The 144,179-nt window shown below is 37.9% G+C and overlaps 4 protein-coding genes across 4 annotated transcripts; 1 reads left to right on the forward strand and 3 right to left on the reverse strand.

The window, feature by feature from the left end:
* Window positions 1-66,554: 66,554 nt before the first annotated feature.
* On the reverse strand, window positions 66,555-67,718 carry LOC141587767 (F-box/kelch-repeat protein At3g23880-like). Its single transcript, XM_074409236.1, has one exon. It carries the CDS (start codon window positions 67,716-67,718, stop codon window positions 66,555-66,557), a length of 1,164 nt encoding a protein of 387 aa, XP_074265337.1.
* Window positions 67,719-69,621: 1,903 nt separating this feature from the next.
* Window positions 69,622-71,448, reverse strand: LOC141586528 (small ribosomal subunit protein mL103 (rPPR7)-like). Its single transcript, XM_074407789.1, has one exon. It carries the CDS (start codon window positions 71,327-71,329, stop codon window positions 70,106-70,108), a length of 1,224 nt encoding a protein of 407 aa, XP_074263890.1. The 5' UTR covers window positions 71,330-71,448; the 3' UTR covers window positions 69,622-70,105.
* Window positions 71,449-75,648: 4,200 nt separating this feature from the next.
* LOC141587768 (protein FAR-RED IMPAIRED RESPONSE 1-like) lies at window positions 75,649-76,698 on the forward strand. The gene is made up of 3 exons (XM_074409237.1): window positions 75,649-75,829; window positions 75,955-76,086; window positions 76,472-76,698. Exons 1-3 carry the CDS (start codon window positions 75,649-75,651, stop codon window positions 76,696-76,698), a joined length of 540 nt encoding a protein of 179 aa, XP_074265338.1.
* Window positions 76,699-93,628: 16,930 nt separating this feature from the next.
* LOC141587769 (F-box/kelch-repeat protein At3g23880-like) lies at window positions 93,629-94,834 on the reverse strand. The gene has a single exon (XM_074409238.1). The coding sequence runs from the start codon at window positions 94,832-94,834 to the stop codon at window positions 93,629-93,631; it is 1,206 nt and encodes a 401-aa protein (XP_074265339.1).
* Between the last annotated feature and the right edge of the window lie 49,345 nt (window positions 94,835-144,179).

Raw genomic sequence — 144,179 nt, forward strand, 5'->3', positions numbered from 1 at the left:
GACACTAGCTATCAATTCTATACTAATAATGAAAGTAAAGCAGTAAAATTGGAATTAGGGTCGAAGAAATACCGAGATTCAGCGGAACGATTAAGAATAAGAACAGGAAAAATCCAATGTCAAACCGATGTTTCAAACCCTAACTACCCGAATGAATAAAATTCAAAGTACTGTTTTTGTGATAGAAACTTAGGTAAAAACTTAGATAAAAATACTTGATGGTTTTATGTTACGTTATATAGCAATCAACGCAACATCTTATTTTCTAAACCTAGACTTCACGGGCTTCAAGATTCACGGTCTTTCAATTCACGTCTGGAATAGAAATCTGGTCGATCGACTGATAATGCTGGTCGATCGATCGCTTCCTCAAAGAAACAAAGAGCTTCGATCACGATAGTTGGTCGATCGATCAAGGTGGTAGTCGATCGATCGGCCGAGCCGCTATTTGACTTCTCAAAACACGTGGACTTGTCTTTTGGGCCTTGAATTGCGCACCAAGCTCGCTCCTTGCCATTCCTTTACGTCATTTGCAATGCATTACTCAGGGACGGATTTGGCTTGATTTTCCGTTGAATTCTTCACATTTCTGCAATAAAGTACAAAATACTGAAGTAGACGGAAATAGGGAGAAATATAGCATAAACTACAAGAATGAGCTCTGAAATGCGTGTAGAATAGAGTGTGAAACATCATATTTTAGACACGCATCAAATCTCCCCAAACCAAACCTTGCTTGTCCCCAAGCAAGAACTAGACTCGATCTAATGACCTAATGGAACGAGTCCAATCTCAGAGCGAAATGCAACAAGTAAAGCCTAGGCCAATTTAATGCACAACCAACAATCAATTAGTAATGTGAATCATGCAAACGAGTTATGAAGTCGTTAAAAACTGCTGAACCGTTGACTGTAAAGACTTATCAAACTGGACTCTCACGGGTCGCTCAAAACACTCAATAAGCACAGGTGGTATTAATGTAAGATAGAAAGAAGTAAATTTTGTAGTGACTCTCACCTAACTTCGACCTATGAAAACATGCCAGCAATAAAATATGAAAATGATCTCTATAACCATACATACGCATTCCAACCGAACAGATGACCAATGACACATGCCGAGGTATATATGGGATATGTGAGGTATGGGTAAGAAGAGGCAAAACATTTTATGGTAGAGTGGAGGTACAGGTGATCAAGCTAGTACCAAAACGGGACCAAGTGGCAACATCCAGCTTCTTGCTCATAAACAAACGAAACGGTGCTATAGCAAGCACAGATCTCACAATTTCCAGAGATAAAAGTAATCAACTAACTCCCTATAAAATATGAATAAAACATGGGAGCAAAAATCGCCAAAAGATAAGGATTGAATTATGCGAATTGATTTCTTTCTTCGAATCTTGATCGTCGATCGACCAAAGGGGCGATCGATCGATCGCTTGAAAAAATCTGGATTTTTTTTTTTCATTTCTTTTTCGAATCATTTTTTTTCATTTTTTTTCTTTCTTTTTTCATTTCATTTCCCAACCATCATCTCAACAGAGCATATGCCACCAAAACTAAGTAACAAATCCGAAAACACAGACTACTAGCTTGACAAGGGACAGGCTAAATGTAGGATGCAGTAATGGGACAAAAAAGGCTGTTTTTGGCAGTGTGAAGCTTATGGGTAAAATGAGAAAAGGCAACCTCTACCACATGTGTCAACAAACCACAGACCGAATGCATACAGGTATTAAGTAGATCAAATTCATATTCATGCAAATTAAGGAAACATGTCTCATAAGGAGTACTACTCACATTCCTAAATGAACCGGTCATGAATGTCACCAGTTATAGGCTCTAAATCTCAGAAATATAAGTAGCTTGCCAATTTTCAAAGTCAAGTCTCAAGTCCAGCAAGTAATTCAACGAAAACTCGTAGGTATGCACTTATACGATTCTACTAATAACATGTTAATCTAGCAAGGCTCAGGCAAAACAGTTGCAAATGCAAAATCATCATGGAATTACTACCGTTCCGATTCAACCTATATGCTAAAATAAACGTGCATTTTATTTGAATTTTTTTTTTTGAAATTTTATCAATTTTTTTTTTTTTTGGAATTTTCCGTGTATATAAAATAAATGAAATACAATGCAAAACAAAATTAAACGTGAATGCAAGCAAATGATATGCGACGCAAAACCCTTCCCCAAACCAAATCGCACAATGTCCCCATTGTGCAAAATCATGTAATGAAGAAAAGAGAATTGGGAATTTGCGAGAAAATAAATAAGCAAGACACAAAGGAAAGATATGGAACTCACAAGACTTTTAGCGCAGCAAAGGAAACCTCCCCAAACAAGCGTGAGCTAGGAGGTTTCAGTAGCCAGCAGTGCTACCAATAAGGAGCTAAAAAGACAATTAAAAACCACGCATAAGACTGAGAAAATAATTTTGAAGCGTAAAAATTGTGCACAAATGAGATAATAGAAGAAATAGATAATCGATGGAAAATAAAGTGCAGTAGAAGACTCCCTTAGGTCCGCATATCGACCAAACACAGCAGGGGAGAGGTCGTGAACGAATATAGCAGCGGCAGTGGTCGATCGACTAAGGAGATCGATCGATCGACAGGTGGGTGTGAACAGAGCTCTGTAAACTGCAATTCAGTCGATCGACTAATGGTGCCGATCGATCGACTTAAAACATCTTTGCAGCGTCCTATTTCTTCGTAATTGCTCAATGATTTGAGCTAACAAGCTTTAAATACCTGCAAATGCACAATAGTACGCGCCCAAAATTGCGCAAAACCCAGAACGAAGTCTAAAGTGCATAAAAATCCTAAACAAAACGAAATAAAGGCGAAGTTTTCGCGCACACAAAAGCAGTAAAAATGTCTTAACAAAAATAAAATGAAGTTTATAACGCACTTGATCAACTAATAGTTGATCAAGAAGGACCACGGTATGGCCCACTTCGTCGGCTTTTGGCTACTAGAGGTAGCCTCATAGGTGCTCATGTTATCAATTGCACCCTTCTTAGCTTCGACAGTCGGAGAGCTCAGCTGATCAGCTTCGTCACCTCTCCAATCAAGGACTTCCTTGGGATCGTCAGACTCCAAATCAGCCCATCTCACCTTGGCTGGCTCACCTTCCACTTCCTCATCGGTCCCATAGCTTAGGCATCCCAGTCCTCCTCTTTGAATGATAGGCTTTGTCGGGGCTGGAATAACTTACGGCACTTCCTTCCCCAAACCAGCTCCTGCATTATCTAAAACAAAAGATTCTTCCTCCTTCTTGCTCCCAATCTGGGGCGGAGGGGTTACAACAGGAATAGAAATAGGCATATCGGGAAGTACAAAGTACGATTTCTTTTCAGAAACCGTATTACAAGTTACGGGCCACATGGCGTCCTTCTTTTTAGCAGGTTGGGCAAAAACGATAGAATGTTTCCCAACCTTGAAGGTCAAGGTTCCTAAACCGACGTCAATAACTGCACCAGCAGTGTGCAGAAACGGCCTACCTAAGATGATCGGTATGTGGTCATCCTCAGGCATGTCAAGGACAACAAAGTCAACAGGAAGAAAACTTCCCTATCGGACGGGTATGTCCTCTAGGACTCCTATAGGCTCGACCGCAGATCGGTCGACCATCCGAACTGTCATCTCGGTTATTGTAAACCTGGTCAACTTAAGCTTCCTAGCTAGACTCAAGGGCATGACACTTATGCTAGCTCCTAAGTCACATAATGCCTTTTCGATAGAAAAGGTACCTATCTTTGCAAGGAACCGAAAAAGCGCAGGGTCTTCTAACTTATGGGGCGCAGTGTGAGACAAGTAGGAGCAAGACTCTTTAGTTAACGCAACAGTGTGAACATGTTCAAGCGATTTTTTCTTTGACAACAACTGTTTCATAAATTTAGTATATGCTGGCACTTGGTTAACTAACTCAAGGAAGGGTACCTGAACATTTAAGCTACGAATAACTTTCTCAAATTTACTAAAAGATACCTGTTCCTTCGTCGGCACGAGTCTCTCCGGATATGGGGCTGTAAGGAGTACCTTAGCCCTCTCCTCTAAATCGCGTGTGCCGGTATCCTTGGACTTAGGCTGAAAGTCCGTTACCTTCTCCTTGTTGAAGCTAGACCCCTCCTCAGACCGTCTCAAATGAGAACCATTGACCGTCATTGGATCGAACTTCGGAGCTGGGACTGACCCATCAGCACTCGGGTCTGCCCCCAAAATTTTCGGGACGGTGGTTCCCGGAAACAAGTGGTCTCGTAGATTATTTGGCATCAAAGGACAAAATTCTTTAGCATCAGCAGCGATCTCAGTCGATCGACCAATCTCCTCAGTCGATCGACTGAGATGTACAATTCCAGAAGCTCCTGTAACCCGTGAATCAGTCGATCGACTAGGTATGTCAGTCGATCGACTGAAATTCCTGGCAGACGTCTTTTTCTTTGATTTGTTCGTTGAAGCTTTCTCTTGACTTGTTTCCGGCTCATCTTTTTCAACAACATCCTCAACCATGGTAGGACCATCAAGGGTGGACCCGCTCCTCAAAGTGATGGCATTTAGGGTCTCCTTTTGTTCGGGTTGAGTGGGTAAGTGTCTGGGGGCTCGAGTGTTATTTTTGCTAGCCAGTTGAGCAATTTGGCTCTCTAGTAGCTTCATCCCGGCCTCTCTTGCTTGGGACTCCTTTAGCAACATATTCTTGAGCTCGGAAAATTCAGAATTCTGTGATTGTTGCTGCTGCGGCACATAAGGAGGCTTTTGATACTGCTGTTGCTTTTGATGAGGAGGCACATATGGCTGTTGCTGCTGCGGATGTTGGGTTGGATTTTGGACATTTTGGCTTCTCCAACTCAAGTTTGGGTGGCTTGGCTCGTAGTAGGTGTTTGTCTGCCTATAGTGTTGAAAGGCAGCACAAGATTCAAAGGGACTAGGGCAATTTTTCGAGACATGGCCCTCAACTCCACACCTTTCACAGACGAAAGGACCGTCTGACACAGCATTGACTTGGTATATCCCACCTTTAGAAGCTCCTCCTAGCTCATACTTGTCAAATCTCGCGGTGAGAGCCTCAAGTGCAGCAACAGAGGAAGATTCAGCAGTTCTCCTCTGGTTCCCTCTTGAATTCCCATACTCGGCCTTGTGGGTAGCTAGATCGTCAATGATCTTCCACCCCTTGGTTGCTCCCAAATTTTCAGCGAATCTTCCATTGGTCGCAAAGATCCAAAATGGCCCTCTCGATCGTCGTACAACCCATTGTAGAAATGATTGCACAAACTCCACTTTTCAAACCCATGGTGCGGTATGGTTCGCACCAACTTCTTGAATCGGACCCATGCCTCGTGGAAATTCTCATCTGGCCCTTGTTTAAAGCCCGTGATTTGAGCTCTAATAGCGATCGTCCTTGAAGCAGAAAAGTACTTCTTGTAGAACGCCAATGCCAATGTATTCCAATCAGTGATCTCCTGAGCGGTCCGGTCCAAATCTCTATACCACTCCCTTGCAGCATCACGAAGGGAGAAGATGAACATGGTCTCCTTGATTTGATCCGGGTCACGCCGGTGGTGGGGGAATGGAGCAAGTGAGAGTCAATAAAGGTCTCCATATGCCTTGCTTTGCATCTTCATTTGCAGCTCCCCCAAACCGATTTCTCTCGACCATAGTAATATAGGCAGGCTTTGGTTCGAACTTCCGGCATCTCCGGTAATTCGAACCCCTTATATAAATTATCTACTGTCGGCTCAGTAATAACTAGCTATACTTGCTTCCTCGGCCATGACCTGTAATTTCCGGAGAAGTAACTGTCTCGGTGAAGAAGTGGAAACGGGTGAAGATCGTGGGTCTTCTTGAACAGATCGTTTTCGTGATAGCTTTGAGTACTCACTCTTCCTCTGTCGGTAATACTCTTTGTGTTCGTCTCAACTCGCGCAAGGATCTCTCAAGCTCAGGGTTCAATGGTACTAATTCTCCACCCTGTGACCTGCGCATAAGATGAAACTACAAAAAGAGTATAAGAAAAGTTTAAGGAACGGATGTCCCTTAAACTAAAAAAGGACTAAAAAAAACAACTAAAATCAGGACTATTGCCTCCCCGGCAACGGCGCCAAAATTTGATACCGTCGTTTAGTACCAAAAATAATATTTATAACCTAAGTACTACTAACAGAAGCTAGTGGCAGTCAGGGTCGAACCACAGGGAGGAAGGGAATTTCAATTGTTCTATATTTCAGTCCAGAAGTAACAAGTAAGGGTGGTGTTTTGAGTTGTTCTATACTAATGGCAATAAATGAACAATAAAAGAAACTGGATTAAATCAAATATAAAAAAGGTGCTAAGATGGTCGGTTCACTATAGCTGCGATGGCACAAAATCCTAGGTAAGTCTGAAATAAAGTCGTGTAGATGGGTAAATAACAAGTCCTCGCGGTCCAAGTTAACCAGTAGCTCCTTTCGGCCTATGCTACTAGCCCCTAAGTCTCACTAATGCTAGCTCTCGTGATTGAAAAGTGATTCTTAAAGCCTAAATTACCTGTCTTTCGATCTTAGCAATTTAGTTGTTCTAATTCATTAATTATTTCCCTCCCCTGTCTCTCGATCTTAATGGGTTGGTCAATACTAAGCATCTAACAGGTTCCCTCTCGGTCTCGTTGTCAAATATTGCAATTAATAAATTAAAAACGGTGCTAATCATACACGCGTCAGTCGATCGACCACTATAGGCAGTCGATCGACCAACTGGCACAGTCGATCGACCAGAGAAGCCAGTCGATCGACCAATGCCCTAATTCAGGTCGCCTAATTCTACGCCATCTACGCTATAGATCCCCTACATCCTAGCACAAGGGATTTAGCTACTCATGTCTATGACGAAAATAACAATAAGATTAAAGCATAAAACTACTGAATTCATGATTGGAATAATTGAACAAACAAATAACATAAAATGATAAATTCGGCTTCGGGAAACTAATCTACCAATTCTAAACTAAGAACAAAAAGAGTAATGAAACTGAAATAAGAACAAGAGAATACCGAATGGAATTTGCAGAACAAAGATCCAAAACCGAATGCGAAACTAACTTGTATTGAAGGAAATAATTATAAACTAAAGAACCCTAGAATTTTTATGATTAAAACTGGATGCTACAAACTGAAACCTAAGCTACGTTATATAGGAAAAGTACGCAGCTATTATTCCTAAACCTAATAACTTGTGGGCTTGATAAATCTCGATCTTTAAATTCTCGTCTGAAGTAGCATCTTGGTCGATCGACTAAGCATGGCAGTCGATCGACTGAGTAGCAGCGAACAGTAGCTACTGGAACCCGTGGGGTGGTCGATCGACCACTTGGACCAGTCGATCGACCAACAACAGCCATGCATGCATTGCATTCTGACGATTCCTGCAGCGCGCATCAGTCTTAAAACAGCTGCCATTTCTTCGTTACTTGGTCAAATCATGCGTTCTACGCGGCGTTGGAAAGCTAAGAGGATAAGCTTTCACTTCCAATTGGAATAACTCGATTATCTGCTCTAGAACTCGAGATATAGCCATCTGAAGCAGCCTGCAATGTCGTGAGGTGCTTCTTTGCTTGTTAAACTCGTACGCACCCATGCTTTTGCTATCTTCAGGCCTTGAAATGCATTCTAAACTTCAAGTCCGAGTCAAATATTCATGTCCTTCCTAAGCTTAGCTTCCGGGGTCAAGATTCGGTTCATTTTCTGCTCAATCCCGCAATAATCTGCAATATTACCAGAAAAGGCGGAAGTCGACGAAAAGGGGCAAATAGTAGAATAAACTACTAATAATGGACATAAAATGCGTGGAAATAAAGATGTAGAACATCATATTATAGACACGCATCACTTCCGATGTGGGACAATTCAATATTTATACATAGTATATTCACCACACTTACATTACTTTTCAATGTAGGACAAATAACATACTAAGTACACCATTTTTGTTTGCACCTACTTTGACATCAACCCGATTTAATAATGAGAAAATACAATACAATATAATCTACACTCTAATGATAGCATTTTTTTTTGTCACAATCTAATTATATAATTTTCATACGATACTTTTTTGTCAAATGAAATATAAAGTTTTTATATCAAAATTATAAACATCACTTTAATATAATATAGAAAATGTATATATATGAACAGTTCTATTATTTATACATAATATATTCACCACACCTACATAATTTTTCAATGTGAGATATATAACATACTAAAAAGTACATATCTTTTATATCAAAAAAATTTAGGTTAATACCTAAGTTTCAAGGATGCCTCCTATTTATATTTAGAGAATCACCCTATCGTATACTATTATTTCAATGTGAGATACATAATTTACTTATTTAGACGTAGTATGTTCATCATGCCTACATTATTTTTCAATGTGAAAGATATAACATACCAATAAATACATGTCTCTTCTTAAAAAAGTCACTATTGTATACATATTTTTTTTTTGAAGGTAAAACCACTTAGTCTCGATCATTGGATAAAGATCTCTACATTGTACATATAGCGACTCATTAACGCTCTATTACTGCATTCAAAAGACAACCATTAGATTTTCTTGTTCATGTTCTTAACTCTTTCCCGGGTAGTTCCCAACGATTTCCACTTTATTTTTTATGTCATATCGTAGATAATGTTAGAAATTCTTAAGAGCTCTTTAAAACAATATTTATGAGACTCAAAAGTTTTTGGGTGGATACATAAGTTTCAAATATGCCTCCTATTTATAATCATAGGATCACATCACCTTATACTAATATTTCGATGTGGGACAAATCTATTATTTATATGTAGTATATTCACCACACCTACTTATTTTCCAATGTGGGACAAAACATACTAAAAAGTACACAATTTTACGTATTAAGAAGTACACCATCTTTAATATGTGCAAATAATATGAAATCTATACTCTAATGATAGCATTTTTTTACCACAAAGCTAATTATATTATTTTCATAATTTTTTTAACGATATTTTTTTGCCAAATGAAATGTAAAAGTTTGATATAAAAATTGGAAATATCACTTGAATATAATTTAGGAAAGATACATATTATAATAATTAAAAGATTTTCCACTTTATTTTTTACATCAAAAATTAGACTTTCCTAAATTGATTTTTGATGATGTGGACACTCTCAGATCGCTCGAAAAAACTCTCTTTTATATAGATATATATATAGATATAGATTTGTTAAAACAAAGATGATATTCTGATATTCTTAGAAGATCAAGGTTCAAGCCTCCCCAAAGCGATCTTGTGGATATCTAGATCAACGAGGATCTATGTCCCATTTTTGTGTCCCATCTCTTGTCCCATGCTCTCTCCTTTTGATACATACACAAAAAAAATCACCGTAGTTTATTTTCACAGTACAATTTTTACTATTTGTGCAACTCTTTAAATTTTCATACCCTAACAAAAAAAACTTCTAAACCTAATTCTCTCAGTTCAAAATCATGTAAGTATATCGCATCTTAAATCAATCAAAATTTTCTAATTATAGCTAATAATCAAAATGTAAAACCTGCATTTGATTCATTATTCGTAAATTATTGAACAAATTAATGTTTTCTATCAGAGTTTTCTATTTTTTTAACACAAAATCTCATTGAAGACGACGATATCCATCATAAGTTTGTGAAGGATACCGTTTCCTTTCACAAAATACTCATTGGAGGTGAGTGGGAAAGCACACGGGGGGTGCCCCACCTTGTCCCCTCTCCCTCACTACAAAAAGAATTAAAACATGCGACTGATTTTGGCGACTGAAATCAGTCGCCAAAATCAATTTGGCGACTGAATTCAGTCGCCAAAAGTCAGTCGCGGACCTTAGTCGCCTTTTCTAGCTTTGGCGACTAAAGTCGGTCGCCAAATTTGGCGACTGCCAAATCAGTCGCCAAATGCCAAAAATGGCGACTGATAGGGTAGTCGCCAAATTGGCGACTGATTAAAGGTAGTCGCCAAATTGGCGACTGAATAGCAGTCGCCAAATGCCATTTTAGTCGCCTTTTTTGGGTGACGAGCGATTTGTTGAGCCAATTTGGCGATCGATTTGTGATATGGCGATCGCTATTCGCCGCCAAATTGGCGACTACCTTGAATCGATCGCCAATTTGGCGATCAATTTCGATCGCCAAATCACAAATCGTCGCCAAAACCACCTTGTATGTTTTGGTGGTTTTTTTCGTTTTCATTGCTAGCCAAAAATTTACAACCTGCATACAAACCGATGTTCCACAACACCATACATCCCATTTCAACACACACAACACCATACATTTCAACCGAACACCTCCCAATTTCTCAAACTTCATTTCATATATTGAAAATGAAAGTTTTACAAGCTAAGCTATTCTAAATGTTCAAGTCTAAATGTTCAAGTCTTACAAGCTAAGCTAACCTCCCAATCATCTTACTTGGAAGCCAACACCGGCTCCACTCCCCCCATGTGGACCATGCGGATCATTTGGATCGTAATTGGATCTAGGTCCGGGGTTACAACCTTGCCACCAAGTCTCAAACATTTCCATTCTTTCCTTCATTTTCCGGAATTCTTCATCACGTTTGGCAAGTTCTTCATCACGTTTGGCATCACGTTCATCACGCTCTCTTATTTGACTTTGAAGTTGACTAATAATTCCCGGTTGATACGTGTTGCCGGGAATTGTTGAAGTCGATCTTCTACGCGTTTTCTCATAGAAAGCCGGTGTTGAACTTCCGGTACCATACACGTGCCCTTTCTTGAAGCCATCCACCAACTCATACCATATGTCATTGTCCGGTTTTTCTGGATTGGCGGCTTTTTCTCGTTCAAATGCTTCCTACAATATTAAACAAATGGTAGTAAGTTAATATGGTAACCACCTTATATACGACATTTTAAAAGAGAATAAATTAACAAAAATTAAAGGTTACGGAAAACTTACATATAATTGCTTGTCTTTTGGCTTAGTCCAAGTTCTAACCCCTTTTCCGTCAACTCTGGAATGCGTGTCCAGAAACAGTTCCGGTACCGTCGCAATCTATTTGTGACTTCTTCTTTCCTCTCTCGAATGAAAAAAAAACATACATGTTATAAAATCAACAAAAAATCTAACATAAAATAAACATGTTGCATTGAAAAAAAAAAAAGTGTAAAATAATAGACAAAGTACTTACACCCAACATACGATTCCAGAACGATCGTGAACCCGCGTAATGAGTAGGCTCGTTCACGGCGTCTTCCTTTCCTCCTCTTTTGTTGAGAGATGCTTGCTTAGACTTCTTCTGAAAAGCGGGAGTTTTGGTATGCTTTATTAAGCCTTCATACTTGTCACCTGCAATTACACATATGAAATCATAACTAATAAGTTACTGATATTATTTATAATATAAGAGAGTATATACTAATTAATTAATACAAATAACAAAACAAGTTAATTAAATACCTTTCATGTGGTCTGGTTCCTTTGGGCGCCTAACTACCTTCCAAATCACGTCCCGATATCGTCGAGTACCGACTTCATCGTACCTGATACGGACATTCTGTTCTTGAGACGGTGACCAAGCAAATGCTTGCTACAAAAAAAAGCGACAAAATTTCATATTAGTATTTATAAAAGTATAACCTTGGTTATTAAAACAAAGAATTACGGAAAATATATACCCGAAAGTTATTGAACCACGCCTCTCTTTGTGCATGAGAAGCTTGTGTCCACGATGTAGGAATTGGACCCACGAAATTAGTCTTCGTGCTTTTCGTGACACCTCGTACCACGCAATCGTCCATAAACCTGCATTTATTTTGAACATGTAAAATTACAAACAATTATTATTTTAAAAAAAAAAATAAAAAAAAAACAAAATAGTAGACTAATAAAGAATAAAACTTACCATAATCCCGCCGGCTCAAGAATCATCTTATGATCCGAAGTGTACCGTATCGGCACCCGTGGTGGCTCGTCGGTAGCGTCAGTCTCCTCACCGTCACCGTCTCGTCCGATCGGATCCTCCCGCACAAACTCCTCCTCCCGCTCCGAACGCGTACTCTGTCCTCCTCCCGAGCCGCCTCCACGCTTCCTACCTCGACTGCTCCACCCATCGCAGAATACAAATAAAAATTAACACAAATAATGATAAATGAAAATTATACAGACTTCTAAATTTTAATAATTTACTCTTGAGGAATATAAAATTATACCAATTTAATCATCTTCATCTTCAAACCCCTCGTCCTCATCCTCTTCCTCATCGTCATCATCGTCATCATCATCATCATAATCATCTTCATCTCCAAACCCCTCGTCCATCCTCCTTTTCTCCTCCTCCCTTCTCCTCCTCACCTCATCTTCCCCCCTCCTCTCCTCCTCTTCTTCCCTTCTCTCCTCCTCCTCCTCCGCCTCATCCTCCCCCGGCAGTCTCTCTTCCACATCATAAAATTCTTCCTCTTCCATGTCTTCACCATCTTTATTCTCATGCTCATAGTTGATTTCATCGGGTGGAGACAAAAGCGTTTCATTTGAAACGTTTTCTTCTTGGAAAAAAGTTGTATCAACTTGTGACCGTGCCTTTGTCTTAAAGATTGCACACCACGCATTTTGATTTCTATCATTTGTTGTGCTTGGATAAGTAGCAAAATACACTTGATGAGCCTGATGTGCAAGTATAAATGGATCATACTTAGAGTATGTTCTAGTACGATTCACTTCTACAAGCTTGTATTGTTCATGTACTCTCATTCCAGCCACAGAATTATCCTTCCAGTCAACCTTGAATAAGACAGTTTTATAAGCTCGGTCACGTCCACTATAACTAATTTCAAAGATATCTTCAACTATACCATAGTATTCGTTGTCATCAAGAGAAGAAATAGTAACCCCCAATTGCACCTAGCCTTACCTTTACCGTGGTTGAATGTTTGAAAATTAAACCCATTAACCGAGTATCGATTCCACGTTCTTACCATTTTTGAAGGACCAAAAGCCAAACTTCTTATCAAATCATCTTGAATATTCAACTCAATTACATGTTTCTGAAACCATGATGGAAATTGGTCCTCATGTTTGTCCCAAACATCATCCTTACTTATATTAGGATTCCTCTGAATGAAATCATTAACAAACTGTGTTTCGTATGGCTCCAAGAGGTCACAATTAGATAGCACGTAAAGGTGGGCACGATTATACTCTTTATCATCCAAATATCGTGTTTGCCCCTTTGATGAACACCCTTCATCATCTTGAGTTTGAAAAAATTCGGGTAAACTTCCGTCTACTTCATCCGGTTTCTCAACATTCAAGTTTTTTGCTTTGGTTTCTATATGTTTTTCAAAGTAAAGAGAACAAAAGTTTGCAATCTCTTCCGTTAAATAAGCATTGCATATAGAACCTTCCACCCTAGCTTTATTACCAATTTTTTTCTTCAAATGATTAAGAAACCTATAAAAGTTAATGATGAGTTTTATTAATAATAAAGTTAACATATAATAAATAGATTAGTTATTATTATTAATTTTAATTTAAAAGTAGATACATTATCTTAATTACCTTTCAAATGGATACATCCACCTATATTGGACGGGTCCCCCAACTTTGGCTTCATATGGCAAATGAACCGGTAGATGCTCCATGGAGTAAAAAAATGCAGGAGGAAAGATCATTTCAAGCTTACACAATATCTGTGGTATTTGCTCTTCTAGATGAATCATGTCATCAACACATATTGAAGAGGCACATAAATCTCGGAAGAATTGACTAATCTCAACAACTGCATTCCAAACGTTTGTCGGCACGAGGTGTTTCAAAGCAACGGGTAATAATCGCTCCATGAATACATGACAATCATGACTTTTCAAGCCTTGCAACTTGACTTCTTAAGATCAACACATCGACTAAAATCGATGCATACCCATCAGAAACTTCAAATTTTGTAACCACTCACACAATACTTTTCTCTTAGCTTTGTCGAGAGTGAAAATGGATGTTGGCTTAGACCCGTCGCCGCGAATGTGTAATTTGGGACGATGACAAAATTTCTGCAAATCTTTTCTAGAAGCAATGCTATCACATTTTTCACCTTCTACATCCATGATCATGTCAATTAGTTGCTCAAAGAAATTCTTTTCTATGTGCATTACATCCAAATTATGTCTTATCAACATTGTCTTCCAATAAGGAAGGTCCCAAATAATGCTTCTTTTAAACCAACCGTTTTTCTGCTTTTTCAATTCTTTAAATTCTTCCTCGGTACCATCAATAGGGGATGGTAAATCACATACCATCTTCCATATCTCATCCCCAGGCACTCGTTTCGGAGGGGCATCAAGCACCTCTTTACCTTTTGTAAAAGCTTTCTTGTTCTTCCTATGTGGATTTCCCTCTCGTAAGAAGCATCTATGACAATCAAACCAACTTATTTTCTTGCTATTGGGAAGCCAAAATGCTTTACTTTCCTCCATGCAACAAGGACATGCTTTTTGTCCTTGTGTAGACCACCCAGATAGCATACCATAGGCGGGAAAATCATTTATTGTCCACAAAAGGGAAGCTTTAAGTTGAAAATTTTGTTTTTTAGACACATCATAAGTTTCCACCCCAACTTCCCACAAATATTTCAACTCCTCCACCAATGGTTGTAAATAAACATCCAAATTACGTTTCGGGCTTTTTGGTCCGGGAACAATAAGTGACAAGAAGATAAATGGTCTTTTCATACATAACCAAGGTGGTAAATTGTATGGTGTGACCATAACGGGCCAACAAGAATACTTCATCCCAAAATTACCGAAAGGATCAAATCCATCCGTACACAAGCCAAGTCGTACATTGCGGGGTTCCTTGGCAAAATCAGGATACATCTGATCAAATCGTTTCCATTCTTCCCCATCACTAGGATGACTCATCTTCCCCGGAGCACGTGTGTTTTCTTTGTGCCATCTCATTTGTTCGGCAATGTTTTTGAAGTCTTGGTGCGAGAGGAAAGTAAAACAATTGGTTACATGCTATTGGTTTCTTACTCTTTTTGGCCCTCTTACTACCGTTGCCTTTTTTCAACACCAAAACTGTATCTCCTTCACTTGTCTCATATCTATCCGCCCCACAATCTTTACATTTGTCAAGCAAAGCATCATCTTTCCAAAATAGCATACATCCTTCAGGACATGCATCAATCTTTTGATGTGGTAATTGAAGACCTTTAACTACTTTTTTGGTAGTATAGAAACTTCGGGTCATGATATTATCATCGGGGAAAGATTCCTCAAGTAACGAGGCAATGCCATCAACAGCAACAAATGGCATATTGAACTCACACTTCAAGGTAATTAGCCTAGAAGCGGCTTGTAACAATGTCATTCTGCTTCCTTCATACAAGGGTTTTTCTGAGGCTTTTAACATGTCAAGAAAGGCTTTTGCTTGTGGGTGTGGCGGTTGTTCTTCAGAAATAGTTGTATGGTCATCACTATTAATAATAGTGGAATCCATAGCATCAACAACCATTTCTCTATATGGGTTCTCATCATTTTGTATTTGTTGGGTGTGAGTTTGTTCATGAATTGGAGAATATGCTTCTCCATGTGAAATCCAATTGTAATAATTTGGTTTAAACCCGTTTATAATGAGATGTTCTTCTACTACAATGTCAAGCTGGTATTTTAGGTTTTTGCATTTGGCACAAGGGCACCTAAGTTTTTTGTCTACCAAGTCATATTCATCTTGTTGTTTAGCAAATTCAATAAACTCGCTAACACCCTTTATAAATCTAGCGGTAGGACGTCTTTTCTTATTGGAATGGTCTAATCTTCCTTCATACATCCATGAACGTTCCAATCTCTTCATTTTAATCTAAAGAAGACCCCAAAGTAATTTAAACATTTTTAAAAAATAACAATAATATTACATACAAAATTTAAACATTATACTCCACATTATACAATAAACATATGAAAACAATATATAAATATTGTCAATAAGTAATCCATCTTCGAATGGGGTCCTTATCACTCCAACCTAAACCCGTCAATGTACGTTTCAAGTCACTAGCAAACACACTTGTAATTTATTAATGAGGAAAAATTCGGCAAAGCAATTCCCTTGATTCTCCAAATACACATATACATGTATTCGGAGAACATTAAAGGGATCGCCACCAAACTCATTCCTCATTAATAAATCACAAGTACGTGTTTACTACCTAAATGACTTGAAACGTACAAAGACAGTCCCAAAATGAGGACTATTCAAGAATTACTCCTAATGAGTAATTCTTCAACGGGTACTAAGTCAACATCAAATCAAACAACAACACAATCAAGTACTAAATTAATTAAGTCAATCAATAGCCCAATTCAACCACATAGTAAAGGCTTCTATCCTAAAGTCCGTAACATAATTTGAACTAAAATTAGTAAATTTAAAAAGTAACTGGTAAGAGGAGGTTACCTAATCAAGTAAAAGCAAAAATGAAAAGAAAACAAGAAGCAACAACTACGCGTGCGGTGGTGCCTAGCGGTAGGTGACAACCCCGAAAAGAGAAAAGAAAAACAAAAATAACAAGGTTATTCTACCTCAATTCATCAATAACATGAATTATCAAACTAAATTTATCAAAATCAAGTCCTAAAGAAGGTTCTACTTAGCTAATAGATAATTTCTCTTAATCCAAAAGACGGTTCCACTTAGCTATTTCCATTAATGCAAAAGACGGTTTCACTTAGCTTAATATTAATAATAATAAGGCGGTTTAATTAGTAATAATAATAATAATAATAATAATAACAATAATAATAATAATACTAATAATAATAATACTAATAATACTAATAATAATAACAATAATAATAATAATACTAATACTAATAATAATACTAATACTAATACTAATAATAATACTAATACTAATACTAATAATAATAATAATGAGACGGACCACCGCCACCCTTCCCCCACCGCCACCCACGGACCACCGCCACCCTTCCCCCACCGCCACCCACGGCCGACCAAACCCCCACCCATAACCCTAAACCTAAACACAAACCCCCTTAATCATTCCCTTTTAATTCAAACACAAATTAAACTAAATCTAACTACAAATTAATCTAACATACTAACTACAAATAAATCTAACAAACTAACCACAAATTAATCAAACTAACTACAAATTAATCTAACAAATTAAACTAATTAAACTGAAATTAAACAAAAAAAAACTAACCTAATTAAAGAGAGTGATGGAGGCAATGAGAACGGTGGTCACGGTGGTGGAAGTGGTGGTGTGGTTGTGTGGTTGTTGTCGTCGCCTGTTTCGCCCGCTGCTTTCCTCTCTTCTTTTTTTTTTTTTTTTGTTTCGAAAGAGTAAAGCAGGAGAGAGGAGTTCCGTTTTTCTATAAAAAAATTTGGCGACTGAAAAGCCATTTGGCGACTGAAATTCAGTCGCCAATTTGGCGACTACTTTTAAATCAGTCGCCAAATTTGATTATCGGTCGCCAAATTAGATTCCCCTTTTTAAAAGCAGTCGCCAAATTGGCGACTGAATTCAGTCGCTAATTTGTTAATCAGTCGCCAATTTGGCGACTACCAATTTCAGTCGCCAAATTTCGGTCGCCTGTTTTAGTTTTTCTTGTAGTGCCTTCTGTGAGAGGTCTTCAGCTTGTAACGGGATTAGTCCGTCACAAGCAAAACGCTTTGTTTTTTTAATTAGGGTATTGGCCTATTGGGTTCTGTTTAGGGATTTTTAATGCAGTAAGTTTAGTTTGGCTATTACTGCACATTAATGAGTTCATTTTTCTTCCCCTATGCGTAACACCGCAAATCTTACGGAGTACTAAATTGATTAAATTTCGCAATATGGGTAGGTGGTCGGTGGTGACGATGGTGGTGGAGGTTGGTGGCAATCAGTAGTGGATGGAAAGGAGATCAGAGAGATGAGAAGTTCAGTGAAGATGAGGGTGGGAAATGACCGCAATACGTAGTTGCGCATTCTTGTACAACTTTTATTCTTTCATAGACTTTTTACCATTATTTTTCCTAGCATTACCCTTGACCAAGTTCTTGTATCTCTCTTCCTCCCAACACTCACTAAATTTGTTTTCAAGAAAAAAACTTATCAAATTGATTCAAATGATTCAATTATGGTACTAACTATCATGTTGATTACTGAAGAAACTCAATTTGATTAAGCTAGTGTTGATGATGCCTTAAGACAAATTAATCTCATTGTTATTTAATTGTGTGCCTCTTAAGTTTAACCATGTAGCATGAAGCTCCAATTGTCAATTCAAGGTTATCAAGAATGTCATCATGAAGATCAAAATGAAGATTGTCATTAGTGCTAAAGTCATGTGTTGTAAGGTGATCGTTTAACACAAATTTACGTTTAGGTGCAAAAACAACAGTTGAGTCAACAGTTAATTAAGGCTCGTCTTTGAAAGAAATATTTCGAAAATATTTGAATCTTTGTTTAAATGGGTTCAATGTTCACAAATGTTTTCTGGAAATATTCTAAAATCTTTTAAAGAATATAGAGCTTTCAATGACTTGCTAAGGAGTTTGCTTGCACAATAAGACACTTACTATAAATGGGTTGTTTGCTTTTACATTTATGGAAATATTTATGGTTCCCATATGTAACACCCCGAAAATTTAAGTCAGCGTAGAAATACGTGAAAAATATTTTCGCTAAAATAAAATTTTAGAAAAAAAAAAGAGAGAATATTTGTAAATGCAAAATTTAAATTTGAATAGTAAAGAAAATCGTACATTGAAATGGAAATCGAATAGAAAACCAATAATAGCTTGAAACGGATAAAGGGAAAGAAAACAAAAGATGTGTGATAGCTATGGTTAAGAACGCATGCTAACCCGTATTTAAAATGTGATTTCAAAGTGAAGTACTCGGGAGACAAGTTATATAACTTAACGTTAGTATCATATCGTAACTAAAACTGGCCCGAATACAATTAGAACTAAGGGGTGTTTGGTTCAAACATAAAAGGTATGAGGTATGGGTTTGAATGAGTCAAACTCATACCAAGTGTTTGTTTAGCAAACATAAGGGTTTTATACCCATACCTCAAACCCATGAGGTATTGGTTTCTCATACCCAAGGAAGGGGTTGGTATGAGATTGATACCTATGGGTATCAAATTAAAACAAACAAAAAATGTGAAAATATAAATTATGACAATATTGTAAATGAACTTTTATATAGTTATTGATTTAATATTTATTTTCATGATTTTATAATATTATTTAAAATATTATATTTTACATATTTTAGCCTTAGTTGAGTTTCAAACCTATACCACTATGAATGGAAACAAACACCTGAAATGAGGAATAGAGTTCCAACCCCATACCACCAAGGTATGATTCCTGATTCTAAACCCATACCCACGCGCAAAACAAATGCCCCCTAACTTATTATATTTAACTTAGACCCCCTTTCCAATCTCCTTTTTGACCCCTGCCATTACCTCATAAAAAAAAAATGAAGTGTGTAGAAATGGGAGAAAACCGTATAATAGAAAGAAGATAGAACAAGAAGGAAAATCAAGCCTATTCATCTGAATTCATAACCATCCTCTATCATATTTTTGTAAGTTAACCTTCACTTTTAATCTAGTTTTAATATCTTAGTTTAATCCTTATTAATTAGAGCTTATTATGTTAACATAAGGTGAATAAGGGAGGATTAGACAAAGGTGTAAGACGGTCTTAACAAGTAATTACAAATTTGTTTCAAAGGTTAATTTTAATTATCTTTGAGTAGATGAAGGTTGTTGGGTATGATGAGTTTTTGATTTTGTGAGTTTTGTTATTTGTAAATTAGATTAGTTATCAGCTATTGCTTCATCTGATCCGAATCATTTGTTTACGTTTGTGATTGTTTGTATTTGAATCTAGAGATTAGTTGAGGTATGCAGTCAGGTCGATATTATAGTAGTAGCTTTAAGGATTGACGGGATTTAACGGCGTTATTGAATATATAAGTATGATTTCAATCTAAATCATCATTAATTATCGTTGATGCGTGTTATTATTGCTCCCTTAATCCCTTGTTGAATCCTTTTTGTGGATTTATTTATCGGACTTTGAGTTAGTTTATTTCATACTCCGTTTCGGTGAAAGGAAGGTCTGTGCCCCATATGTATGAGACACACTGTTTTTGCCAACATATTTGTACTTATGATCTAAGATATTATATGGCAACATTCGTTTTGGATTTTAAAGATTGCTAGCATGGGAAGTAGTTTGATAAAGAGGCAAAACAAAGGGAACGAATAATAGATTTAGATGAATAATATCGACTCTGTTTCGTAGTGTAAATCATTTGCAGAACCTTATAACAAAGGTGCAACAAGTCGCACCTGAGGCACTCTGACCGCATTTTGGCTAAAGTCTCGTTGATCTCTAAGCTTAGGTATGAGATTTAAACTAACTATGAGAAGTGAAAACATGGCAAGTCTTTGAGGAAATCATACAAGAAAAGTAAGTGAAATGACAATTTGTGAAAGTGGAAATGTAGAGGGTGACAGATAGTATTCATCTTGCCAGTAAGGCAAATCTCATTATTTGATGATTAAGTGAATTAATGAATTATTCTACACATTGTTTTTCTTACTTAATTGCAATCATAGAGGCTTACAGTCTACACTTGAACGAACATATATAGGCCTTTGTTTTCCTTGTCTGGCAATCATCTTTTCATTGCTAGTTATGATTTATAATAATTATGAAAAATAAACCCAATAGTTAAAGTCAGAGAGCTTTAGAAAAGTATTGAAATATATAAATTTGAATTATGAGATGGAGTCGTGGATTGGAGGGAATATATTATATTTTGTATAGAAGCAGTAGCATATTTGGTTTAGTAAGAATTATAGTTTGGCTCATAACCCGCAGTGGCGAGCCGGGGAGAATTATAGTTTGGCTCTTGACCCGCAGTGGCGAGCTGGGCATATTAAAATGCCGAGAATTATAGTTGGCTCATAACCCTCAGTGGCGAGCCGGTCATACAAAAATGCCGAGAATTATAGTTGGCTCATAACCCGTAGTGACGAGCCGCCATACAAAAATGCCTTTACTAGATGTATGAGGTAAAGTGAATCTTACCTAAGCGAGTCATTAGATATTTTTGTTAGGCGCCGACCTGATATAGATATGATGTAGAGGTGTGGACATTAAAGCTATGACCAATCTTGTTAACCTCTTAGTCTCGATGAAGTAAAAGCTTTTATGTGTTAGAACTCGAATTGTCTTCTAACCAACCATTTTGTAGAGACAAAGTTAGTTCATTTGTTTTTATCAATGGAAATATGAAACTAATGAATTCTTGTTTTTTTGTTGTAATATTTAAATTTGTAAAGTAAGGAGGTAATGTCTATTACCTATCTCGTGTTTGTCCCCTTTGGGCTACCTGTCATGGTGACGGTTTATTTTCAGGTTGCTTCTGCTGGCTATTTAAAAGGATTTTATTTCAAGACAAGATTTTATGTAAAGATTTCTAAAAGTTTTATTTCATTTTGTAGAAAGAATTTGTAATTTGTAAGACGGACTTTGTTTATTGATTATAATACCTCTCTATTTTGGCTCAGTATTGTATATAATTATAAATTTTTAATTATCCAAAAAGGAGGGGTGTTACACCATAAACACAGCCATTTATGCTTGTTTCTTGTTGAAAAACCCAGCCCATATTTGTGTGTGTGCACAACCTGATTTCTTGCAATCTTAGGCACCGATTTCTTGAGGAAGAATACTCGGTTTCTTGGAGAAGATTTCGGTTGGCTTGTGCATGTTGCTCAAGCAAACTACTTACATTATTTTAATCACTTGTGCTTATGAGTGTAAGATATTTTAATGTAAAGTATACTACTTGAACATTATAAATAGCTTGCTTAATTTATTTTTACAAGTGTGCAACAAACGAGTTTTAAACTGAAAAAGACTTAAGCTTTCAATCGAGTAAATTAACTTTGCAAAACCGTTTTATCATTTCAAAATCTTTGAATCATTTTGCAAGTTTGTTTTCTTTTCTTTTGAGTCTTTTACTTGAGTTTGTTGTTGCACCTAGTCGTTTTAGTCGTGTTCAAGGATCCTGTGTTTTGTACTTAAACTTTATCTCCTCCGTTCAATTGAGTGAACAACATTGAGATAAGTGGAGTCTTGTAACAAACGGATAGAACCGAACAAAGTCTTAGGATAGAGTTATCCTTAAGCATAAAGTCTTAGAAGCGGAGTAGCTTTAAGCACGGAGTCTTTCAGCGGAGTAGCCCAAAGCAAAAGTCTTGGAAGCGAAGTAGCTTTTAAGCATTAGCAACCGGAGTAGGTTGGGGAGTTGTTTTATTATTCGGGGTGGTCTTAGTTTGTATGAGTTTACTTCTGAGACGTTTAATAAAATAGCGCTGGTGTAGGTCGCGGAGTAGTGACCGAACCAGTTTTAAAAACATCGTTAGTCGTGTCTATTTTGTTTTATTTCCTGTAACACCCCCAAATACCGAGGAGCCTTAACCAGACCTTCCTTAGCATTTAAGGGCATTACCATCTCGGTTGCCCGAGGTAAGTAATCATCAAAAGTCGATAAAAGAACAATTATAGTTAAATTTACAAGAGTTACAACCAACTAACAAAATAAAGATACAACTCGTCAGCTACACGCTATCACTATCAGAACTCGTGAGGACTCATCCCCACCAGGACTCCAACTATCAACCACATCAACACCGCCAAGACCGATTTGCTCACCATAAGGGATCACGGCAGACACATAAACAAACAAGACAACCACACAAGGTCAGTAACTGAGACAAGACATAACGAAACCAACAACAATTACCAACACAACAAAAACACAACCAGTCACACACAATCACACCCACTCCAATCAATCTCCGTCACCGACTGTCCACTGGACCAGCCCGCCAAAGTGGGGACCGATCGTTCCCACCTAAGCCCCGCTCATCATACCGAGCGATAACCCTGTCCCATTAATGTGCACATCTCCTCCCATGGCGGGTTACACAGAGGGCGAAACTAGGGCGTGAAGCCACTCCCGCAAGTGACTCCACTCAGCCGAGGACGCACCTCGAGAACCAGAGACAATCAATCACAGACAACTGCAATACAACAACAACCAACAAACTGTATACACCCACCGATTACCGCATATACGCTACCACACACCATAACAATAACATAACAACCACGACACAACAACCGACACACTAGACCATCCACAGGAACTGAGTAGGCGAACCTACTTTTAAGCGACTGCAACGATTCCATGCCCACACACGCAAGACCCAGCAATCAAGCAACACTTATACACATAATACAATCATCTATTACTACCATTCTAATCCCAACTGAAACCACAAGACACAGATGATGATGACGACATACCTACATGAGGAAAACTTGGCAAAGGATCGCTTCCCGACTCACGCTACGCACTCCTAAGGCATAAGGACCTTCAAGGGCTTCCATGGAGGACATATGGTGAAAGGAAGAGGAAAGGGCGACATCTAGGTTTTGGAGAAAGAGGCGGAAATGATTTGCGGATTTAACAAAACACGATTATAAACTTTCGCTGAAAAGACGCTACTCGATCGAGTGGCCCACCTACTCGATCGAGTGGCCCCTACTCGATCGAGTATCCAAGCTACTCGATCGAGTAGCCTCTACTCTATCGAGTACCACCCCTAACTCAAAACACATGATAACTTTGGTACGCACTTCTAAGGACTATTACTGCTTCCAAGGTCGGTCAACGTTGGTCAACTGGTCTCTAAAAAGGGCGGGTATTACAGTCTTCCCCCCTTAAAAAGAACTTCGTCCCCGAAGTTCAACTCACCTATCTCAAAGCACAAGATACGGGAACAAAACGACATCACTACTCTTTCGACACAGGTCACTACTCCCGGAAATACTATCCTCCCCCCCCTCATGTCATCATCATGAACTATCTAACACACCATATAGATCGACTCCTACAAGCTATTACTTGAAATACTAACCTCACCACATGGACCAACACAACTAACGACTACTCTGCTTCTCACAACTCTTAGCCACGCACTACGAGATTACACGTTCACTAATAACAATCATCAACACGAAACATGTTACCTTAGCACCACTATGTTACTCGACGATACAATTCTATTCAAACGCATGACATCACAACTATCTCAACCTTTACTTCCACATCCGATTTACTCAACAACCAAAGAAAAAAATTATAGTTTCGTGCAAGAAATATAACCGAAATAATAGAAAACATTATTAACAAACAACCAAAAGATTGCAATGTCGGCCTTTTTATTTCGCGACATTACTTTTCCCCTCTAAAAGGAACTTCGTCCCCGAAATTCACCACCAAATTACTACACATACTATTTAAAACTTACTTCTTGTCATAAAACCAACACATATGATTCATTATAGACATTACTCATACTCATACAACCATTAATTCATGAAGGCATATGCACTATATTCGAGTGATTATTTCTAGACACGAATGCATGTATACATCAATTGTTCATTTATATAGGAAATACACCACTCCGATGAATTATAATTAGCAGACATCACGAATGTAAAATGAATGCAATAAGAAACAACTACTACTCCACTATTCGTTATGAATACGCATCCTAAACCCAAACACGACTTTCATTCATATGAAATAAACGGTCCAAACATATTACTAATCACCAACAACCATATTAAACACCAAAACATGTAATAATATAACCATTAAAACAATTTTATTTAACGAAAAGTTCCTATAACAGTGCTACTCGATCGAGTATATAGGGTACTCGATCGAGTGCCCGCTACTCGATCGAGTGTCTTGGCTACTCGATCGAGTAGGCCTGAGATCAGAATACCCCAACCTTGTCAGACCTGCAGCTACTCGACCGAGTATGGGTACTCTGTCGAGTAGCCACATGTCAAAATCTTAGAAATTCCTGTCATAACACCATATATATATATATATATATATATATATATATATATATATATATATATATATATATATATAAAACGTCACATAAGCGCGAGTCGGGATGACAACCCGACCCCCAAAATCCGGCAAATAAGTTCAGACTAAGCAAATCCGGCCTTATGGCCATCCAGATAAACCAAAGTAAAAGTTCCAACTAATAACGACTACCATCATCCAACATCATCAACCATAAACAAAGAGAAAGAAAATGAGTATCACTCCTGCTGCTGCTCATCCATCATCTCATCTCCACCACCATCTCCTCCCGAGGTGCCTGCTCCCAATGACCCAAGACCCGCATCAACCCCCGCCCCATCTCCAGGACTCACATACCATGGGGTCAAACCACCAAAAGCAAAGGACTGTGGTGTCCCCAGTGCCGACCGATCCACCCCGTAAGAGTGGAAAACCCCACTGTAGTCCCCAACTCCGCTCCACCACACTGGATGTGGTCCCTCGGTCCCAATCCCCTGAGTATACGCCATCTCATGCATATTCCGTAGTGTCAAAGTAGATGACACCCTCTCTGCCAAGTAGCTCGAACGCGTCTCTGGGGCATCGACGTAGGGGTAACAAGGAAAAGGGTGCTGTTGTGGTGCTGCTGGCCGTGGTCTGGTCTCAGCTGTCCTCTCCCTCACCCGATGAGGTCCTCTCCCCAACCTGGGTCTCTCCTCCACTGCTGCCACGTTCTCCCCCTTCTTCGGCTCGGGCATCACCTAAAGGATCGTGTCATCAATGAGGTGTGTCCGCAATCGCCGAGGTACATCATCATCCTCCTCCTCCTCATCGAGTCTTGCCTACCACCACTGGGTCTAACTGCTCTGTCGATGGGAGGTGCTCAGGAGCCGGGATCCTCATCCAGCTCATACCCCACACCCTCCAAGCTAGGCTACCATCAGCTAAAGTTCTCAACCATTTTAGGTCGAGGTAGTAGTCTCTGTCCATGGTAGGCATCGGTGTAGATAGGGGAACATACTCAGAAGAAGCCTCAAAGGAGGCTAGCTTTTCAGCTAGCCGAGTGGCAATAGCACCACAACTCAAGTACCGAGTGGTAGAAGTAGCCATCAAGGCGAGGTTAGCACAGACCATGGCAGGAGCATTGAAGACCACCCTCTCGGTCCGCTTCGAGTTAAGATAAGACATCAAAAGCAACAGTTCATGATTGTTCAGCTTACTCATATCCGGCCTCTCATAAAGAAGGTTCGAAATAGAACGAAGGAAGATCCTCAAAGTAACATGTTGAACATCATTAATCAACATGTTGCTGGAGGTGGGAGCTGACTTTCCGGAAAGACAAGGCATAAGGCGGCAAACACCGCACTCAGATGGGATCTCACTGATGGAATCCTTGGGAGGCTTGGCCAACCCAAGGTGAGAAGCAAAAAGGTCCATAGACAACACAAAACTCGTGTTCATAAGACGGAACTCAACAGATTGTGCAGCTGACTCATATGTAAACGAGCTCATAAACTCCAAAGTCAGAAAAGGATAGTAATGCTTCCTCAAACGATAAAACCCCGTGAACCCCAAGGTCTCAAAGATATGACGGACATCCGTCTCAATTCCCAAGTCATCAAGAAGTGTGGTATCCACACAACGGGTGGGTCTCATCTTGCGTTTCTGTAACGCCACGAATCTCTCCCTTTGTTTAAAGTCCACAAATACTACTGAAGGATACTCGGGTACGGACGGTACAACCGGTCCGCTACCCTCCCCAATTTCGAGCTGTGAAGCCCTCCCCCTCTTACTCTGACGGGTCCCTATGTTTAGTCTCGGCATCTGTTTCAGCATACAATTTAAACATACTTGCATAGGCCTTTAGAACATGTAATTTACACAAATTGAACATTGAATAATCATCTATGTACACACTTTCACCAACAAATTCCCAATTTGATATATAAACTCAGTTTATAGTATTTTAGACGATCTCCATAGCTGTGAAAATTTTAGCATGAATGAATATGATTTACTCGACCACTTCAACTGTCATGACATGGCTCAAACGCTATTCCGTATATATACTTGATAACATGTGAAACATTCATATATTTTCATAGAAAGGCAACTTAATACATGCCATCACTAACCTTCAACATTATGAGCAAACCTCTCAATTAAACTAGTCAGACGGTCTCTACAACTGTAACGATTTTGACATATTCATCAACAATTAACATCACCATTACTATATTAAAAGTTTAACTCTTGCATATACATTCATATCCATCACAAAATCTCAATTATAGGAAACGAATTTCAATTTGGGGCACTTTTAAGACGGAGTTTTAATGCAAGTTTTAAGGTGAAAATCACAAAATCCAACTTCCAACATGATATACGCAACATATGGTACTCAATTTCATTATCCAACATGTAGAAAACAACCAAAAATCAATTTTGATTTTGCAAACCCTAGAAAATTCGTCCCCAATTTTGCAATTTCTATTTATTTTCAGTACAATTAACATCAACAATCATGAAAGGGAAGCATGTGAATCATATTACAACAATTACAAGCAATTTTTCGTCCATATTAATCGAAATTTCAGATTATTCTATCATTCTAATAGATTCAAAGTGATAAAATATGTAAATAGGGAAGAAATTCATACCTTGATCAGATAGGAAGTGAAAGAACGAAATTAAACAAAGAAAATCACCCAAATTAATCACCACAAACACAAGAGTATAAGAGTTTTGAGAGGTTTAGGGGCTTAGGGTTTCGAATAAGGAAGAAAGAATAAGAAGAATGAGGAAAAACAAGGGTTTTATGAAACCCGTAAAGGCCACTGTACTGTAGCCTACTCGATCGAGTGCCTAGGGTACTCGATCGAGTGCCCTCTACTCGATCGAGTAGGTGCTATTTCGTCGAGTATCCGCAGAAAATTCTCACATTTCGACGTCATAGCTTCCTAACTAGATCGATTGAGGTCTATTCGGTTTAGTAAGCACTCGCACTCGGTCAAGTAAGGTTGAGTACTCGGTCAGAATTATAAGACTAACTGAAGATTCCTGCAAAACAATATCACGTGTCGATTCCAAACCAAGTCCGGGAATCGTCACTGGTTATCGTACTCACTCATATATCACCATTACTACTCAATTATATCATACCATCTCATCAGATAAGATTCATATCACATTACGCTGCAACAAACTTCACGCAACATGGTTTACCTGCTACCGAGCCATCCGTATACGCAATTACGTCATTGTTTCATGTCTAAACTCGTCTTACCACATTGCTAACAACTTATACTTACGTTAATTAAAACATACAATTAACGAAGAATTTTCCACATATCATCCAAGTGTATTACTATCATGCTCAAGCTTCAACATAACCAAATTATTATACACAAATTAATCACCACACAGCGGAAACTTTCAATCATTAAGCATTGCATATACGCATCACTATCTGCTATTTCTAGTACTATAATTCAACACTTCTCTAACTATCATCATTATAGCTACGGTAAGGCTTATAAACTCATATAGGATCACCATCACTAACAACCTAAAGCAAACATCAACATGACCACTTTTCATACTACAGCATACACTCCTACACTTTTCACGCATTTCTATTAAATAAAACCTTTTACGTTTCTCATTATCATCACATATACTCACCAATTCTACCAAAACTTCACCATACACGATCCAGATGCAACTATCATGCCTATATCAACTTCAATAAAGACTCAACCACAGATAATTCCAACGTAATCAACATACACATTAAGTACATACACACGGACTCCACATTCCCATACCCAGTGACTGGCTTAAGTACAATGGGGCCAGGATTTTGAAATGAAGGCACCTACTCACCCAAAATCTAGCATCAGCTGGGGCTCCCATTACACATACACCAGGTTCATTTTATTAGAGACACTACGTTCATTAGGTTTATTTGTTACAGGTTCCAAAATCGTCGCTCTGATACCATTTTGTAACACCCCCAAATACCGAGGAACCTTAACCAGACCTTCCTTAGCATTTAAGGGCATTACCATCTCGGTTGCCCGAGGTAAGTAATCATCAAAAGTCGATAAAAGAACAATTATAGTTAAATTTACAAGAGTTACAACCGACTAACAAAATAAAGATACAACTCGTCAGCTACACGCTATCACTATCAGAACTCGTGAGGACTCATCCCCGCCAGGACTCCAGCTATCAACCACATCAACACCTGCCAAGACCGACTGCTCACCATAAGGGATCACGGCAGACACATAAACAAACAAGACAACCACACAAGGTCAGTAACTGAGACAAGACATAACGAAACCAACAACAATTACCAACACAACACAAACACAACCAGTCACACACAATCACACCCACTCCAATCAATCTCCACATCGATCGTCCACTTTGGACCAGCCCACCGATGGGGGACCGCGATCGTTCCAACCTAAGCCTCGCTCATCATACCGAGCGATAACCCTGTCCCATTAATGTGCACATCCCCTCCCATGGCGGGTTCCACGGAGGGCGAAACTAGGGCGTGAAGCCACTCCCGCAAGTGACTCCACTCAGCCGAGGATGCACCTCGAGAACCAGAGACAATCAATCACAGATAGCTGCAATATAACAACAACCAACAAACTGTATACACCAACCGATTACCGCATATAAGCTACCACAAACCATAACAACAACACAACAACCACGACACAACAACCGACACACTAGACCATCCACAGGAACTGAGTAGGCGAACCTACCTTTAAGCAACTGCAACGATTCCATGCCCACACACGCAAGACCCAGCAATCAAGCAACACCTATACACACAATACAATCATCTACTACTACCATTCTAATCCCAACTGAAACCACAAGACACGGATGATGATGACGACATACCTACATGAGGAAAACTTGGCAACTGATCGCTTCCCGACTCAAGCTACACACTCCTAAAGCATAAGGACCTTCAAGGGCTTCCATGGAGGACATATGGTGAAGGCAAGAGGAAAGGGCGACATCTACGTTTAGGAGAAAGAGGCGGAAATGATTTGCGGATTTAACAAAACACGATTATAAACCTTCGCTGAAAAGACGATACTCGATCGAGTGGCCCACCTACTCGATCGAGTGGCCCCTACTCGATCGAGTATCCAAGATACTCGATCGAGTAGCCTCTACTCTATCGAGTACCACCCCTAACTCAAAACACAGGATAACTTTGGTACGCACTTCTAAGGACTATTACTGCTTCCAAGGTCGGTCAACGTTGGTCAACTGGTCTCTAAAAAGAGCGGGTATTACATTTCCGCTGCACACTCTACTCACGTTTTTATCTACAGAATCAACTGTTGAGTACACTGTAACTTCTGCTTGCTGAATCGTTGTTGAATACTTCTAACTCTATAGTTCTAAGTATCGACTTCTCCTTTTATCTAAGCAATGTTTAAAGTGTTTAAGAGTTTTAAAAGAAGCTTTTATTAAGCTTAAATTTTAAATAGACACCTAATTCACCCCCTCCCCCTCTTAGGTGCCCTCGTCCGTGACTCTTCAATTGGTATCAGAGCCTTGTGATCTTGATAACTGGTTAACTACCAGTGAGTTGATCCTATAGTCATGGACGGGAAACATACTAAGTACCCTATATTCAAAGGGGATAACTACTCCTGGTGAAAGCACCTTATGGAACACTACGTCAAAAGTACGGATTATGAGTGTTGGGCCATTATTCAAAAGGGTCCCCTTGCTATAACGGTTACTGAATCTGATGGGAACAGTGCCGTGAAAAGTGAGGAAAGTTATGTCGAGGCTGACTATCGTAAAGTCGAGAAAACTTCTAAAGCCATGTCCATTCTTCAATATGGCATCGGTGAACAAGATATCAATCGCATCTCCGGATGTACCACGGCTAAAGAGATTTAGGAGACCTTAAACCTTGCATATGAAGGAACGTCTCAAGTCAAGAAGCATCGTATTGACCTTCTCATGCAACAATATGAGATGTTCAATATGATGAAAGATGAGTCAATCAATGGTCTTTCTTCTCGCTTTTCTAGTATTGTCAATGAACTTAAAGGTCTAGGTAGAGAGTTTGATTCCGAGGATATAGTCCGAAAGATCCTTCGTAGCCTAAGTGATAAATGGCAACCGAAGGTGACGGCTATTGAAGAGGCTAAAGATCTATCCAAACTGTCCATCAATGAGCTAATGGGTTCAATCATGGCACACGAGTTAAGTCTCGCAAAGCGCTCGGGTGAAAGTTCCAAAGCTAGAGGTTTCGCTCTCAAATCAACCTCAAGTGATGAGGAAGATGATGGAGATGACGAAAAAGCCTTGTACTCACGTAACATGGCGAATATGATCAATAGTCACAATCCTAAAAAGTTCAACAATGTTAACAAAAAACGTTTTTAAAAGAAGAGATCTTATTCCACGGTGACTTGTTTCAAATGTGGTGAGAAAGGTCACCTTATCAAAGATTTTCCCAAGTGGAATGAGTTCAAATCTATAGAAAAACGAGATTTTGCAAAGAATGATTTTAAGCATAAAGCCATGTCTGCAATATAGGGCGTATCTGATTCCGATGTGGATGAAATCCTTGAGGAAGAATTAGATGCCAAAGTTTGTATGACAACTCGTCTTGATCTTGACGGACCCAAGTCTTCAAAGAAAGAATCCGCACTCTGTCTAATGGCTCACTCCGACGACTCCAACGATGACTCCGACACCGAGGTAATGAATCTCAAGAACAAGGTGAGAACTCTTTCTAAGGATAAGCTTTGTTTGATGTTTGATGATGTTCTTGACAAGAGTCTTGCTAAAAATGATAAACTCTACGACTTGCAAACTCAAATTGAGGAAATTGCTGAGGAAAATGTTGGTCTTAGAGAGTGTCTAGACGAGATAAAAGAAAGTAATACCATTCCATCACTCAGAAAAGAGATTAAGAAATTAAGGAAATAAAACCTTGTTCTCACGAATATTGTTAGCTCGTCAAAAGCAACAGTTGCCTCAACTGTTGCTTCTGATGTGGAAAAACGAAACGAGTCTTTAATTATTCAAATTGATATTTTGATTAAAGAACGAGACTCACTGCTAGCTGACCTTACCTCGTGTCGACATGATAATAAGAAACTTGAAGAAATTGCAATGTTGCTTAGTGATGAATGTAGTCATGCTAAATCTGCTTTCGACAAAGTAGGAAAACTAAATCTTGACCATCTTGCTAAAATTGAAACATTGACCAAAGAGTTGCATGATGCTAAGGAATTTTACAGAAAATGGGAAGGTAGCCAAAACATTTTAGACTCCCTCATAAATCAGTCCCAAAAATCTGAAGAGAAAGCTGGACTTGGTTTCCAAAGTAACAGTTCAGTGAACTGTAACTTCAGAAACCAGGAACCAAGCAAGACTGATTTTCGACGGAGAAAATATGCAGGCCTTCCTGAGTATATTGTTTGCAACTTTTGTGGTAAGACTGGTCATGATTTTAATGGTTGTCCTAACCGACTAAACAACTTAAATAAGAACATCAAGGTTGCTAAAAAGGAGTGGGTTCGCAAAGATTTGATTAACAATGCAACTCACAAAAAGGGATCCAAATTTGTTTCGATTACTAAACTAACCTTATGATTTCTTATAGGCATTAGTGAGAGGCAGCAGCAATTGGTACTTGGACAATGGATGTTCACGTTATATGACGGGAAGTAGAAACCAATTTCTTTCACTAGAAGCCTACAATGGTGGCACCGTGACGTTTGGTGACAATAAGAAAGGTGAAATTATTGCAATCGGGAAGGTTGGTAAGTCATCGTCACAATGTGTCGACAAAGTGTTGTTTGTCAAAGGTTTGAAGCATAATCTCCTTAGCATATCTCAGTTGTGTGATAATGGTAATATCGTTGAATTTTGTGCTAGTGAATGTCGTGTCTTAGATGGTAATACAAGGGAAGTTGTTCTAGAAGGAAAACGTGTTAAAGATGTTTAATTGACTAATTTTTTTTTCATTGTCTAGTCGTACCATGTCTTGTATGAGTGCTTTGAAAAAGAACGACCCATGGCTTTGGCATAAGAGATTAGGTCACGTAAATGCTATGACATTGAACACCCTTAAGCGACTTGACTTAGTCGACGACATTCCTAACATAAAATTTGACTTTAATAGTTTGTGTGATGATTGTGCTAAGGGGAAGCAAGTAAGAAGCTCCTTTAAATCCAAAAAGTTCGTTAGTACATCTAAACCTCTTGAGTTACTTCATATTGATATATGTGGACCAATGCGTATTAGAAGTAAAGGAGGTAGTCGTTTCTTATGTGTGATTGTTGACGATTTTTCACGATTTGTTTGGCTTCTCTACTTGAGTTCTAAAGATGAAGTATTTGATGAATTTTTAATTTGGTTGAAAAGGGTCCAAAACAAGTTTGATAAAAAGCTCATATCTTTGAGATCTGACCATGGAACCGAATTTGAAAATTCCTCATTTATTACTTATTGTGATGAGCACGGTATTAGCCATAACTTTTCCGCGCGTGCTACACCTCAACAAAACGGGGTTGTAGAGCGTATGAACCGGACACTTGAAAACATGGCTAGAACTATGCTCATTAGTAGTAAGTTGCCAAAGAATTTTTGGGCCGAAGCCGTCAACACATCATGTCACATTTATAACCGTGTTATGATCCGAAAAATGCTTAACAAAACACCCTACGAGTTGCTTAAAGGAAGAAAGCCTAATTTATCCTATTTGAAATATTTTTGAAGCAAATGTTTTGTTCACAACAATGGAAAGGATAATTTGGGTAAATTCGATGCTCGTAGTGATGAGGCCGTATTTGTCGGTTATTCGGATCGTTATCAATGCTTATAAAATGTATAATAAACGAACCATGAAAATGGAAGAAAGTGTGCATGTCATATTTGATGAGTCTAGTCTTTTTCATTCTAATACACAGGAAGAGGATGATGAAGATGATGAGGACTATGAGCTTGGAATGATCCGACATGACATGGATGTTGTACACGAAGAGAATGGACAAGAGGAGCAGAATCAACAGTCGGATCAACTGTTGATTGAAGAAACTGGCCAAGAGACAGGGGGAACAGAACCACTTGAATCACAAAATGAGGCTACGACATCCAGGAGGAATGAGGGTACATTTGAACAAAATGAACAAACAGAAATAAACCCTCAAACACAAAATAAACCAGAACCAACAGTTGAGTTAACTGTTGAGTCAGAACCCCAAGAAGCCTCACCATCCTTAATCGTACCAAAGAAGTGGAAACGCCAAAAATCTCACCCCCTTTCTAACTTGACCAGTGACTTGAATTCGGGAAGGAAAACAAGATCATCCCTCAATGATTTCTTTGCATCTCATGCGTTCCTCTCATAAATTGAACCGACGAACATCACCATGGCACTTGAAGATTCGAGTTGGGTGATGAAAATGCAAGAGGAACTTAATCAATTCAAAAGGAATGAGGTATGGCATCTTATCCCTAGACCTACTTGTTGTACCGTGATTGGTACCAAATGGGTCTTTCGCAATAAGCTAGATGATTCGGGCAATATCGTAAGGAACAAAGCTAGACTAGTGGTGCAAGGATTTAAACAACAAGAAGGCATTGATTTTAATGAAACCTTCACACCGGTAGCTAGGATTGAAGCCATACATATGCTCATAGCTTTTGCAGCTCACAAAGGCATCAAACTGTTTCAAATGGATTCAAAACGGCTTTTCTAAATGGTTATTTAGAAGAAGAGGTCTTTGTGGAGCAACCACCGGGTTTTATGAACAATAAATTTCCAAACCATGTTTTTAAATTGGACAAGACGCTTATGGTTAAAAACAGGCTCCAAGAGCTTGGTATGATCGCTTGTCAAAATTTCTTTTGGAAAATGGTTTTGTGCGTGGATCGGTTGATAAGACATTGTTCATAAAATCACAGTGTGGTGAACTGTTGATTGTACAGATTTATGTCGATGACATAATATTTGGTGCAACGAATGAACTCCTTTATTTGTACTTTTCGGAACTAATGAAATCTGAGTTTGAGATGAGTATGATGGGAGAACTAGGGTTCTTCCTTGGGCTTCAAATCAAGAAAACTCAAGATGGTGTGATGATTCATCAACAAAAGTACATAAAGGAGATGCTATGTAAGTTCGGTATGACTAATTCTAAAACTTTCTCTACACCTATGGTTTCGTCCACAAAGCTTGACAAAGATGAGAATGGTAAGAAAGTTGATGAGACGATGTATCGAGGTATGATCGGCTCATTACTTTACTTGACCGCTAGTCGACCGGATATTTTATATAGTGTATGTCTATGTGCTCGTTTCCAAGCTAGGCCTAGAGAATCGCATTTCATTGCCGTTAAACGTATTCTTAGGTACTTGGTTGGAACGTCTAATTTGTATCTTTGGTATCCCTCACATTGTCCTTTTGAACTTTTAGGATACTCGGATGCAGATTATGCCGGAAGCGTTGTTGATCGAAAGAGTAAATCCGGATGGCTACTTTCTTAGGTCCGTGTTTGATCTCATGGGCATCTAAGAAACAAAACACCGTTGCTCTTTCTACCGCTGAAAGCGAGTACGTAAGTGCCGCATTGTGTTGCGCGCAAGTTCTATGGGTTCGACAACAACTAAGGGACTATGGTATTATCTTTGACTCAACTCCAATTTTATGTGATAATACTAGTGCCATTAACATTTCAAAGAACCCAATACAACACTCAAGGACTAAGCATATTTACATAAGACATCATTTTTTACGTGATCATGTGGAAAAAGGTCAAATTCGTCTTAAATTTTGTAGAACGGAAGATCAAATAGCCGACATATTTACAAAACCGCTTGAAAGAGAACAATTCGTAAAACTTCGGTTGGAAATTGGTTTGTTGGATTCCGCGTAAAATTTTATGACGACTTGCCTCGATGATTGACTAGAGTAGATGTTACATTTGTTTTTATAAGTGATTATGTGTTAGTATTATTCAATGAATTAAATGATTAATTTGCATGTAAATCTAATGGGTAAAGATATTGTTCACATGGAGCCACTCAATTACCATCTAACCATCAAATCTCACTTTCCCCATTACCCATGTCTTTAGCCGCCTAAACCCACACCTAACCGGCTACACCCACCTTCCTCTCAACCAATCAAATAAAAAAGGTTAAACACTATTCATCCACCTCATTTGCTACCTATATGATTTTTTCAACTCTTAAATGATGACCTCCCTTCTTATTTTCAAATATTTCAAAAAGCTACATCTTCCCCAAATATTCTCCAAGACCGTCTTACACATCCCTCTACCAACTGTCACTTTTACTTTCACTATAAAAGTCATGCCTCCAAAATCAACTAAACCGAAAACTTTGAAGGAAATCCGAGACTCCTACAAGCTGAAAACACCATCGGTTGAACCACAAATCGAAAGTCTTGGATCAAAAACTGTCCAAAATCAAAAACCACCAAAGAAGCCGAGAGTTTTTGTGTCTAATACCCCAATGACAAGAAGGAAATCAGTTGCTAATCGTCCTAAAACAGAGTCTGAGGCTAGGAGATTCTCAAGCCGGGCGTTCAATCAAAAATTCGATTTGAATATGCCGCATGCAACCGAAATCGAGGGTGAAGAAGGAAGCTCAAAGGTTGTTGGTGAGGTTGATGATGATGGAAATCCAATCATTCAAGAAGTTGAGGAAGTTGATGTTGGTGTTGGTAAGGAAAATGAAAAAGAAGAGGAAATTGTTGATGAGGATGCCGAGAAGGAAGGAGAGAAAAACAGTGAGGAAAAGAAAGATGTTGAAGGAGAAGAGGAGAATGAGAAAAACAATGAAAAAGAAAAGAGTGTGGAAAAATCAATTGAGAAAAGTGAGGAAAAAGAAAAGAGTGTTGCGAATGTTGTTGAGGAATCGGTTGAAAAGGGTGATGGGAAATCGAAATCAAAATCAAAATCAAAATCAAAATCGAAATCGAAATCGAAGGGAAGTGTTGGTAGTGATGAAATGTTGAAAGATATGGTTGGTAATAAAAGGATAAAAAGGAGAGGTAAAACCGTGAGTGAGGCAACGGTTGTGGAAACGGAAATTGATACGGAGAAATTGAATGCCGTCTTCAATGATGACGAGTTGTTCAAGGAGGAAGCCGTTCCCAAACCGAAAGGCAAAGCAAAGAAGGTGTCCACTCGGTTGACCTCGAGGAAACGAAAGGTGGAGGAAATGGCAAAGGAAGTCGATGAATCGAATAGTGCTATGATTGGTATTGAGCAACCTCTTGATGAGAACAAGTCCAAAGCACTCGAGATTCTTCAAGGTTATCGTTTTCCTAAGGCGATTTTCGATTGTTGCAAGCATGTCATCCAAGGGAACTTTAAATCGGGCCATCGCTATGAACTCGAATGGTATGATTCGTGCCCCGCTTTTACATTCTTTAAAGATGCAATTCATGCTCAAAAGTGGGATAGTCTTCTTAATCTCTATAACCGAGTTTATTTAGCGGATATTGTTCAATTTTATACTACGGTCAAAGTCGATGTCTAATCGGGTAGTCTTACCGCCGTGATTAACAACAAACCCTTGTGTCTAGATGTTGAAATTGTTGGAAACTTACTCGGTATTCCTACAACCGGGTTGTCCTCATTTCCTAAGGGTGGTTGGCCGATTATTGATGGTATAAGTTCCTTGACCGTCACCAAGTTTCTAAGTCCCAAAGCTACATCCCCTATCACACTCAAACCACGAGAAATCAAAATTAATCATCGGTTCGTTATCAATTTCATTTATAGAACCTTGATCCCATGTAATGAGAGCCGTGGTGTGTGTGGTGTGCTAGACATGTGGTTGATCTTTTATCTTGCTAAACACTTATAAATTAACCTACCCGCTTTGATGTTCTTTCACATTGATCATCTTGCTAAGATTGTTGAAAAGTGTAAGGTTGATAGTTCCACCGTGTTAGCATATGGGATGTGGTTATCGGTCATTTTCGAGAAAGTGGAGATTGTGGACTAGACTAATTTCGGTGTTGATCACATGTGTGACACTATGACCTCGGGAGTTTTATCACAAATGTACTTGAAAATTGAAGGTGATAAACTTGCTCGTATTTGGTCGGGTATGAAGGCTACGGATGTTGCCTCCTCCTCTATGCAATCATCTTCCATGACACGTCTCACCAAGGATGTCAAAGCCTTGTTGGATCTCCAACATGCTCAAATGAGTGAGATTGCGGGTCTTCGTTTGGAAATGATGGATTTGCGTAAGGAACTCAAGGAGGTTAAGGGTCAAAATGAAGAACTCTTGGAGATGGTTCACGGGTTGGTTGGAGAAGAGAATACCGATGAAGTTGATGATTGATCTCTTGCTCTATGCCATACCTAGCCTATGTCGTATGTCGTACCAAACCTTTTGTCATAACCATGCCTAATGCCTAATCAAAACAATTGCCTTTCTAATCCTTTTTACCTTGACTTTATGTTTGTGATATATCTTGCTAATGTTGGTTATGTTGTTAGTTGTTGAACAATTTATTTTGTATAACTCTAATCCTTATTTAGACTTGTGTTCTTCCTACTTGATGATGTCAAGAGGGGGAAGTTGTTTAAAACTGCAGGTGGTGATTCAATGACTCTTAGACTTGCGTTCACGGTATCTATGTTTACTTGGCGATTAAATGTTCTACTTAGGCTAACGAAAAATTTGATTAGTTTTTAATGATCATGTATTTATGCATCTTATTTTGATCATGTTTTGACTTGTTAACCTTGACCATGGATTAAGGGGGAATTGCACACTGAATTTTATTTGTCTTGCCATCATCAAAGGGGGAAATTGAAGAAACCCAATTTGATTAAGCTAGTGTTGATGATGCCTTAAGACAAATTAATCTCATTGTTATTTAATTGTGTGCCTCTTAAGTTTAACCATGTAGCATGAATCTCCAATTATCAATTCAAGGTTATCAAGAATGTCATCATGAAGATCAAAGATGAAGATTGTCATTAGTGCTAAAGTCATGTGTTGTAAGGTGATCGTTTAACACGAATTTACGTTTAGGTGAAAAAACAACAGTTGAGTCAACAGTTAATTAAGGCTCGTCTTTGAAAGAAATATTTCGAAAATATTTGAATCTTTGTTAAAATGCTTTCAATGTTCACAAATGTTTTCTGGAAATATTCTGAAGTCTTTTAAAGAATATAGAGCTTTCAATGACTTGCTAAGGAGTTTGCTTGCACAATAAGACACTTACTATAAATGGGTTGTTTGCTTTTACATTTATGGAAATGTTTATGGTTCCCATAAACACAACCATTTATGCTTGTTTCTTGTTGAAAAACCCAGCCCATATTTGTGTGTGTGCACAACCTGATTTCTTGCAATCTTAGGCACCGATTTTTTGAGGAAGAATACTCGGTTTCTTGGAGAAGATTTCGGTTGGCTTGTACATGTTGCCCAAGCAAACTACTTACATTATTTTAATCACTTGTGCTTATGAGTGGAAGATATTTTAATGTAAAGTATACTACTTGAACATTATAAATAGCTTGTACAAGTGTGCAACAAACGAGTTTTAAACTGAAAAAGACTTAAGCTTTCAATCGAGTAAATTAACTTTGCAAAACTGTTTATCATTTCAAAATCTTTGAATCATTTTGCAAGTTTGTTTTTTTTTTTTTTAGTCTTTTACTTGAGTTTGTTGTTGCACCTAGTCGTTTTAGTCATGTTCAAGGATCCCGTGTTTTGTACTTAAACTTTATCTCCTCCGTTCAATTGAGTGAACATCATTGAGATAAGTGGAGTCTTGTAACAAACGGGTAGAACCGAACAAAGTCTTAGGATAGAGTTATCCTTAAGCATGAAGTCTTAGAAGCGGAGTAGCTTTAAGAACGGAGTCTTTCGGCGGAGTAGCCCAAAGCAAAAGTCTTGGAAGCGGAGTAGCTTTTAAGCATTAGCAACCGGAGTAGGTTGGGGAGTTGTTTTATTATTCGGGGTGGTCTTAGTTTGTATGAGTTTACTTCTGAGACGTTTAATAAAAGACGTCTAATAAAATAGCACTGGACGTAGGTCGCGGAGTAGTGACCGAACCAGTTTTAAAAACATCGTTAGTCGTGTCTATTTCGTTTTATTTCCGCTGCACACTCTACTCACGTTTTTATCTACAGAATCAACTGTTGAGTACACTGTAACTTCTACTTGCTGAATCGTTGTTGAATACTTCTAACTCTATAGTTCTAAGTATCGACTTCTCCTTTTATCTAAGCATTGTTTAAAGTGTTTAAGAGTTTTAAAAGAAGCTTTAATTAAGCTTAAATTTTAAATAGACACCTAATTCACCCCCTCCCCCTCTTAGGTGCCCTCGTCCGTGACTCTTCAATTACTTATCTGGATTTAATTAATTATGGATACTAACTATCAAATGATTCAATTAGGAGATTTAATTAATTAGATTTTACCAAATTTGTGTTAATGGAAATTAGGAACACAGGAAGGGCGGATGGGGTGGAAGGGGAAGGGCCGGAGTTCGGACTTTAGTTGCCGACGTTTAGAAGGCCATAATACTGGTGTGAGGCGGGGGCCTTGAGTCCGGCCGGCCAGTGTCAAAGAGGTGACGGGAAAAGACGCAAAGAGGTGATGGTTGTGGCGTGCAGGTCTGAAGTATGGGCTCGTGATGGGGTCGAGGGTGGTGCGACGGTTCTGAGTGTGACATGTGGGCTATGGCTATGGTGGACGTTGCTGGGTGCGGTGGGTTGTACGGGGTGGTTGTTTAGTGGTTTTTGGACTTGGTAATTTGTTCAAGTTTATCAGAATTAGAACAAAATAGTAAATGAGGACAAATAACAAGGGTATAATGATCATTTATGTCCATGATTGAGTAAATCATGTCCATGAATGAGTACCATTCTAAGTAAACTGCGTACTGCGAAAATCACCACCCAAAATCACTTATATGATATATTTATTGTTTGGGCTAAAAATAGCGTAATAAAGAAAGCCCACTTGGTGAAATAAAGATTATAGAGAAGAGGTGAGGAGGATGGGAGCCCGCAGTCAGGAGAAGGGGGAACGGGCTTAAGAAGGACCGAGAGCCCATCACAGTAGGCGCCCGTGTTAAGGACAGGAGTGTCAGGGAGAAGTTAGGGAGATCGGGGATAATTGGCTAGGGAATCCGGATTAGGAAAGAAGTCTTTATGGAAATAATATTCTCTTTCCATATTCGAGATAGAGTATATCTAGGGTTCTTACCCTATAAATAGCAAATGAAGGAAATCAAGAAGGACATTCAAAAAACACCCGCATTCGTACATCAACATTCAAGATCACATCTCAGCAAATAATACACGTTCATTCTTGATCTTGCAGGCCTGACACCTAGGGCCAGCGGGATTAGCTTCGTACCATAATTGTAATCATCCTCCAATTCATATAGTGCAATACTTGGCAGGGTACCGTCCCTCCCGCGGTTGTTCCCACATTGGGTTTTCCGCGTCACCAAAATCTTACGTGTCAATTTACATTACGCACTTTATTTCCCGTTTACTTATTAACATACAAATCATCATACAATCGACCAACGAATATAGACTACATTGACCCTAAATCGACTTAGGTAAAAAAGACCTAAACATTTATTATTTCCTATGTTGATATGTCAATCAAAGAGTATCATGGGACAGGAGATGGGACACCATATGGGGACAAGGGATCTTCACTGTATCTAGATAGTATAAAAGATGAGTTATTTGCTGCACTTCTATTGGTTGTTGAGTTTTTAAGAATGAAAAAAAGCCGTATTTTTTTTCCCTAATGTAGGTGTAATACTACGGTTTTATGAGTCTCTGGGTACTCTATCGAGTAAGGGTGTCTTGCGTTTTTAAAATAGTTTCTGACCTGTTGGGTACTCGATCGAGTAACGTAGATACTCGATCGAGTAAGGGGGCACTCGATCGAGTACCTCAGCTACTCGATCGAGTAGCCCGGTTTACGGGTAATATTTTGACGGGTTTTATTAATAATGCGGGAATGATATATAAGGCTTTCGTCACTTTTTCTCAAAACACTTTTACAATTTAAAAACCTTCAAGAGAAGATTAGAAGTTACGTTGAATCATTCTCGCCGTATTATTAACAAATCCCGGAGCTAGAAGTGTCGGATCCTATCATTTTTTATATCTTTGTGATCCTTGCGTCGAGGGTAAGATCTACGTACCGAATTTGTTATATTTAATTAAGTTTCGTTAAACCCTAATTTTGGGATTGGGGGTTTTCTATGTTTATGTTGATGTGGTAGTGATTGTATGATTATGTGTATAGGAGAAGGGTTCATAGAGGAAAGGTTTTGAGGCAATTTGCTAGATCGTCGATGATTGTGTTGCTTTCCAGGTAGGGTTTTCCCTACTCAGTATTAGTCCCATGATGCATTGTTGGTATTATGTGATTGTTGAATATTATCGTATTCGTATTGTGACGGTTGTTGGTTTTGATTGCTGTTTAATGGTTGTGATTGGCTGTCTTTGGTTCTCGAGATGCGTTCTCGGCTGAGTGGAGTCACTTGCGGGAGTGGCTTCACGCCCTAGTTTCGCCCTCCGTGGAACCCGCCATGGGGGGGGGGGGATGTGCACATTAATGGGACAGGGTTTTCGCTCGGTATAATGAGCGGGGCTTAGGTGGGAACGGTTGCGGTCCCCCTGCGGTGGTAGTCCGGTGGGATCGGTGTGTGACGGAGATTGATTGGAGTGGGTGTGATTGTGTGTGTGATTTGTTTGAGCTGCTTGTTTCTTGTGTTATCGGTTATATAAATTGTGTGATTAGTATGACCCCATTTAATGTTTTAAAAGCGTGGTGATCCATTCGGGGGTGGTGAGCAGTTATTGAGCAGGTATGATATGACGCGTATGGGATAGCTGGGATGAGTCATCACGTGGCAGTTAGAAGTCTTCCGCTGTGTCAGACGATGTTTTATAGCCTTGATAGTTTTAGCAGTAGACCGTCTGAGAGTCTTGTATTTCTTTTTATGAGTTTTGGAGTTGGTATGTAATCACTTTAAACATTATTTACTTTTAAGTATGTTTCGTTATTGTCTTATGATTATCATTGCCTCGGGAAACCGAGATGGTAGCATCCTTATATCTGAGTGGTCCTGGTAAGGCACTTGAAGTATGGGGGTGTTACAAAATGGTATCAGAGCGACGATCCTAAAACCTGTAACCAATGAATCCAATGAATATAGGGAGTCAAATAAAATGAACCCGGGATAGAAGTTGTAGGAGCTAATGCAAAGACTTGGGAGACGTCTTAAAGTCGCGAACTCGCCCTACAATTTTGAACCGGTCACCATGGGATATGAGTCGTAGTCGCTATGTGTTTATCTTGTGAATTGTGTACCTATATGGTGATGTGTGGCATGAATCAGTGGATGTATGTTTGTGGTGGAATGAGGAATGTTGTAAATGATAAAGTGTTGTGAATAGGCATGTTGCATGATATTTGGTTTACAGTGATGTTTGGAATTGTTGGAAAAGTACATAAGAAAATAAATGATGTGGTGGAAAAGGAAAGTAGATAATATGATAATATGTCATGGGTAATGATGTTGCAGGATGAATGGTTTATAATGTGTCTATACTAGTAACATGCTATTAGAAGGTGTGATAAGATTATACATAGTTTTGTTTGCGTAAAGTTATATATATTAATTTCATATATATGCCTACTGTTATATCATATGCACTTGTTAGATGAAGAATGTGGTTGCAATAGATGAGTTGATTGGAAAAGATGGAGTGTCAATTGCATGAAAATATGAATTTTGTGAATATGAAGATGTTTAGATGACGAAGTGGAGTTGTAGTATTGTTGTGTTAGTAACATGGAAATAGTATTTGTAATTGTATGAGTATGTTTTGTTTTACGAAAAGTTATAAAGTTAAAGTATGCGGTAGTACATGAGTGATAAGTTAAAGGTTATATGAGCGTGATAAATGTTATTGTTTGGCTTTTGGTAGGTCGTAACATGTGGTTAGGGATAGTGGTTTTACAAGTATTGAGTCGCTTTTATTCGCTTTGTTAATGTTTAAGTTGTTTGAAAGAGAAAATCAGATAATTATGTCGTCTGATTAAAGCAAAGTTGTCTTTAAACTGTTATAACTTGAAATGCATAAATGATTTTAATGTGATTCTAATTGGAGGTGATAGCTTGTTCTTTTACGATTCTAACGATAGGTCACACGGCCAAAACGACCAAGAAATGAGTGAGTTATGACTGTTTTCTGGCCCGGACAATCTTTGAGAATTGCGTAAGGTACTCGATCGAGTAGGCGGCACTCGATCGAGTACGTTAGTTAATCGATCGAGTAGTCCTGGTGATTTGTTTTACGTGCCTCTGACCTTCACCTACTCGATCGAGTAAGTCCCTTACTCGATCGAGTGGCCAGTACTCGATCTAGTGACCCATGATTCGGGTCATATGCTTATCTTTTGAATTCGTTGCATATTATGTTTAATTCAAAGTTGTTATTTTGCTTCTTTATGCATTGTTTTACATATATGTTGGTCTTGATACGTAAGTTACCCAATCTTATGGGGTGGTGAGTGGCACCTTTTGGTGAGTATGAGTTTGGTGGGAAGAGATGAGCTATATGTGGTTGTGATATATAGTGGAAAAAGAAAAGAAAGATCGTTATGGCTTAATTGAGACATAGAGTGTAACACCCCGACCCAAACCGGGTCGGGAGCGGTTACTTATGATAGCTCACCAGGCTGTGTACATGGCCCACAGATCAACACGGGTCCTTTACAGCGCATTTTGTCCTCACTCATGCGCATCCCGGAAACCTTCCCAGGAGGTCACCCATCCTAAGACTACTCCTAGTCAAGCACGCTTAACTTTGGAGTTCTTTCGCATGGATGACCATAAAAGAAAGTGCACTTTGTTGATATGGGTAGTACTTCCAATCCCTTTAAGCACTAGTCATTTAAGCCTATCAATGGACCACTTCAATTATCGTGGGGTGTTACAGTCACCCCCACTTGAAGAACGCAACGTCCTCGTTGCGCCTGGAAGCATAACCGCTAACCCAGAATCCTCCCCCGCTATGTGGGTGATCACAATGGAGCGTATAACAACTGCCTCCAGGAGCTTATAACAACTGCCTCCCATCACCACACGGTCGCAGGGTTGCTCTGATACCAACTGTGACACCCTCATTCATTGCGGAAAAATAAACACGTAATTATAGAATAAAACTGCATGGATATGTTTGTAATAGGTTCATTTGGGTAAAAACCTGTAATTTTTAAAACCTGAACCTATTATAAAAGTATCCAAATGGGAAGGTGTCAAACATGCAAGGTCTAAAATAAATCTCATAATAAAACATCACTAAAGTCGCGAAACAAAGTTATACAACCCAAATATGATAAAGGGAGACATATGTCCCTAAAAAGTATATAACATAAAAAGTGTTTAAGGGTCATAATAAAATAAAGCCAATCTAGGTCCCAAGGTTACTTTGCTCGCTAGCTCGTCCATGTACCCCATATATGCATCACCTACCTGTCAATCGCATTTTATACAAATACGAAAGCCACAGTTAGTGGGGAGTAACTCCGAGTTCTCCCAGCCACGAAATGTCATAATTAATATAACATGTAAACATAAGAATATGAATATGAATAACACATAGCCTTAGTATATAGATGCTAGACAATTGTGCTTATCATGTGAACAACAATAAAACAACACATAGTCCTAACATGTGAATACTAGACCGACTCATACTACACTATCATGTGAATCACATAACATCCAGGAATCCAAACTCTATCAACCATAGCCGGCTTGCATCTCACCTTCTATGATTCATAGAATCATCAAACAAGAAAGGACAATATATCTAGAGACAAGCATAAGTTCTTAGGACGGTCAATAGTCACTCTATAACTCGAGTCTATACCACGAGGTAAGGTAAACACCCTAGTCCTAAACCTGCGCAGACCTAGCGACATGCGGAAAATACCGCATCCAAGACCCATGATCACACACATGAGTACCCCTAAGGAGTCCACCAAAGGGTTGGCTAGTACTTAAGCTGACCACATACTTCTACGAGTACGTCAGGAGGTCATGCCCTAACTTGGATATAAACCCACCAAGATAAGACACAAAGGCTATTAAGCTGTGAACATACACTCGTCAAAGACTATAATGGCCTATCTATGACGATGGTCTAAGATACCAACACCACACAAGACAAGTAGGACACCCACTTAACCATAAGAGGGGCAAAAAGTCCAAACTTGCACACAAAAATGATCATACACACCCTAGCATATGAAAAGCTACGCAAGAGCATATTCAGCTGACAATCCAACAATATCTCCAATATCAATAATAATCCAAATTCAAGCTAACCAACAGTACCATAATCCATGAGAACAAGCTAAAATGGCAAAGAGGCAACAAGACGCAAGCATAAGGCATCCAAAGCATCCAACAACCAACATGTGAAATGATAATTACAAATATCAAGGCATAACATAAAACATCCAATGACAACCAATCTCACGTCAAAGACAAACCCTCAACCCTAGTCCCGCGACGGGTCATCGGTCAAATCGAGGCTGACCGGTTTAAACCTAGTTTGACCAAACTCGTTCGGTCAATCTGACCCAGCTCAGAGTCTTGGCCTACTTTGGCCCAAATCACAAAATTCATTACAATATCATTTTCATGCACTATTCCAATTTCTATCATGTGAAAGACTATCAACATAAGAAAATATATTTCAACTTACAAAATAACTAATTCCACAAAATTCTCGCATAATAAAATAGCATAAATAACCGTCTCACACAAGGGTAAACTTTTCTATAAATTTTATCGATAAAACGACGCCATTTACTCATACGGACTCCGAATTGAGTGATTCAAGTGGCTAAACGCCTAAACCACCTAATTTTTCGTTGGCGTTCAATCTGTCATATTTTTGGAAACATTGGAAAATGTCTCGGTCCGATACTGACGCGTTCCAGCCAAAACACGGACTTGTCACAACACATAATTCCTCATCCAAATTTGTTCCAAACAATAATATACAAATGGGTAACATAAACTAAATATAAGCATACTCATCTTACTCCATTCATTCATTTATCAACAAGATCGTCTCAAACAACAACAAACAACAACAAACAACAAATACAACTACTAATGTGACATTAATTCGTCGAGTAACTCGGAATAGTTACCTTAAGCTAGCAAAGAGACAAGTAATAACTTGAGAAAGCTTCTAAAACCCAAAATTACTCTTCATCTTCAACAACATATGAGTCACCTAACTCATCTTCAAATTCTTCACCTATAAGAACAACAAAAACACAATTATTAAGCTTAAATTCGAAATCCTAAAAAAAGTGTCTTAAACAAAAATTGAGGGAAATGAAAATAAAGCTTACTAATAGATGAAGGATGAAAAGAGGATTCCAAATATATAATTTTTATGCAAATTGGTGGAGAAATGAAGGATTTATGGTGGATTTAGGGATTGTAAGGAGTATTTTTAGTGGGTTTTTGGTGTTTGAGAGAAGGAGGAGATAGATTGAGTTATGGAGGAAATGAAAATTGGAAGAGGGGACAAATGGAGGGTAGGTGGCCAGCCAAAGACATGGGGAGATGGGTCATTTGTTTACGTTTTGGTTCGTTTCGACGGAAATTAGAAATATTCGTCGAACGCGATTTCCGAGAAAAGTAAAGTTCTTAAACACGATTTTACTAAAAGATTAAGTACTCATATGCCCAATATCCAAACTCGTTTACCCAACGACCGTAAGAAATGGGAAAATCCCAATTTTACGACTTTTATCCGAAATCTATTTTAACAAAGGAAAAGGTTTAAATATAGTTTAAATCACTTTTAAACATTTCTAAACTATCAAAAATGATTACATTTCTTCAAAATAAAATAAGGTTATATTTTATCAAATAAATTTTATTTCAAATAAATTAATATTAAATTAAAATAGATTAAAATATTACTCTTAAAATATAATAAAGGTCTTCAAATTTACGGGGTGTTACAATCATCCCTCCTTTTAAGAAGTTTCGTCCCTGAAACTTAGAAGAAGGAACATTGTATATATGTAGGTCTATCTCTTTAAAATCAAGTAAACAAAATCTTCAGAATATGAATGTATGAAATATAAGTGTCTTTTCAATGGAACGGAATATCCTCGTCGGCCGTTCAAGAACATCAACATTCCAAATCAAAGACATAAAAATATATATTTTTACACCAACAAATGAGAAAACCAATTATCGGACGTCTCCAATAACGAGCTTTACCACTCATTGACGTTAAAACCAATGGAAAACATTAAAACATTTCCAAAAATCTTTAGTTCGAAACTCTATAATAAGGATAATAACTCCACTAGCTATGACCAAACTCTAACTACGACTTTTAAACAACTAAGCAAGGACTACTAACGCGGAGAGTATTTAAGAGAAGGAGAGGGAACACTCGAAAGGATAGCTAAACTCACAAGAATTAGATAAAGGAACGGAAAGTACCTCACGAGAAGAGTTCGGGATATTTAGCTAACATAGAAGATTCAGGCTCCCAAGTTTCTTCTTCGACATTTCCACAACGCCAAAGGATACGAACTAGGGGCACAACTTTGTTTCTAAGTTGCTTGTTTGCTCTTTCGAGGATTCGGATTGGCCTTTCTTCCAAAGTCAAGTTAGGCTCCAAATCTGGGATTTCTTCTTGAATGACATGGCTCGGGTCACTAATGTACTTCCTCAATCGAGATACATGGAAGACATCATGAACCTTGCTCAAATTCGGGGCAACTCCAAACGGTAAGCAACGGGGCCAATCTTCTCAAGCACACGGAAAGGTCCAATGTATTTGGGACTCAGCTTTCCTTTCATACCAAACCGTTTCACCCCTTTCATAGGTGATACCTTAAGGAACACTTGATCATCAACCTCAAAGGCAAGTGGTCGACGACGGACATCGGCATAAGATTTCTGTCGGTCTTGATCGGTTTTCATACGCTCTCGAATGATCTGAACCTGATTGATGGTCTCAATCACCAAATCGGGTCCCAACACATGAGCATCTTGGACTTGATCCCAACAAAAAGGACTACGACACTTCCTACCGTACAAAGCCTCATAAGGTGACATCTTGATAGAGGAATGATAGCTATTGTTGTAGGAGAATTCGACAAGAGGTAAACATTTCTCCCAAGAAGTGTGGAAGTCTAAAGCACAAGCACGGAGGAGGTCATCTAAAGGCTGGATAGTCCTCTCAGTCTGTCCATCTGTAGCGGCATGAAAAGCGGTACTCATCAGTAGCTTACTACCCATGGCTTCTTGCAAAGCAGTCCAGAAACGGGAACAGAATCTAGGGTCACGATATGAAACTATATCCTTAGGCACTCCATGGTAGCGTACTATCTCCCTTACATAAACCTCAGCTAGGACATGTAATTTCCATGTCTCCTTGATAGGTATAAACCTAGCACATTTGGTCAATCGATCTACAACCACCCAAACCGCATCTTTTCCGCTAGCAGTCTTAGGTAAAGCCATCACAAAGTCCATGGAGATGGACTCCCATTTCCAAAGGGGAACATCCAAAGGTTGTAGCAAACCCCCGGGTTTCTGATGCTAAATCTTCACTTTCTGACAGGTAAGACACTTGCTAACATACTCTAGGACATCAATCTTCATCCTAGGCCACCAAAACTGTAATCTCAAGTCTTTATACATCTTGTCACCACCAGGATGAATAGAGTAAGGAGAAAGGTGAGCTTCATCAAGGATCTTCTTCCTCAACTCGGCTACTCTCGAAACATACATCCTACCTTGGTAACGAAGGTATCCATCACTATCCACCACACAATCCTTAGCTTGCCCAAGTTGGATTTTTGCTTGAATGGACCTGAAAGTAGCATCCTCAGGTAGGCAAGTACGGATCTCACGGTAAAAGTCGGGTTTTGCACTCAAGGCACCAAGATATTCAAAGCCCTTCCCAACAAGGCTTATCCCTAACTTTTGAAATTCCGTGATAAGTTAATCAGGTAACACACGGATAGTACTCAAAGAGTGACTAGTCTTCCTACTCAAAGCATCGGCCACCACATTTGCTTTCCCTTCATGATAAATCAACTCGGCGTCATAATCATTCACCAACTCTAGCCATCTTCTTTGCCTCATATTCAATTCTTTCTGGATAAAGATACACCTCAAACTCTTATGATCGGTATAAATGCGGCAATGAACTCCAATAAGGTAATGCCTCCATGTCTTCAAGGCATGTACCACGGCGGCTAATTCAAGATCATGAGCAAGATGAAGCGAGGAAAGGAGGTATGAACGGTAACACTTATGGTCAAAGAAGAAAGGAAATTAGACAACAAGGAAACGCCAGGTACTCAAATCTCAAACAACAACATCAACCTAAGCGGTTCCGAAAACTTCTTAGCAACAAAACTTATAACCACATCACTCCCAAGGATTTCCTCAAAACGCTCATGTTACTTCATCCTAATCTATTCCCTGAAACAGGGTACTCCACTATAAGTGTGATTTCACCACTCCAAATCCTCAAACATCCACAAACAACTTCCACAAGATCAAGGTCAAAGTTCCAACAAAGCTATACTCATATCCAACTAGTGTCAACCATGGGTTTCCTAAAATAGTAAAGTCCTCAATCAAAGATCCCAATACCAAGCTATAAATTCCCATAAATGGTTCCTCAAATATTCCACCATTCAATTCCATCCATTTAAAGTCAAGTACTAAGCACTAGTATCCCAAGACATGTCTCACTACACTCCCCAAGGCTCTCAAATCCCAAACCTAAACAACAAAGCCAAGTTCTATAGCCTTAGTAACAAACGCAACTCACACTTGACAACACAAAATCCACCAATCAAGAATACTCACTTTATCAAGAATCTAAGTCTAAGAATCATGAAGTATGTCTCATCACACTACCTAGGTCTTTCTAACATCACAACCTCTCAAAACCAGGGTTATGGGTTAACCACAAACAATCTCCTCAAAAGTCAAATTTTCCAACCAAGGTCAACATTCCTCAAAAGAAAGAGTACCATCAAAAGGCGTTAAGGGAGGGAGCAAGGAACAAAGGACAAGTTAGGAGTACAAGCGTAGCTTTTAAAGTAAAACATAAGGGAGTTTAGAAGGAGGATAAGCACCAAGGGATTAAGAATAAGGCGAGATACACAAAGAACGAGATACATCTTCAAGGAAGTAGAAGCATTCTTCAAAGGTTGAACAAATCTTCAATCCTCAGCAATAGGCACCAAATCTTGATCTTCGTATAGATAAGCTCACGGTCATTGATCCAAGAACACAACAATTATTAAATGACAATCAACAAACATGTTAGTACCTAACAAAGAGCAATCACAAAGAGACTACAACATAAGGTCCTAAGTCTACCCATCCTACCCATCTCTCAAGTTTATTATTTTAAGGTCAAGTTATTTATATTGGGGTGCACAAACATGCGTCGGGAGCAAATATGCTCTGATACCAACTGTAACACCCCGACCCAAACCGGGTCGGGAGCGGTTACTTATGATAGCTCACCAGGCTGTGTACATGGCCCACAGATCAACACGGGTCCTTTACAGCGCATTTTGTCCTCACTCATGCGCATCCCGGAAACCTTCCCAGGAGATCACCCATCCTAAGACTACTCCCAGTCAAGCACGCTTAACTTTGGAGTTCTTTCGCATGGATGACCATAAAAGAAAGTGCACTTTGTTGATATGAGTAGTACTTCCAATCCCTTTAAGCACTAGTCATTTAAGCCTATCAATGGACCACTTCAATTACCGTGGGGTGTTACATAGAGCATGTTTTCTGAGATGAGAAGAGTGATATGATTGTGTCTTGAGTAATGTAAAAGCAAGTGAATATGGGCAAGGGATGATGTGAGTCTAAGGAACGTGAGAATAAAAAGATTGAAGGTAAGGGTGTGGATAGTGGCAGCTTGAGATGTGTAAAGAATTATGGAGGGAGATGGTTAGGAGACGTGTGGGTTAAGGATATATGTAGTGAAAGTTCGTTTTAAAGGGGTTGAGAAGAGTGGTATACAGTGAACTTTATGGAGACATGTCGCGAGGTGGATTTGTACACAGTGAGTGAGTTTGGGAGATTTGGTTTATTGAGAGGTGAAACTACTGTGTGATTTCCTTGGGCAATTAACGGTATGAAATGAATTCTGATTCTAGAGAGGTACAAATGAGATGCAATTGTTTGAACAGTGAACGTTGATTTTGTGGATAGATTAGTGACAAGTGTGAGTGATAGCATAATAAAAGAAGATCCATGGTAAGAAAGAGTGAGATGATATCGATATGAAATAACGGGATTTGAGTTTTGGAACGATGAGAAGGTAATTGGAGCACTAAAGGGTTAGGTAGAAGTAATAAGGAGTTGAGTTATTAATTGGTATTGTTGTGTGTAAAGAGATAAGAAGGATAAAAGTAAGCTGAGAAAGATGTCGATCGGGGTTATGTGATATAGAAGTCAGGAATCGTCCAGATGTATGATACTATCATGAGGACGTTAGTTAATGGTTATATAGGAGTTTCAGGACAATACGATTAATCATGAGTTTCGAGGAATTAAGGGAGTATGAAGTTGGTGGAGTATTTGCACGATACGAGATTTTTGGTGGAGAGTTAAATGACGATACAAGTAAGGATAGTATTAGGAATAATGTTGAGGTAATTTTGTTAATGGATTTGATGTTCGTTATTTGGGATGTTAACCAAAGGTAGAAAAGAAACCGTGATGTTTAGAGATGAGTGTGAAAGGGTTGTTATACGAGCAGTGGGGGGTATTGTGGTGTTGTCACTAGTGGTTAAGGGCGATGATGAGCAGGAAGGATAGCCATTCTAAAGAGGTTGATTTTGTAGAAGACCAGATTGATAGGTATGGTTGTGAGGAAGTATAAGATGTGGTTATAGGAGGCGGTTGCTAGTAGTTGAATAGTAATGGTATGGTTATATTTGGCATGAGGTGATGGTTATACGAATGGGAGAATGTTATGAGGGGCATACGAGTTAAGCTCGGGTGAAAGGTAACCTTTAGCAGGTGGTAACTTACGTGATCAGGATTGACTAGTTGGATGTGATTATGGGTCTATGATGTGTGTAAATGTTTGTGTGAGGTTCTGACCTCACGGGAAGTGGTATGGTGTGATAGTTATAAAGCTGTTATCTGAATGTTCTGTAATATATGTTGGACACGGTAATTTAATTGAATGATATTCAAAAAGGTAATAATTTGATTGATCTGGCATGACTGGTTATACTTGTATGTATTCACGACATATGTTATTCCGTGATGTGGTAAGGGGATGATATTCATGAGGTTATTATCTGTTTAATTCATATAATATGTTGCATTATGATTTAGTAAAGTAGATTTGAGTAAGTTTTTCTTGTCCGAGAAGTTATGTTGAGTCAGTGCTTATGAGATTGTGTAAGTTGTGATGACTATCGATGTGGTTGTGGTGCCTCGGGTGGTGATCCGGGCACGGTATTTAGTGTTGTGATGCGGGTATTTTCGCACTGCGGTGTGGCTGTTGGTGGCGGTATTGCGATGCCGTCACCGGTTGTGGTGGAGTAGGCGAGATGATTATGATACGAGTTTTCGAAAGTACATACCAGTAAACATAGATTGTTGTTTTGTTTGCTGCTGTTCCTTGTGAGTTTTGATTGAACATGTAGACTGTTGTTTTGTTTGTTGATGTTTTCTTTACCTGTTTAAGTCTGGGAATGAGGGTCGAGTATGATATGAAATAGAGTTGTATATGTTTTCGTTGTTGTCATGGTATAGTGATTTTCCTGTTGATGGGACACGGTTGTGAGAGGTTGTTACAGTACTTTTGATCTTGTTCTAGATAAGGCTTTAGTAGATATGGTAATGGCAAGTGAGTCGTAGAACATGTGTGGTAATGACCTGAAAGATGCAGGTGGTTCATAATCTTTTATTGGGACAGTGAGTATAGAGTGTTGGAAATTAGAGTCATGGTAAGTTATGGATGAGTTTTGCGGTAGTGAAAGAAAAGAACTTGAGGATCTAGTATGAGTATGTGTAATAATTGTCGATCGTGAGTTATGAGTATGGAAGTGGTACACGTATAGAGGATTATGTCGTTTTGGCGGTAATAGGGAAAAAGTGAAGTTTTGGGTTAAGCTAAGGATTTTGTGGTATAGGTTGGGTGGTGTGACGGGTGAATTGAAGTATGAGAGTTGTTTAAGTAAGAGAACCTTGGATATATGATTAGTGAGTGTTTAGACTATAGGCGGTTATCTATGACATATGATGGTGATGAGAATAATGAGAAGATATAACTAAGGATATAGTATTAGTAAGTTACGAGGACGTAACATTTATCTTAAGAGTAGTAGGATGCGATAAAAGAGAGTTTGATAACTGTGCATGTCGTAGTATAATTCGAAATAGAGTGTTTGTGTAGCATAAAGAATGAAGTTGTATATATTGTGGTTGATGTTGTTAAAAGGCCATGGCCGTGCTTGTAGTAGTGTGATGTTTAGGAGTGTGAGAATATTTCACTAGTGTTGACAGTTGGATGATGAGGTTATGAGTGTGAGTAAACTTCGAGGACGAAGTTCCTTTTAAGGGTGGTAGAATGTAACATTCCGTTTGATGTCTATGTGTGTCTTGATGTTGGATTTGGCAGTGGATGATATATTATGGAGCTAGCAGCGTTAGTGGACGGTAGTTGGTTATGTATGGAGTTGGTGTCGTGAGAGATATATATGTGGTAGATACGATATCGTGAGTCATGTTGTGGAAGTAAACATAGTTGGTGGAGTGGGTGTTAAGAGTTCATGTTTTATAGGTTGGGTTTTCGTTTTGAGTTCTTAGCTATGTTGTCGTGTCTTGGACAAGTTAGTATGTTTGTTTTTATGTATGGGTTGAACTTTGGGGACGAAGTTCTTTTTAAGGAGGGAAGACTGTAATACTACGGTTTTATAAGTCTCTGGGTACTCTATCGAGTAGGCCTTACTCTGTCGAGTAAGGGTGTCTTGCGTTTTTAAAATAGTTTCTGACCTGTTGGGTACTCGATCGAGTAACGTAGATACTCGATCGAGTAAGAGGGCACTCGATCGAGAACCTCAGCTACTCGATCGAGTAGCCCGGTTTACGGGTAATGTTTTGACGGGTTTTATTAATAATGCGGGAATGATATATAAGGCTTTCGTCACTTTTTCTCAAAACACTTTTACAATCTAAAAACCTTCAAGAGAAGATTAGAAGTTACGTTGAATCATTCTCGCCGCATTATTAGCAAATCAAGGAGCTAGAAGTGTCGGATCCTGTCGTTTTTTATATCTTTGTGATCCTTGCGTCGAGGGTAAGATCTACGTACCGAATTTGTTATATTTAATTAAGTTTCGTTAAACCCTAATTTTGGGATTGGGGGTTTTCTATGTTTATGTTGATGTGGTAGTGATTGTATGATTATGTGTATAGGAGAAGGGTTCGTAGAGGAAAGGTTTTGAGAGGCAATTTGCTAGATCGTCGATGATTGTGTTGCTTTCGGGTAGGGTTTTCCCTACTCGGTATTAGTCCCATGATGCATTGTTGGTATTATGTGATTGTTGAATATTATGGTATTCGTATTGTGACGGTTGTTGGTTTTGATTCTTTGTTTAATGGTTGTGATTGGTGTCTTTGGTTCTCGAGATGCGTTCTCGGTGAATGGAGTCACTTGCGGGAGTGGCTTCACGCCCTAGTTTCGCCCTCCGTGGAACCCGCCACGGGAGGGGATGTGCACATTAATGGGACGGGGTTATCGCTCGGTATGATGAGCGGGGCTTAGGTGGGAACGGCTGCGGTCCCCCCATCGTGGTCGGTAGTCCGGTGGACGATCGGTGACGGAGATTGATTGGAGTGGGTGTGATTGTGTGTGTGATTGTTTGAGCTTGCTTGTTTCTTGTGTTATCGGTTATATAAATTGTGTGAATAATCTTGACCCGTTTAATGTTTTAAAAGCTGTGGTGATCCATTCGGGGGTGGTGAGCAATTATTGAGCAGGTATGAGATGACGCGTATGGGATAGCGGGATGAGTCATCACGTGGCGTTAGAAGTCTTCATTTGTGTCGACGATGTTTTATAGCCTTGATAGTTTTAGCAGTAGACCGTCTGAGAGTCTTGTATTTCTTTTTATGAGTTTTGGAGTTGGTATGTAATCACTTTAAACATTATTTACATTTAAGTATGTTTCGTTATTGTCTTATGATTATCATTGCCTCGGGAAACCGAGATGGTAGCATCCTTATATCTGAGTGGTCCTGGTAAGGCACTTGAAGTATGGGGGTGTTACAGTAGGGCCCCCACTATTATTAGTGGATTTAGTTACCCTCACATTCATTCCTATCTTACTCTTTTTTAATTACCGATTAAATATATTCACACTAAATTATACACTATACAATTTAAAATTATACATTATACCAGTACAAATTAATAAATTACAAAATAAAAATTATAATTAAAAAATATTAATAAAAACTTCAAAAAATCATCCTCATAGGCCTACCTCTACCCTATTTTTTTTTTTGGGAAAAAAATCAATTTATACAAAAAAAAATTACGAATATAATCTTTAAGTTCTGTATTTTACAAAGAAATCAGATTGATGAGAGTTTATATAACCAATATAATAGATCTGAAAAATTTTGGAAAAAAATTGATATGAGATAATTTAAAATCGAAAAATGAGTATTGTTTTTAATTTTTGTAGTTTATGAAAAAAACCAATTTGATGAGAATTAACATGATCAATATAGTAGATTTTAAAATTAGGGTTGCGTTTCTGTAGATACCTCATTTCTGCACCTCCCGCAAACCACCCGGTGATGATTGGGCCGCATGTTTGATACGCGGAACGATTTGTGACAGTTCGTAAGATTATCGTCAAGTGATTGCTCAAATATTAAATGTCTACCTCTTAGATGTCATCTACGCACCGATACGGTCGTTTTGGCGGTAATTAGAGTACATTCGGAGTCCGGGTCAAAAACCGTCTCCATTTCCTGATAACTGTTAAATCCCGAGTCAGAATATTCTGGAATGTTCCGGATATTTCTATTCCATATCTCATAAATTTTATCTTTTGGCAAATAATATCCCGTAATATTCATATAAGATATTAAGGAAATCGAATTATTTCCGTCCTACCATAACTCAAACGCGGAAATCTTTCTTCTTCGGGAGGAAACCTCTGGGAATGGACGCAGCAGCGCTGCGCCTCTTCCAAGAGACGCATGGGCTTGCGCCTCTTCCCGGCGCTTTTTCTGCATGTTTTACGTATCTTTTTTTATATCTTTCCGAGATTCACTTCCAAAGAGTCTCCGAAACCCTAATTCCTTCACGTGATTAGTATAAATAGGAGCCTTCGCTCCTCATATTTCTCACGCGAGTGTCCGCCCTTCTCTTCTCCCTTTGCATTCTAGACTTTGTTCTTACTTATTGGCGCCTACGTGCTTGAACTTTCGACCACGTAAGCTCGGATCTTTCCGGGTACCAGCCTCTCCGTTGCATGACCGACCAATTTGACCAACTACACACAATCAACTTAATTAATCAATCGTTTTCCTCTTACGAGGGCACTTTCTTTGCATTCGCGTCGAGCATCACTAATCGATATCTTAGTCCTTCTCGTTTCGTCAACATGTAAGTCTGAGGGTGTATAATCCTTATTTATTTATTGTATTTACTTTTCGTATCATCAATTGTAAGGTTTACGTCGAAAATACCGTTAAAATCGATTTCTAAAACCCTTTGTTAAAACCTGTTTTGCGGATTTCCAGTAGGTAACCGTCGAGAAAGGACGCAGCAACTGCTGCGCCTCTTCGAAGGAGCGCAGTTCCTGCTGCGCCTCTTCGTGAGGCTGCCGCAGTTCCTGCTTCCTTTCTTCTTCGTTTGTCCTCTGTGTTCCGTGTTCAAAATCTTTCTTTTGCTTGTTTGTCTGTTAATTCTTTGTCTTAATGTCATAACAATTCATATGTATCATAATCATCGTCTTTAATATGTTTTATTGTCAAATCCGACTTAAATCCCAAGTAATCCCATATTTGCGGGTTTTCGTCATTGAATTCAATTCCGGGTTGTAGAGATTCAATTTGTTCATATTGGGTTTCTGGAATTCATCCTTGATGTAGTTTAATCTATCTTTTGTCGTGTTCACCGCATATTCGTCATTAATCCGTTGCATCTAGTGTTAGTTAATTGATTTCAATAGAGGACTCATTAATATTTATCACTTCTATCATTGTTTCATCGTGTAATTAATCCGTTTGCATCCGTCTCATTCGTGTTTTACTGTTTTTATGACCTATTCATGTGTTAAATAACTTGTTAATCACTTTCATCCGAGTAAATATCATCAATTAATCATTAATTCATCAATTCAAATTAACGATTTGCGATTCAAAGTTCACAACTTCCATGACCAGAACTCACCCTTGGATGCAGACGCAAAGAATCGCTGCGCCTCTTCCTTCAGGGCGCGATCTGCTTACTGTTCGAGATGATTTCTGTCCCTGAACTCCGTTTCTGTCTTGACGTAGTTTAATTAGTTTACGTATTAATTGACTATTATCCGTATTATCACTTTCTATTTGTTTCTTTATTTATTCCTTTTCCTCAAATCATCCATTTTAGAGGTATTTTCGACATAAATCGCCTAATCCATTGTAATTAATGTAATTTTCATTATTGTAATTTTCAATTATTGTATTTCCTTTATCGTTTGTATGTTTTCACATGTAATCAGCATTAACTCCTACTTCGACCCCAATTGTATGCTAATTACGTGTCAACCGACTTAGTTAATTTTCACATGCTAGGATTAAAACTTGGATGTTGCATTGCATGCATATAGCCGACGATATATCAAGTATAGACAACTTCCCTAATCATTAGTAGAGGCCGCTATCGAGGCGGGCGGGATTAGGTGTTCGATCAAAAGAGCTTCCTAATACGTACCCTCACCCCTTACTCCAGGTATCTGTGAACACCCGTGTTCATTGGCATCCACGAGAGTCATTCTAGACATAGAATGCTAAGGGTAACGATTGTTTAGTGTTCATGTCACTACTTTGTGTCTTGACATGACACGAGGTACTCGAACGGTTCCAATTTCCCATAAAAATTGGTGGCGACTCCATACAAAATGCAAACGCTTGTTTCGTTTCTCACCAAGCGCCCCCGTGGGCGGCCCGCTGTCCACAGTTTCATATGGGCTAAATAAATAGGTACCATGCATACAATTTATTGAGTTTGTAACTTAATTCGTATGTTTATGAACTTATTCCGTTTGTTTATTCTCTTAGACCCTGTTCTTTTGGACTTAATTTTAGTTCTAATAAATTCAGTTCAGTTCAGTTTAGTTCAGCACTATTAAGTTCAGTTCAGTTCAGTTCAATTCAGTTCAGAGTAGTTTATTTCAACATTAGTATTATTATTCTTATTTTATTTTATATTCTTATTCTTATTGTTATCATTATTATTATATTAATATATTTACTATTGTTATTATTTTATTAAAATTTATTTTTAATATTTATTATATTACTATTTATATTTATTATATTTATTAATTATTATATTATTATGATTAATGGCAATATTAGGGTATTAATATTTATTATTATTATTATTATATTATCATTATATTATATTTATTATTTTATTAATATATTCATTTTTATTAATATTATTAATTATATATTTATTATTATTATATAAATTAATTATTATATTACATCTATTATTATTATTATTATTTCGGTTTTTCTAATGCGTGTCCCAAGGGCACACATTAATACTTAGTTAGGCATAGGATAAGCATTATCCATAATTAAGATTTTCTCATTTACCTTAATTATATTTTATTTTCCACTCTCCTAAATATTTTTTCCTCCCACCAATATCTTTCCCTCCCACCGAAAAAAAAATTCTACATAACTTATTCATCACTAAAATTTATACATATTTTTTAAATCATTTTTTCATCTATCCCAAATCAATGATGATCAATCTAAATCGATTCCGATGCAACGAACAGTACTCCTCCTGCAGGGTACGTGATTTTTCTTTAGGTATTTGTTTTCAATATAAATTGTTGTATCTTAAACACCAATAAAAATCAATTGATTGTGCATTTGTTCCGTAATAATTCGCCAAGCATACTTTCGATGGTGTTATTTTATTAAGGGTTTTTTGTCAAACACAACCTTTAAAAAACTTTTTTTTCCAAACACCACCTTTAAAAAAAAAGTTTGTGAAACACAACCTTTAATAAAATTTTTTTTGTTAAACACGACATTTTGGCTAGAGCTTGAACACTTGCAATGGGGTGACTTTCAGTCGATGTTTGGGATAGCAAACGAGGTCGGTTTGAGATGTTTTTAGACTCCTTGGAAATGTGAGAGTACAAGCTTTCCAGGCGTTATCAATACGGCGGTGATAGGTGGCCTTATGTGGGGTCTATTAGTGTGTAAAGTAAGGATGGTCAAGGAGTGAATTGGTGTTTTTCTGATTTGTTTTTACCTCCAATTCACTCCTTGACCACCTTACTTTACACACCAATAAATCCCACATAAGGCCACCTATCACAACCGTATTGATAACCCCTAGAAAGCTTGTACTCCCACCTTTCCAAAAAGTCTAAGAACAGCTCAAATCGACCTCGTTTGCTACCTCAAATATCGACTTAAAGTCACCCTATTACAAGTGGTTAAACTTTGGCCAAAATGTCGTGTTTTACAAAGAAAAAATTATTAAAGGTTGTGTTTTACAAACTTTTTTTTTAAAGGTGGTGTTTGGAAAAAAAAGTTTTTTAAAGGTTGTGTTTGACAAAAAACCCTTTTATTAATAAGCATGTAGATGGATCAGCAGACTATTGCCATCCATGATTCATTATTGGATTAAAAATGTTAATTTGGTATATGACTTGTGTTTGTAGGTTAAGTGTACGGTATGTGAGGCTTGCACTCGTGTTTTAATTGTACAGCACTATGAAGATTGAAGAGTCATGTACTCAGTAGCATAATAATGTCACTTGAAATTGCTGCTAAGAAGAGGAAAAAAAGATGGTACGAGAAGGCTTGAATCCCAATTTTTTTGTATAAAGAAGTAGAATAAATTTAGATGTTTTATCGTATTTGGTGAACATTTAATTTATTTTTTGTATTTTAGAAATTTATAATTACGTTTGTTTTACTTTTTTATGTTCTAAGTTATAATTTTCATTGAGAAAATGATTGTAGTGGACTACAAAAAAAAGCTGGGTATGAATTTGAGTAACAATACTAAAAAAAAAAAAAAGTCAAATTTCATAACTTATGAAAAATCATACGTGAGAATATTTAGGAGAAAGGGAGAGATATTGGTGGGATGAAAAAAATATTTAGGAGAGAGAAAAAGAAAAGATAATTAAGGTAAATATGAGAATCTTAATTATAGATAATGCTTAACCTATGCCTAACTAAGTATTAATGTGTGCCCTAAGGGCACGCATTAGAAAAACCGTTATTATTATTATTATTGTTATTATTATTTTGCAAGAAAAGTATAATCCTTTTTATTCATCCATGTAGGGAAAAAAAGAAAAAGGATACAAATCTTAACAAAGCATATCCACTAAGCCTTACGAAATAAGGTTAGTTACCATTCAACCCATCTATCACTCTACCAATTTGAGGGAAACTATGATTAAGCATATACACACAACTAGTTTACTTACACTATACAAGACTTGATAATCTACTACTATTATTATTATTATTATTATTATTTATATTTGTTATTATTATTTATAATATTTATATTATACTTATCATATTCGTTTTTTAGTTACTATTATTAATATATTATATTATTTAATATATTATAATACTATTAATAATGTTATTTATACTATATTTATTATTATATTACTATTTTATTTTTTATATTACTTATTAGATTATATTGATATTTTATTAATAATAATAATAATGAATACTCCCTCCATACCACACCAATGATAACATTGACTTTTTCACACTTGTCGAGGCACGTTTTGCAACGTAAATATCTTTTGGTACGCATTATTAAAAATTATAAAAATTTGATATTCTTATAGTATTCATGACGATAAATCAAACAAGATCTCACATGACTATATTTTATCTTATAGATTAAGAATAATATCGAAGATTCCCTACGACCATGAATAGTGGCAAAACGGTCAATGTTACCATTAGTCTGGTATGGAGGGAGTAATATTATTACAACATTTATTATTATTATTGGTGGTGGTGGTGGTGTTGTTATTATTACTATTACTATTATCAGCTCAGCTCAGCTCAGCTCAGACAATTTCAGTCCCAAAGAACAGGGCCTTACCGCCTTAGTATGGAATAAGTGACTTATTCCGTAATTTTAAGAACTTCTTCCGTTTGTAACTTAGCCAATTTATACTCTGAAAGGTATAACAATGGAGAATAATTTCAAAATCATATGGAATAAGTTGCCTAAATTTGGATTTTGAAACTGTTTTTGATAAAAATGTAATCTAAGGAAGTAATTTTAGAAAAAAATTATATGTAATTTAAAAAAACTAGATTTTAAAAGGGAGTTGTTTTAAATTTACCCTTTTATATATTCAAACAAATTCTTTTCAAAACCACAAGTGATTTGACTCACAAATATTGGCTTTTGTTCTTCATGCGAGATTGCTGAATGGAGTTGTACACAAGTGCAGGGCAGCCGCAAGCCTCCTGCCATTCTGATTAAGTTAGTGACTTTTTAGAAACCACATGTGTTAGGCCTACTAATCCCCTCATAAGTTAGACTTCTGACTGTGAAGTCCTGAGTTTCGGAAAGATCGGAACTTTTTAACCCTCAAAATACAGCATTCTGATTCTGATCTCTTTCTGTCACTCAGACATGACAAATTAACAACAGTTCACTACAAGTAGACCTGGCAAAACGGGTCAACAGATCGGGTTCGGGTTGGGTCAATTCGGGTTTCTCGTTGAGTTCAGGTTAATTCGGATCGGGACGGGTCTTTTCGGGTTTGTTGACGGGTCTATTTCGGGTCAAGCGGGTCGGGCTGTTTCGAGTCGGGTCATTTTCGAGTCAATGAATAATAGAGAAATAGCCATTTCAAGTCTTTTCGGTTCAATTAGAGTTATATTTTTCCGGGTCATTTTCGGGTTTGGTGGTTTCGGATCGGGTCATTTTCGGGTCGGGCCAGGACGGGTCAAGAAATCTCGGGTCATGTTCGGGTCGGGTCAATTCGGGTTTTTGGGGTCACATTCGGGTGATGCAGTTCGGGTCACTTCGGGTCTCGGGTCGGGTCAATCGGGTCAGGTTGCTTTTGCCAGGTCTAACTACAAGTGTATGTAAAGCCTGAAACATTCTGACACACCGCGTTTTTTTTTTGCCAACGGTAGTTCAGAACTCTGTACAGCAGAGCAATGTTGTTAGGATCGGGATCCTACTTTGGATCGATGAGCTTAGTGGGATCAAATCGGTAGAATCGAATCGTAGAATCGTAAGATCCTACAAATTAACTAAAATACATAATTATGTTATCAAAATATGTTAAAATCTCATGTTTAAATCTCAAAACACCATTATCTTAGCATGTGCCCATAAATTATTCTCGTTTATAGTAAATTTCCATCTTAAGATTTATATATAAAATTTTAGTAACTGAAAAACAGATATGTTAATAATGCAGGATCGGGTCGTATAATCGTAGGATCGTAGGATCAGGTTAGGATTTTACTTTAATCAAATTTGAGACAAATTGAATCGTAAGATCCTACAAAATTAAGATCCTACCTAGGATCGGGATCAGTCACCACTTTTTGGATCGTAGAATCGTAAGATCCTACCGTTCGGGTTTGGGTCGGGTTCGGGTCTGGGTCGGGTTCGGGTCTGAGCTTAGTGGGATCAAATCGGTAGAATCGAATCGTAGAATCGTAAGATCCTACCGTTCGGGTCTGGGTCGGGTTCGGGTCACTGATAATCGGGTCGTGTCGGGTTATGAGTCGTCATCGGTTCGGGTCGGGTCAGTTTCGGGTTGCAATATTTTTGGGTCTTGCCGGGTTTGCTCGGGTTCGGATCGGGTTAGGCTTGCCAGCTCTAAATTGCTCATTAACTTTAATTCTGGCCTTCACCCACCTTTCCTACAATCTTGGCATTACCCACCATCTCCCTCACCTTAAGTCACATCCGTACCACCACCTACACCACCCTCACTACCACCAAAGCAAGCCAACCCCACAACCAGTTTACCACCACCATTTTTTACTTCTATTACAGCCTCGCTTCTTCTAGCGACAACCGCACACCGACAACCCACCCAGGCATACCTTCACGTGACCCATACAAGATCTCCAGAGGTGGCGGTGGTTTGAAATAATTAATGGGATCTAGCGGTCAGTGGTGATAAATCAATGGTTTCGAAACCACAAGTGATTTGACTCACAAATATTGGCTTTTGTTGTTCATGCGAGATTGCTGAATGAAGTTGTACAGAAGTGCTGGGCAAGCCTCTTGCCATTCTGAGATTCGGAAAGATTGAAACTATTTAACCCTCAAAATGCAGCATTCTGATTATGATTTCTTTCTTTGTCACTCAGGCATGACAAATTGACAACAGTTCACTACAAGTGTTTGTAAAGCACTAAAGCCTGAAACATTCTGAAGCACCGCGATTTTTTTTGTTAACGGTAGTTCAGAACTCTGTACAGCAGAGAAATGCTGGAGACTGAATTTTAATTGGTAGGACAAAGGCATAGGAACAGTACGATCTAAACAGACAAAGACAGTCATAAGAAGCAAAAGAGGCAGACATCAGCCAAAAAAAATTAAGAGTACCGACATTGGGAACGTGAACATCCGCAGCGATAACAGGGAAGAGGTCTTAGCCTGCCTAACTGTACAGACAGAGGACCTATGTATGATAGATCGCATTCCTCTGCACCAGGGGAAAGAACACAAAAAATCAATTAATCAGCAAAAAGAAAACGGACATTAAAAACAAAGCGGACCAACAATATACATCAAAGATTAGTTATTCCAGAAAATCAAACAGCAAAAGGAACAAAAAACGATTTACTACAGTCTACATATCAGCGTTTCACTAAGACAGGATCTCTTATTCATGGCAAAGGCGCGAAGTCCTTGGCTCAATATCCTTAGCACAACACCAAATTCTCTGAATGCGACCGTCTCTCACAATATTTTTCAGGTTCCTGCTCTTGGGGAGCACCGAGCAGCAAAATTGTTAAAACAGATAACTCAGAACTGAACATCAAAATTCAAATGCAGCAAAAGTTTTGCTGCAGTTCTTGCAACTCATACTCTTATTAGTTCAGAAGTCATACCCTTGCAAAGTTACAAGTTATGTTGTGTGAGTGTGCAACAATATGCAACGAATAATAGCAATGTAACAAATCTAACAGATCTAACAGCAAAAGGAACAAGTAATTCACTACATATAAGCTTGTCGGAAAGACAGCATCTCTTGTTCATGACAAAGACATTATAATCACGGCTCCATATCCTTTGCACAACACCAAATTCACCTAATGCATTTCTGATTCTAGAAGAGGCCTCATAAATAAATTTTCACGTTCTCGCACATGGTGAGCAGCAATGTTATACGACATCTTCCCCAAATAACATAGCTACTGCAATGCCTCACATAGTATAACACATGAGCACCCATATGATCTAAAAAAAATTGAAGATTTAAACGTCCTGAAAACCACAATATCCATACTCCTTTTCCGCTACCATGTCAACTTAGAGCAGAAATAGTGAAAATCGCCTGTGATTCACTAAGACAAAACAGAATCTGCGGTCTTGTAATGATAACTCTCAGATTTAATTCCCCCCAATGGCTCCTTTCAAAACCATTTACTAAAGTTTTACAGCAGATCTTGTAACCTCATACTCTTAGTTCAGAATTCAAGTTACAAGTTATGTTGTGTGAGTGTGACGCTATGTTTCAAATAGTTACCTATATGAACATACTTCAAAGTTTACAGTTCCTCACCGTTTAGACAACAATAGGATAGAAGACCGATAAGCACTTTCCAAGGCAGAACAGGAAATTTTATTTAGACAAAACACTGCTACAATAATGTTAACATCCAAATAACAAAAGTAGATTGATCATTCACTAATGTTCCGTGAACTTCCATGTCAATCAATCATAGTTTATAAAAATGAACATTGCTAGAAACTGCAATAAAAATCCATCACCATACTTTAAACTTAATGCCCTGATTTCAAGCCAATAAAGATTCACACATATTTAAGCAAAAGTAAGTCAGAGGTAGGAGTTTGATGAGGGACTACCTACAATCATCCCATAAGAGTTAGTTCACATTTACTTTAACGGGGTATTTACACAAGCGAAATGGGAATTACGCCATATCCTCAGTTCCGTCTTTATTGCACAACACCAAGCTCTCAAAATACGTTGCCAATTCTACTTCATGGCGTATAGATCTTCCAAGCTTCCGTACTTGGCTAGTAAAAATATTATAAGACTTCTTGTCATAAACGAGATACCAACCATCATCACCCACATAATATAACACTCTTTGTGTTTTTGATCCCATATAGTCGAACATATCAAGACCATCACTACTCGACCGACCTAAAAACCATAAACTCCACTCCCTAATTCTACTCTCTTGTTTCAGCAACCATATTCTGAAACTATCAGGAGAAATGCAGAAAAACGCTAGTGACTCCCCAAGAAGAAACAAAGCCCTTGAAGTAGTACCTATTTCACCCAACCCCGGTGGCAGTTCCAAAAAGGTGAAATTTTCCGAATCAAAATCAAGGGAAACAAGATGAGTTGTTTCACCAAAATGATAACTAGAATCCGTATATGGATTCTTTCCAAGACAGTGAGCCGCCCCCTCACAGAAATAAAATGGCCCAAACAAATCCTTAAACGACAAAAAGTCGATATTGAGGCCATTAACCCTGACAGTCCATTGTGGATCAGTAAGTGTGTAAACTACAACACACATCTCCGGAACCACAATAGCCTGAGATTGTTTAAATGCAATTGCGATGATTTTATAATCCTCAATACGAGTTGCAAAACCAAGAACAAAGGTAGGCGTGTAGCCATCAGAGGGAAGAAGGGGACAAGGCGGGAGTAGCAATGATTTTCTAATACTCGGAGTACATAATCTCATATCTCTATACAGAATGTTTTGAGAGCGGCTTATTAAAATCAAAGAACCACATGTTCCAACAAGATCGTATTTTTCAGATGTCATAAAAATGTCGGCAATATTTCGGAAAGTGTCTGCATCACGAAGTCTCAAAAAGCAATCTCCATATGGACCGAATCCCAACCTCTCGAGGGCTAATAATTTACCCGAATTCGATTTGTTATTGTTGAAAAGTTTAAAATGCTTTAAAACAAAATCGGGGCTGTAGATAATGGAGCGCCAAAATTTGCATACGCAACTGAATCGTAATAGACTTTTGACTGGTAATATTGCGAGAATTAGAATCAACACTTCTGGAGGTATGTATTTATTTGAAGATGGTGTGCTCATATTCATCTTGCTGCCAATCCAATTGATTGAAGATGGACGGAGTGAACATGGGTATTTTTTTTCAGATGGGTTTTAGTAAAGGGCAATCAGTCAATGATGGTCGTCTCAGATGGGTATTATTATAATGTAAGAATCTTACTCCCTCGGCTCTTTTGTTCCTTTCTTTTGACCACCAAAATTAAAAAAATGAGTTTGGATCATACATCCTCCCTTTCATTGAGTGTTTTACTATTCTATTTTGGGTTGTTCCACTTGATGGTTTACGTTTCTAATTGTAGAAAGATCAAGTTACCCTTATACTAATATGCTCAATTTAGAGGTGGTAATCGCGTCAATCGGGCCTGGTTTGGGCTGCGTCACGTCGGGTCATGTTGGTTCGGGTCGGGTTTGGGTTGTTATTAGGCTGGGTTATTTCAGGTCAAATGATGTATTTGGTCGAGTCGGGTTGGGTTTGGGTTTGGTTATTATCGGGTCTGTTTACTTAATCGCGTTGCTACCATTTTTTACCATTAAATTTGTTTTTTAACATAGTATTTGATTTAATTATTTCATTACTAAGTCAAACAGATCAATCTAAACACAAAATCACTTTCATTTTGTTCAAAATTAAGCTTAGTATTTGTCGAATCATCAATTTAATCGGGCCAGCATCGGATCGGGTTAATATCGGTTCGGGTCCGGGTCAGGTTCAGGTCACTGATAATAAGGTCATGTCGAGTTACGAGTCGTCATCGGTTCGGGTTAGGTCGGTTTCGGGTTGCTATATTTTCAGGCCCTGTCGCGTCGGGTCAGACTCGCCTACCATCTTTCCTACCATCTTGACATTACCTGGACCTGGCAAAAGCAACTCGACCCGAAAAAGCTGACTCGAGACTCGAAGTGACTCGAGCTGCATCACCCGAGTTTGACCCGAAAACCCGAATTGACCCAACCCGAACATGACCCGAGCTTTCTTGACCCGTACTGCCCCGACCCGAAAATGATCTGATCTGAAACCACCAAACCCGAAAATGACCCGACAAAATATAACTCTAATTGAACCGAAAAGATTTGAAATGGCTATTTCTCTATTATTCATTGACCCGAAAATGAACCGACCCGAAACAACCCAACCCGAAACAGACCCGGCAACAAACCCGAAACAGACCCATCCCGACCCAAATTAACCCGAACTCAACGAGAAACCCGAATTGACCCGACCCGAACCCAACCCATTGACTCGTTTTGCCAGGTGTAGCATTACCCATCTTCTTCCTCACTTCAAGTCACATCCGTACCACCACCAAAACAAGCCAACCCCACAACCAGTTTACCACCACCATTTTTTACTCCTATTACAGCCTCGCTTCTCCTTGCGACAACCCACCCAGGCATACCTTATTGACGTGACACATACAAGTTACTGAAGACTTCTTTTAGAAATCCTCTCACAAGACTTCTGACTGTGAAGTCCTGAGATTCGGAAAGATTGAAACTATTTAACCCTCAAAATACAGCATTCTGAATTTCTGATTATGATTTCCTTTTTCTGTCACTCGGGCATGACAAATTGACAACAGTTCACTACAAGTGTATGTAAAGCCTGAAACATTCTGACGCACCGCCATTTTTTTTGTTAACAGTAGTTCAGAACTCTGTGCAGCAGAGAAATGCTGGAGACTGAATTTTAATTGGTAGGACAGAGGCACGAAACAGTAAAATCTAAACAGACAAAGACAGTCAGAAGAAGCAAAAGAGGCAGACATCAGCCCAAAAAAATTAAGAGTGCCGACAATGGGAAGGTGGACATCCACAGCGATAACACCGAAGATGTCCTAGCCTGCCTAACTTTACAGACAGTCGACAGAGGACCTATGTATGATATACGAGCATTGCATTCCTCTCGCACCACGGAAAAGAAAACAAAAAATCAATCAATCAGCAAAAAGAAATGGATATTGAAAACAAAGCAGAGCAACAATATGCATCAAAGATTAGTTATTCCGGCAAATCAAACGGCAAAAGGAACAAAAAACTAGTTATTCCGGGCGAAAGGAAGAAAAAACGATTTACTAGAGTCTACATATCAGCTTTTCACTAAGACACGCTCTCTTATTCATGGCAAGGGCGCGAAGTCCTTGGCTCAATATCCTTTGAGCAACACCAAATTCTCTGAATGCGACCGTCTCTCACAATATTTTTCATGTTCCTGAAACTCAGAACTGAACATCAAAATTCAAATACAGCAAAACTAAACATAAATTGATGACAGGGACATTTATCACTTATTTTTCTGCTGGACTTCAGAAAAATATAAGCCCGAAATCATAAAACTTAACGATGCAAACATATTCGCATCCACTCCAGTGATTCATATTCCTCAGCTTCTAATGAGGAGCCCTATCATGCACCTCTTACACTGCAGGAGCATCGTCATTGGCCGAACCCTCCTCATTAAGCAAACCAAGTTCAGCCTCAACCTTCTTCCAAGCATTCGTAAAACTAGGTGGAAACCTTTTCTTCACAGTGCGAATCAAACCCTTTGCATCCTTCTTCCTCTTCTTCTTCACCAAACCTTCCACCAAAACCTTCAGAGTCCCAAAATCCGGAATCTTATTATGAAACACACTCCTCTTAAACACATCATACCCCTTCGCATAGTCCTCTTTCTTACACAAATACGATATCAATGTCCTAAACGTAGCCACTTTCAGCCTAAACCCACCTTTCGCTAAGTCCTCATAAACCTTCATAGCCTCATCTAACCTATCATTCCTACAATAACAAGCCAACAAGTAATTATAACTAATGGTATCCGGCTTCAACCCGGCCCCTTCCATTTCCACAATCAACCCCATCACCCCCTCAGGCTCACCAGCATGAGCATGACCAATCTTAACATTCCACGCCGCGACATCGGGGACACAGCCTTTCTCCACCATTTCACCCCAAACCCTTTCGGCCTCATCCACTTTCCCAATCCTATACAACGAATCCAACACAGTGGTAAACGTCACAGCCGTAACCTCAACCCCTTTCCCGTCCATTTCCTCAATAATTTTCAACCCCATTTCAGGTTCCCCCTTCTCACAACACGCCTTAACCAAAATCCCATAAGAAATCTTATCCGGATCAAACCCATATTTCTCAGGCATTTCATCAAACACTTGGTGAACACGGTCGAAAACCCGAGAATTATTCCCCGCAGCAAGCAAAGCATTGAAAGAAAGACAAGATCGAGGCGTACCCAGTTCCTCCATTTGATCATACAACTTAATGGCATGATCAAACATACCAGCTTTACCATAACAACGAATCAGGGTACAAAAATAGGGTTCTTGGGTGATTTTGGGGTCATTTTTGAGGGATTCAATTAGGGTTTCAATGTCATCAAAACGACGCGATTTGGCAAGACGTTGAACGGTGAGTTGTTTAGCGTAGCGAGACGAGAGTGGAGAAGTGGAGTTGCTGGAAACAGAGGAGTAGATTTCTAAGGCTTTATCTGGAACGTGTTCTTTTTGTAGTTTATGTTTTGCTTTGTGAATTGTTATTGTTGATGATGGTGCGGCAGCGGTTGTTGCGGTGGTGGAGAGGTGGCGGAGAAGGCGGCGAGAAATCTGTGATGAGAGATTTTTCATGGTGTTGTATGATGAAAGAGGGTTTTTAGGGTTTAAGGTGTAAAAATGGGGGATGACTGATGAGGAATGTGGAGGCTTGGAGATTAATGTTCAAAGGAATCACAGATACTAGTGTTGACTTCAACTCGTAAATGAGTTGAGCCCACTTGATAAAAAAATGTAGGGGTGTTCATTGGTCCGGGATTGGACCGGCCGAACCAAACTCTCTGGATCGAAAATCAAATAAGGATTAAGAGGTGGACCGAGGACTGGACCATATTAATATTGGTCCGGTCCGGTCTGGATCATAAAAATATGTGGACCGGATCGGACCGGACCAAATGGACCAAATATTATTGTCATTGACATGTTTTATCATATAAAACTAGAACTCGAGAAGTTCGTAATGATCAAAATAAATAACATTATTTTCTTACTAGATTTAACTACATAATTACACATCTTATAGTACGTGTAAACAAAGTAGAAAATAAAATCAATAATATTACAAATTTAAAAATTGTTTTATTACATAACTTCGGTCAATGGTCCGGTCCGCGGTCTATTCGGGTTGGTCCAGGACCGGACCGAAGACCAAAGTAGAGTAAATAGGTGGACCGTGGACCGGACCAAACAAAATTCGGTCCGGTCTGGTCTGGACCAAATGGTCCGGACCGATCTGGTCTTTGGTCCAGACCACTGAGTGAACAGCCCTAAAAAAATGGGGATCAATTTTTTTTTTTTTTTGGTCAAAGCTCGGCTTATAAATTATTTTACGTTATTAGATGAGCTGTCTCGAGCTCAACAAGGCTCGATGAGTCGGTTCAAAAGCTTGCTTTTTTATATATTAGTTGGTTATACCGCGCGCTTCGATTAACATTGGGTCAATCAAAATTCAGGTTGGATCTAGTTTGATTTGGGTTAATTCGAATTTCGGGTCATATTCTGGTCAAACAAGTTCAGATAAATGTTTATTAGCTTAGTCGATAAAGTAACTGAATTGAAAGTGGTGTTCATCATATGTATAAATGATCACAAATTCTTGTTTGTGACGGCACATATCCGTCACTCTTGAGTGACGGATACCATTTTACCTCACAAAGTACCCACTTTTTCTCTCTCTGCAACACTATTCATGTGGTACCCTTTCTCCACTAACCCATTTTGTTACCATTTTATCTCACAAAATATCCGCCACAAATGGTAACCCGTCACAAGGGAGACCAATTGATAAATGATATGATGAACGGTTGTCCCAATGAAACTACATTTGGATATATATATATATATATATATATATATATATATAGTGATAAGTTCTTCTAAGTCCTTAATATCTTTTGAGTCCCTAAGTCTTTATTAGGGCCCTTGGATTAGAAGAATGGAGAGTGGAGATTTGCCTAGTTTAAGCCCATTATAGGCGTGAAAAAAAAAAGGAAATAGGGTGAGCAGGAAAGAGAAGGGCTGTGTCAGTACAACTTGCTATTACCCACTGTGCACACACAAACACATGCATAATCACTCAACAACCTTCCTCAACACATTTCTTAGACATACTCCACCAAAACACAATTTGAAAAAAAAAATACTCATCAGACTGGCGAAAATTGAGAGCGAATCCTACTTTCTTCATTTCCCATCTTCCTTTATCAGCTTCCTTGATCATCTTCCATTATTATCCTTGAGCATCTTCCATTATTATCCTCAAAGCTGAGAGACAAACAACAAGACCAACGTCCAACGTAAAAAATGACGGATTTGCAAATGGTTCCATTTGGCCATGGTAATGATTGGATTGTTTATTTTTTATTTTCTTCATGTTAGTTTATATATAATATTGTTTTGAGTCCTTAATATCTAATATTGTTATGAAAACATTAGGTTAGATATTAACAGTTCATTAAATATGACGAGGAAGTGTTTTTGAAACTTGTTTTTTATTATGTAAAATCTGTTAAACTTCTCCATGATGGAAGTTAAACTCTGTGAATAATAAGTTCAACATCATAGTGTCAGGCTTGAAATTTATAACAGTGAATTCGATGAAATTGTAATCTTAACTGCAAAAAGTGTGAATGTAAGCCACCAAAGTATTATTGTAATTAGTATGGTAGAATTGAATTTCAAAAGTGTAATATTTGTATCTTAAATTAAAATTGTCAATATAGTAAGTATAACTTATAAAACTGTAATTATATGTGATAAAAGTATAATTTTAACAGGTAAAAGTGTTATTGTAAGAGACGAAATATGTCGGTGTTCAAAGCGTAATTGTAATAATTACAAGTATAATTGTAACATACAAAAGTGTAATTATAACAACCAAAGGGTTGATTTATGAAAAAAAGCTGCAACTTTATAAACTATAATTGTAATAATAAAAAGTATAATTCTAACAGATTGATTTGTAATTTTAACGAGCAAAAGTGTGATTGCAAAAGACAATTTCGACGAGTTTTCAAAATGTAATTCTAATAGAAACAAGTATAATTGTAAGAAAGAAAAGTGTAATTTTAACAAACAAAGGGTTGATTGTAACAGAAAAGCTGCAACTTTATAAACTATAATTGTAATAGTAGAAAGTATAATTCTAACAGGCAAAAGTGTAATTATAACTACGAAAAGTCTAATTTTAAGAAATATATAATTTGAACAAATTTATGGGTTACTTTAAGTTGTTATGAAAACAATTGATAATTATTACGCTATTGTCAGATAATATTGAGCACAATGGAAAACAAAAGCCGAACGAAGAAGAATTTTGCAAAGATGTTGAAGCTAAGTTCACCCCGTATGTTGGTCGGGAATTCTGAAATAGAGGAAGCAGTGACATTTTATAGAATTTATCTTTGTTGCTTGTGGTTTTGATGTGCGTAAGTACACAACTAAGAGATGGCGTGGAGGCGAGATCAAATCTAAACTGTTGGTTTGCAACCGGGAGGGGTTCAAACAGAAGGGACAATTGGAGTGTAGTGGCGGCCAGGACTCAGGTAGGAGACACAAAGTCAGGCGTGTTGGTTGCAAAGCGAGGATTAGGCTGTTCTTGATGAAGGGGGAATTACGAATTGACAGATTCCACAGTGGGCACAACCATGAACTCGTATCGGCCCAGGAGATAGAGAGTTCCAAAAGTTGGCATGCAACATAATGGAGACTATCACAAAATGATAATCCTTTATAATTCAAGGGTGAGTTAATTAAAATTACACTTGTCTTGATTGAAATTACACTTGTTTATGTTATAATTTCACAGTAATTTGTTAGAATTACACTTTTGTCAACTAAAATGACACTTCTTGCGTCTACAATTACATTTTTTCTTGTTAAAAGAACACTTTTCTTTTTTTGAACTTATACATTTGTATCTTTTTTCTCTATCGACAAGAGATAGAGTGTTTCAAAAGTTGTCATGCAACATAACAGACTATCACAAAATGATAATCCTTTATAATTCAAGGCTGAGTTGATTGGAATTACACTTTTCTTGATTAAAATTACACTTTATTTTGTTAGAATTACACTTTTGTCATCTAAAATTACACTTTTTGCGTCTACAATTACATTTTCTATTGTTAAAACAACAATTTTCTTTTTTTGAACTGATATATTTGTATCTGTTTTAATTATGTTTTTGATGAATGAAATCTGTAAATCTAAAAGATTGTCATTAATCAACAGCTGAAGATAGGAGCTACGAAGACGTACAAAATTCTGAAGGAACATGTTAATGGGTTTGAAAACATCGGTGCTAGTTTGAATTCTTTTAAGAACTTTCACAGGGATGTGAAATGCTACATTCATGAACGGGACGGTCAGATGTTCGTGGACCACTTTAAGGAATTGGCTGTTACTAGACCCGGGGTTCTTCTTTGACTATGATGTTGATTCGACGGTAGCCTTAGTAAAGCTATATGGGCGGACGGGATCGCTAGAAGGAACTACTCGGTTTTGGGGATGCGGTGTCATTCGATCCGACGTATTCCACCAATAAGTATGACATGTCATTCACACCTTTCACGGGGGTTGATAATCATAAACGGTCAGTCACTTTCTGTGGAGCGCTTGTTGCTCATGAAGATGCAGACTCGTTTAAATGGGTGTTCACCCGTTTCCTGGGTGCGATGGGTGGCAAAGAGCCTAAGTACATTATCACCGATCGGGATCTTTGGTATTCTTAAAGCGGTGCCATTGGTGTTCAAGAATGCGCGCCACCGCTATTGTATGTGGCATATCATGAACAAGGTTCCAAGCAAGTATGGAATGGCGAGAGATGATTATTCAGTGTTTCTAAAGAAATTGAATGCCATAATCTGGGATGAAGACATTGAACCGCGAGTTCGATGCAAAATGGGAAGAAATTGGCAGGGGAACACAATGTTAATAACATTGGTGGTTCCAAGAAATGTTCGCTAAAAGGAGGCGAGTGGGTTATGGCTCATTGTAGGGACCTAGATATGGGAGGTGTTATGAGGACAACCCAAAGATCAGAGAGCGAAAATAGTTTTTTTAAGAGATTTGAGAGTAAGTCAGGAACATTAGTTGAGTTTACGATGCGTTTTGACAGCGCGATGGACCAGCAAAGACACACACGAAAGCAGTTGACAAGCGTAATGAGACACGTTTCCCTGAAATATCAACGCATCTAGCTATTGAAGTGCACGGGGCGGAAGTGTACAGTCATAAAGTATTCGAGGAATTTAAAGAAGAGGCCAAGTGGTCAATTGGTACTTGTAAAAGTAGAGGATTCACTGAGTGTGGCTCTTTAGAAGTGACCCTTTGTAAGAGATGCAAGCAGGAGAGAAATTATGAGGTCACATACGCCAGGTATCATTCTAGTAGCATTTGTTTACTAAAATTATACTTTTATCCGTTAAAATTATACTTTTGTTGATTAGATTTACACCTAGGGTTGTTAGAATTATACGTTGGGTTGTTAAAATAATACGTTGGGTTGCTACAGTTATACTTTAATCAGTTAGAATAACACTTTTATTGATTAGTATTACACTTTGGGTAGTTAAAATTACAAATTGATTAAAGTTATACTTTTATCCGTTAGAATCACAATTTTATTGATTAAAATGCTACTTTTGTGTTTTACTACGGTCACACTTTCATCTCGATCTGATTTAACTAACATATTACTTTATAATGTTGAACTAGATACACTGAAAGCCACTTGTAGCTGTAGAATGCTTGAGAGGAAAGGCATCATTTGCCGGCATGTCATATGGATTTACTCATCAAACGGAGTGAAGATTATTCCAGAACAATGTATTGTTAAAAGATGGTGTAAAGATGCAAGGTTGTCTAAAATGTTCGATAGTAATGGTGAAGCAAGCGAGGACATTGATATAATAGATGGAAAACAGTTTGCGATGTCGATGTAATGTGGTCGGAGATTCATCGAGGCAGTTGGGTTGCTCATGGGCAAATTGAAGAATGATGTCGAGAACTTCTCGTGTCTAATTAGACAGTTTAAGGAGAAACTCTCACCATTAGGATCACCATTGAATAAACGTCAACGGTTGGAGAAAATTCTTGGATGTTCTCCTCGAGGAGATAACCATTTTGCCGCCCAAGAAATCCAAGAACAAAGGGAGCGGAAAGAGAATGTTGTCGAAGAAGGAAAAAGCAGTTGCTTTGGCAAGGAAGCCAAAACGTATGTGTAAAAAGCGCAAGCGATTAGCTAACCATGACAAAAGGAAGGCGCCTAACCCATTCGCAGAGCACCCGCCGGACTCATGCAATCGTCGAAACCTCGTCGGAAGAAGAAGAAGATGGAGAAGACGAAGAAGAAGGAGAAGAAGACGAAGAAGATGAAGATGCAGGCATCTTAGAATAATCAATTTAAGACGTAATAAGTAGTGCAATTTTTTGGGATGTCTACACAAAATACGAGGTACAACATGATGTTTCGTATTGTGTTTAGACATCAAACTAGAGAAGACAACTGGTCGCCGTTGGTATTACAATGTATTTTGATGAAGTTATTTAGTTAGAATTACATTTTTCTATTTTAAAGTTACACTTTTGTTATTTACTGATAACACTTTTTTGCCTTAGAATGACACTTTTCTCTGCTGCAATTAGACAATTTGTTAGTTAAAATCACACTTTATTCAGTTAGAATTACAATTTTCTCTACTAAAACTACACTTTTGTAAGTTTAAATATGTTCTTCAAAGTATGTAATTTTAAGTTAAAAAATGTAATTCTAACTAAATAATTTGTTATTCTGATAACACTTTTTTTAAGTTAAAATATGTAACGCTTGACTATCATGACAAATTATGTTCTTCAAAGTACACAGTTATTACTGCAACATCTTTCAGATAGGTAAAACAACATTACTATCTTTTCATAAATAAAACTACTAAAATGACACTTTTGTCTTTTAAAATTACATTTATATTTTATGTAATGTAAGGTAAATCATCTTGATATGGCCTGTTAGAATTACACTTACAAGAAGGTTACAATTACAATTTTGTGTATTACAGTCACACTTTCTTCTCGATCGATTTAGCTAACATATTACTCTATATTGTTGAAGTAGATACATTGAAAGGCAGATTTGTGGCTGCGTCTTGCTTGAGAGGAAAAGGCATTCTTTTATAGAATGTCGTAAGATTATTTACACAAAAAATAACTGTCTACATTAAGTTTGCTAACAATTTGCAAATAATACAAAATATGAAATAAGTGTTTACATAGCCAAGGGAATATTCCAACAAAAACAGAACTACTAAATTAAGGTTGTTATTTTTTCACATTGGGACGGGGTACATCTCACGCTTCGTTGTAATACCTTCCACAGTTTGTCCTTCGTGCTAACAAAAGCTTTGACCTTCTCGAGCACACCTTCGCGCAAAATGTTCATGTCCGCGAACGAGGGTAGCTACCAGCTGGATCACCAAATAGCGCCGTGATTTCTTCTTCTCGAGATCTTCATCTTTGAAAAGGAAGACCCTCGTATAAGAGCATCGCCATCATGGTGAACAGGACCCGACTACGGTTGGTTGAGAGTTGGTGACATCCCGCCGAAAGGTATCGGCGCAACACATAATTAGGAATTTCCGTGCCCTAGTGTTCTTCTTTTCCTTATCCCGTGATTCTAAATAATCACTCACTGCGCTAGGCGCAAATGTACATAATTACCCTATAAAAGCGATTGAACAAAAAGATAGCATTCGAAGAAAGCGATCGAAAATAACTTACAATTAAACTGCGACTTCTTCAAGTTAGAATGCCTTTGCCCGTCCAGCAAGTCGACTGTATTTGATTTGTGATTGATACAAACGCATGCAAAATGGTCGTTAATGCAGAACGGGACAAATAGCAAGTCTGTTTTCAAGTTAACGGTGCGGTCGCTGTCGCCGATGAAGGTGTCCCAGATCTGGTACAGTCGTCATAGTTCTTTGTCGATTGTGTGCCTGGTTGCTCAAACGTCCCGAGCATACGCAACGATGGAAATCCTTGAAAAGGCAATAGTGAACATGATTACTGTGTTTACATTATCACCCAAAATTACACTATTGTCCCTTAAAATTACACAAAACACGGTTAGAATGACACTTTTGTGGATTAAAAGAACTAAAGTGAAACATTCACATTAAAACGCTGTAACTAAGAAAAGTGACATTCTAAGCAACAAAGGTGTAATACAAGTGGACATAAATATTATGCAATGATAAATGGAATTACCATGTGACGTATACCAAAGAATGACATCCTCATTTGGTCGCCATATTCCTCCTTCTCCAAATGGTTCATCAAAATCGACCAGCACTCGATCACATTTAACGACATAAGGTTTTCAGGCATCAAGGACATAATGTCTTTTCTCCGAAGCGTTGCGTGACGGGTGTACCAGACCAGCTGTTCACTGCACTCCATAATATTAAAGATGTCGTTAATTAAAGTAAAATAAATGTCAAAAATAATCTGAGTATCCTTGAATAAAGAAGGCGTTAATTAAGCCAGCGTGACAGACCGTTCATCATAAGTGTGGTCATCTAACAAGCAATAGTCGGCTACATGCTTCCTCCTGTTTTTAATATCCTTGATTAACGCCTGATTGCCCCGGAGCAGCTTCGACACCACATTTGTGTTGAGACCACCTCTACCACAGTCGAGAGAGCAGCCCAACCCGTCCCCCTTTCCACGGGGATGGCTCTTGACGGCTGATAGCGCTTGACCAGATGGAATGCGCATGGCAACCGGCGTCACCTCCAGAACGGGCTTTTCAAATTCAGTTACGCGAGCACGTTTTGTGGACTCCGGCCCTATGTCATCATCTGTTTTCCTCTTAACAGCATTCAACTTTCTTGTCAACGGATGTCCAGCAGTCGTTTTGAAAAAACCAACCCTGGTCAGGATATCTTCTCGATCTTGTTAATGTCAGGAGGACGAGTGTTGCAGCAATCTCAAAGACGGTACAAACTCATAGCATCCTCTTTCCGAGGTCACATTGAAAAGGGCTTCCGCGGTAGAACATCATATGTAGCATCATGAAAACACCACAGTCATTTCTCGAATACCCTTGACCTTGCCAAATTTGAACTCAATGTTGACAATCTTGAACTCGCTGACCTTTGCCCCCTTAGACAGCCCTTTAGACACCAAATACTTCCCCATTATATTTGCCTGGACACAAAAAAACGTCATTGAGTTAACGTAGTACGACCCACTAAAATTCGTTGACTTTTAAGATATCAGCAAAAGAAAAGTGTGATTGTAGCAGCACAAAGTGTTATTTTAACTAACATAAGTGTGATTGTAGCAGAGGAAAGTGTAATTCTAACAAAATAAAGGGTTATTTTAACGAAGCAAAATGTGACATTTTAACGAGAAAAAGTGTGATTTTATTAGACAAAAGTCTAATTGTAGCAAAGATAAAGTGTTATTTTAGCAACAAAAGTGTGATTCTACCAAAGGGTCAAAAGTGGGATTTGTAGCAGAATAAAGTGTTATTTTAGCTTACAAAAGTGTAATTCTAACAAAATACGGTGTTATTTTAACAGACTACATTGTAATTTTAGCAAAGAAAAGTGTGATTTTAATTTGAGAAAAGTGTAATTCTAACAAGATAAAGTGTTATTTTAACATACTACATTGTAATTTTAGCAAAGAAAAGTGTAATTCTAACAAAAGGGTAATCAAAAGTGGGATTTCTCCAACCAAAAATGGATAAACTGTAATTTTAACAAAGAAAGAGTAATTGTAGATATCGGCCACTTACGGAAATACGCGCTATCCCTCCGTAAGGGAGCGTTTCTATTGGGTCATCGTACTTGCGGTTGTCGAGGTAGTCAATCTGCTCGGTGAGAAAGTTGATGCACACGCAGCTGTAGTGATCACCGTCGTCGGATAAAACGGGAGAAAGATGCGCACCATGTGTTGCTAAGATCGAACAATTAAAACTTAAAAACCATGAGACAAGATTACATGTTTTGTTACCTACCATGTCCGTATCAAGCTGGAATGGGGCACGACACATTTCAGCCCATGAATCCCAGCCACCAAAAATGTCTTCGTCTTTGTTCAACACTTTCCCAAGCTTTTGAGCGTCCCAAATCATAATTGCAGGGGACTGTAATTTGAAAAGTGTTAAATGCGTGAACAGATAATTAAAAGAACTATTTTATACAAATAAAGTGAACCTTTAACCAAAAAAAGTGTTAGAATTAACTCGAAGGAGATGTTAAAAGTATAATTTAAACAATCAAAAGTGTAATTCTAACGGCAAAAAGTATCATTTTAACGGACAAATGTGCAATTTTAACATACAAAACCAACGTTTTAACTTTAAAAAGTATAATTCTAACGGACAAATGTGTAATTTTAACACACAAAGGTAACATTTTAACTTACAGTGTGACTTAGTCCAAAGAAAGAACGGGATATGTCCGAAGGTTTCATGATGTGGTTGAGTAGCAAGCACCAACCATCAATAACACTGGTCATGATTTGCTCCCCAGGGTTCAAAGTTGCAATATCTTCCCGGGTAATGAAATACCACTCGCTGAATTGGACCAATTGTTCCCTACAACGAAAAAATGAAATTAGCCAACAAATATATATATATAATTAGCAATGTTAAGAGGCTCTTGTAAAGAATAATACACTTACAACTCGTTAAACACGTCTGACTGATTGAACGCATAGTCAATCACATATTTCACAATCCTTTGAACATTGGCACTAGGAGCTCGATTTGAATGCTAGGTTTTTCGTCGCAAAGCACAAATCGGGATTAGGTGCCCCACAATCAAGAGAACACCCAAGGTTCTCAATGACGTGATCCATGCATGGTAAGGGCTCACTCGAGTGAAGTAAAAAAGGATGGTAGCTCAGATCACCGTGAGGGACGACGGGAACCGGGATAGGAATGTCAACGTTCTCTGCCTCGGAAGAACGTCGGTGATACCTCTCTTCTCTCGACAGTCCCTTCCGAAGACTTCCAGCAACATCCTCAATCTGCCGCATCTGTAATAAAAATAGTGTTATTTCATCATCAGTAAGTAAGTGTAACTGTGGCAGAGAAGAAAGTATAATTCAGTAGACAAAATTATAATTCAAACAAAATTGAGTGTTATTTTATCACAAATAAGTGTAATTTTAACTACAAATAGTCTAATTCTAGAAGACAAAAGTGTAATTGTAAGCTACAAAAGTATATTTTAAACTTAAAAAAGTGTAGTATTTAGTAGAGAAAATTGTAATTCTAACTGAATAAAGTGTGATTTTAACTAACAAATTGTCTAATTGCAGCAGAGAAAAGTGTCATTCTAAGGCAAAAAAGTGTTACTGTAAATAACAAAAGTGTAACTTTAAAATAGAAAAATGTAATTCTAACTAAATAACTTCATCCACGGCATTACCTCCGTGATCCTTCAGTGCAGCCCCATCCACTACCTTCTCTACCATTGTGCGAGAACTTATATCCAAATTTGGCTCATCATTATTCCAACCCTCCTCATTTACGATCGGCACGAGATATTGGGTGCTCCTCGAACAAGCGTTTACTTCCGCGAGAAGAATATACGGTGCTTGTCCATTCTACGTCCATAAATTCCTTTGCCCGCAACGCATATACATATTCAGCTGCTCGTTTTCCTTTAACACCCGCTCGTCGGTGGTTTCGCCTCCGCCGTTTCTGCACCCTCTTGATAATGTTGTTCGGTGCGCGCTCGATCGCATATCTCGGCAGATGAGAACATCAAGCGAGTGGCAGGGGGGAACACGTGTTCGAACTTCCGCCAAAGCATTATCCGCCTTCTCAGTCTCCCCGGCATCATGCCCTCTAAATTCCAAAGATTTAGAGTCCACTTGTACAGCATCGTGTAGGGTTGCGAAACCACAATTGAACTTGAACATTGGAGACCAGGTTCAAAAGATTACCCTTCCCAATCTTGTCATCATCCTTTCCCGCCTCGGCATTCAGAGCTTCACTCACATACACATCCGCTCCCGTAGTGTCGGAGGCCACATTCACAAATTCTCTTACCTCTCCAATTTCATGGTCTTCTCTGGCCGACCTTTCAGCTCGGCGGTCTGCTTCAATAATCTCCGCAGACGAAATCAGCAGTTGAGAGACAGGTGGAACAGCGTCGGTGGGCCCATCGTCCTCATTTTTTTTTCCCGCTATCTCATTATCCCCGGCCACCTGCACGTCCAGATCCATCTTCTGCTCTTCTGCGGCCTCATTTTTTTTGTCAGCTATCTCATTATCCCCGGCCACATGCACGTCCAGATCCATCGTCTGCTCTTCTTCCTTTGCAGCTGCAGCATTCGCATAGAACTTCTTCTCAGCCTCATCAAGCTCTTCTTTTGAATATATACCTTCCAGAGCTTCGCGGTCAAATTTTGGTGGTTCTTTAACAGCCACCTGCTTTCCATCTGCCTTCCTCCTTCTGTATATAACGGAAATCTCACGAGTACTACCAACATCCACGTCGGTGTCCTTACTGTACTCGTCTCTGTGACCAGTGTCCGTAAATTCAGCGGAGCCGTAATATTGCACGGCCTCCATTATCTGTTGTGTAGACACCTCCAGTGCTTTCTCACTAGCTGCATCATCCGAAACAATTGACGCGGCCACCGGGCCTTCACGGTCTCTACCAAGATCTACAGTCACCTCTTTCTCATTATCGGATCCATCATCCTCCATATCATCACCGTCCTCCTCATCGCCAACATTATCAACATCCTCGTCATCTCCCTCGTCCTCATCACCATTGTCCTCCTCTTCATCATCGTCACCAACATCGCCGCACCCGTCGTCATCTACCTCATCATTCGATCATCGATCACCTGGACTTTGTTGCGAGCAGTGCCGATTTCACGGAACGATTTATTCGTTCGACCATCTCCTGCATTTCCACAAAGATAATCCTTCATCCTTTGGCTTTGAAAGAATGATTGCGTGCATTGTGTAGCGACAGGGTCACTAGGATGGTTCATCCCTCCAGTTAACCTTTTGAGCGTCATGGACCGCATCTCGCATACCATGAATAGAAGATGAGTAGCATTCCTTTGCATCTTCAAGTAAAGCTCATGCACATCCTACATTAAAATACAGATAATTGGACAATTGTTCAGTCAAAAGTGTTCATTAAAAAGTATAATTTTAACCTTAACAACTGTAATTCTAAGGTCCAAAAGTATAATTCCAACGGACGAAAGTGTAATTGTATGCTACAACAGTAAAATATTAACTTTAAAAAGTATTATTTTAACGGACAAAAGTGTAATTGTAACATACAAAAGTATAATTTTAACTGTAAAAAGTATAATTTTAACTGACAACCTTGTATAATTTTAACTTTAAAAAGTATTTTTTTAACGGACAAAAGTGTAATTGTAACATACAAAAGTATAATATTAATTTTAAAAAGTATTATTTTAACGGACAAAAGTGTAATTGTAACATACTACACTATAATTTTAACTTTAAAAAGTATAATTTTTTCGACAACCTTGTAATTTAAGCAATTACTGATTAATATCGCAATTACAATTGTAGTGTAATTGTAGTGAAAGAAAAAGTATCTTTAAAACATTAAAATAGCACTTACATCTACAGCCCGAGCTTTCAACTCCTCGTCATCATCAACACCAGAAGGGAGTTCAATCTCGATGAACTTCTTCCTGTCTGAAGTTGAAGTCACTTGTAATGCCGTATCCCTAACCACATTTCCAATGGCCAACACTTGGTGTTATCGTGCACCCCACCAATGCTTAACGGTTCTTTTTGTAGGCACCGAGGATACTTAACCACGGACCAAGTTAGCCGACCCAAACGGCTCTTGTCAAGCTCACCATGTAGTCGTCGAAAGCGTCGCCGGTCCCGAGTGCTTAATGAGGGGCGGTGTGGCGACAACTCTCACCACGGAAATCGAAACGTTGAAAGTACGTAATCATTAAGAAGGGGATACACCCCAGCAGCGTCTGTTTATTTTCACCGATGATCTCCGCAGACCTTCACCAAATTTTCCAAAGACATAAGAACACCAATCGTCTTGCGTAATCGAGTCCACATCTTCAACAGCTCTCAAAAGCTTGAAGTCAACCCCATTGTATGACGTTGGAGTTAGGAATGATGACATTGCGATGAAAGAACAAACGACTGCAGAATTGCGGACCTCCTTTTTTGTATTTTTTTTTTAAAATATCTTGGAAGACAATTCCTAAATTAATGCCTTCATTAACCCCTTTTATGTTGTACGCTTTTCGCCATTTATCTTTCAATTGCTTGTTCTCCGGCGCTTGAGAATCCTTTTGGCGGCCCGTAGGTACTAGATCAAGAGTTTTAGGACCAAGTGGTAACATAAAACAGTCATACACGTCATGCTTGGTGACCATGAACTCCTTATCCTTGGCCCGAAAAATATACGATTCATCACTGAATGCTTTCAGAAAATCTTTAACGTACCCCATCGGATATGTTTTGAGCTTAAGCTCCAGAATACCACCGAAACCAATCCTCCGTACCGCATCTCGCTGTGCATCATTGAGCTTTTCAAGGAGCTCAACCAGCTGCTCGGCCAAGCACTTGACAGCCACCTTTGCTATTTTCTTCGTGTCCGGTTTTATTTGGTTTGGTTTGGTTTGGCAACAACAAGCTCCTTACTCGACTTAACAGGCACCTTTGCTTTTTTGGACTTGCCTGATTTACCCTCATTTCCACCTGACATCTGTTAACATTACTCAAAATTCATTGTTAAATACAAAAAAAAATAAGACAAAAAGAAAATTTAAAATTGTAGCAGCATAAAGTGTAATTATAGCAGCCACAAGTGTAATTCTAATAAAATAAATGGTTATTTTAACAGCAAATGAGAAAACTATCAGCAAAAGAAAAGTGTGATTGTAGCGCAAGCACAAAGTGTTATTTTAACTAACAAAAGTGTAATTGTAGCAGAGGAAAGTGTAATTCTAAGAAAATAAAGGGTTATTTTAACAGCAACTTGATGACATTTTAACGGAAAAAGTTTGATTTTAGCTGTCAAAAGTCTAATTGTAGCACCATAAAGTGTAATTATAGCGACCACAAGTGTAATTCTAATAAAATAAATGGTTATTTTAACGAGGAAGCAGAAAACTATCAGCAAAAGAAAAGTGTGATTGTAAAACACAAAGTGTTATTTTAACTAACATAAGTGTAATTGTAGCAGAGGAAAGTGTAATTCTAACAAAATAAAGGGTTATTTTAGCAACATGTGACATTTTAAAGAAAAAAGCGTGATTTTAGGCGACAAAAGTCTAATTGTAGCAAAGATAAAGTGTTATTTTAGCAACAAAAGTGTGATTCTAACAAAGGGTCAAAAGTGGGATTTGTAGCAGAATAAAGTGTTATTTTAGCTTACAAAATTGTAATTCTAACAAAATACAGTGTTATTTTAACAGACTACATTGTAATTTTAGCAAAGAAAAGTGTGATTTGAGCTGAGAAAAGTGTAATTCTAACAAGATAAAGTGTTATTTTAACATATTACATTGTAATTTTAGCAAAGAAAAGTGTGATTGCGGCGTGAGAAAGTGTTATTTTAGCATCAAAAGTGTAATTCTAACAAAAGGGTAATCAAAAGTGGGATTTCTCCAACAAAAGTAGGATTTCTCCAAAAAATATGACTAATCTTAATGAATATGAACATATATACTCAAAACGTTAGTTGACAAAATACAGTGATAAAAAATAAGCGCTCGTTCATGTCCTAAATGTGCTAAAAATAATGGCTAATCAAAATGAAGAAACCAAAAAAGTGATCAAATAGAACAAGTACATCAACAATGGTGACAAATCTTTGTGATCAAATACGATCCAATAGCATAACAATGTCCAATAAATTAAAAAAAACGTCTAAATAAATGAAGAGAACAAATAATAAAAGCGTAAAAACCGGAAAAAAATCATAAAACTATAAAAACCCCAAAAAAATTACCTTCTGAAGTGATTGAATGGACGACAATGGCAGTTTGCAAGTGAGCAAAGAAAATGGAGAAAAAAACGATAATAAGGTAGCAAAAAAACGATAAATTTGGGGGATTTTTAGAGCAGTTTCGTCTTGAAATGAATGTGGTTTAATTTGGGGCAAATGTTTTGGGGAAAAATTAATTTTGAATAATTAAGAGATGGAAAGTGGGGGGAAGTTTTTAGGACGTGTGTGTGTGTGATGTTTTGATTGACAACCTGCTGCATGCATGCTAATACCCACCCTATGAGTGGTAGGAGGAGAGAGGTAATTATTTTAGCCATTAGAATAATATTATTAGTTGCTTTTTACTTTTAATCTAAGCCATTCAATAACATGATCTAAGGGATGACAATAGAACTCATGGACTCAAGTGTAAGACATGGACTTAGATGATCTTATTACTATATATATATATATATATATATATATATATATATATATATATATATATATATATATATATATATATATATATATATATATATATATATATATATATATATATAGAGAGAGAGAGAGAGAGAGAGAGAGAGAGAGAGAGAGAGAGAGAGAGAGAGAGAGAGAGAGAGAGAGAGAGAGAGAGAGAGAGAGAGAGAGAGAGAGAGAGAGAGAGAGAGGTAAGATCTAATGAGTCCAACATGGACCATTGAGTCCATAAGTCCCTCTAAGGGCCATTGGATGGACTAAATGGAAGGTTGAGATGAATTTAATTAAAGGCCATTAAAAAGAAAAGGAAAAAAATGTGGATGGTTGGATTGAGATGGATGGTTGAGATTGAAAATTACCCAAAAAAATTACCACTAATCAAATTTCTACACACTAATTAATTTTTCTTTCTCTCTCTAGCCCCTAATTAATCAGTTTTGAGTTTTAGATTTCAGAAGTGTAAATGTAATGTTGTATGAGTTTTACAAGTGTAAATGTGACGGAAATATAATTTTAACATTTTACAAGTGTAAATGTGATGTTTTACAAGTGTAAATGTAACATTTTAAGAGTGTAAATTTGATTTTTTGTGACGGAAATTTTGAATTTATATAATTTTAACATTTTACAAGTGTAAATGTGAAGTTTTACGAGTGTAAATGTAACATTTTAAGAGTGTAAATTTAATTTTTTGTGACGGAAATTTTGAATTTATATAATTTTAACATTTTACAAGTGTAAATGTGATGTTTACGAGTGTAAATGTAACATTTTAAGAGTGTAAATTTGATTTTTTGTGACGGAAATTTTGAATTTATATAATTTTAACATTTTACAAGTGTAAATGTGATGTTTTACGAGTGTAAATGTAACATTTTAAGAGTGTAAATTTGATTTTTGTGACGGAAATTTTGAATTTATATAATTTTAACATTTTACAAGTGTAAATGTGAAGTTTTTCGAGTGTAAATGTAACATTTTAAGAGTGTAAATTTAATTTTTTGTGACGGAAATTTTGAATTTATATAATTTTAACATTTTACAAGTGTAAATGTGATGTTTTACGAGTGTAAATGTAACATTTTAAGGGTGTAAATTTGATTTTTTGTGACGGAAATTTTGAATTTACATAAATTTAACATTTTACAAGTGTAAATGTGATGTTTAACATTTTAAGAGTGTAAATTTGATTTTTTGTGACGGAAATTTTGAATTTACATAATTTTAACATTTTACAAGTGTAAATGTGATGTTTTACAAGTGTAAATGTAACATTTTAAGAGTGTAAATTTGATTTTTTGTGACGGAAATTTTGAATTTATATAATTTTAACATTTTACAAGTGTAAATGTGAAGTTTTACGAGTGTAAATGTAACATTTTAAGAGTGTAAATTTAATTTTTTGTGACGGAAATTTTGAATTTATATAATTTTAACATTTTACAAGTGTAAATGTGATGTTTTACGAGTGTAAATGTAAACATTTTAAGAGTGTAAATTTGATTTTTTGTGACGGAAATTTTGAATTTATATAATTTTAACATTTTACAAGTGTAAATGTGATGTTTTACGAGTGTAAATGTAACATTTTAAGAGTGTAAATTTGATTTTTTGTGACGGAAATTTTGAATTTATATAATTTTAACATTTTACAAGTGTAAATGTGAAGTTTTACGAGTGTAAATGTAACATTTTAAGAGTGTAAATTTAATTTTTGTGACGGAAATTTTGAATTTATATAATTTTAACATTTTACAAGTGTAAATGTGATGTTTTACGAGTGTAAATGTAACATTTTAAGGGTGTAAATTTGATTTTTGTGACGGAAATTTTGAATTTACATAAATTTAACATTTTACAAGTGTAAATGTGATGTTTAACATTTTAAGAGTGTAAATTTGATTTTTTGTGACGGAAATTTTGAATTTACATAATTTTAACATTTTACAAGTGTAAATGTGATGTTTTACGAGTGTAAATTTAATATTTTAAGAGTGTAAATGTAGTATTTTAAGAGTAAATTGTTCCTTTGAGTGTAACTTTGGTCCTTTATAAGTGTCAACTTTGTCCTTTACGAGTAAAACTTTAGTCCGACTACCAAAAAATGCCACCATCATCGTCCTTCCCCACCAACTCATATCCACAAAAAATATGAGTGCAAATTTATATAATTTTAACGAGTGTAAATGTAAAGAAATACAAGTGTAAATGTAAAGAAATACGAGTGTAAATGTTAAGAAATACGACTGTAAATGTTAAGAAATATGAGTGTAAATTTAAAGAAATACGAGTGTAAATGTGAGGAGATACAAGTGTAAATATAAGAGAAATACGAGTGTAAATGTGAGGAGATACAAGTGTAAATTTAAATAAAAACGAGTGTAAATGTGAGGAAATACAAGTGTAAATGTAAAAATTATAAGTGTAAATGTAAAGAAATACGAGTGTAATTGTAAAGACATATGAGTGTAAATGTAAAGAAATATGAGTGTAAATGTAAAAAAATATGAGTATAATAAATATATTTATTAGATCTAGAATAAAAATCATGATAAAACAACATCAACAACACTAGATCTAATAAAGAGAGATTGAAAAAAAAACATCTAACAAAAATATAACATTAAATCTAATAATAATAACAATAATAATAAACATAACACTTTATTGTTGAAAAAAAAAAAAAAAAAAACAAACAAAAACAAAAACGACAACAAACACAACAACCACCACCATTTATTTACACAACTCTCAACTACTGTCAGATCTACTCTCAAATCTTTAAAAAAAAAAAAAAAAAAAAAAAAAAGGAAAACGAGAAACAGAGAAAGAGATAAACGAGTGCACACACTACACTAGACACGAACAAAGCATAAAAACCCGACATGGGTGAGAGGAGAGAGAGGTGGCGGCAAGGAGTGGTGCGTGGTGGTGCGGCGTGGTGGTGCATGAGCAGTGCGGCCCAGATCTGCAAAAAAGAGTGGAGATATGGTGGTGTCGGGTTGTGACTTGCGAGAATGGCGGGTAGGGGTGGTCGGTTGGTGAAAGGATGGGAGTTGGTTGGGCTGTTTGAGGCGTGGGGCTCGGATCTGGAGGTGGTTGTGGTTGTGGTTGTGGTTGTCGTGGGGTGGTGGTGAGTTAGTGGTGGTTGTCGTGGGGTGGTCGTGAGGTTGTGGTGGTTGTCGTGAGGTATTTGTGGTGGGGTGGTCGTGAGGCAGTGGTGGTTGTAGTGAGGTGGTTGTGGTGGATCCGAAAAGGGGCTTTTTTTTTTTTTTTTTTTGAATTGATGGTGATGGTGGTGGCGGTCTTTGCTAGTTGGTGAGTGGCGCAGAGAAAAAGGTGGTGGTGATGTGCGGTTGTTGTGGTGGCGGTCTTTGCTAGATGGTGACGGGGCAAAAAAGGTGGTGGTGATGTGCGGTTGTTGTGGGTCACGACAGCTGGGGGGAGGAGGCACAATTGGTGGTGGGGGGTGGGGTTGGGTGGTGGTGGGTGAGTGAGGATGAGGAGGGAAATTTTTTTTTTGATTTTTTGAATTTTTGGGTTTTGGAATTGTTTTGGTTTTGGGGGGTTTTTAGAGAGATGAGTGGGAGGATAATTGTGTGATAGGAGAGAGAAGTGGGTGGAAAAAAAAGGGTTATATAGTGAAATTAGGGGGTTGATTAGTGTGGTAGTGAGAGAAACTGATTAATTAGGATTGATCCCCTCCATTTAGCATTAATCCCTCCCTTTTTTCCTTCAATCTCAACCCTCCATCCTATCTTTTCAATGGCTCTTATGAGGACTTAGGGACTCAAAGGTTGGAGGTGGACTCACTTGATCCTTCCTCTCTCTCTCTCTCTCTCTCTCTATATATATATATATATATATATATATATATATATATAATATTAATATGACTTAGTACTTGTCCTTTCGGTATAATTTGGTTCACTTCAAGTCATTTTAGATCGGGCTATTATGAGTTCGACATTTTTGGGCCAGGTCATCTTGGGTCCGGTCAACATTGGGTTGGATCAATTCGAATATCGAGTCATACTCTGGTCAAACAAGTTCAGATAAATGTTTACGAGCTTAGTCGATAAAGTAACTGAATTGAAAGTGGTGTTCGTCAAACTAGATGTGGCAATTATTGACACGATCCGAACTCGACACGAAGTTAGTGAGTTAGGGTTAAGACGTTGTGACGCATTTAAGTAATTGAGTTGATACGGACACGAAACGAAACTTAAACCGGGTTAGGGTTGAGCCTTTTTTACATGAACCCGACACGAATAACCGATTTACTTAAAAGTGTCATAATATATTTGAGTTGAATCAATAACCCTACTAAGGCCCTGTTCTTTCGGACTTAAAGTCACTTAATTTAAGTTCACTTCAGATCTTACAAGTTCAGTTCAGTTCAGATCAGATCCTATAAGTTCAGTTCAGATCCTATAAGTCCAGTTCAGTTCAGATCCTATAAGTTCAGTTCATTTCAGATTCTATAAGTTCAGTTCAGTTCAGATCCTATAAGTTCAGATCCAATAAATTCAGTTTAGAAAAGTTATATACAAAGTATTATTTTTAAAAACCGACGCAAAAACATTTGACATTATTAATTATTTGATACATATATACATTATTATTTTTAAACCAAAATTATCATTCTTTTCGTTATTTTTTATCGTTATGTAACCGTAGTATAATGTATGAACAAACCAATGTATATAAAGCGGAAAAATGTTATTATTTTACCTTGTGTTTTAGACTATATTTTCTTATCAGCGTTCTCTCTTGGCTGCTCACTAATTTCTTGTAAAAAATTTGTTTAATCTCAATGAAAGTTTGCGTTGATTTTTATAATAATAATAATAATAATAATAATAATAATAATAATAATAATAAAAGGTGCGGTTTTATAAAAAAATAAGTAATAAATAATAATAAAAATAACAACAAGAACAAGAACAATGATAATAACAATAACAATAACAATAATAATAATAATAATAATAATAATAATAATAATAATAATAATAATAAAGTTAAATTAAATTAAGTTAAATTAATTTAAGTTAATTTAAATTCGGATCGTGTAAGTTTAGTTTAGATCCTATAAGTTAAGTTCAGATCCTATAAGTTCAGTTCAGTTTAGATCCTATAAGTTCAGTTCAGTTCAGATCCTATAAGTTCAGTTCGGATCCAATGAGTTCAGTTTAGTTCAGATCCTATAAGTTGATTCGATTCGAGATCCTATAAGTTGATTCGAGATCTTGTAAGTTGATTCGATTGAGATCGATCCGTTTGATTCAAAAGAACAGGGCCTAAACAACTTAAAATTAAAATAAGCATTTCCATTCATCATTTTTGGGATAAAGGGCAATAAAGCTTAGTTTAATATGAGTATATTAGTTTAGGGTTAAGCGGGTTAAGTGAGTTAAAAATGATCTGTTAAAAGATAAATGGGTTAAACATATCTGTTGAGTTGAGTTATAGAAAAATTAAATGGGTTGAGTTACGGTTGAGACAAATGACCAATTTATGTAATTGAGTCGGGTTATGATTAGGGTAGTTGTGACCCGTTTAAAATTGACACGAACACGACACGACTCGATCTGTTTACCGGGTCTATTCAAAACGCAGGACTCTCCCACACACATGACACAACATAAGAAAAGTGAAGTGCTTTGAAAATTTGAAAACAAACATCCACACCAAGTAGGTAAACTTAGTCATACCTGTGCGCCAGTGCCATCGGTCATCGCCGGGCTTCCTAAGTTGGCAATGAGCTCAATTCAAGTTACCCGAGAGACCATTCTACATGAGTAACAAAACTTTCACGTGTCATTAATTTAGGAGAGACATCGTCTCGGATAACAAAACAATTTAAACTTCGATTATCCCTTCTCTTATTCATGATCTTGAGCAGTGGCGGAGCTAGCCAAGATTTATCGTTAGGATGACGAAAAATTTCAGCACAGGCGAACAAATAATGGAATAACATAAATGTGAAAACAAAAATCGGAAATTTTGACTAAAACATTGGAATATTTCTCTGGCCAATCGGGGTGAGCGCTCCTGCTAGCCCCCCTAAATCCGCCACTGATCTTGAGATTACCTTTGTTCTTTAACCGTAAAAAACGAGACATTCTGCCACGCCTCGCTTACTATTCTACTAAATCCGCCATTGATCTTGAGACTATCTTTGTTCTTAAACCGTCAAACTGGTTATGTATGCAACTATGCAACCATCATCACATTTACTATACTAATTATCTAGTTATATTAAAGATTATCTAGTTATATTAAAGATTCACACAATTCAATAGAAGTAAGTTGAATGAAGGACATTAATACTAAACAGCAACAATATGGTAGGAATACATAGTATATAGTTCTGAAGATTCGAGTAGCGCGAATGGCTTTCTCGAAATCATCTGTAACAGATTGTAGTATTATTATATTCGCTATTAATTAGTAAAGACGCCATCTTCTCAGCTTCGTATCCTTTCCATAACACCAAGCTCTCCGTATACACTCCCCAATCCAAACAACTGCTCTCAGATTTTTCAAGTTTTCTTACTTGGCCAGTAGAAATATTATACAATTTATCCCCAAGAAGAAAAACTTTCCCATCATCATTCTCACGATAGAGTACATTAATTGAATATGGCCAACGGTTAAAGAATAAATCATAATCGTCAAAATTCGAACATCTTGAAATCCAATTAGTCCACACCCCTTTTCCCTTCCCCTGCTCCAAGATCCATATTCTCAAACTTACACTAGAAATGCTGAAAAGCGCTAATGACTCCTCTAGAAGAAACAGAAACCTCTCAGTTCCTGGTTCAACCGAAGCAGCTGGGATTTCCATAGTAGTGAAATTTTCCGAATCAAAGTTAAACGAAACAAGATGAGCTGATTGAGAACCTGGTTTACCTACAATCCAATGTGCAGCACCTTGAAAGTAGAAAGCATGTGGCGGAATACGATATGACCCAAACATACTATAAATGTAGCTACAACTGATTTCCAGGCCATTATTTCTTATAGTCCATTGTTGATCGCTGAGTGTAAAAACTGCAACATAAATCTCGCTATGCTGTATACTCTGAAATTTTCCGTATGATAATGCAACGACTTTATAGTCCTTACTGCGAGGGGCGAATCCAAATAAAATCGTAGCACGGGGTAACGGACAAGGAGGCATTAAGAATGATTTTCTTATCGAAGGGTTCCATAGACTCATTCCTTCTCGATAATAAACGTAGTCTAAATTGCCAACATTAACATAGCAGCCCATCAAAAGCAACTCATCACACCTACCTAATATACAGTATCTATTGGAACTCTGGAAAATATGAGCAGTTTTTTGAAGAGTGTCATCGTGACGATCTGTCAACACGCATCCTCTTGTTCCATGGCATCTCAAGTTCAACGCCTCAAGAGCAAATATTTTACTCGTGTTGGAATTTATTTTGTGTCGTTTAAGGGCATAAACGAAGTCTGGATGATCAATAATGGAGCACCAAGATTTGCAAACGCACCTGAATCTTAACAGGGTTTTCACTCGTAAATTTGCTAGAATATGTCTCCAAATTTCTGGAGGCAGATACTTGTCGTCGAAACTATGGTCCATGTTTGATGACGATGATGATTTTTTTTTTTTGCTTCTGCTTCCTCTTTGCTTTCGCCTTAGAATTTCAGAGACGAATTTAATCAATTAATCAATAATCAAGATTAATAAACACAAATTCTGATTTAAGACTCCAACCTAAGTTATTAGACCTAGCGCTAGCGTCCTAGCTCTACTTGGTTTTCCTTTTCCTTGTCCCATGAGTAATACAAATTCTTACATTATACGGAGTAATAATAAATTCTTTTGTTAGACGGTTTACATAATTACACCAAAACTTAGAAGAAATTCTTTTCTTCTTTTTGTAAGGACGTTTTATATATTCGCGCAATCTACCTAGTATAAAAGCTAGGTTCTTTCAAGGCTTCTCATTGGCTGAAATTTTTTAGAAATTTGGCCAATATAGGACCCACCATGTTCTATACACCATTTAATTACCCTCTCTTCTCTCATCTCCTCCACCCAATTCAAATCTGAAAAATTACTCCGAAGAAAACGATTTTGAGTTTATTTTGCACGTTTTTTTTATAATAAAATCAATGTATTAATACTCCGTATAATCTAAGCTAATCTAATTTGAATTAATATAATCTAATTCTTTTAAATGATCTCAAGAAAGCGATTACAAATATTTAACATTTAAAAATTACTTATATTTTTTGAAAAAATTGTTTTAAAATCTTCAAAAAAATCCGAAAACTAAATTTAACAATTTATTTCAAAAAATTCTCTTTAAAAATCCCGTAATTCAGTATAGGAAAAATATGCTATTAAACCATAAAAAACTTATATAAAAAAAATAAGATTTAGGAATTTAATTGATAAATATTCTTCAGAAAATATCCAAGTCATTTAAATTTAATAGATTTAATTTCCGTTCTTAGAAATACTCTATTGTTTTGTCAAAAAAATAAAATAAAAAAACTTCAAAAAAGGGGAAGATTACATTCAAAATATGGGATTTTTTAAAATTAACGAAAATAAGTTTTAAATAAATGAAAAAAAATAATTTAAACATAATATAGGCAACGAAATAAAGTAAAAAGAATATTATTTAAAAACACATACTTACTTATATTGAGTAATTTTATTTAAAAAAATAATACTCATTAGATCTATGATATTCACTAATAATTTTATAATTTATAAAAAAATAAAAAATCAACTTTTAGAAAAATAACCATCAGATCTATGAGAATTTGAATAGAAAAAAATCACAGAAACATGAACAAAAAATGAAACCAACATAGCTGATAGTGAGAGAGAGTGACAATTAGGTAAACATTATCGAGTAAGGAGATGATATATTGTTTAAAGAATGAGGATTATAGAGAGAAATTATAGGGACTATGAATCCATGAGATTTACGAGAGATAAAGTTGAGACAGAAGTGAGAGAATGAGTTTGAGGGAGTGATATAATGATGGTGACTGGTGACGGTGTGTTTGATGAGAGAGAGCAGGGAGAAAGAGACGTGTGAAGTATGTTAGGTTAGCATTACTGATTTACTACTATTAGGTGAAGGTGGGGGCTTTGGCGATATGTACTGGGATTTTAATGGGTTAGTTTGAGGTTGTTTAAGCCTATTTTAATCATATTTAGATTTTGAACCAACAGTTTGTTATTCAACCTATTTAGATTGACACGAATTATAGAGTAAGACGGATCACCCTGTGAGACGGTTTATTTCTACAAATAAACTATTTATCTAATACTAATAAGTAAGTTGTTTTTATATACAACGAAATCGTCTCACCGTGTAAAACCATCTCATGTAATAACGACTGTATTAATGTTATTGTCTTTACTATATTCAATATTGTCGATTGATATTCTTACTTATAATTTTTTATATTTGAATTTCAATATTTCTACATTTTCTTCATTCATAATTTAATAATAATAATTGTTTAATAAGTAACCCCGTGCAATTTTTGCACGGGATTAAAACTAGTTTTTTTAGAAACCGCAAGTGATTTCAGTCAAAATATTTGGCTTCTGTTCTTCACGCGAGATTGCTGAAGCTGTACAGACATGCAATGAGAAGTGCAAGGCGAAGCGCCTTGCCACTCTAGAGTTATGTGTTTTCTTTCCTCTAGTTGTGCTGCCGCTTTGGATTTGGATTTTTATTGAATTTCTTCTTGTCTTTTAAGTTGGTGAAATTCTGAGATTCAGGTAGATTGAAAATTTAACCATCAAAACGCGGCATTATGATTATGATGTCTTTCTTTTTCACTCTAGACATAACAAACAATTCACTATCTGTAGATGTTGTAACAAGAGGAAACCCATCTTTTTTATTAACTGGCGTTCATAACAAACCAAGAGAGTCATAAGAAGAGGCAGTCCCTTACGTCCCAATTTCTGGAGCGTCCCATTGTTGTAAGGAACATAAAAATTCCCAAAGTAGTCATTCATTCAAAAAACAATCAAATTTAAAAAGACGGAGATAACTCACGCAACTCTGCGTACAGAGAAATTTACTCACATCAAGACGGAGATCATTAAGTAGCTTTGCAAACAATTACTTCAAGTACGAAGATCAAAGTTATCTTGCAAATCACACCCACAATTTCTAGCTAAACAAATAACAATAAAAAAAAACTCTGTAACTTCTAATACTTATTGTTTTAAGAGTAAAAAAAAAAAAGTAAATAAATTACAGCCAATTCTTGACGAAGGTTTCGAGGGTCAAGAATCTGAAACAATAAATAGAGTCACAAGAAGAGGCAGGTTAGATACTTTGACATTAGAAAGTGGACATCAACAACAACAAGACCGAAGAAGCCGTAGCTTAACTGTAAAGACAGAGAACCTATGTGCGATAATGTTATGTGCTAGCTGGAACTGCATTCGAAATCCATCAGTTAAGCAAAAATATGTCAGAGGCAGCATCGTCATCCATAACAGTTAGTTCGCAATTACTTTGATTGGTACCGTTTTTATTGCACAACGCCACGCTCTCAAAATACGCTGCCACATCTACATCATGGCTCGTAAATTTTCCAATCTCCCGTACTTGGCAAGTAGCAATATTATAGGACTTTGTCCCATAAACGAGATAGCCACCATCACCCTCACAATATAAAACTCTTTGTGTTGTAAATCCCACACAGTCGAACAAATCAAAACCAGCACTGCTCGAACGACCTGAAAACCATAGGCTCCACTCCCTCTTTCCACTCTCTTGTTTCAAAACCCATATTTGCAAACGTATAGGATAAATACAGAAAAACGCTAGTGAGTCCCCAAGAAGAAATAGAGACCCTGAAGTAGTCAAATCATCATCCAACTCAGCCGGCAGTTCCAAAAAAGTGAAATTTTCAGAATCAAAATCAAGGGTAACAAGATGAGTCGGATCATCAAATTGATTACTCGAATCCCCAAATGGAGCATTTCCAAGCCAGTGAGCTGCACCCTCACAGAAGTAATAGGGCCCAAACAAATGCTTATAAGACAAATAGTCGATATTAAGGACATTATCCCTGACAGCCCATTGTTGATCACTAAGTGTGTAAACTGCAACACGCATCTCTGGAACCTCTACACCTAAAATGCATTTAAATGCGATTGCGATGATTTTATAATCCTGACTATGAAGCGCAAATCCAAGTACAAACTTAGGCGAGTACCCGTCAGACGGAAGAAGGGGACAAGGAGGAATTAGCAACGATTTTCTAATACTTGGATTATATAAACTCATCCCTTTATACATGCAGTTTCGAAAGCGGCTTATCAAAAGCAAAGAATGACATATTCCACTAAGATCGTACTTTTCAGAACTCTTAAAAATCAAATCGATATTTTGAAGATTGTCAACCTTACGAAGTGTTAACGAGCATCCTCCGTCTCGTGTGGATCCCATTCTCTCGAGGGATAATAACTTACTCGACGATTTGTTATTGTTGCAAAGTTTAAAATTCAAGTAAACAAAATGAGGGTTATCGATAATGGAACACCAAGATTTGCATACACACCTGAATCTCAATACGGTTTTAGCCGACAATTTTGCGAGAATTAAAGACAATACTTCGGGAGGTATGTATTGAATTAAAGATATCTTCGGCATCTTTATGTTACTGCAACTCATATTTTCTCCAATTGATAGATGATGGACGTAGTGAAATAGGTTTTCTTTTAGATGGGGCGAGACTCGAAAGGAATTCTAGGTTTGTTTGCGCAATACTATCATGTCTCTGGGATTAGAGATATCCTTATTATATACTCCTACCGGCCCCAAGTCTAATCAAACTCTAGTACGGAATTTTTTTTTTTTTTTTTTGGTGATGACGTGAAGTATCCCATATCATGGGAATCAAGCTTGAAAACCATGGGATTAGAGATATCCTTATTATATACTCCTATCGGAATTCGAAATGAGTATGATGGGTGAACTAGGATTTTTTCTTGGACTCCAAATAAAGCAATCCAAAGATGGAATCATGATCCATCAACAAAAGTACATTAAAGAAATGCTTAAGAAATTTGGGATGACTAATGACAACCCTCACTCCACACCTATGGTATCCAAGTCCAAATTGGACAAGGATGAGAAAGGTAAGAGCATTAGCGAAAAGGTGTATCGAGGTATGATTGGATCACTTCTCTATTTAACCGCAAGTCGTCCCGACATTCTTTTTAGTGTTTGATTATGTGCTATATTCCAATCAAATCCGAAAGAATCTCACTTTAAAGCCGTTAAACGCATTCTTCGATATTTGATTGGAACACAAGATCTTTATTTATGGTATCCCTTACATTGTACCAATGATCTTATAGGATATTCCGACGCGGACTATGCGGGTTGTAGCGTCGATCGAAAGAGTACATCCGGAATTGCAACGTTCTTGGGTCCGTGCTTAATCTCATGGGGCTCAAAGAAACAAAACACGGTTGCTCTTTCAACGGCCGAAAGTGAATACGTTAGTGCCGCTCATTGTTGCTCACAACTTCTATGGGTAAAACAACAACTTCTCGATTTTGGTATTATTTGTGACTCCGTTCCCATTTTATGTGATAATACGAGTGCGATAAATTTATCAAAAAATCCTATCCAACATTCTAAGACCAAGCACATTAAAATCCGTCACCATTTTATTCGTGATCACGTAGAAAAAGGACATGTTGAACTTATTTTTTGCAAAACCGAAGATCAAATTGCCGACATATTTACTAAACCACTTGCAAGAGAACAATTTGAGAAACTTCGGTTACAAATTGGCTTAATTAATTGCATGTAATTTCTATGTGAATTAAACTAATCCCTCACATGATTGACTAAAACGGGTTTGCTATCCTTCATTCTAGTTTATTCATTCCATCTTATGTCCTTAATCGATAAATCGTCTTTGTCTTAATGATCGCTCAACCGGACGTCTATACTTATGTTTAATTGTCATCCACCGAAATGTTTAAGCAAATTCTCACCCACTTAATTATGTCACATTTCTCACCCATTTAATTATATCACCTACCCTACAACCACCCCACTACCCTCCTCCTTATCCTCAAAGAAACCCAAAAGCCTAAAGAAATCCAACAGCCATCTCAAATTAACGGACCATACCCTCTCACCTTATTATTCACCTACCCTTGTTTTACCATGGTCAAAACATCTTTCAACACAAAAATCCCGTCTCCATCACCCACAATGTCCCAAACGTCATCCTCTCACGACACTCCTGTCAACCCCACCTCTAAACCTAAAAGATCTCATGCCTTCCCCATCAATCCTTCACCAGAAACCGTCCAACAACCACAATCCTTGCCAACACCTCCAAACCCGACTCCACCCTCCTCCGCAACAAGGAAACGCACCAGATCCAGGTCCAAAAAATCGTCCTCTGCGTCTAGCACCTCATCCGAACCCATCCTCATCAACATCGAAGAAGCAACCGATGATACAGGTGGATCTAAAGCTGCTCGGAAATCGCCAAACAAAAAGGGAAAACCCGCATCCAAACTATCCGATATAATTGAAGAGGAGACCGAATTTGATGAAAATGAGAAAGGTGAAGATGATGGTATTGATAAATCTGAAAAAAGTGGGGAAAATCATTCTCATGCTAGTGAGAAACCTAACTCCGGTGAAAAAGATGAAGAAAATTTTGAAAAGGAGGAGGATCCGGTCGACCAATCGGTCAGATCTGACGAAAGCGAGGAGGAACCAGTTCAAAATGAACCACCAAAGAAGAAGGGAAAGAAGAAATCTGCGGTGAGTAAGGGGGAATTTTTATTGGGTTCGGATGCCGTCACCCTCTCCGGGAAATGGGATCCGTCTACTGTCAAAGATCAAATTGATGCTAACCCATTATTCACTGATGAAATCAAAAGAACTTGCGGAAAACCACTTCACAGGGATGCTCTTCACACTCCACGGGTCTACCCGTCTTCGTGGCTCTCTTCCGACCCTGCCTTTTCGGATTTTGAAGCCGCCAATGTGGCTCAAGGTTGGGAGGATCTTCTTCAATTAGAGGCACCCGTCTTTGCCAGTGAAGTCCTTCAGTTTTTCGCCACTGTCCATGTGCTCTCAAGCTTGAAAACCCTAACCGCAAAAATTAATGGTAAGTCATTCACTCTTTCCCAAACTCAGTTTGCCAAAATCCTCTCCATTGACAATCAGGGATACGACCTTACTCATGCCGGAAAAACTTGGCCCGCCTTAGATTATGCCTCCCCCTCCGTAATTGCCAAAATCGTGACCCCCTTTCACCCCAAATGCAAACCCGTTAACCCCAATGAACTCCCTGCCCTACCAAAGCTCTTGTTCAACCTACTGTGTCGTACCATTTACCCATCTAATGACCGCACAAAACTTACTGTTGCCCAACACTATCTCATCTTTCACTTAATGACTCACAAAAAAATCAACCTCCCTAGCCTTTTCTTTAAACGACTTGCCATGATCGAGTCCAAAATTCAAGACCCCAACTACACCAACCTCATTCGCTTACCCTATGCCATGTGGATTTCTCTGATTATTCGGTCCAAAGGGTTGCTTGTTAAGGGTAGTGTCGGTTCTCAGGATATGTTTGATATGATGTCGGTTGGAACCTTGGGGAAAATGATGCTGAAAACTGAGAAGGGTATTTTGGAGGTTGCCGAAACACCCTCGGGAAAGGAGGGTGTTGTGTCTGGTGTTGTGGGTGGGTCCTCGGTCCTTGAGACCTTAGCTCAGGTTCAGGAAGATGTGGCATGTCTTCCGGGTCTGAAAAAGGATGCGGAACTCATCAAGTCTACTCTTGATTACCTCAAAGGTGAGGTTGCTATCATCTCTGCTTTACTTCAAGAGAAATATGAGGATGGTGATGCAGGAAATGTCGAAGGTTCGGACGATGATGATGATCTGGATGGGCTCCCTGTTTCGACCCACTAAACCCATATTAACTCCTAAAAATCAGCCTAACCATTTTGTTTGCCACCGTTGCCCACTAGTAGAAAAACCCCCTACGGTGGCGGTCATAAATGACCTTTTGTGGCGGTTTTTAGAGATTTAAGTTCCGTCATTTATCGCGGCGTCATATAAACTATATGGCGGTTATAGTCGGTTGTTGAACCGCTGCCATAGCTCTTCTATAGTGGTGGTTGTTATACAAAACCGCCATTATAAACTTATATAATACGACTGTTATTAAACAAAAACCACCAACTGTAACTAATCTATAGTGGCTGTTATTTTTTGCAAAACGCCAACATAGATATTTCAATAATAACTTTCCACCACTACATATTCTCTATAATGTCGGTTGTTGTTAAAGAACCGCCATTAAAAGTAAATATGACGTCGGTTTTTAGTAACGAACCGCCACTAAAGGTAATTATGACCTCGGTTGTTAGTAACGAACCGCCACTATGAAAAAACAGTGGCGTTTCATACTTAAGAACCGCCACCATAGACAAACATTTTTTTTTAAAAAAAATTATTTGCAACCAAAATTTCAGCAGCAGTGTCGATATTGATTTGATAAGCCAAATAGAGAAATAAATAAACAATACATACAAAAGAAAGTCAACCAACGAACTTTAATATCATCCGACAAAACAATAGTGTCGATGTTAAAAATTATACATCCAATTTTATAAATATCACATATACGTCTAGTGAATAAACTAATCAAACATTTCATGTTCTCTAAACACTTAATAGCCCATACGTCTTCAGCATCTTTCATCTGGACAATTAACATAGTTGAATCTTAACATATTTGAATCTGCAATAATACATTTAGCAAACCAGTAGTTAGAAAAACAACCTAAACATTATTAAAATCAACATAAGACACTATAGAACACTCCCGAGTTTGATTGAAAGCTTTTGCATGAGTGAGACAAAACCAGATGAATAAGCTAATGAGTAATGACTTCGTACTTGCGCTGGTTTTGTCTCACTTAGCGATGTGCTACCTCTATTATCAGGTTTTGGTTGTTGCCAACCCTGCCAACACAAATGCATTGATCCTAAGGAGTTTGTGCCATCAATCCCAGAAAAGAACGTCACTTGCCTGACAACGTTGGACCACAACCGAGTTTTTGGTCAAAATTGTTGTGCTAATAGCCTACAAAATTACAAATATATAAGGTGCTCACAACAAGGGATCTTAAATTCGTGGGTCTTATTTGTCGGATTCAATTGTTCGATAGTCTATATATTAGCAAGTACTCCGTATTCTGTATATTGTTGAACAAACAACTGGTGTTTATTTGCATGATACTTTCAGAAAAAATTATAAAGCAAGTCGCGTTGATTCGTATTCATTTGTAGCCAAAAATCGACAGTAGAAGTTTTAGTGAAATCATATTCTTTAAATTCAATCATTAATCTCTTATCGTAAGATAACAAGGTTTGATCTTAATGTTAGCAATCTATTCATGCTTTTGTTCATATAACAGTTCATGGTAATAGTTGATTTGTTCATGTAACAGTTGACAATTAAGGTAACTTGCCTACTATTTTATTTCCTACTGTAAACCTGCAACAACTTGAAAATGTGAATAAGGAGTAAATACTGTGTATTGGCCAAGAGGAGCTCTAGCTGATGATAATGCATGGGAAGTGAGACAGATTCCGAAATAATTTTATTGTACTGGGACACTCAATTATCATTATCCATCCATGAATAAACCTAGTATGATTTGCATAAAAATGAAAAACATGAGAATATGTCGATGCAATGATGGAAATATAAAGATAAAAGAAGTGAAATATTAAATGCAGTGGTCTGTTCATGGACATCTCGACATGAAAAAACACAGCTAGCTATTAGCATCCGATATTCTATCTATTATCCATACTTGACGCTTACCCATATGATCACCATATCTAAGGCAGGTGACTCTTACCAGGCGGACCATCAAATAGAGTCTGAAAGAATGAACACAATTGACATTGACAGTCTTTTCACAGCAAAAAATACGAACTGAAGTCAGACATGTAAAATACTCAGTTTATACTAAGCCAGTGGCTTTTTAGGAGAAACAAACTTCCCCCGAGCCATTAACATTGAACAGAACCAGAGATAAAATTATGCATTCAATAGGATAAAACATGGATCTATTGACATTAATTTTGTGAAATCAAATTGCTCATAATGGCTATCAAGCTGCAAGTAAAGTATGTAGAGCAGCTTGTCCTATTATGACATAGTGGCAGAAAATTACAGCTTTGTTTGTACTAATTCCGACCCCATGTCCATGAATTGTTTGTCGTTTCCATGTCAATCAATGCCTTCATGGGTGATTCGATTAAACAACTTCCACAACAAATGAAAAAAAAAAGACTAGCAGAGAGCAAAGTGAGCACATACAGCAGCAGAGACAAGGCTCGTGTTCAATTGGCCGTTAATCTTCTTCTCCGTTTTGTAATTTCCATGTCAATCAAAAATCTTGACAAATCTGCAAGTCAATACAGTATCTTAATCAAAATAATGAATGTACTAAAAGAAATTTGTCATAGTTTAGCTTCATCTGGGATTGCAAACAAATAAAAGCGATATAGAAACATAATGAGAAAAAAAATATAGCTAAGGTGCATATAACTGATCTGAAGCGTATTATATAGGCAACAGAGATCTGCTTGTAACATGTAGGTACCAGTAAACCTATGAAACCCACAAGGCTTCAAGTAAGTCTTCTTATAGATATATCAACCTGTTGCTCGGAAGAGCTCCATGGAGATACCAGCCACTCCAACAACATCTACCACTCACGAGACGTAGTTATGTCAAGCTCTCAAGCGCACTCGTGTACTTAGATCAGAGCTACATGAACTAGTCACAATCTCATCGCTTTAAGACAAGTAGAATGACGATGATGCAAAAATCAGAGTGTCAAAGCACAGCGGCAGCTACAAGCACAACAATATCTGACAAACTGAGCATAAAGTCAGAAAATTTCCCAACGAGAGCTGAGCACCGGAGCATAGTACATGGAAAGTATTGACTGATCTGCAAACGAGCATCAAAGCACTGTCGAAGGCGTAGAACAGACTTGTACTCATTAGAGGAATTTTGAATTGGTTTTGGGATACAAAAAATCAGATATCGGCACATTGTTTAAGAGTACAACAACCAAACAATAAGTGCTCAAGACTAACTACCTTAATACTAAAGCTGATTGATACAATACAATGATAACTTAGTTGATGAATTTCGATCGTAAACTAATAAAGTATCACGCATATTCCACAATAGAAATTTAACATACCAACTCAAATTGCACTGAGAAGTGTAAACACTTTATAAATCAACCAAATAAAATCATTAGCCTCTCTAATCAACAGATGCATCACGGCATTTTCTAATAAGGAAAGGTCAATTAATAAGAATTTATAAGGTTCATACAAAATGAAATACTCAACTCTAATTCCGTATGTACCAAAATATAAGGTTCACTCTAACTAGAACCCAGATTTATCAAAATTAGGGTTTCACTTTCCCCAAAAATTCAACAATTTCAAACAAACAAATCAAATTGTTAATCGAAAGATAAGATTAATGTAAGAATAAATCAAATTAGTAATGAAATCAACATATAAATTGTAAAAAAAAAAGGATGGAGAAAAGGAAATCATTGAAAGTCGGGAATAACGACACCAAGAAAGTAGAAATCGTGAACATGGGAAGAACGCCGGTGGTTGATGCTGATGAAGAACGCCGGTGATGGACTATTCGTCGGTCCCGGGGAGTAATGGTTAGGGTTGATAGTTTGAGAGTGATGGAGGTTGGGGAAAGTCGTAGTGAATTATGCGAGTTGAAATTAATGTGAAGGACAGTACGTTTTATTTTATTTTTTTGCTATTAAAGTCGGTTGTGATTAAAAACCGACATAAAAAATTATAATGGCGGTTTTTTGTCCAAAAAATTGTAACTTATCATTAACTTTTAGCGTCATTTTTAACGTCGGGTGTTAATATAACCGCCACAATTGACTTATGGTGGCGTTTTCTATTTAAACCCGCCATAAAAAGTTTCAATTATCACGCCGGTTCTTACTTAAACCACCACAATAGACCTCCTACAAACATAAAAACTATGTTCCCGCCAATTATTTGGGCTTTTTGCGGCGTTTCTATTAGAACCGCCACGATAAAGGCGCCACGATAGGGGTTTTTTCTACTAGTGGCCCCTACCCCGCTTTTATCTATTTTGGTGGTGTACTCTTTAAACTATGCATTAGCCGTACCTGTAATACCCGCCCTTTTAGGGACCCTTTGACCGTCGTTGACCGACCTTGGGAGCGGAAGTAGTCTTAGGAAAGTATGCCAAAACCTGTTTGAGCTGCGTGTTAAGGGTGGTACTCGATAGTGTAGAGGCTACTCGATCGAGTAGCTAGGGTACTCGATCGAGTAGGGGGCCACTCGATCGAGTAGGTTGGGTACTCGATCGAGTACCGGGTTTTCAGCGAGGGTTTTATATCGCGTTTTGTTAAATCCGCATATCACTTCCGCCACTTTCCTCCTATCCTTCAGTCGCCCCTTTCCCTTCCCTTCACCTCAAAACCTCCATGGAAGCCTTTTTGAAGATCTTTGAACCTTGGGAGGGCGTCACTGGTGTCGGGTAGCGATCTCTTGCTGAGTTTTCCCTAATAGGTATGTCACAATCATCATCCGTGCCTTTGTCTCTATAGTTAGGGTTTGCTTGTTAGTAATAGATATTTGTATGGTGGTTATAGGCTTTGCTTGGTCATTTGGATATGTTATACGTCGGCGTGGATTGGTTGCGGTTGCTTAAAGGTAGGTTCGCCTACTCAGTGTCTGTAGATGGTCTAGTGTGTCGGATTTTGTGGCTGTGTTGTGTTTGGTTGTTTGCTATAATTATTGTATCGTGATGGTTGTGGTCGTTGTTGATGGTTCTCGAGATGCGTTCTCGGCTGAGTGGAGTCACTTGCGGGAGTGGCTTCACGCCCTAGTTTCGCCCTTCGTGGAACCCGCCACGGAAGGGGATGTGCACATTAATGGACAGGGTTATCGCTCGGTATGATGAGCGGGGCTTAGGTGGGAACGGCTGCGGTCCCCCACTGGCAGGGCTGGTCCAGTGGACAGTCAGTGACAGATTTGGTTGGATTATTGTGATTGCGGTTGGGACTAATATCATTGTTTGTATTGTTGTTTGTAGTTGCCATTGTCTTATCTTGTCTCAGTACTGACCTTGTGTGGTTGTTTGTTTGTTATGTGTCTGCCGTGATCCCTTATGGTGAGCAGTCGGTCTTAGCAGGTGTTGATGTTGTGGATAGCTGGAGTCCGGGCAGGGATGAGTCTTCACGAGATTTATTTATAGTAGCGAGTAGCTCTGAGTTGTACCTTTTACATCGTTTGTTGTTTAAACCGCTTGTAATATAACTTAATAGTTCTTTTATTGACGTTTGATAATTACTTTCCTCGGGCAACCGAGATGGTAACGCCCTTATATGCTAAGGAAGGCCTAGTTAAGGCTCCTCTGGATATGGGGGTGTTACAAAGTGGTATCAGAGCGACGATTTTGGAACCTGTAACAAATGAACATAATGAACGTAGGGAGTCTAATAAAATGAACCTGGTGTATGTGTAATGGGAGCCTAGCTGATGTTAGGTTTTGGGTGAGTAGGCGCCCTCATTTCAAAATCTTGGCCCCATGACACTTAAGCCAGTCACATGGGATGGGAATGTGGAGTCCGTGTGTCTATGTGTGCTATGTATGTTAAGTGTACCGGAGTTACCTCCGGTTAAGTCTTTGTTAGAATTGCTAGGGGTGTATTAGTGATATATTAGACCGTGTATGGTAATTGTCGATGAGATTAGTGAGGTTCTTTGGATGATTAGTGAGCTTATATGATGGTTATGAGATATGTGACGAAAGTTTATGTAATTGCTATGAAGATAATTATAGTATAGTGAGTTATAATTCGAGACATAGCATATGGTAAGGCGTTATTGCCCTATAGAATGGTCGAAATTTTTCCATTTGCGTAGTATTTGATTTATGCAAGATAGATTACTTGGGATGGAATGTAAGACATAATTGAATAAGTGGGTTGCAAGGTGTATAATTAGGTGATAAGTGAAAGGAGGAATTAATGTAAATTATACGTTTCAATTTGAAGTAAACACGAGTTTAGTAATAGCACGTAAAGTAAGTTTAAGTGTAATAAAATGACACGACTAGGTTCATAAATAACTCGGTGGTGGTAGACCGAGTTGGGTAATTTGTATAACGTAACGTGATATGTCTCTTAGTTGTTGAAGGGTTGTATTTTGTGTGACAATGGTTACAAAACGTGATTGAATGTGATAATTAGTGTCGGATCCCGAACTTAGTTTGGAATCGACACGCGGCGTTGTTTTGCGGGTATCTTGAGTTACTTAGTGTTCGGATCGAGTACTTAACTATACTTGACCGAGTGCGAGTGCTTACTTGACCGAGTAGACCTCACTCGATCTAATTAGGAAGCTATGATGTCGGGATGTGGGAAAATTCCTGCAGTTACTCGATGATTTAGCTCCTACTCGATCGAGTAGGGTGGTACTCGATCGAGTACCCCAGGCACTCGATCGAGTAGGTTACTGTGCAGTAATTCCTACGGGTTTTCTTAAAACCCTTCATCTTTCTATTTCTTCCTCTTATTCCTCTATATTTCGACACACCTACACCTAAATCACCCTCAATTACTTATTTCCTCTCAAATCCTCTCTTTCTCTTGGGTTAGTAGTGATTCTTGGGGTTGATTTCTTAGTTTAATTTCGTTTCTCTACTTTGTTCATCAATCAAGGTATGCTGTTCTTCCTAATGTACATGGTTTATTGCTTTGAATGTGCTAGGAAAGTAAAACAATCTGAAATTTTCGATGATAATGACCAATTTGGTGCTTTTAATTATTGAAACATGATTCACATGCTTTCTTTCCATGTTTGTTGGTGGTTAATTGCTGTAAATTAGATTAGAAATTGCAAAGGTGAACTCGAAATTTCTAGGGTTTCCAAAATTGAAATCGATTTTTGGTTGTTTTACAATGGTTAGATGGTAGAATTGAGCCTTAAGTATTGTTTATATCATGTTGGAGGATAGATTTTGATGATTTTACCCTTAGAAAGTTGCCTTAGAACTCCGTCTTAAAAGTGCCTTAAATGGAAATTCGTGATTTATAACTGAAAAATTGATGTTGTAATTGACAGTACAGGCATGAGTTGAACTTCAATATAGTAATAAAAACGATGCTTGATGAAAACATGCCAAAATTGTCTCAGCTGTAAAGACCGACTGAAAATTTTAGTTGAGTTGTTGAACATAATATGAAAGTGATGATGATATGCCATAAATTATTCTTTCTCTTGAATTAGTAACCTGTAATTAGCAATGTAAATGGAACGACCTTTAGAAGCATGCTAGGATATTCGAATCGCTGAGTATATGTGTTCACATGCCAAATTTTCATAATTGCGGTTTATAAGTGGCTACAAACTGAGACTATATGTTAAAATTGAGGAAACTATTGATGACATGTGTGGACCTAGCTGAGCATCTAAGTTTAATGGCATGATTTATTTGCTTCAAATATTGAACTGGTTGATGAGTTAGTGAACTTGCTAAGTATATAGAACTCAAATTGTATGAAGTATATGCCTACATGTTTTATACAAATTGTTTGACCTTATACCTAAATCAGATGCCGAGACTGAACCTTGGAACCCGCCAAAGTAAACGGGGGAGGGGTAACCCACCTGAGTTAGGGAAGGAAGTGGACTGTGGTACCCGGATCCCGAATACCCTACGGTTGTTTTTGTTGACTTCAAGCAAAGGGAGCGTTTTGTAGCCTTACAAAAACGCAAATTGAGACCTACAAAGTGTATAGACACCAGTGTATTAGAGGAGTTGGAGATAGAGACGGATGTCCGTCACATATTCGAGACCTTGGGTTTTACGGGTTTGTATAGGCTGAGGAAGCATACTTACCCTTTTCTTACCTTGGAGTTCATGAGCTCTTTTAACTATGACCAATGGTCGTTGTCGAGTTTAGATTGATGAATACCAGTTTTTCGTTGAATATGGACTGTTTGCCTCTCACCTTGGGTTGGCCAAGCCTCCCAAGGACTCCTTTACCGACATTCCAGCTGAGTGCGGCGTCTGCCGCCTAATGCCTTGCTTGACTGGGAAGCAAGCTCCCACCTCGAGCAACATGCTGATTAATGATGTTCAGCATATTACCTTGAGGGTCTTTCTCCGTTCTCTTTCGAACCTCCTCTATGACCGAAAGGATATCAGTAAATTGAATAACCATGAGGTTTTACTTTTGATGTCGTACCTCAACCCGGAGCGGGCCAGGAAAGTGGTCTTTAATGCTCCTTCTATAGTTTGTGCTGCCCTTGCCTTGATGGCTTCTTCCTCTTCCGGTACCTGAGTTGTGGTGCTATTGCCACTCGGTTAGTGAAAAGCTAACCTCCTTTGAGGCTTCTTCAGCGACGTGCCTCTAGCTACCCCAGTGCCTACCATGGATCGTGAATACTATCTCGACCTGAAATGGTTGAGGACCTTGGCTGACGGCAGCCTAGCATGGAGGGTGCATGGGATGAGTTGGATGAAGATTCCAGCTCCTGAGCACCTCCCACCCACGGAGCCCTTGGAGCCGACGGTAGTGACGGTGGACTCCGATGACGAGGAGGAGGAGGATGATGACGGACCCCGCTAGCTACAGACCTATCTCATCGACGGTACCATTCTTGAGGAGATGCCGGAGCCGACGAAGGGCGAGAATGCGGGAGTTCAGGCGGCAGAGAGGCCTAGAGTGGTGAGGGGACCCCGTCGAGTGAGAGAGAGGGCCTCGGAGACTAGTCCACAGCCAGTAGCACCGCAGCAGTAGTTGTCTTTTCCATGCTACCCTTACCTTGACACCCCGGAGACGCGATCCAGTTACCTAGCGGAGAGAGTGTCATCTACCTTGACACTCCGGAACATGCACGAGATGGCCTACGCTCGGGGGATAGGGGACCGAGGGACCGCATCCGGTGTGGTGGAGTGGAGTCGGGGACTACACAGGGGTTTTTCATTCCTACGGGGTGGATCAGTCGACGTGGGGGGCACCTCAGTCCTTCCCTTACGGTGGCTTGACTCCATGGTACGTGGGCCCGGGAGCAGGAGCAGGAGGTGATGCGGGAGTGGGTTCATCAGGTGCGGGCGTGGCCGGAGGTGGTGGTGGTAATGATGAGGTGATGTTCGAGCAGCAGCAGCAGCAGCAGGAGGAGTGATACTCCTCGTTCTTATCTTTGTTGATAGTAGTTGATGTTAGATGGTGATATTGCTGTTAGACTTTGGTAGTCGTTTCCTTTTATTATTGAGACTTAGTTGGATTTGTATGATTGGCCATAAGGCCGGAATTGCTACTTTAACCTTTTGCAGGATAATTGAGAGTCGGGGCATCATCCCGACTCAATTTATGTGACAGTCATGTTGTTATATGTTGGTTTACGACGGGTTATGTAAGGTACTTGACCTGCAGGTACTCGATAGAGTACCCCACACTCTATCGAGTAGCTGCAGGAAGGGAAGAAAGGAAACATTCTGTTCTCGGGCTACTCGATCGAGTAGCCAAGACACTCGATCGAGTAGCATGGCACTCGATCGAGTATCGCTGCATACTCGATCGAGTAGCACTGTTACAGGAGGTTTTTGGAAATTAAAAATGTTCAATTGTTTTATATTTGCGAGTTTAATGTTTAAAGTAGTTGTGAGTACGTAGTAACACCTTTGAACCGTTAATTTCATATGTTACAAGTCATGATTGAAGTTTTATAAGCATATTTGTTACAATTAGTGAAGCGGTAATAATTTCTTGTTACGATTAGTGAAGAGGTAATAATTTCTTGTTAATATTGCATACGCCTCATTACGATCTATTTATTGGAGTTGTAACTTCGCCTATATGTGTGCATATCATTTTAACGTGTGTTGTCAACGGTAACTAGTTATTCCGGTGACTTGCGTATGATTTCTAACTTAACGAGTGTATAATTAGCGAGTAATGTCCACAACAAATAATATGGTTTTCTTTAAAGATTAAGATGCAAATAATAAATAATATGCGTTGAAATTAGGGTGGTGAACTTCGGGGACGAAGTTCCTTTTTAGAGGGGAAGAGTAATGTCGCGAAAAAAAAGGTGTTTTTGAATAATGCTTTGCTTGTTTATAATGTTGTTGGTATTATGTTTTGCTTTAATTATTTAAAGTGAAGGGGTTGTATGTTTCAAGAGACGGTCATGAAAAATAGTTATAGTGTGATAAATCGTACTCGAATCACGTTGCCAAGTAACATGGTGGCGTTGGTTGTACCATATGATAATTGATATGAGACATGTCCTGATCGATAGTTTGATAGTCGATACTGTATGTCGATACCGTATGTCGGGTGATCGTAGGTGGTGATTCGCATGGCGAGTTTGATGTTTCATAGGTATATAGAGTAACGGTTAACGGTAATAGTGCTTGCATGATAGTAGTAAAAGTCATTAGATATAATATAGACGGTGATGATGATGACATGGGGGGGAATGGTGTTTCCAGGGAGTAATGGGTTGAGCGGGAAGATGAGTGAGGACGTGTTGTTCTCGTGTCTCGAGCGGGAGATGGGTGAGGTGAACTTCGGGGACGAAGTTCTTTTTAACGGGGGAAGACTGTAATACCCGCTCTTTTAGGGACCCTTTGACCGTCGTTGACCGACCTTGGGAGCGGAAGTAGTCTTAGGAAAGTATGCCAAAACCTGTTTGAGCTGCGTGTTAAGGGTGGTACTCGATAGAGTAGAGGCTACTCGATCGAGTATCTAGGGTACTCGATCGAGTAGGGGGCCACTCGATCGAGTAGGTTGGGTACTCGATCGAGTACCGGGTTTTCAGCGAGGGTTTTATATCGCGTTTTGTTAAATCCGCATATCACTTCCGCCACTTTCCTCCTATCCTTCAGTCGCCCCTTTCCCTTCCCTTCACCTCAAAACCTCCATGGAAGCCTTTTTGAAGATCTTTGAACCTTGGGAGGCGTCACTGGTGTCGGGTAGCGATCTCTTCTTTGAGTTTTCCCTAATAGGTATGTCACAATCATCATCCGTGCCTTTGTCTCTATAGTTAGGGTTTGCTTGTTAGTAATAGATATTTGTATGGTGGTTATAGGCTTTGCTTGGTCGCTGGATATGTTATCGTCGGGCGTGGATTGGTTGCGGTTGCTTAAAGGTAGGTTCGCCTACTCAGTGTCTGTAGATGGTCTAGTGTGTCGGATTTTGTGGCTGTGTTGTGTTTGGTTGTTTGCTATAATTATTGTATCGTGATGGTTGTGGTCGTTGTTGATGGTTCTCGAGATGCGTTCTCGGCTGAGTGGAGTCACTTGCGGGAGTGGCTTCACGCCCTAGTTTCGCCCTTCGTGGAACCCGCCACGGAAGGGGATGTGCACATTAATGGACAGGGTTATCGCTCGTATGATGAGCGGGGCTTAGGTGGGAACGGCTGCGGTCCCCCACTGGCGGGCTGGTCCGGTGGACGGTCGATGGCGATGATTTGGTTGGATTATTGTGATTGCGGTTGGGACTAATATCATTGTTTGTATTGTTGTTTGTAGTTGCCATTGTCTTATCTTGTCTCGATCTCGACCTTGTGTGGTTGTTTGTTTGTTATGTGTCTGCCGTGATCCCTTATGGTGAGCAGTCGGTCTTAGCAAGTGTTGATGTTGTGGATAGCTGGAGTCCGGGCAGGGATGAGTCTTCACGAGATTTATTTATAGTAGCGAGTAGCTCTGAGTTGTACCTTTTACATCGTTTGTTGTTTAAACCGCTTGTAATATAACTTAATAGTTCTTTTATTGACGTTTGATAATTACTTTCCTCGGGCAACCGAGATGGTAACGCCCTTATATGCTAAGGAAGGCCTAGTTAAGGCTCCTCTGGATATGGGGGTGTTACAGTACCGAACTTGCTGTTTAAACTTTGTTTGAACCTTGTTAAATGTTGACCTTGTCATTTTGTTGCAAATTTGGTTGTCTTTTGTGTAACGTAACATGCATGTTTATTCTGTGTCCGGGGATAGTATTTCCTTGTTTGATGATGTCAAGAGGGGGAAAAGGGAAATTCATGTTCTTATTACTTGTTAGTTGGTTAATCTCTTGTCTTGTGGTAGAATAAATTTTACAGTAACCTTGCTCTAGGATTTGTGACCTTATAAGTTTAGCCCACTGATTCTATTTTCATGATTATTGTTGGACTAACCAATTGAGGGGGAATTTTTTTGGAACATTCATTTATTAAGGCTTGTCATCATCAATGGGGGAATTTGTTAGAACACTTTTGTTGATGATGACAAACCCGCTCTAATCTTGCCTTAAGATGTTTTATTTCAGGATTTAGTCCAACCTCCGAATCAAGAGATTATCAAGTGATTGTGGTCGAAACGTGTTGAACAAGCAACCCAAGGATTGTGTTGTAATAAAGAGTCACTTATGTAAAGGTAAAAGGGTGTAGTACTAAGGCAACAGTAAGCAAGACTGTTGTTGAACAACAGTCTGCTTACTAAGGCAACAGTCAGCCAGACCGTTGCTTCAACTCGTGTCACTTGGAAGAAGTCTTCATTTTCAAAATATTCATATTTCGAAAATACAAACTTCTATTTTGAATTACACATTTCTGATATTTGAATCTTGTAAAGGTTATTGTTTAAGAAATAGATATTCTATTGGCATCTTTCAAAAGGTCTTAACTCAAAGTGGCAATAATTTTTATCATGGCTTTTAGAAAGAAGAACTTGTTTCTTTCCAAATTTGTTCCTCTAAAATGTCCTCACTTGATTGTCCATCTTACCTTGACTGATTTTCAAAGGCCCTTTCAAGATAGTAACAAAACTCCTTTTCTTCTTTAACCTTTGGAAGAATGCTCTATTTTGTGCAAACTTGGGCAAGTCAAAATTATTTATTTTCTACCTCATGTCTTGACCTCTAAACCCTAGTTTGCTTCCCTATAAAAGGAGCACTCTTCTCCTTCATTTTCTCAAGACTTTTTTCAGAGAATTTTCAAAGTGTTTTGCAAACTTGTTTTTAAGAACTCAAAACTTTTTACTTCATTTGCAAAAGATTTCTAAGTCTTCCAATGGCAACAGTCTTCACTACTGTTGCCTTAAGTATTACATTCTCTTACCTAGAATCGATTGATCTATAAGTTGTCCTTATCAATTCTTTCATAGAATCAGTTTGAGGAAACTTGATCTTTGTATCATTCTAGTAAGAGTCTTAAGTTTCTAGACGGAGTAGTCTTGAGACTTGTGTCGCAACCGGAGTAGGTTGTTGGTCCTTTTATTTGTAAGTGTCTAAGTAGTCGGAGTAGATCACTTAAACTTATTAATAAAAGAAGATTGTACGTAGGCCTTTAGGAGTTGGCCGAACCAATTCAAAAGCATCGTGTTAATCTTTGTTACTTTAATTTCCGCTGCATTTTTATTACTCGATTGTTAATCCACGTTTTATTTAACAACAGTCCCTGATAGTGTTGCTTTAGAGTAGCCTTCTCTTATGAGCTAAGACATACAAGCAACAGTCAGATCAACCGTTGCCTTACTGCAATCTTCTTAAACATCGTGATACACTCTTAATGAATCAATATTACTTGATGTATCCTTTTGTTCTTCACATTATCAATCAACTTGCTTTAATTCAATAAAGACTAAGTTGAAATTTTTAAAATAGTACATAATTCACCCCCTCCCCCTCTTAGGTACTTGAATCCTAAACTCTTCACAAACAAACCTTCATTCAGCTACTTCCCATGATTTTCCAATTCCTATGAATTTAGAAGGCAACCAAACAACCCCTTAATAGAACACATCAATATTGTAAACTTTAACAGCAAATTGAAAGAGTGATTATTAATAATGCTCATTTCTCTATGTATTAAAATCTAAAATACCATGCATTTGCACGGGATCTAAACTAGTTTTGTTATTAAACTCTAAAATTTAACTATTGATTGATATAAAATAAATTTGATATAAACCCATAAACTAGACAGCATATTGCTAAATTTTTCATTTGGAGTTATTATTAATGATTGGGCGCATAATTACCTGTAAAAAATAAAACTATAAGCTCCTATTAATAGCTTATATGATGAATTTTTTTTTGAGAAAATTTACAAAAGTAGACATCATTTGTTTCGAGTTAAAAAATATCATTATATTAAAATACACATTTACTTTTTTTTTTTCCTCCAATCAAAATACTTTGCCGTTAAATATGAAAATTAATAACGTATCAATTTATCCTATAACTAAAACATGTTAAAAATAACAACCCTATATATACCGCGAATGCATTGCGCGTGATCTAAACTAATTCGGTATATTATTAGAATACTGAAGGAAGAGTCATCTACATAAGATCATCCAAATTTTAAAGTAAGATGCGAAATTACCTAACCCAAATATGACCGAAGTTCTGACCTGAACCCTGAATGACCTATTGTTGACCCGACTTGGAACCACCCTAACTTCTAATTGACTTGATTCAAAATTACCTGAAATGAACCAATGTAATACGAAATTACTAGCTTACTGGTTTCAGCTCTCCATAACAAACACCATACTCGTATATTATTAACTTTGTTAGTCAAACTAATATTTATTAAAGTATTTTAATCATTGACTCGAAAATAATGTAACATATAATCCAACAACTTGACATCAGAAACTACAGTTAGTCTTGCTGAAGACGGATCGGAGCAAGTGACGGGTAATGCCACTCACAAAACGGATAGGATCCGAAGGACCCGAGCCAACCCTTCTTAAATTGACTCAACCAAACTCGCCCTGATTAACCCATGTGCTACTTCTACAGGTATAACTCATATGTCTTGCAATTTACGGAAAAAAAAAAAAAAAAAAAAAAGATCTTATAGGCTTTAATAGGGGGACAGTATCTCAATTAGCTAGACTTGTCTAAGATTTTAAGACGGAAAATAAAAATGATAGAAATGTAGCTGTTTGAGCCAAAGATCGATAGGCTATCCCAATAATTGAAGTGTAGTGAATAAATCACTTAGCCTCTACTACACAAATGAGATAAATCTCACAAGTTCTTTCATAAAATTCATTGATGGATTAATACAAAGTAAAATGCCCTTATATCGGAGCCTACACTTTCTTGTCACCCCGCGACCAAGCTAAGCAAAGGACAACTCAGATGAGTTCCAATGTCATTAAGTTGTTCTATTCTTTGTTCAGTAATTGAATATACAAACTCCTCACCAGTCACCCCCCGCTTGCCATCATTAACTTGTTCTATTCTTTGTTCTCTCTGCGTTACAGGCTTCGAAATTACACCTTAAGTGCGTCATGAGCTTTCTTCGTACAACCTCTTCCTCGAAAATCCCCAAGATCAGATTTGTTACTTAACAAATTGTGCCAAATCATCTTTAATGGATAACACGAGGATTCATGTATTCAAACCGTACTAACATGTACCCTGTAACATTGTTTACAATTAAAGATATACAACAATTAATTAATCATATTTATAATTACAATTACAATTCAAAATTGCAGCATGCATCTTTTCTTGAAAAATTAAGCAAACAGTTTTATAGATTACTTAATAACCCACAGACACGAATCGGAGGATGGTTGTTTCTAGCAAACAACTTGAGCTAAATCGTCTTTAAAGAACAAGCCAAGCTTCTCCATCCGTCTTCTGCCAACATAACCTAAACGAGACATAGAGCATCCCGCTAAAACCTCCAGCTCCTTCGTAACTCCATAGCTGTCGCCAAATTGAACCGATTTCTCTAACTTCTCTAAGGCAAGGCGAGCCGCCTGTCTCTCTTCTTGTCGCCGCCTTTGGTTCTCTGATAATTCTTTAGTTCTTGCTTTCTCTTCACTCTTTTTCAGCACTTCACATGACTTAGCGATGATGTTCGCATATCGAGCTCTCAACATTGAGGCACGTAATTCCTTTGGATCTTCTTCGACAATCTTCAACTTCTTTGCCATCTCTTGTTTTTCATGTTCTTCAACTTCACGGCACCTCTTAATTCCTGCCATTATCATTGTGATTCACTTCCGTAAGTTGTAGTTTGTAAAATTAGATTTTAGGGTTTTGTTTTTGTAAGATGAAATTTGTTGTAAGAGAAATAATAATGGAGTATTGTGTTGGAGTAATGATTTGGTGTATATATAAAGTGATAAGGGTGTATGTTGAGTTTATGGATTCAAGTACCTAAGAGGGGGAGGGGGTGAATTAGGTACTATTTAAAAAATTTAACTTCAACTTTATTGAATTAAAGTGAGTTAAGAGAACAAAAGAGATGAGAAGATACTTCGAATAATATTGAAAGACTAAACGAGTATCAAGGTGAATGTTTGCTGAAGTATGAAAGTAACAACTGTTCTGACTGTAGCTATTTGTCTCAGTTTATGGAATACGGACTGCAGACCAAATGTGACAGTATGATGAACTGTTACTTCTAAGGTTAAGCAAAGCAAAACAAACAAAATAAAAGAGCAGCGGAAATAAAAGAAAGATCAAACACGGGATTTTGAATTGGTTCGGCAAATACTCAAGTGCCTACGTCCAATCTACCTTTTTATTGATTTCTTTTAGTGATCTACTCCGACTACTAAAAGACCCGTACAATAAAAGACACCAACCTACTCCGGTTGTAAAGCGAGTCCAAGAACTACTCCGTTCTTATGACAAGCCAACTCGCAACCTACTCCGGTTGCCAAGAGTTAAAGACTACTCCGTCCTAAACTCTACTAACACACTTAGAATGTTATAGGATCAAGTTTCCACTAACATATTCTTAGCAAAGAATAGAGATGGACAACTTTTACAAGATCAACAATTCTTAAGCAAGAGAGTTTAGTATGTTAAAGTAACAGTAGCCACGACTGTAACAACTTGAAGACTTTTAAAGGTTTTTGCAAAGACACACGGTTTTAAGCTTTTAAAAACAATTTGCAAAGTTGGAAAAATATTTCAGAAAAGTCTTGGGATTTTATGAAGGAGATGGCTCGCCTTTTATAGAGGGAAAGGGTGAGGAGGTTGCTAGGGTTTTGAAGGGTCAAAGACCACACATGTGAAGAGCTTTAGCAACCACTCAAAACTTTCACCAAAGAAGGTTCTTTTGCAAAGGCAAGAATAGAGAAAGAGTGTTTGAAAGATATCCTTAAAAGCTCATGCAAATTCAGAAAACAAAGAGAGAAAAGACAAGTCACATGATGACAAGTTAACACTAAAATGGCAAAAATCATTTCTTGTTTTCTTAAGGGACCAAAGGGTCAAATTTGCATAAAGAGGAAATATTTTGAAATTAATAATAATTCAAACCACTCTTTATTGAAGGCCAACTCCTATTAAAAATCTGAAGTTTATCTTTGAAAAATGAGAGACACGTGAAGGTTTTTCGAAAGATAAAAGGGATTCAAGTGTTACGAATTGTGGCAACAATCCAAGCAGCTGTTTACTAATGAAAGCAACAGTCGTCTTGACTGTTTCTATTACTCTAAAATACTCTACTTTCTTGCTTGTACATTAGATTACACTAAGACTCAATACAATGGGATGATTAACAACTTCAACACTTCTTAATCCATGCTTGATTAAATCATCAATCCTGAAAAGGTAAACTAAGATAACACAAATCAAATGGGCATGTTATCATCAATATAAGGAACCCAACAAATTCCCCCTTTGATGATGAGAAGCCCCAAACGAATGTATAAGCAATGTAAACACCTTAATTCAAGATATTAAACAAGCAAGATCAAATGATAGAAGGGACACTATTACCTTACCTAAGGCAAGAGCTAAAATCAAACTAGCCAAGACAATTTTACATTGCCCCAAAACAAGATTCAAAACTAAGAAGGTTAGACAAGACATTAGTTAATCAATATGCAAAGAGATTAAGAGCATGAGTTTACCTTTTCCCCCTCTTGACATCATCAAACGGATAGGGATGTCAAAGGCATTAGAGTGCAAATAACCACAAGAAAACACAAAAAGACACATATAACCGTGACAAGGTAACAAAGTCAACATAAACATACGGATTAAACATAAGTTAACCATAGTTCACCACGGCTAAATAAAGTTTAAGATACACCACCAAGCATCAAAATAACGAGTAAAGAAAAATAGTCTTAGAAGGGCACAACACGGTGGGACAAAATGAAAAAGGCACGGGTAAAGTCAAGGGGGCCGAGAAGGAAGGTGTAGGCTAAGGGGAGGAAGCTTGTTCACTATCCGAGCCACTACCCAAGGGATCATCATCCAATGGAGCATCATCACCATTTTCCTTTGTCGACACGAGAGTGGAGATGATATCCACCTCACCACGAATGAGGTCCACGGTGGAAGCAAGAGCCGAGATGGCCAAATCCTTTTGATGAGCATCTTGCTTAATCCAAGCACTCAACTCAGCCACGGCTTGAAGAACTTCCTGCATACTACCAGTATTCACTTGACTAGACGACCCAACCTCAGGATCCGTCTTAATTGTCACAGAAATCAATTCATCATTTTCCACTTTGATAAGCATTTTCCCCATTTGACCATTACTCATGATGTCGCACATATCTAGTGACCCCAAGCTAGTACTCACTAATACTCCTTGTGCCTTGAGCACAACCGACAACCACATTCCATAAGGTAAGTGAAGCATGCTAGAAGAGGGTCTACGGAGTTTGGTCGAAATAAGGTGAAAACGCTTAAACATTAACCCAATTAAATTCACCTTCTTATGAGTTGCAATGTGATAAATAAGGTATTGTTGGGCTATGGTGAGTTTTCCCCGATCACCCGAGGGATAAATTGACCGACAAAGCATGTTAAAGATGATTCGAAGAGGAAGGGGTATTTGGGTGTTGCTAACTGGACCACAAGAGACGGCTTTAGGACAAACAACTTGAGTGACACTTAGGGGTGAGGCGTAAGGTAAAGCAACCCAGGTTTCGGAGGGGAGTTTGTCATAACCTCCGGTTGGGATATCAAGGGCGGTAGCAAAATCAGATTGAGTAAGTTTCAGAGGCTTACCATTCACCTTAGCCGTGAGAAATTCACCCGATTTGTCAACTCGGGCGGATGCAAAGAATTGAATCACCTCACTCACAAAGACCGGTTCACGCATTTCCAACAATTTTTCCCAACCTTGAGCCAAGATCATGTCACGGACAGTGTGAAAGGCGGGAGGCTCGAACCAAGTTTGGGTGTAAACCCGAGAAGAATGGATGGCTTTGGGATTCATCAACCTTTCACAATTTTTGTAGATAGAGGTAGGAAGATCTAGACTTTCAAGGTGATCCCAAACAAGAGCCAAATCCCACTTAGAGGTTAGGGAAACCGAATCTGAGGGAGAAAGGTACACTAATTTCTTCTTTGAAGGTTTCGATTTTTTCAATGGTGGTTCACTTGGTGTTTCAACAGGAGGATTGATAGTGGGGTTTTCAATGTTGCTTTGCTTGACACTTTCAGAAATGGGGGGTAATTGGGATGAAGAAGCTTTATCTTTCCTTTTGTTGTTCTTCTTTGCCGGAATCGGATCTGATTCGGCGGACTTGGTTGGATTCTCATTCAAATCGATTTCAGTTTCTTCAAAATCATCTACATTCACCGTAACCTGTTCAGAGGAAGAGCTTGGGACAGTAGTACTCTTCTTCCGACCTCCTCGAGTACGACGCCCTACCATGGTGGAGATGGGGATGTCGTCGGATGATGGTGGAACAGTGGAGAGAGGGGTTGGAAGAGGGTTTGGTAGATCTGGGTTCGGTGATGGGGTTGGTGTAACACCCCGTAATTTTGGACCGTTATTATTTTGCGAAAGTAATTTATTAATCAAGTTGAATTTAATATTAATGTATTTGAAGTAAAAATAATTCAAAGAAATATAATTTTATTATATTTTGAGGTAAAGTATTTATTTTGATAGTTTCGAAACGTTTAAAAATAGTTTAAACCGTGTAAAAATCTTTTAATTCGAAATAAGGGCATATTGGGGAAAAATGACAACTCTATTGAAAATTGGGCAAACGATTTTGGAAATGGGTCGTATGAGTATTCAATTTTCTTGTAATCTCGTGTTTAAGAACTTTGGACTTGTCGGAATTTGCGTTTGACAAACGGTTTTAATTATTGTCGAAACGAGCCAAAACCGACTCGTAAAATTCCGTCTCAATTCCGTTCCTCCTCTCCCTTTCACGCGGCACCCTCCCCCTTCCTTTCCTGTTGCTTTTCTTTTCCATCTACTCCAAACAATTCTATCACCAAAGAAACACCATTTTTGTACCAACTAAGCTTTTCAAGCCAAATTTCACCATAACTTCCTCATTTCTTGTCGGATTTTCACAAAATTTATATTTCCGGAATCCTCTCGTCGAGATCTACAACCTAGTGAAGATTTGGAGGACGAGTTTGGGGACTCGTATATTGTCGAAGATAGTGGCTAGTTGCTTGTTAGGGTTTGGTTTTCAAGGTGTTAATTGCTCATTTTCTAGCTTAAGGTAACATATTTCGAGTTACTCGACGAATAATCGTCACATTCTTTGCTTTTTGTATGTTTTTGTGATTTTTGTTTGAGTAGTTAATTTTCACATGATAAAATGGGTTGCATGCATGTCTTTTGTTAGTTTAAGTTATCATATTAGTATAGAAATGGAATGGGAACGATTAAGTAATGTTTAAAACGGAGTTAAAATGAACAAAAACGGAAAAATGGAGGTGTAGGAGTGGCCACGGCAGGCCCACGGCTGGCCCACGGCTGGCCCGGGTCAGCCCGTGGCTTGTTTCGCGGTTTTTCATGCAATATTTGTCATTTCGGGTTTATAATGTCATAGTTAGTATAAGTTACATATGAGTACACTTTTGAAATGAATAATGTTAGTAGTAAAGATAATGAGGTTGGTAAAATTATGCTTATATTGGTAGGTAGCACATGTTAGGATAGATTATAAAATGAAATTGTAATGAATAGGCTCAAAATGAATTTTATAGTGGTAATTGTAATGTTTTGATGATTGTGCCGAAAACTGAGCCTTAGTCCCTTTGACTGATTCGATGTCAGTTAATTGAGTGATTGGTCAGCCGCAATTTAACCCGTACCTGTCGCAGGACTGGGGTTGCGGGTAAAAATTCGGTTGGATGAAATTTTATATGAAATGGATAATTGGCCTTTTTCTTGTTTTAGGCCATTTATCAAATTTTTAGTTCACATGTATAGTTGGTTGAATTTAATAGTTTCTTATATTGTAGAAACGGCCCTAGATTCCCTGAAGCCTTTAATATTATTAATATTGCTAGAATTGAAAATTGGTATTGGTTTTAAATACTTTTTGCAGGTTGTTGTGTTTGTCATAGATAGGTCTTTATAGTCTTTGACGAGTATATGTTCACTGCTTAATAGCCTTTGTGTTCCTGACTTGGTGGGTTTATATCCAAGTTGGGGCATGACCTCGTTACTTATTTTGAGAGTAAGTGGTCAGCTTAAGTATTAGCCAACCCTTTGGTGGACTCCTTAGGGTACTCACTTTGTTTTAGAAAAATTGTGGGTCTTGGGTGCGGTGGTGTGTATCCGCATGTCTAGGTCTGCGCAGATTTTAGGCTAGGGTTGTGTTGTGTCTTGGCCATGTTTTGATAGAACCTCTGAGCCAAGATACCGGTTCGATTACCTTCCCTACCTCGTGGTATAGACTCGAGTTACAGAGTGACTATTGACCGTACTAAGAACTTATGCCTGTCTTTGATATATTGCCCTTTCTTGTATGGTGATTTTATGAATTGTAATAGGTGAGATGTAAGCCGGTTACAATTGATAAAGTTTGGATTACTGTTTGTTATATGATTCACATGATAGTTTAGTTTGGTCAGTTTAGTGTTCACATGTTAGAATACTCGATAGTTAATTGATTTATCATGTTGTTTACATGTTACATTACATGTTACATTAAATATGACGTTTCGTGGCTGGGAGGACTCGAAGTTACTCCCCACTGAATTGTGGCTTTCGTGTTTGTATAAAATGCGATTGACAGGTTGATGATGCTTAGTTGGGGTACACGGACGAGCTAGTGAGCAAGAGAACCTTGGACCTAGTTTGGTTATTTTTGTAGAAACCTTTTAACTTTTGGTTTTGTATATATTTTGAAGGGACATATGTCTCCCTCTTTTTATTTGGTTTGTATCTCTATATTTTCTTGCCTTTAGCATAGATATGTAAATTAGTTTGTTGGTATTTACAGGTTTTGGCACCCTCCTCTTGGAGATGTTTGTGAATGGTTTAGAAAAGTTTTAAAAATTACAGGTTTTGTCTAGTTGAACCAATTACAAACATATCCTGTCAGTTTTTCTGTAGAATTTACGTGTTTATTTATCGCTAATTTTAAGGGTGTCACAGTTGGAGTCGTGTTTGAGGTTTGTGGAGGAAAGGCATGGGAGATTTTGGGTGAAGGCATGTTTGGAGTTGTTGTTGTTGGTGGGTCAGATGTGACGGGTGGTGATGTAATTTTTGTGGGTTTGACGGGTATGGTAGTATTGAAAGAAGTTTTTACCATGGTGGGTTAAGGGTAGGTTTAAAGGGTAGGTGAGATGGAGGAATTTGGGAGATGAAGGGATAGACGGGTTGTAGGTTTTTGGTGGGTTAAGGGAGTTTGGGACGATGGGTTGTAGGTAGGAAGTGGCCCAATAAATGTGGTAAGTGAGGTAGTTGGCCCAACTAATTAATTTTAATCACTCGAAATAAAAACGCAAGCTAGTATATTATAAACGTAAATTTAGATATGAGGTTGAGTGATTACCGACTCACGGATACGGTGTCAATTTTTGGTCTAAAAATGATGTCAATGCACTTAGAATACTTAATAATATATATCCAATTTTAATTTAATCAATTAAGGAAATTTGTAAAATTCACAATAAAAATCACAAGCAATTAATTAACCCAATTTCTAGTCTAAATTTCTCAAAATGTTCTCTTGCAAGTAGCTTAGTGAAAATATCGGCAATTTGATTTTCGGTTTTGTAAAAGATAAGTTTAATATGTCCTTTTTCCACATGATCACGAATAAAGTGGTGACGAATATCAATATGTTTGGTTTTAGAGTGTTGAATAGGATTTTTGGAAATATTTATTGCACTCGTATTATCACACATTAAGGGAATGGAGTCAAAAATAATACCAAAATCCAAGAGTTGTTGTTTTACCCAAAGGAGTTGAGAACAACAATGTGCCGCACTAACGTACTCACTTTCGGCCGTAGAAAGAGCTACCGTGTTTTGTTTCTTTGAGCCCCAAGAAGTCAAGCAAGGACCCAAGAACGTTGCAATTCCGGAGGTACTCTTTCTATCCACCGTGCACCCCGCATAGTCCGCATCCGAAAATCCTATGAGGTCAAAAGGACAATGTAAGGGGTACCATAAGTAAAGATTTTGTGTTCCAATCAAATACCGAAGAATTCGTTTAACGGCTTTAAAATGTGATTCTTTCGGATTTGCTTGGAACCTAGCACATAAACAAACACTAAAGAGAATGTCGGGACGACTTGCGGTCAAGTAGAGAAGTGAGCCTATCATACCTCTATACACCTTATCACTAACATTCTTACCGAGTTCATCTTTGTCCAATTTGGACCCGGCTATCATAGGTGTATCATGAGGCTTACCATTAGTCATCCCAAATTTCTTAAGCATTTCCTTAATATACTTTTGTTGATGGATCATGATTCCATCCTTTGATTGCTTAATTTGGAGCCCAAGGAAAAATCCTAGCTCACCCATCATGCTCATTTCAAACTCCGATTTCATTAGTTCCGAAAAATATAAGTAAAGGAGTTCATTTGTTGCACCAAATATAATGTCATCAACATATACTTGTACAACCAACAGTTCGTCTGACTGTGACTTTAAGAACAATGTTTTGTCAACGGAGCCTCTTTTAAAACCATTTTCAATAAGAAACTTAGACAATCTATCATACCAACACCTTGGTGCTTGTTTTAAACCATAAAGAGCTTTGTCTAATTTGAAAACATGATTAGGCAAGTCATTGTTCTCAAAACCCGGTGGTTGCTCTACAAAGACATCTTCTTCCAAATATCCATTTAAGAAAGCGGTTTTAACATCCATTTGGAAGAGTTTAATGCCTTTGTGAGCCGCAAAAGCTATAAGCAATCGTATGGCCTCAAGTCTAGCTACCGGTGCATAGGTTTCATCGTAATCAATACCCTCTTGTTGGTTATAACCTTGCACCACTAGTCTAGCCTTGTTCCTTACAATTTCTCCCGAGTCATCAAGCTTATTGCGAAAGACCCACCTAGTACCAATGACGGTACGATTAGGCAGTCTAGGGACTAAGTGCCATACTTCGTTTCTTTTGAATTGATTGAGTTCTTCTTGCATATCAAGCAACCAGTCTGCATCAGTCAAGGCGACTGTTACATTTGAAGGTTCAATTTTAGAAAGGAAGGCATTGTGGGCACAATACTCATTGAGATGAGCGAGATTGTTGAGGGATGATCTTGTTCGAATTCCCGAGTTGAGATCACTTGTGAGATTGGTAAGTAGATGAGAGCTTTGATGTTTCCACTTCTTTGGAACAATGGTTTCTTGTTCCCCCTCAGCAGCATCAGTCACAGTGACTGTTTCTTTTGGCCTGGAGTGATCTTCATCATCACTGTTTTGGGTTACTTCAGTTCTGGAGGTGGAGGCAACAGTTGTTGGCTCTGTTGCTTCCAGAGAAGAGACAGTAGCAGATGTGCTATGTGTTCCCCCTGAGTTGCTGATATCCTTTGAAGGTGACAGTCCCTGTGTCTGTTGCAATTCAGCGTTGGGAGTTTCTTCATCCTCGAACACGAAGTCCTTTCGAACAAGACCAATCTCAAACTCATCATCCTCATCCTCATCATCATCATCATCCACGTTTTGTACCTGTCCAAGCACACTAGATTCATCAAAAATGACATGGATGCTTTCTTCAATTAACAAGGTTCGTTTATTGTAAATTTTATAGGCCTTGCTATGATCGGAGTACCCAATAAATACTCCTTCATCACTACGTGGATCGAACTTACCCAAATTGTTTTTACCATTGTTATGAACAAAACATTTGCTTCCAAAACATCTAAAATATGAAATGTTGGGTTTTCTTCCACGTAGCGATTCATAGGGAGTTTTATTCAATATACTCCTTATCATGACACGATTATGAATTCAGCAAGCGGTATTTACCGCTTCGGCCCAAAAGTTCTTAGGCAACTTACTTGTTAATAACATTGTTCTAGCCATTCCTTCAAGGGTTCTATTCATCCTTTTAACCACACCATTTTGTTGTGGTGTTCTAGGAGCCGAGAAGTTATGGTCTACACCATTGTCATCACAATAAGCACCAAATGATGAGTTTTCGAATTCGGTTCCGTGATCGGTTCTCATTGAAACAAGTTTTAAGCCAAGTTTATTTTGAATCTTTCTTAACCAAATTAGAAACTCATCAAATGTCTCATCCTTAGAGCTTAGGAAGAGTGCCCAAACGAACCTAGAGTAATCATCAACAATGGCACACACATAACGACTACCACCTCTACTTCTAGTTCTCATTGGTCCACACAAGTTGATATGTAAAAGTTGCAAAGGTTGAGATGTACTCATAATTCTTTTGGATTTAAAGGAACTTCTAACATGTTTAGCTCTAGCAAATTCATCACATACTTTATCAAAATCAAACTTTATATTAGGAATGCCTTCAACTAAGTCAAGTCTTTTAAGGGTATTAAGAGTTTTTGTACTAACATGACCAAACCTTTTATGCCATAACCAAGGATCATTGTTCATTACACTCATGCAAGATATGGTGTGACCGGATAGAGAGTTCAAATTAGTTAAGTAAACATCTTTGACACGTCTTCCTTCGAGTATTAGTTCATTAGTAGTGGCATCAAATATTCGACACATATTAGCAATAAATTCTACAAAATTACCCTTATCACAAAGTTGAGAAATGCTAAGGAGATTATGCTTCAAACCTTTGACAAGCCGCACGTTGTCGACACAAAGTAATGGTGACTTACCAACTTTTCCAATGCCAATTACTTCACCTTTCTTGTTGTCACCAAACCTTACCGTGCCACCATTGTATGCTTTAAGTGAGAGGAATTGGCTTCTATCACCCGTCATGTGACGAGAGCATCCACTATCCAAGTACCAATTTCGGCCGCCTCTCACCAAGCCCTACACAAAATTAGTTTTTGAGTTTAGGAACCCAATGAATTTGGGTCCCTTTTTGTGATCAACATATCTTGTGGTGTCTTTCTTAATGCACATTTGCTTTATTGTTTTGGTATTCTTGTTAATGTCATCAAATCGTTTTGTACATCCATTGAAAACATGGCCACTGTCACCACAATAATTGCAAATGATGTATTCGAGAAGACCCACGTATTTCCTTCTTCTAAAATCAGTTTTAGGCTTCTGGATGCAACAGTCAGTCTGACTGTTCCATTTAAAGCCCAAACCAGCAACTTTGTCACATTTCTCGGTTTGATTCATGAGGAAGTTTAACACGGTTTGACTTCCTTCCCATTTTTCAGTGATGTTTTTAGCATTAACAAGTTCATTGGTCAAGTCTTTAACCCTAGAGAGGAGATGCAAATTCTTTTCTTTTTCCCTCTTGAGTTCATCATTGTTAACACTTTCTATGGACAATCTTTTCTCAACAATGAAGTCATGGGTGTGGTTGTTGAGTTTAGACACGAGATATATGATTCTTTCTTTGGACTCTTCATATTTAGATGTCATCTCGTCAAGTCTTTTGTTTAGATCAACGATTTCATCGGATCTATGATGAGGAGAAGACCTAGAAGTGCTACATTCGGGCATACCTTTTTGAAAGAAAGTAAGCCTATCATGGAGGACTTCTATTTCATTCTTGAGACAAACAACCTCACCCTTAAGACACTTGTTTTCATTTTCCAAACATTCAATATTTTCTTTAGACTTGTCTAAATCCTTGTCGAAGCAAACAGTCTTAGACACTGTTTCTCTTAAGTCTACAACTTCAACTACAAAGTCATAGATCTCATTCTCAAGAGCATCTTTGTCCTTCAAAAGATCATCACGTTCCTTGGTTAGTGAGGAAACTTGCATCACCAAGGTAGTGTTGACATTTTCAAGGTCAGAGACGTCCGTGGGGGTCAACCTAAGACGCTCAAGTTCTTTAGTCAAATGTTTGTTTAACTTGTTGACTCTTTTAACTTCATCATAGGCCTCAGAGGTGACAGTGACGCTGTCTGTTGCTTTTAGTTCATTTTTAAGATTAAAGTTCTCTTGAGCAATTTCCTCAATCTCATTTTGCATTACCTCAAGCTTACCATTTTGAAACCGACACTTATCAAAAAGTTGGTCAAGAAGCTTACATACTTTCTCTTTGGAGTAAGTTCTAGCCTTGGCCTTTAGATGATTTACCTCGTTGTCGGAATCGGAGTCGGAGTCGTCGGGGTTAGCCATGAGGCATCTTAAGTGTTCAAGTTTTGAGGTTTTTGAGACTTTTCCTTTACCATGATTTGTAAGACACATTTTAGCCTCAAGTTCCTCCTCGATGAGTTCCTCATCTTCCTCGGAGTCGGACATTCCCCAAATAGCACTCATGACTCTATGTTTATAGTCCTTTTTAACCTTTTCTCTTCTTTCCTTTGATTTGATTTCTTCCCACTTGGGACATTCTTTAATTTGGTGAGTTTTATCACCACATTCAAAGCATCCCACGGTGGAGTTAGGTCGTTTCTTAGGAAAGCGTTTTTTCGAGTAATTATTAGTGAACCTTTTGTTTCCTTGTCCATTGACCAACCCGGCTAGATTCCTTGTGAACATAGCAAACTCGTCTTCCTCCTCATCTTCTCCATCACTTGGAGAGGATGTGAGGGCGAAACTCTTTCCCTTTGAGGACTCACTAGAATGCTTATCGAGGTTAAACTCGTGAGCCATTAGTAATCCCATTATTTCACGAAGAGATAGGGTTGACAAGTCTTTAGCTTCCTCTATGGCGGTGACTTTAGGTTGCCATTTAGGGGTTAGACTACGAAGGATTTTTCGAATGATGTCCTCGGACTCGAAATTCCTTCCTAGACTTTTAAGCTCATTAATAATACAAGAAAAACGTGAAGAGAAACTATTTAAGGACTCGTCTTTTGACATTCTAAACATCTCATATTGTTGCATGAGAAGGTCAATACGATGTTTTCTTACTTGGGACGTCCCTTCATAGGCAAGTACAAGGGAATCCCAAATAGATTTTGTCGTAGGACATCCGGAAATACGACTAACTTCCCCCTCACCAACACAACGTTGAAGAATCGACATTGCTTTGGAATTCTTTTCGGCAAGTTTGAAGTCGTTTTCATTGTAATTTCTTTCCTCTTTTGTCTTGGTGAAACCGTTTAAGATATCGGTTTTCTCAATGGCAAGAGGTCCATTTTGGATGATGTTCCAACATTGATAATCAATACTTTTGATGTAATGTTCCATTTTGAGTTTCCACCATCCAAAATTTGAACCGGTAAAGACCGGGATCTTGGAGTGTTTTTCGGAATCCATTACCCACGAATCAAACTCTAAGGCGATTAGCCTCGATCAAGAGCACGAGTCTCTGATACCAATTGTTGAGTTTATGGATTCAAGTACCTAAGAGGGGAGGGGGTGAATTAGGTACTATTTAAAAAATTTAACTTCAACTTTATTGAATTAAAGTGAGTTAAGAGAACAAAAGAGATGAGAAGATACTTCGAATAATATTGAAAGAATAAACGAGTATCAAGGTGAATGTTTGCTGAAGTATGAAAGTAACAACTGTTCTGACTGTAGCTATTTGTCTCAGTTTATGGAATACGGACTGCAGACCAAATGTGACAGTATGATGAACTGTTACTTCTAAGGTTAAGCAAAGCAAAACAAACAAAATAAAAGAGCAGCGGAAATAAAAGAAAGATCAAACACGGGATTTTGAATTGGTTCGGCAAATACTCAAGTGCCTACGTCCAATCTACCTTTTTATTGATTTCTTTTAGTGATCTACTCCGACTACTAAAAGACCCGTACAATAAAAGACACCAACCTACTCCGGTTGTAAAGCGAGTCCAAGAACTACTCCGTTCTTATGACAAGCCAACTCGCAACCTACTCCGGTTGCCAAGAGTTAAAGACTACTCCGTCCTAAACTCTACTAACACACTTAGAATGTTATAGGATTAAGTTTCCACTAACATATTCTTAGCAAAGAATAGAGATGGACAACTTTTACAAGATCAACAATTCTTAAGCAAGAGAGTTTAGTATGTTAAAGTAACAGTAGCCACGACTGTAACAACTTGAAGACTTTTAAAGGTTTTTGCAAAGACACACGGTTTTAAGCTTTTAAAAACAATTTGCAAAGTTGGAAAAATATTTCAGAAAAGTCTTGGGATTTTATGAAGGAGATGGCTCGCCTTTTATAGAGGGAAAGGGTGAGGAGGTTGCTAGGGTTTTGAAGGGTCAAAGACCACACATGTGAAGAGCTTTAGCAACCACTCAAAACTTTCACCAAAGAAGGTTCTTTTGCAAAGGCAAGAATAGAGAAAGAGTGTTTGAAAGATATCCTTAAAAGCTCATGCAAATTCAGAAAACAAAGAGAGAAAAGACAAGTCACATGATGACAAGTTAACACTAAAATGGCAAAAAGCATTTCTTGTTTTCTTAAAGGACCAAAGGGTCAAATTTGCATAAAGAGGAAATATTTTGAAATTAATAATAATTCAAACCACTCTTTATTGAAGGCCAACTCCTATTAAAAATCTGAAGTTTATCTTTGAAAAATGAGAGACACGTGAAGGTTTTTCGAAAGATAAAAGGGCTTCAAGTGTTACTTAATTGTGGCAACAATCCAAGCAAATTTGTTTACTTATTAATGAAAGCAACAAATCGTCTTGATTTGTTTCTATTACTCTAAGATACTCTACTTTCTTGCTTGTATATTAGATGACACTAAGACTCAATACAATGGGATGATTAACAACTTCAACACTTCTTAATCCATGCTTGATTAAATCATTAATCCTGAAAAGGTAAACTATGATAACACAAATTAAATGGGCATGTTATCATCAATATAAGGAGCCCAACAGTGTATATGTGGGTGTAAAACTTTCCTAAAACTGGAACTTAATTGGGGAAAGAAAACGTGTCTAGCTAGTTGGCTTCATCCAATTTATTCGATTTTCAAATTTCAACCAGATTACTACTTTCCATATTTGATGTTCCGAATCAATTAATTACTCCACTCTTGCTGGGTAGTTCCTTCACTTCCTTGCACACTTTCTAAATTAGAGCTAGTAAACAATGACACATTCGAGAAAGTGTAACGAAGTCAACACAAAAGTAAGAAGTTTGGATTGAGATTTATTATCCACTAGGTAGTACGACCTTTTTAAAAAATTATTACTTCCTCCAAGTTTTATCAATCTTTCCCTTTCAATAAAATATTCCTCGCATATATTAGAGAAAGAGGAAGATACATATCACTCGGAGAGAGTATTATAATTGAAGAAAAATAATATAATTTATATATGATCTTTAATACTTTTACTTATAAATAAAATAAAAGTAAATTAGTTTTTCTCGAATTAATTTTTTTTAGGTTTAACTTCGATGTTTTAAAATAAAATACATACAATTTTAATTAAAACTAATAAATGATAATTAATTATATATGATCAATATTTTATAAATAAATTTGTGACTGATTAAATATCATATTAATTAAAATAAAATTTGTTCGAATAATGCAACAATCAACATTACATTCTCAAATTATATCATTTCACGATATGTTATACTTCAAATCAATTAATATTGGTTTTAAATGATGTGGTTATAATTTTATGTAATTTTTAATTTTTCATGTATAACGTGTCATATTTATATATCAAACATATAGGGTCCAAGCTCAACTTATTCAAACATTTTAATTGGGTCTTGAATGTGCTATGTGTCATACATATCAATTAGAATTTGCACCTTTTGTTTTTTTAAACAACTATATATAATGATATTTAAGAGTTTACACTACTACAAATTCAGGCAACTACAACGCCCCTTTAACAACGATTATTCACGAAAATCACAATAGACGTTGTAGAATGTATGGCGCGAATTTTACTAAAATCAATTACAACGGGTGTGGTTATAAAACACGTTGTTATTAGTTTTAACAACGGGTCACACATGCACAACCGTTGTTAATAATTTGGCGCAAAGTTAGTGAAAAGTAATTACAACGGTTATTTTTGAAACCCGTTGTTAAAACTTATTTAACAACGGGTGTTTTTTACAACCGTTGTTAAAACATATTTCACAACGGTTGTTGTTTAATAACCGTTGTCAATACCTTCCATACTATAAACCAAAAAACAGAAGTCTGTTGCAGCCACAAAACACAACCCTTAATACACAAACACAAACACAGCAGACAAACAAACACAAAACACACACTCTCTTTCTCTCTTTCTCACTTTCTCATCGTCGCTTTATCTTCTCGCCGTCCTTTGTTGATTTCATCGTCTATAACGTTCGTATTTATCGTAAATCTCGCGCCATCCGTTAGTTTCATCGTCATTATTTTCTTTTTCTATTTATTTCTTTTGCATGTATGTGTTTTTATCGACCATTATGTTATTTGTTTAAGTATTGTTCGCATAATTAGTTAGTAAAATAATGAAGAAGCAAGATGAAGAAACAAGATAAACATAATTAATATATATATATTTATATATATATATATATATATATATATATATATATATATATATATATATACATAAATTAAAAAAAAAATTACATATATAAAAATGCAATTCTTATATTTTCATAGAGGATCTTATTCTGCTCTATCGTATCCGTCCTCTCCTCCTTGGCTATTTGGAGGTTCCGTTCAGCAGTTGCTATATCGTCATATAGCCGCAATCGCCGCCGCTCCGTCAAGTCATCTTCTTTGGCGTGCTTGGTGCGGATCGAGCATCCGCAAGGTAGCTCTGAAACTTTCCTCAATATGGAGGAACCGGCGGATGAAGTTGTTGTTGTTCTCGATCATGGTAAGAGTCTTAAGGATGAAATCATTCATTTTGTTGGAGTTTTTGGAGTTTGTTTTGAAAGATTAAGTAGAGTTTGTTTTAGCAGTTAGGGTTTGGAGATGAATATATTGAGATAATGGAAATGTTAGTTGAGATAATGCAATGTATTTATACTAAGCAATGTGTGGGTTGAGTTGCTTTTTAATTAATATATATGTTAGGAAGTTGTGCCATAATCATCATCATATCTCTCAATAATGCTGCTTCAAATCTTATTACTAACCCTTCTCATTCCATATTATCCGTTCATATGTACAGTGATGTCAGTAATAATGCATGCATCGGAATTCTAACGGGCCGTAATTATGCATGCATCTAGTAATATTTAATTTAAATTTTTTTTATTTTTTAAGAACAAACAACAACGGTTATTTACAAACAACCCGTTGTCTTTAGTTATAACAACGGTTTTGTATATTAAAACCCGTTGTTATAACTTTCCCCCAAAATTGAGTCACACTTTCCACAACGGGTTTTTATACTTAAAACCGTTGTTAATATTTTTAACAACGGTTTCCTTAAGAAAACCAACCGTTGTTAAAACCTTTTACAACGGACGCTTTAACAACGTCCGCTTTTTTATATAACAACGGTTTTTGACCGTTGTTATAGCCTGTATCTGTAGTAGTGTTACATGTAAATAAAATAAGTTGAACTTTCTCATATATTATTTTTTGAGGTTTAACTTCAAAATATTTAACTAAAGGTAATATTTAGTTAGTCATAATCAATATTTTATACTTGACGTATATATATTTAATTGAAGGTATTAAAGAAAAATGTAACGTGTTTTCTACATTTTCATGTCGTTTATAAAACTATATTACTTAATAATCATTACTTTTATTTTGATCATCCAAATGCACTCGCGATCACTGCGTACATACATACTTATACACATACGTGTTATCACACTATTTAAACCTATCAAAATCTCATATGTATTCAATTTCTCGCATATAATTTTTTGAGTTATTCCCACACTATAAAAACTAATCGCTTAGTAGTTTTCTTTATGTTTCGTTTCAAATAAATACAATGACTCTTCCAAATATATTTTTCTTAATGGATTTGATTGTCTAAGTTTCATAACTTTCTCAAAATATTTTTTACGTAAATGTAAAATATTGTGAGATACTCACTTTAATCATCTCTACAATATAAAAATATTTCAATAAATAAAAGGCTAATTTGATAACTTATACCTTGAATAACTTATATCTCAAATAAAAACATAAAAGACGACTTTAGCCTTACTAACTTACCCATCACCACCACCATTTCCCCCACAACATTAATCCTTAAACTCTCACTTCCATCACTAAGAGCACCCACAATAGAGAGGATGTAGTCTCCTCTTAACACTCTCTCTCCTTTAAGAGGAGATCCTCTCTATTTTGGAGATGTATGGAACATCCTCTTAGCAAGAGGATGTTCTCTACTTTCTCTACTTTTAGAGGAAGTATAACATTGACCCTTGTGCCAACTATCTAATAATGTTTTTCCATGTGGATTATTTTCCTTTATTTTTTTTCTTTTATAAGAAGTTAAAATGTACTCCCTCCTATTCATTTTAACTCTCTCCTTTCCTTTTTCATCTATTCATATAACTCTCCCCATTTCCTTATTTAGTAAAGTTTTATACTTATTTTAATCACCTTACCCCACAACAATACTGTAATACCCACGATATTTAAGGACTCTATTGACCGACCCTGTTGACCAAGACAGACCGTAGGGATGTATGGGTGAGGGATCGGGCTCGTAACATGAGCCTTATAGGATTGTTTACTTGACCTAACAGAGGCTACTCGACCGAGTATCACTTATACTCGACCGAGTAGAGCCTACTCGGCCGAGTACTCCAGTACTCGACCGAGTATGGCTGCTGTCGACGCGTTAATATAAAACGCAAGTTCGCGAGATTCATTTCATTTCCCATTTTCCTCGACAGTTCCTCTTTCTCTAACCCTAGCCTACCTCCCTCTCCTATCACCCCATCTCTCCACACTCTAATGTATATAGCCTAAACCTCCACTATGGGCAGGACGAGATTCGCTTAGGAAGGATGGTGTGCGTGGTTGTCGTCTGTGTCACCGTCGAAGCGCGTTGTAAGGTAAGTTTCTGCCTTGTGCCTGTTTTGAGTAGTTCATTGAGGTTAGTTGTGTAATAAGAAGTGGTTATCATTGTAGGATGCGTATTGGAGTCCTGCTTGGCTGTATATGGATGTCTTTCATGGCTTGTGACGAGGTAGGGTTTTCCCTACTCAGTTTCTGTTGATTGAATTAAGATGTGTTTGTATTGTGTTTACTGTTATCTGCTGATCATCGTAGTGTTGGCGTTGAGTGGTGATTGTGATGTGGTGGAGTTGTGATATTTGTGGTGGAGCCACTTGCGGGAGTGGCTTCACACCCTAGTTCGCCCTCCGTGGAACCCGCCACAGGAGGGGATGTGCACATTAAGGGACGGGGATTGTTAGTCGCTCGTTGATGAGCTGGACTAGGTGGGATGGGCTGCGGTCACCCACTGGCGGCGAGGATTACCTGTTGCGATGGGTAATCTGATAGGGCTACTTACGTCAGTGTGTAGTCGGTTACTGTGCGAGATCGGAGATCGGGTTAAAGGATGATGTTTGGTTACATTGTTTATTTGTTTTACTTTTGATTAGTCAGTACTGACCCCGTGTTGTTTTGTGGTATCTGCGGTGATCCATTCGGGGATAGTGAGCAGTTGGCTTAGCAGGTACTGTTGCTTGTGGCTGCTAGGATTGGAGGGATCGAGTCATCAAGCTACCGGTCTAGAAGTGTTGTAACACGAGTGTAGTAGTTCTCATCTTTGTAGAGGGATGTATATAGAGTTATGTTGTATCAGATACATTAATGCTTTATAAATGTTCTTTTATTGTCCTATTTGATCTACTTTCTCGGGAAACCGAGATGGTGACATCCTCAGACACGGGGATGGTCCTTGGTAAGACATTCTGGTGTACAGGGGTGTTACAAATACCCCACAATACTCATACTTTATCTCATTTTAATCACCTTACCCCACAACAATACTTATTTTAATCATCTTACCCCACAATAATATCTTTCCTCTCTCCAATTACCTTACACCACCACAATACTTTACAATAAAATAATCATACCCTTAATTTGCGTGCCCTTTTGAAAGGGGAGAGTTAAAATGAATAGGTGGGAGTATATAAATGGGTAGAGGATGGATAAGAGGATCTTCTCTATTGTGGACAAAAATATAGGGAGGAGGATAAACATAGTGGAAATGAAGGTGGGTCATAGAGAGGGTGATATGTCATAAAATAAGAGGGTGAAAGAACAAATAAGAAAATTATATCATCCTCTCTATTGCTCATGCTCTAACACCTAACCACCACCACAACGACCCACCTTCTGACATCACCACCACCGCTGCCAAGTACCCTCCCGTCGGAAGTCCGGAAATGTGTAAATATCGAGTGGCCCTATATTATTTTCCAATTGCTAAATACCAGATTTCAATAAGTTGACGTCTTTTTTTTTATCGACAAGAAGAGAAAATAGTTCGAGAAAAAAAAAATTAAAAAAACAAGTTGGTATTAAACCGACACAGGCCTTGAACTTTTAATTTCCGGAGTGAAGAATCAATCAAGAACCCCTCATTTCTGCAATCACTGCTGGTTTGATTCTCCAAGAAAATGCAGAAAATGAAGAGCAGAAAGAAGACCAAATCTTCATCAAATTCCACCCTTATTTCCGAATTCAGGTACTTACCACCTGATCTTTATACCCAAATCCTCGCAAATTTACCAGCCAAAACCGTGTTAAGATTCAGGTGCGTATGTAAATCTTGGTGCGACATTATTGATAATCCTGATTTCGTTACCCAGCATCGTAATCTTTGCAAAATCAATTCCGTCAGTAGTAAATTATAACTATCCTTCGAGTGGTTGGGTCGGTATGGGTGGAAAGGATGCTTGTTGACAGTTCGTCACGCTGACGCTCTTCGTAAAACTGATCAGATTTTAAAGAGTTCGCAAAGGTATGATCTAAATGGGAGCTGTAATGAGTTGCTGTTAATTCGCGGCTTAAAAGGTGTTGGAGATCACGACCCGTTGATGCTGTGGAACCCTTGTATTAGAAAGTCGTTGCAAATTCCCCTTTCTCCATTAGTGTCGTCCTCTAGCGCCGGACACATGTATTCACTTGGGTTTGCACCTAACAGTAACGATTATAAAGTCGTTGCTATGTCATCACAATGGAATCGGGCCGATTGTGAGAATCTGTGTTTTGCAGTTTATACGCTCAGTGATCAACAATGGCATCTCAGAAATGATGACTTCAATATGTCTTATCCGTACTATAACCGTATGTTTTCGCGATGTCGTTGTCCCCATACGGGTTTTAACTTTCGAGGATCACTCTATTGGATTGGTTATGACCCAAATCGGGATGGTATCCTTGCTGATCGTTCAACTCATCTCGTTATTCTTGACTTTGATTTGGAAAAATTCAACTACATGGAACTGCCATTTGCTTCAGACGATAGGGGAGCCGTAAGACTTCCTTTTCGTCTAAGGGAGTCACTAGCGGTTTTCTGTATTTCTTCTGTGAAATCCAGCATTTGGGCGCTGGAAGGGGACAGCAGAAACGGGGTGTGGGCCAAAAGGTTCTCAGGACTTTCAAGTTCTGATGGTTTTGATCTGTTCAGGTCTGCCCCATTTGTGCAGCTATTCTACTATGAGAGTGATGATGGTGGCCGTTTTGTTTACGGGAAGAACTCGTATAACATTTCTAACTGTCAAGAACACGAGCTTGGAAAATCTATGAAACATTATGTGGATTTGGAAATGTATATGGAGGGCTTGGTGTTGTGCAAAGGTTACGGAGCTGAAGATCTTGGGTCATGCTCATGAACAAGAGAATACTACTGTCTTTTACGGCTGAGTTTGGGAAGTTGGTGCTCTTCTTGATTCTTAACATTCTCAATCGATCCTGGTAAATGTTTATACTTGAAATAGTGTTTTCAATATTGTTGATACTGATCTGATGAATTGCTCTTAAATGTGGTTCTGCAGTTTGTGGATACGTATGTAGTAGTGTTTTGCCTTTTCTTTTGATTTAGTTTCTTTCGATATACTGTATAACTATGATTGACGGGGAAACTGTTGAATACACTAGTAAATGATCAACTAATACGAATGTTCTATATTCGTTGGACCAAAGTTTCTTTATTTAGTTTTCATTATGATTCATTATAGGTCTTCCAAAAATAATATCTGACCGAATCCTTGTTTGGTAGCATTACTGTTTTGTTTCAATTTGTCCAAAATAAGGAAGACTTAATGTATGAATGTATGATTACCCCCTCAACTCCCGTTTGTCTCGTCATCTTTAACCTGAAAAAGGCTGCTTTTGTTTCCACCAACTCCAAAGCCCAACAATGTCGCATCTGTGCCACTACCCGTCCTACAACACCCGCCTCAATAGGCTTTATTGGAATTGCCTGTTCAATAAGCATGTCACTCATCCTCAATAGCCATTTTGCACCTACAGCAAGTCGGATCTCTGTCCTGGACTATTTTTTGGATGTTAACCCCATAGCTTCTAGCACAGTAATCCAGCCTTGCCTATACTTCATCAAGGCTGAAGCTTCATGTCCCATTAATCCCCGGTTTTTCTCGTAATGCCATATTAATTTGTCATCCCCACCGCTGATGCTAATAGGAATACATAGCACATTATCGAGCTGGTATCTCGCCTTCAGTAGAGATGTGAAATTAAAGGTCTCAAAGATAGCATTATTAATTATGAAACTAGTATATCTTCTGTTGGCTTGCATTGATCGATGGCCTTAACAAAGAACTAGATGAGATTCAATAGAGACGTCTAGGAAATTTCCATTGCTCGTTTCTTGTTAATTTTGACTATTATTTCTACAATATTGTTGATTTTAATTACCTGGAAACTTTCGATGTGGATATCAGTTAGTTGCTGATCTTCTTCTCTCTGTCTAGATGCTTAGTTAGTAAATCTCAACAACAAATGACGCCGATAAACAATGTTCTCCATCTGGTTTAATATGTATACTTCAAATAGTGTTCTCAATCTTGTTGACACTGATCTGAATTAGGCGTAAACTACAGAACATTAATAAGTAATGGATTTCCTCTGGCTTGTGTGGTGGAACAAACTACCCCAAAAAGCCTCCCTTTTTGCCAGGAATATCTTGCCCAGTTCATCTTGTACTCTGTGTCCTAACCCCTCTTTACCTGAGACTTCACTCCATACTCTCCGCGACTGCACCTTCGCCTCCCTCTCTTGGTCCGCTTTAAATGTCTCTAATTCTTTCTTTGACACTGATCTCCATCAATGGATTTACGATAACTGCACTTCTCACCCCCCTAGGTGGACTACCCTCTTCACCTTCTTCCTCTGGCGCCTTTGGCTGAGGCGCTGTGACTTGACCTTTTCCACAACTATAACCTCCTACGCCTCCCCCTCCACCTTCTGCGCCTCTGTTGTCTCCCAATCCTTTACCTGGACCCGTGCCTCTGACTGTTCCCACCCAGCCCCTGTTACGATTACTACTCACCATGATGCCTTTAGCTATCCTTTGAGCTGGGCCCCCCCGCCGCTTGGTTGGTTTAAAACCAATGTTGATGCGGCTTTCTCCTCTTCTTCTTCTTCTGCTAGCCTGGGGTGTGTCATCAGAGACGGGTTTGGTTCCTGGGTGTTAGGTTGGTCCACCCGCTTCCTTGGTCATAACCCTTACCTTTGTGAGATCCTTGCCATTCGAGATGGGCTTTTGCGGTCTAGAGTCTTTGCGAACAATGTCTTGATTGCTTCTGATTGTCTTGATGCGGTTACCACTATTTTATGCCCCACTGCCCCCTTTGGTCCGTTTACTAACATCATCCTTGAGTGTAGGGCCCTTTTGCAGGACTTCCCCCATTTGAAGCTTGTGTTTGAGAAGAGATCGGCCAACCGTGTTGCAGACGCCATTGCTCACCATTCCATTAGGGACTCTAGTAACTTATTGGGTTGTTTTGAGTGGGATCTTCCCCCTCTGTTTGTTGCTAATCTTTGTACTTTAGACATTGTTTTGGCTTGCACGCCTCTTTCTCCCGACCCCCCCCCCGTGATGTACCCTTAATTGTACTTGGTTTCGTTTATTTATATCATGCACCTTTCTTCCAAAAAAAAAAAATAAGTAATGGATTTCAAAGACATGTCATAGAATCAACTGTCATCGAAACAAACAACGCTTGTTACAACAAATATCTGATCATGCTTTCAACAAATTCAAATTTACTGCAATATATATACTCGTCTAATTACAATTAGCTTGAAAAATTAAGCAAACAATTTGATTGATCACCTAATAGGATGGAGGATGGTTGTTTCTAGCAAACAAATTGAGGTAAATCGTCTTTAAAGAACAAACCAAGCTTCTCCATCCGTCTTCTGCTAACATAACCTAAACGAGACATAGAGCATCCCGCTAAAACCTCCAGCTCCTTTGTAATTCCATAGCTGTCGTCAAATTGAACAGATTTCTCTACCTTCTCTAAGGCAAGGCGAGCCGCCTGTCTCTCTTCTTGTCGCCGCCTTTGCTTCTCTAACAATTCTTTAGTTCTTGCTTTCTCTTCACTCTTTTTCATCACTTCACATGACTTAGCGATGATCTTTGCATATCGAGCTCTCAACATTGAGGCGCGTAATTCCTTTGGATCTTCGACAATCTTCAACTTTTTCGCCATCTCTTGTTTTTCATGTTCTTCAACTCCATGACACCTCTTAATTCCTGACATTATTGTGATTCCCTAGCTTATCTTAAATTAGGGTTTTGTTGTAAGATGGAATTTGTGGTAATTAAGAGAAATAAAGGTGTGTGTTGTGTTGTAGGAATGATTTGGTATGTATATATAGTGAGAAGGTTATGTCGGTAGTCGGTAGTCGGTAGTCGGTAGTCGGTAGTCGGTACTCGGAGTTTGTGTAAAAGTTTCCTAAAAACGAAACTTATGGAATACGCGTCTACTTGTTTTGGTGTTTAAACTCTTTTTCCCAATTGTGATAGATAAGGGTACTTAATAATTTAGGAAATTAGGATACTGTAACTTTGTACTATGATGGTAAATTGTGCGACGTAATATGAAATTATACGATCCGTCTCATGTTTACAACCATCATATAGTATATATAAACATCTATTATGGAGTATATTATAATTAAGTCATATACTCTCTCAGTTATTCTATGTCATTTTGGTTGTCTCAATTAATTGTTATCCTTTTCATTTTAATGATGAACTTAATAAACAATTTGATCATTTACACCTAATTTGGTCCACTTGTCATTTAGTAATTGGCACACCCCTCTTTCTTTGGTCTTTCTGCTAAAATCAAAGGACAACAATTGACCGGGACGGAGGGAGTATACAACTAGGTTCCTAATGCATGTACCCTTTCTCTACTAATTAGTTTGAAATTCAAATTTTAGGAGAAAAGATGAAAATACCTTCGTAATTTACTATAATAACACGAGTGGCGCAAAATTTAAGTACCACTGGGCGACGACTTGGCGCCATCTCATTTTCCAACTAATTATGTTTAGTTAACCTTGTCCAACTAATTATGTTTAGTTAACCCATGTGGCGCCAAATTTAAGCATCACTCTCCTCATAAAATACTGGTGTATTCGTGTGGTAAGGGAAGAAACTAAAACTGTCCCAACAACATAAAAGGGTCTAGAAAAGCACCGAATTACTCCCCTAGACGAAACATAAACGGAGATATTCAGGCCACCATCATTTCTGACATAAGCAGCAACAAACATATGATACCAACAGCTACAAGATGGAGGACATTCAAGGCAAAAGGCTAAAAAAGCACATGCATTATTTAACAAGAGTTACTTTGTGTTTACAATTTGATGAATTATTATACCATATCCTCAGTTCCAGCTCTATTGCACAACACCAAGCTCTCAGAATACTTTACCAGTTCTACATAACGGCTCATAGATTTTCCAAGTATCTGCACTTGGCAAGTAGTAATATTATAGGATTTTTTCTCATAAATAAGACGACCACCATCACTCTCACAATATAATACCCTACTTGTTTTCGATTCCATGAAATTAAACAAGTTAAAACCATCACTACTCGAAGGACCTGAAAACCATAGAGTCCATTCCCTCTTTCCGTTCTGCTGTTTCAACACCCATATTTTTAAACAAACGGAAGAAATACAGAAAGTCGCTAGTGACTCTCCAAGAAGAAACAAAGACCTTGAAATAGTATCTACTCCATCCAACGCATGTGGCAGTTCCAAAAAGGTGAAACTTTCCGTATCAAAATCCAGGGAAACAAGATGAGTTGGTTTATCATCTTGATTACTAGTATCCTCGTATGGATCCTTTCCAAGCCAGTGAGCTGCCCCGTCACAAAAATAATAGGGCGAAAACAAATGCTTAGGGGACAAACAGTCAATGTTGAGGCCATTATCCCTATCCCCATTCGATCGCCGAGTGTGTAAACCGTAACATACATCTTCTCTACACCCATGTTGCGTTGAAATAAGATCGCGATGACTTTATAATCCCCACTATTAGGCGCGAATCCAAGTACAAAGGTATTAAAATGGTAGCGGAAACAGGAAAGAAGGGGGCAAGCGGGAAGTGTTAATAATTTTCTAATACTCGGGTTACATAATCTCAAGCTAGAAACGCT

This window comes from Silene latifolia, chromosome 6, assembly GCF_048544455.1.
Source record: "Silene latifolia isolate original U9 population chromosome 6, ASM4854445v1, whole genome shotgun sequence".
Lineage (NCBI taxonomy): Eukaryota > Viridiplantae > Streptophyta > Magnoliopsida > Caryophyllales > Caryophyllaceae > Silene > Silene latifolia.

Bases quoted from the DNA above. Each gene is read 5' to 3' on its own strand.
- LOC141587767 (XM_074409236.1), bottom strand. From the start codon at position 67,718: ATGAATATGAGCACACCATCTTCAAATAAATACATACCTCCAGAAGTG.
- LOC141586528 (XM_074407789.1), bottom strand. From the start codon at position 71,329: ATGAAAAATCTCTCATCACAGATTTCTCGCCGCCTTCTCCGCCACCTC.
- LOC141587768 (XM_074409237.1), top strand. From the start codon at position 75,649: ATGCAAAATGGGAAGAAATTGGCAGGGGAACACAATGTTAATAACATT. The intron at 75,830-75,954 runs GTAAGTCAGGAA...CAACGCATCTAG, and splicing joins TTTTTTTAAGAGATTTGAGA to CTATTGAAGTGCACGGGGCG. The intron at 76,087-76,471 runs GTAAGAGATGCA...ATGTTGAACTAG, and splicing joins CTCTTTAGAAGTGACCCTTT to ATACACTGAAAGCCACTTGT.
- LOC141587769 (XM_074409238.1), bottom strand. From the start codon at position 94,834: ATGGACCATAGTTTCGACGACAAGTATCTGCCTCCAGAAATTTGGAGA.